Source organism: Phaseolus vulgaris, chromosome 2 (assembly GCF_000499845.2).
Source record: "Phaseolus vulgaris cultivar G19833 chromosome 2, P. vulgaris v2.0, whole genome shotgun sequence".
Lineage (NCBI taxonomy): Eukaryota > Viridiplantae > Streptophyta > Magnoliopsida > Fabales > Fabaceae > Phaseolus > Phaseolus vulgaris.
In genome coordinates this window covers 44910128-45028395 of record NC_023758.2, presented here as the reverse complement: position 1 = coordinate 45028395, position 118268 = coordinate 44910128, and the positions used below count along the sequence as shown (strand labels likewise).

At 31.1% G+C, this 118268-nt stretch overlaps 15 protein-coding genes and 1 non-coding gene across 23 annotated transcripts; 10 read left to right on the top strand and 6 right to left on the bottom strand.

The window, feature by feature from the left end:
• Nucleotides 1-919: 919 nt before the first annotated feature.
• On the bottom strand, nucleotides 920-18838 carry LOC137812562 (sec14 cytosolic factor-like). Its single transcript, XM_068614634.1, has 7 exons — nucleotides 18454-18838; nucleotides 6696-6884; nucleotides 2171-2429; nucleotides 2032-2068; nucleotides 1824-1929; nucleotides 1304-1414; nucleotides 920-1218 (listed from the first exon to the last, which is right to left on the bottom strand). The coding sequence occupies exons 2-7, from the start codon at nucleotides 6819-6821 to the stop codon at nucleotides 1102-1104; spliced, it is 756 nt and encodes a 251-aa protein (XP_068470735.1). The 5' UTR covers nucleotides 6822-6884; nucleotides 18454-18838; the 3' UTR covers nucleotides 920-1101.
• A 3257-nt stretch (nucleotides 18839-22095) lies between these two features.
• Nucleotides 22096-25522, top strand: LOC137812561 (probable beta-1,4-xylosyltransferase IRX10L). Its single transcript, XM_068614633.1, has 4 exons — nucleotides 22096-22658; nucleotides 23747-24135; nucleotides 24219-24460; nucleotides 24811-25522. Exons 1-4 carry the CDS (start codon nucleotides 22553-22555, stop codon nucleotides 25322-25324), a joined length of 1251 nt encoding a protein of 416 aa, XP_068470734.1. The 5' UTR covers nucleotides 22096-22552; the 3' UTR covers nucleotides 25325-25522.
• Nucleotides 25523-27366: 1844 nt separating this feature from the next.
• LOC137812559 (uncharacterized) lies at nucleotides 27367-30503 on the top strand. 2 transcript variants are annotated; one of them, XM_068614632.1, is made up of 7 exons: nucleotides 27367-27524; nucleotides 27706-27889; nucleotides 28004-28053; nucleotides 29016-29316; nucleotides 29407-29595; nucleotides 29765-29947; nucleotides 30104-30503. In XM_068614632.1, exons 1-7 carry the CDS (start codon nucleotides 27394-27396, stop codon nucleotides 30335-30337), a joined length of 1272 nt encoding a protein of 423 aa, XP_068470733.1. In that variant the 5' UTR covers nucleotides 27367-27393; the 3' UTR covers nucleotides 30338-30503. The 2 variants fall into 2 exon arrangements, with proteins under 2 accessions (XP_068470733.1, XP_068470732.1); XM_068614631.1 differs by having other exon boundaries at nucleotides 29013-29316.
• Nucleotides 30504-31799: 1296 nt separating this feature from the next.
• LOC137812558 (uncharacterized) lies at nucleotides 31800-33923 on the top strand. Its single transcript, XM_068614630.1, has 4 exons — nucleotides 31800-32152; nucleotides 32296-32354; nucleotides 33420-33537; nucleotides 33629-33923. Exons 1-4 carry the CDS (start codon nucleotides 31941-31943, stop codon nucleotides 33705-33707), a joined length of 468 nt encoding a protein of 155 aa, XP_068470731.1. The 5' UTR covers nucleotides 31800-31940; the 3' UTR covers nucleotides 33708-33923.
• Nucleotides 33924-34175: 252 nt separating this feature from the next.
• On the bottom strand, nucleotides 34176-35992 carry LOC137812557 (uncharacterized protein At4g14100-like). The gene is made up of 2 exons (XM_068614629.1): nucleotides 35263-35992; nucleotides 34176-34643 (listed from the first exon to the last, which is right to left on the bottom strand). The coding sequence occupies exons 1-2, from the start codon at nucleotides 35732-35734 to the stop codon at nucleotides 34435-34437; spliced, it is 681 nt and encodes a 226-aa protein (XP_068470730.1). The 5' UTR covers nucleotides 35735-35992; the 3' UTR covers nucleotides 34176-34434.
• A 2674-nt stretch (nucleotides 35993-38666) lies between these two features.
• On the bottom strand, nucleotides 38667-41186 carry LOC137812555 (uncharacterized). Its single transcript, XM_068614627.1, has 4 exons — nucleotides 41045-41186; nucleotides 40027-40288; nucleotides 39575-39769; nucleotides 38667-39334 (listed from the first exon to the last, which is right to left on the bottom strand). The coding sequence occupies exons 1-4, from the start codon at nucleotides 41134-41136 to the stop codon at nucleotides 38939-38941; spliced, it is 945 nt and encodes a 314-aa protein (XP_068470728.1). The 5' UTR covers nucleotides 41137-41186; the 3' UTR covers nucleotides 38667-38938.
• Nucleotides 41187-43879: 2693 nt separating this feature from the next.
• On the top strand, nucleotides 43880-47654 carry LOC137812550 (calcium-dependent mitochondrial ATP-magnesium/phosphate carrier protein 3). The gene is made up of 5 exons (XM_068614621.1): nucleotides 43880-44318; nucleotides 44483-45084; nucleotides 46030-46812; nucleotides 46955-47045; nucleotides 47161-47654. Exons 2-5 carry the CDS (start codon nucleotides 44649-44651, stop codon nucleotides 47351-47353), a joined length of 1503 nt encoding a protein of 500 aa, XP_068470722.1. The 5' UTR covers nucleotides 43880-44318; nucleotides 44483-44648; the 3' UTR covers nucleotides 47354-47654.
• A 5513-nt stretch (nucleotides 47655-53167) lies between these two features.
• TRNAS-AGA (transfer RNA serine (anticodon AGA)) lies at nucleotides 53168-53249 on the top strand. Its single transcript has one exon. It is a non-coding gene; the product is annotated as a tRNA-Ser (tRNA).
• Nucleotides 53170-55532, top strand: LOC137812554 (pentatricopeptide repeat-containing protein At5g61800). 2 transcript variants are annotated; one of them, XM_068614625.1, is made up of 2 exons: nucleotides 53170-54774; nucleotides 55010-55532. In XM_068614625.1, exons 1-2 carry the CDS (start codon nucleotides 53359-53361, stop codon nucleotides 55103-55105), a joined length of 1512 nt encoding a protein of 503 aa, XP_068470726.1. In that variant the 5' UTR covers nucleotides 53170-53358; the 3' UTR covers nucleotides 55106-55532. The 2 variants fall into 2 exon arrangements, with proteins under 2 accessions (XP_068470726.1, XP_068470727.1); XM_068614626.1 differs by lacking the exon at nucleotides 55010-55532 and having other exon boundaries at nucleotides 53170-55005.
• A 2248-nt stretch (nucleotides 55533-57780) lies between these two features.
• Nucleotides 57781-58639, top strand: LOC137812556 (uncharacterized). Its single transcript, XM_068614628.1, has 2 exons — nucleotides 57781-57940; nucleotides 58044-58639. The coding sequence occupies exons 1-2, from the start codon at nucleotides 57923-57925 to the stop codon at nucleotides 58518-58520; spliced, it is 495 nt and encodes a 164-aa protein (XP_068470729.1). The 5' UTR covers nucleotides 57781-57922; the 3' UTR covers nucleotides 58521-58639.
• Nucleotides 58640-58784: 145 nt separating this feature from the next.
• Nucleotides 58785-63433, top strand: LOC137812552 (calnexin homolog). The gene is made up of 6 exons (XM_068614623.1): nucleotides 58785-59805; nucleotides 59937-60006; nucleotides 61512-62638; nucleotides 62744-62815; nucleotides 62901-63017; nucleotides 63106-63433. Exons 1-6 carry the CDS (start codon nucleotides 59701-59703, stop codon nucleotides 63259-63261), a joined length of 1647 nt encoding a protein of 548 aa, XP_068470724.1. The 5' UTR covers nucleotides 58785-59700; the 3' UTR covers nucleotides 63262-63433.
• Nucleotides 63434-71857: 8424 nt separating this feature from the next.
• Nucleotides 71858-75579, top strand: LOC137812553 (calnexin homolog). Its single transcript, XM_068614624.1, has 6 exons — nucleotides 71858-72042; nucleotides 72145-72214; nucleotides 73518-74644; nucleotides 74744-74815; nucleotides 74901-75017; nucleotides 75135-75579. Exons 1-6 carry the CDS (start codon nucleotides 71938-71940, stop codon nucleotides 75267-75269), a joined length of 1626 nt encoding a protein of 541 aa, XP_068470725.1. The 5' UTR covers nucleotides 71858-71937; the 3' UTR covers nucleotides 75270-75579.
• A 3483-nt stretch (nucleotides 75580-79062) lies between these two features.
• Nucleotides 79063-85526, bottom strand: LOC137812551 (ribonuclease TUDOR 1). Its single transcript, XM_068614622.1, has 17 exons — nucleotides 85373-85526; nucleotides 84940-85105; nucleotides 84667-84741; nucleotides 84448-84561; nucleotides 84252-84356; nucleotides 83549-83755; nucleotides 83263-83475; nucleotides 83081-83188; nucleotides 82272-82442; nucleotides 81862-82059; nucleotides 81418-81780; nucleotides 81104-81334; nucleotides 80828-81016; nucleotides 80676-80753; nucleotides 80396-80590; nucleotides 79598-79975; nucleotides 79063-79479 (listed from the first exon to the last, which is right to left on the bottom strand). Exons 2-17 carry the CDS (start codon nucleotides 85096-85098, stop codon nucleotides 79291-79293), a joined length of 2973 nt encoding a protein of 990 aa, XP_068470723.1. The 5' UTR covers nucleotides 85099-85105; nucleotides 85373-85526; the 3' UTR covers nucleotides 79063-79290.
• Nucleotides 85527-92541: 7015 nt separating this feature from the next.
• On the bottom strand, nucleotides 92542-97251 carry LOC137812549 (uncharacterized). Of its 6 annotated transcripts, none has more exons than XM_068614615.1 (13): nucleotides 96947-97251; nucleotides 96671-96718; nucleotides 95916-96017; nucleotides 95621-95845; nucleotides 95425-95507; nucleotides 95174-95274; nucleotides 94661-94784; nucleotides 94412-94566; nucleotides 94065-94201; nucleotides 93822-93992; nucleotides 93446-93670; nucleotides 93057-93290; nucleotides 92542-92935 (listed from the first exon to the last, which is right to left on the bottom strand). In XM_068614615.1, the coding sequence occupies exons 1-13, from the start codon at nucleotides 97046-97048 to the stop codon at nucleotides 92777-92779; spliced, it is 1866 nt and encodes a 621-aa protein (XP_068470716.1). In that variant the 5' UTR covers nucleotides 97049-97251; the 3' UTR covers nucleotides 92542-92776. The 6 variants fall into 6 exon arrangements, with proteins under 6 accessions (XP_068470716.1, XP_068470720.1, XP_068470719.1 ...); XM_068614619.1 differs by having other exon boundaries at nucleotides 96671-96870; nucleotides 96947-97195; XM_068614618.1 differs by having other exon boundaries at nucleotides 96671-96873; nucleotides 96947-97186.
• A 5566-nt stretch (nucleotides 97252-102817) lies between these two features.
• On the top strand, nucleotides 102818-108164 carry LOC137809807 (uncharacterized). The gene is made up of 12 exons (XM_068610880.1): nucleotides 102818-102947; nucleotides 103101-103232; nucleotides 103369-103477; nucleotides 103561-103694; nucleotides 103798-103942; nucleotides 104133-104311; nucleotides 105165-105402; nucleotides 105838-105936; nucleotides 106062-106207; nucleotides 106405-106509; nucleotides 106897-106985; nucleotides 107358-108164. The coding sequence occupies exons 1-12, from the start codon at nucleotides 102879-102881 to the stop codon at nucleotides 107872-107874; spliced, it is 1962 nt and encodes a 653-aa protein (XP_068466981.1). The 5' UTR covers nucleotides 102818-102878; the 3' UTR covers nucleotides 107875-108164.
• A 3157-nt stretch (nucleotides 108165-111321) lies between these two features.
• LOC137812546 (respiratory burst oxidase homolog protein C) lies at nucleotides 111322-116911 on the bottom strand. The gene is made up of 12 exons (XM_068614608.1): nucleotides 116180-116911; nucleotides 115929-116091; nucleotides 115779-115827; nucleotides 115486-115599; nucleotides 114945-115367; nucleotides 114419-114802; nucleotides 114225-114320; nucleotides 113998-114113; nucleotides 113794-113896; nucleotides 113640-113713; nucleotides 112019-112542; nucleotides 111322-111873 (listed from the first exon to the last, which is right to left on the bottom strand). Exons 1-12 carry the CDS (start codon nucleotides 116721-116723, stop codon nucleotides 111764-111766), a joined length of 2700 nt encoding a protein of 899 aa, XP_068470709.1. The 5' UTR covers nucleotides 116724-116911; the 3' UTR covers nucleotides 111322-111763.
• Nucleotides 116912-118268: the final 1357 nt, after the last annotated feature.

Below are 118268 nucleotides of genomic sequence, written 5' to 3'. Positions count from 1 at the left end.
ACCTACACACTTCAACTCTCTCTCTTGATTTATAGTAAAACTGTTCCTGCAAAAGGTTTCTATTATCACGTAATCATTACCCCATAATACCGTCACGGATTACGAAAATCACTGTTATTTTATAAATGATTACATAACATTATATTATACGTTTTAGAGATTTACAATGATTAAAGAATATAAAACATTTTATAGAACATAAATTCTAAACCTTAAACATAATTGGTATCTTCACTAAAAATAGTTAATCAATTTCTTTTGGAGATATTAATCATTAACAAAGTTAATAATATTCTGTACACAAAAGTAAAATACAAGGTTATTATTAAGAAATAAATTAAAATTTAACTTCATAAAATAAAAAATAATTTTACATTTTATTATATATTATAATTTAATTTTATCTTTAGTGTACTAAAAAAGTTATTAAATAAAAATTAATTTTAAAGAAAAAAATTAAATAATATTTTTAAGACTAACTAAAAAAGTTATTAATATTTAAAATAACTTTTATTATTACTAAAATTTATAAACTAGTTTATATATTAATATTTAATTCGTTATCAAATTAATTTATAAATTTTATTAATAATAAAAATTATTTTAGTACTAATGATTTTTTATTTTATAAAATAGTATTTAATTTAGTTTAATTAATTTTTTTTTAAATTGATTTTTATTTAATTATTTTCATGTAATAATGAATATAAATTTTTTAAAACTAAAATTTTCCTCAGGATTGCTTGAAAAATAAAAATTTGTGTTCTAAAATGATTCTTAGTTTGATGTTGCAGTTTATGCTAAGCATCAACTAGGTTGGTGAAATAATAGCATTTTGCATCATAACCCACATCAAACATCTCTATTTGATGCAATAACCTACCTACATTGGTTTCTATTTTATGTGAATGAGGACAAGTAACACCAAATTGAATCTATTGAGACAACAATGGTCATTAATATTTTCCAATCTTCTGTAATTGACAACAAGATTGCATTTTATTTGGGTACAGAAAATAGCATACAAATACATAAATAAGAAAGAATATTATTTATTTTTTGGATTATGGTCTCTCCTTGTTTTGTCAGTAGTTACTTTAATTAGATATCCTGAATTGGGACTAATGGCACTGGCCCACCAAATATCTCTGGTATATTACTTTCATCAATGTCTTCTAGCAGTGCTGACTTCACCTTATTTTTATCCACAAACACTATCTGCAAGGAATTCCAACTTCAACATCTCAAACACATACTAATATATCATTAATTTAATTAGATACAAACTGAATTAAGACATTACCTTCTTCTTGGTTTTGTTGTCAATAAAAGGGTAAACAATTTTCCACACTTTCATAAATATGTATGGTGCATTGACAATAAACAACTTCCCCAATCTTTCTGGGTAGTAATCCTGCATCCAAAAATTTACAACATATCAAGTTGAATTCCAACTTCACACAAACACAGATGTTAATATTAACCTCATTCCAATCCTAACTAATGTATGACATATTACCAAACATACTAACATGCATCTAATATGTATCTGGATCTCTTAGAGATCCTCTTTACACTGACACACTAAAATGAGACTGAAACTGATAATTCGTAATGTGACTATATATATTTATAGGTGATCGGATAGTGAGTAATATAATAAGTTCAATAAATTTTTGTTAGGATAAATTCTACTTAATTATAATATCATTTCATTTGATGAAGTAAACTTTAAATTTAATTTAATTTTATAAAATTGATTTATAAAAACGACTTATAAAATGATGATAATGAAAAAAAATAAATAAGAAGTGATGTTATACCTGCAAAATTGCTAGTGCACTTATGTATCCACGAATATCACTGTTTGAGTATCCCCATCCCTTAAGTTCTGCTATACCAACAAACTTTTCTTGACCAGGTGGCATACTGATACACCAAAAGGTATGTTAATTAGCTTCCATACACACAAAAAAACTGCTAAACTCATAGTTATGAAAGAAAGATCTAAAGGAAGAAAATTGGGATTACCTGGCACATATTTTGTCAAAGACAAAGACCACAAACCCTGTATAACACAAAGAAGTTATGCATGAGCACAACAATATGACACCACTGACTGTACTAGAAGAAGTAAGAATTGAATGGCATTAATTGGAATGAAACGTACGTTTGAATTCATCTAGACCACCATGTTTGTTCTGAAAATGTTTTTTACCGAAGACAATAAGTATAGGTCGACCAATCTTGTCGTGTCCTTGTATGAAGGCCTTGTCTTGAGCAACTTCATTGGGAACATCTGATACAGATACACCATTTGGAACAAATGAATGTTTCCATTTCAAGTATTTGAGGAACATTGTAGAAGCCTTATCCAAATCTAAATCACGAGCACGTAGGAATCTTCTAATCGTAAAATCATCTTCTTCCTGCAACCAAGGAATCAAAATCAATTTCACTTTAACATTAGTACATGCCACAATTATGGTATGGTTCTTTTATGGTTGTAAATGGGTTCTTTTATGGTTGTGTGTATGTAGTGTAATCACGTCTGAAATTTCTTGTAAAGGGGAATCTTAAAAGACTCGTTTTTCTAGTGATTGTTTATGTTTTTGTATTTATTTTGATCTTGTGTGAGTTTTACAAGTTATCTTGGGTTGTTTTACTCTTGGATTAATAAGTTGTTTTTTTATGAGTGTTTGGGACAGATAGGGTGTGTGATTTTATCTTTAACTTTTTTGTTATGTATAAGAGCTATATTACTCCTTAATTAATCTATATTTATTTATTTATTTTACTAATAAAAAATTAGAAAAATAATAAATATATTTTTTTATTAAAGGTAATTTTGAAAGTATCGGAGTTTTAATTTTGAAAGGTAATTTAATATTAATTTTATTATGTGTATCTCAAAAATTAAATATGTTAGACATTTTTGTTATATATATATATATGTGTGTGTTTGCTTAAATAAAGCAGTGGAATAAAATATTAATTATTTTTGTTTATTTGCTTAAGGTTTTACAAAGGTATTTTACTATATAAACAAATAGAACGCAATAGATTCGTAAAATGTGTATTTCCCAACAAATTTAAAACATGAATTAATTGATATTGGCTGGAGAGTGTGTATCTAATAAGAAAGTTATATCTTATAAAGTGATAGAGTAATCATTCACCATATCTCTAGATGGGAACCGAACATGAAGTGACACTAGCATTATGGTGTTCAAGACTGGTCAAAGCATGCAAACGTAAAAGATATGGAGTAATAGGATGTTCAAATTTATTTATATTAGACTTAATCTTAAATTAAGTTTGTAATGTATATTTATTTTATTATGTTATTAAATAGTAGACTTGTATGTAAAAGTTTATCAAAGAATATAGATACAATGCATCTATATATTTTTCTTTATAAAGTTTATAGTTGAACTATTTAAATTTGTTTGTAATAAATAATTAAGATGAATGAATTGAATTGTTATACTATAATTGTGAAATAAATATTTAAAATTGGAATGAATTTGTATATTTTGAATTATGATTTTCGATTTTGAATGTGATATTTTTTTATCTCTGATTATCATTATGAGAAAGGTAATTCAATTTGAAATGAAACATGTTGAGTTTTAAATAAGAACCGAAGAACATGTTTCAAAAGGAAAGGGTTGAGTTTTATTTTATGGTTTATATTTCTCAAATGATATTGAAATAGTAAACAATTAATTGTGTGTTAGAAACTCTTCAATAGACTCTTCAATTAAAACATTCACATGTCACGTAAATCACAATGTTAAAAGAGTTTTTCTTAATAGGTAAGTAAATAATTACTAAATGAAAATATTTTTAAAATATTTCAATTATATTACTACTTCAGCGAATATATAATTGAATCAATTATTTCTATCTCTCCTCATAATAAAACTGTAGTTAAATTTTCAAGGTTTACTTAATTGAAAATCTATTATTTAAAAGAAAAAAAAATTATCTTAATTGTATTTCTTAATAAAAAAATATTATTATTATCTAGGAGTTGATAACTTAGTTTAACTCTTTTTAGTATATTTAATATGTTAAAATAGTTTAAATGAATTATATTAATTTGGTTATTTCTAGTATAGAATATTCTTATCGATTATGGATTTTTATTTTCTCTTTTCTACATGAAAAAAAGTCCCTTTCAACGCACGTTACAAAATAAATACATTTTGGGTTTTAAAATATGTCTGTAATTAACATTTTATTAAAAAAAAAAAGTCCCTTTGGACGTACACATGTTGCAAAATAAATACATTTTGCGTTTTAAAATATGTTCTGTAATTAACATTTTATTAATAACTAACATAATTAAAATTATAAGATTAATAAATTTGACTAAAAAACTCAATCTGACAACAATAAAAGAACCGTCCCTAGCGATAAAATTAAGAAAAATGACGTTTTGACACTCTGGTATTTAGTTTACAATCTATTTTTAGAGATAATATAATCATTAAAATAAACTTTTCTATTTATAAAAATAGAAAAAATAAAAAGTAGAATAATAAATATAAAAATGTATTGAATGTAAAAATATCATGGTCCTACCAAAATTAAATTTGGCAGGCATTGAATATTTTTGCTGCTTGTCGGTTGATGCGTTACTCTGACAGCGTACAGTGTATGATTCCAACTCAAAATTTATAAATAGATTGTAAAGTAAATAGATATTAGTTGACATTACAATGTAGCAAAGATTAAAAAAATAACTAATAATTAAAATGCTTGAGAGTTATAATCTCGAAAAATAATTACTGAATATTTATTCAAATGACTTTTTCATATTAAAGTGCTTACGCTTGAGAATTAAATTTTAAAAACAAAATTAGCTATATACATTTAAAATGATTATGATTATGTTTGGATAAAAATTGACATATGCTTTAAGAAATTTCAATGCATATTTTTTTAATTTTAAAATATAAAATGAAGAAAATAATTGTAACTTTAAAAGTAAAAATACTCTTAAAATCTACAAACAAACATCTAAAGGGGTTCTGTGACTTCTCAGAATATCTGTCTATTCCTCACCAAGCTTTTTTCTTTGTTTTTTCATGGCCGTTCAAGTAAGTTATATCCATGGTGAATGATGAAAATAAAAGATCACAAAAGATGTATTTTTTTTAGAAAATTGGTAAGAACACCATAAAAAATGGTAATTGATTTTAGTTTCATTAAACTCGCATTTTATTAATTCATATTTTTCTAAATCCAAGTAATGATTACTTTCAAAAACTTGCACTAGTATTTCACTGAAAAAAAGGACACTTAAATCTTTCAAAAAGAATATATTTCAGGTTCTTTTAAATTAGAAAATCATTTTAATGTATTTAAGAATATTAATTAATGTATTTAATAACCTTCATAAATATAAAGTTTATCTTTATGTGAAATAGTGTCAGATTAGACATGGAAATCTGTAAATAAAAACACAGCATTAGTTAGTTTGTCACATTATCCAAAATTAGTACAATTACACCTAACTCAAGAATTAATTTAATTTAATAGAGATACTTTAAGACAATTTATTATATCTTTAAAAGTTAAAAATTCAAATTAATAATATATTAATTGTTAAGTCAGTTTTAAATCTATCATAAATATAAATATGTTCAATTGAATTTATTTTATTTAAAAAATTTCTTCTATGAAGTGTAAAAAAAGTATATGTTTTAATTGACATTTTGTCATCAACTAGTATGGTTGTTATTTTTGTATAATAATTATTTACCGGTTTTAGATATTTTCAATTAAATTTGTATTAAAATTATTTATTTATCAAGTACTCAGATTTTTTTTTTATATTAAATCTCTATCATCAAATAAAATTACGGGATAGTTTGAATCTTGCAGTCTCAAATCAAACGTAACATCATAAATTTAGAAAATAAAAAATAAAAAGATCAGAAATCCAAGTTATATTTACCATTACCAAAGACATTGACTGGTATCTCCACTTGATTAGTTTAATTTTTGTTTTAGTATTTAATTTAAAAAACAAACATGTTATTTTTTATAAAGATAATTAATGTTTTAAATATACATTTTATTGTTGTCAAAGTTTGTGGTATTATGCATGGTCATGTCATACGATCCGATGACAAAATGGAATGAGATGAACTGGATTGAAAATTTGAAATACTCAATACAATAAAAATAATAAAGCCTCAATTGATAATATTTAAATTTACGATGAAGTTAAAATTTAATTAATCCCAGGTTTGTATTTTTATTATATTATTTAATTTAATTAAAATATAATATAATTGTTGATAAAATTATATACTTTTTAATATATTTGTATTCTATATTTATTTATAATTTTTTTTATGTTACTTTATTTAAAGTTTATATATTATTTAAGAGATTTAAATTTAATATAAATAATTTAAATTAACAAACTAGAGAGAACAGATAAAAAATGAAAAAAAATGGAGGATTTGAAAGTTATAGAAAAAAAATAAAACTTTGGAATGTGAGAATAACTATCACTATTATTTAGAATAAGATAAAAAAAAACTGAATTTCCACACATTAAAGACTATATGAAAAAGTAAAATGTGTTAAAAAAAAGAAGAAGAAGAAGAAGAATAGGGTATATATAGAAGTGAAGGCATTGAAGCAAGAAAGAAGAGGGAAATAGGAAAGTGTACCTTAGAAGAGGGATCCTGTGTTTCAAGAATTGTTCTAAGGAGACAAATTTTGGTGAGTTCAGTTTTTGTGCTATCATCTTCTACTCTCACTTCTTCTCTAACCCTCGTGTTCATTGCTTCTTCCATTTCAACCTTCTTTTTCACTCTTTCACTCTCACAAAACTCGTTTGCGATTTGCCTTGGTTGAAGCTAAAGAGTTTTTGTCGGTAAGTTATAGAAGATAGCTGAATGGTGCAACATATATAACATCTTAACCAAAGCCAAGCCAAGCCACCCACCATGATATTGATGTTGAACAACTTATTTTGGTATGCAGAAAGTTTGGCATCAAGGTATAGTTTACAGCATTCAATGCTAAAATTCAGTTTTTTTTATTATAAAAAATGTGTGGCCTTCATTGGAAGATGAATGTGGGCATTATAAACAAATAGTTTCTTTATCTTATTGTTTTCGTGAACAAATCTCATTACAACTAAATTAATTGGATTTGGTCAATTCGGTCACCCATAGACGCTCCTGTCTTCACCACTTAATGCCACAACGCTATCTCTAACTTACTAGAATATAACAAACAAATTTTGTATATTTAAAACTCTAAATATTTTTATTTTTATTATTTTTTATATTATTTAATTATAAATATTGGTCCAGCCTTTGGATTAACTGTTACTGTATTTTTTAATGTCTGGTTGATTTCAAAGAAAAAATAAATAAGATATTAAATTAAATATTTGATTATTTGATAGAGTAGAAAAAAATTAAAAATTATGTGATTACTTTAATAAAAAATTATAAAAATTATGTTTTCTTTCCTCTTTACTTCCTTTCACAAGAGATACCAAAATTGTTTTTCAAGGATGATAGTTTATTTTGTTTTTCCTTAGGTTGAGGGCACAATTAACGTCAATGTCAACTTCACATTACATCAATGATATTGGGCTCAATTATAAAGTTTTTCACTCGTATGCGTCAACTTCTACTTTTTATTATAAAGAAACTATTTTTAGACAGATTAATGAAATAAATTAATTATACTTTTATATCATATTTGTATATTTAATTTTTTATAAAATAAATAATTTGTTTAATGAGTCTATGATTTTTAGTTTGTTTTGTTTTCTTCATGTTTCTTTATCATACTGGTGCAATTTTGAAAAAAAAATATTAAAATAGATAAATTTTGGAAAAATTATAAAAATTGATAAGTTGTACTTTGTACGGACAACTTTATATAAAGAAAATTATATTTATTAAACAGGATTTTAGCTTTAAATTGAAGACTAGTGCCAAAAGAAGGTAAAAGAGAGCAATTTTTTTAACAATTAGACATTGGTTTTGAAATCGTTGTCTATTATTATGTAGTCTATTTTATTGAGGTATAGGCGATGATTATTCTAAAATCACTGTCTATAAGTTACATAAACAAAAAAAACACCAATCACTACAAGAAAAACATGAAAAAGAAATCAATTTTTAGATACTAAAATAATTAGTTACAATAGTAACTAAATTAGAGGTCATTTTAGAAACTAAAAAAAAATTGGTTTCTAAATTAGTTTATATTATTGTTAAATAGTTTTTAAATTAGTATCTAATTAGCAACCAAACTTTTAACTACCAATTATTTAGTTTCTAAATTTGGTCTCTAAAATCTTGGTTGCTAATTAGATACTGATTTAGAAACTATTAACAATAATAGAAACTAATATAGAAATCATTTTTTTTTTAGTTTTTAAAATGATCTCTAATTTAGTTACTATTACAACTAATTATTTTGATCTCTAAAAAATGATTTCTATTTCATGAGTTTCTTGTAGTGAACCTCAAGGTAATGACAACGACAGTGGTGAAGAGCAATGGTGATAACAACAACGACGATGAAAGGAAAGTGGAACGTAAGAACCTTAAATAATGAACCAATGGAAGAATGAATAATGAACCATGAAGGAAAAAATTTGGACATTAATCATCATTTCACAACCATCTAAGAAAAAATAGTGTAGGATAATCACAACTTAAGTGTAATTGTAGAATATTATTATAATATCTTCGTAGTTTTCATGTATAACTTCTTAAAAAAATTAACTTGTCTTTCATATTCATAACATTACTTAATTAATTAGTGAACGATCAAACAAACTAAAGTCGTAATTATTGAGCATAATTTTTGCAGGCCAGAATTTTGCTTCCAAAGTCATCTTTTGCGTAAACAACTTCTTCTTTCATCTCATATTAAAACTGAAATCATAGTCAATGAACTTTCTTTATAAGAAGTGGTGTATACAAATCAACCTATCCATCTTTATATTTTGTTAAAAATTTATCCATTCTAATAATTAGTTACACCAAAATGGTCAAAAACTACTCCTTTGTCACCTAAGAATATTTAAAGAATTAGTTAAACCTTACCATATATGCCAATTAAATTTGTTTAATTTTTTTTAATTGCTTATAAAACAGATTTATTGTAAATAAAAAAAATCATATGGATTGTTTTTTTTTTTTTTTGGGTCAGCATGGATTAGTTATACTGTAAATGCCCTAGAAATATAATCAATTTGGATAGAGATTAATTGCTTTCGCCCCAACCGTTTTGTTGGTTGGTGCATTACTCACATGACATGACAGCGCGTGATTTTATATAAACTCAGAATTCAAGTCATCACCTGCTTATAAGAAGCTGCCGGATACGTATGCCAAACAAAATTCTAATAGTTTCTAGATTAAATACTCTTTAATATAAAAAAAAATTAAAAATATATTTCACTAAATTGTTTTTGAAAATATAAATTTTATGAGTTTTAAATATAAAGTATTTTTATATTTTAATACTTAATTAGTCTCTGAAAAAACTAAAAATATATTAATTTAGTTTTGAAAATGACTATTAATAACTTAAAAGTATTTGGAATTAACATAACTGAGATATAACTGAGATATCAAGTTAGAGTGATATTTAACATGAAAATTTTTATTTTTTTTAGAAAAATAATAATTTTTTTATTTAATTATCTTAAAATTATGCAACTTAGTTTAATAGTTAAAAAAAAATCCATAAAGTTTTTAGTTTATAAATGTGAAATATTTAATTTTTCATTCACTTTGTTTTTGCACTTTTAAATTTAATAAATTATTAATACTTTTAAATTTAATAAGTTATTAATAGTCATTTTTAGAACTAAATTAATATATATTTAGTTTTTTCAGAGACTAATTAAGTATTAAAATATAAAAATATTTGATGCATAAAACTTATAACATTTATATTTTCAAAAACAATTTAGTGAAATATATTTTTATTTTTTTTTATATTAAAGAGTATTTACTCTAGAAACTATTTAATAATATGTAATAGTCTAAGTTTTTTCACTTAAAAGCGTAATAACTTAAGTGTCATGAGATTATAACTTACTCTCCTAGTTCGTGGTACATAACTGTGGGTTTATGATTCACCTTTACCATTATCTTGGCATAAATGGGAGGTTAATTGCCGCAATCAATTGCAATCAATGGGAGGTTAATTACCATTAATTGTATTTATTATTGTTGTCTCCTAGAACCACTATATATAAGTGACTTCCTTCCAGCAATGTAACACACTACAAACAAGCAACACACACTTGCTTCCTCTCTCTTTTCATATACTCTCTATTTCTGTTCTTGGGTGTAAGTGTTTAACCCATATAGAGATGATTTGTTTTAGGGCTATTTATCTATTAGTCTGAGAGGAATTCATTGTACTCCCAATATCATTATAGTGGAAGTTTTGGCTCTCTCGCCGATGGTTTTTTACCTCTATTTAAAGGGGTTTTCCACCTAAAAATTCTGGTATCATTCTCACTTTACTTTAATTTCTCATAATCTTTGGTTGAAATTATCACGCTTCCGCACACGATATCCCTACAAATTGGTATCAGAGCTTTTCGATAGTTCAACCAGGATCTATTGTTCAATAATGTCAAAATTGGATATTGAGAAATTTGATGGTAAAATCAGCTTTGCTATCTGGCGAGTCCAGATGCTAGCTGTTCTCACCCAGAATGGTTTAAAGAAAGTTCTGGCAGGTAAAATGATGAGACCAACCACTATGACGGAGGAACAGTGGGATGAGATGGATGAAAAGGCATTGTCTGCAATCCAGTTATGCTTGTCCCGTGAGGTGTTGCGTGAGGTCATCAACGAGAAAAGTACAGCAGGCATATGGAGTAAATTGGAGTCTTTATACATGACCAAAAGTCTTGCAAACAAACTCCGGTTAAAGGAGCGACTCTTTACACTCCGAATGTCTGAAGGTACTCCCATCCAATCTCACCTTGATGAATTTAATTCCATCATAATTGATTTGGAAAATTTGGATGTTAAAATTGATGATGAGGATAAAGCCGTTCTACTTATTGTTTCTCTACCACCATCGCATCGACAATTCAAAGAAATTATGTTATACGGTAATTATCTTACCTTAAGCTTTGATGATGTCAAGACTAATTTACTAGCCAAAGAAAAATTTGATACTCAAATTCATTCTGAAAGTTCTGGTGAAGGATTAGTAGTTAGAGGGAGAAACCAAGAGAAAGGTAAGAACAATAAGTATAAATCTAGGTCAAAATCTAGAGGCAAGAACTCCAAATATTGTCGTTATTGCAAGAAAAAGGGACACGAGATCTCTGACTGTTATAAATTGAAAAATAAGCAAGATAGAGAAGATAAGGGAAATGGTAAACAACCAGAAAAATTTGCCGAAGCTAGTATTGTTGAAACTGAATCTGATGGGGATTGTTTTGTAGCTTCCAACACTGAACAAAGGTCTAGAAATGAATGGATTCTTGATTCTGGTTGTACTTTTCACATGTCTCACAATAGAGATTGGTTTACCACATATGAACCAGTTTATAATGGTCTTGTTTTGAAGGGAAACGATGCTCAATGCAAAGTTGTTGGTGAAGGAACAATCAAAATCAAGACACATGATGGAATTGTTAGAACTTTAACAGGTGTCAGATATGTCCCTGAGTTGAAACGAAATCTCATTTCCTTAGGCACCCTTGAATCTCATGGGTGTAGATACTCAGCTGAAGGTGGAGTTTTAAAAGTGTCTAAAGGAGCTCTTGTGTTACTAAAGGCAATTCGATGTGATAGTTTGTATGTGCTGCAGGGTTCAACTGTTACAGGTTCTGCAGCTGTTGCCTCACCCAACAAAGATAACACCAAGTTGTGGCATATGAGATTAGGCTACATGAGTGAGAAGGGAATTCTAATCCTCAAGAAGAAGGGTCACCTTGGTAACCACTGTACTGGAAAGGTTGATTTCTGTGAACATTGCATTTTTGGTAAGCAAAAAAAGGTTAGTTTTTCTAAAGCCATACACAGAACCAAAGGTACCTTGGATTACATTCACTCGGATCTTTGGGGTCCGTCAAAAGTTCCCTCCAAAGGTAAATGTCGTTATATGATGACAATTATTGATGACTTCTCACGAAAACTGTGGGTGTATTTTCTTAAACATAAGAATGAAGCATTTTCCACTTTTAAAGAGTGGAAATTATTGATTGAGAATCAGACTGGCAAGAAGATAAAGAGGTTAAGGACAGACAATGGCCTTGAGTTCTGTTCGAATGAATTCAATGATTTCTGCAAGAAGGAAGGCATTTTCAGACACTTCACCATCCCAAGTACTCCACAACAGAACGGGGTTGCAGAAAGAATGAATAGAACTATCCTGGAGAGAGTTCGTTGCATGTTCTCTCATTCTGGTTTGAGCAAATCTTTTAGGGCTGAAGCGGCTTCAACGGCATGTTATCTGATAAACCGCTCTCCTAACAGATCAATTGATTGCAACATTCCAGAAGAAGTTTGGTCAGGTAACCTTGTTGATTATTCTAATCTTAAAATATTTGGTTGCCCTGCTTATTCTCATGTAAACGAGGAAAAATTAGAACCTCGTGCTAAGAAGTGCATTTTCTTGGGTTATGGCTCAGGGGTTAAAGGCTATCGTTTATATGACCCAGAATCTCATAAAGTAATTCATAGTCGAAATGTGACCTTTAATGAAAATGTTATGCTCTCTTCTGCAAAAGATACTGTCATTTCCTCAATTGATACAGGTGACCAGGAAGATGCTCGAGAGAAGGTGGAGTTTGAGATTAAAACACCCGCTCATGACGAAGACGTTCCCAATTCCTCCAGTACTCAAGGTGATCAAGTCACTGTTATTGATGGTACAAATGAACATTTGAGTCCACATGTGCAATGTCCACCTAAACGATGAGGATTACCACAGCCGTGGTCTATGGCTCAAGAACTTCCACAACAGAGACCAAGAAAACTGACTCAAAGATTAATTGCAGAATCTGCCAACATTGCTTATGCTTTAACTATTGCACAAGAGATGGGTGAAGAAGGTGAACCCAAGAATTACTCTGAAGCTATCTCTGGTGACGACTCAACAAAGTGGATTGCTGCTATGCAAGAAGAAGTTGAGAGTCTTCTCAAAAACGAAACATGGGAATTGGTGAAGTTACCAGAAGGAAAACGAGTCATTAGTTGCAAGTGGATCTTCAAGAGAAAAGAAGGGATCCCTGGTGTTGAGAGTACAAGGAATAAAGCAAGATTTGTTGTAAGAGGTTTTGATCAAGAGAAAGGTATTGACTTTAATGAAGTATTTTCTCCTGTTGTTCGTCATACCTCAATACGTATATTACTTGCTTTAGTTGCTTTGTATGATTTGGAGCTGGAACAGTTAGATGTGAAAACTGCATTTCTTCATGGTAATCTTGAGGAAGAGATTTACATCCAGCAGCCTGAGGGCTTCGTTGTTCCTGGAAAGGAGGACCATGTATGTCGTTTGAAGAAATCTCTTTACGGCTTGAAGCAATCACCAAGACAATGGTATAAGAGGTTTGATTCTTTCATGATTGGACATGGATACTCCAGAAGTAGCTATGATAACTGTGTTTATTTTCAAAAGACATCTGATGGGTCTTTTGTATACTTGTTGCTATATGTTGATGACATGTTGATTGCTGCAAGGGATAAATTTTTAGTTAACAAGTTAAAGGCTCAGCTTAGCAGTGAATTTGATATGAAGGACTTAGGTCCTGCCAAGAAAATTTTGGGAATGGAGATCAACAGAGATCGTCAAGCTGGAAAACTTTTTCTATCACAAAAGAAGTATGTTCTTAAGATGCTTGACAAATTTGGAATGTGAGATTGCAAAGCTGTTAATACTCCAATTGTCGCCCACTTCAAGTTGTCATCAGATTAGTGTCCAAAATCAGACGAGGACAAAAGACGCATGTCACATGTCCCGTATTCAAATGCAATTGGAAGTCTCATGTATGCAATGATATGTACTAGACCTGATTTAGCTTATGCGGTTAGCATTGTTAGCAGGTTCATGCATAATCCAGGCAAGGCACACTGGGAAGCCGTTAAATGGATACTTCGTTATCTGAAAGGTTCTCCAGATCTTGGTTTGGTATTTGATCAACATAGAGCCGATCCTGGAGGAGCAGTTGGCTATGTTGATGCTGACTATGGTGGTGATTTAGATCGGAGAAGGTCACTTTCAGCTTACATTTTTACCCTATGTGGGTTTGCTATCAGTTGGTATTCTTCACTTCAAGCCATTGCGGTTTTGTCCACCACTGAAGCAGAATATATTGCTGCTACAGAAGGTATGAAAGAGGCTATATGGCTTCGAGGCTTGGTAAGTGAACTTGGTCTTCAACAAGATGTTCTTGTTATATTTTGTGATAGTCAGAGTGTTGTCCACTTGACAAGGAACAGTAAGTATCACTCAAGGACCAAGCACATTGAAATTAAACACCATTTTATCCGAGACATTGTTGATACAAGAGATATAATTGTTGAAAAAATTCATACGACCAAAAATCCTGCAGACATGTTGACCAAGCCACTTCCATCGGCTAAGTTCGATCATTGCCTGAACTTAGCTGGTATTATCCATACTTAATCAAGGCTTCATGGCGAGAGAGTGTTCCAGTCAAAGGCAAGTCAAGGTGGAGATTTGTGGGTTTATGACTCACCTTTACCGTTATCTTGGCATAAATGGGAGGTTAATTGCCGCAATCAATTGCAATCAATGGGAGGTTAATTACCATTAATTGTATTTATTATTGTTGTCTCCTAGAACCACTATATATAGTGACTTCCTTCCAGCAATGTAACACACTACAAACAAGCAACACACACTTGCTTCCTCTCTCTTTTCATATACTCTCTATTTCTGTTCTTGGGTGTAAGTGTTTAACCCATATAGAGATGATTTGTTTTAGGGCTATTTATCTATTAGTCTGAGAGGAATTCATTGTACTCCCAATATCATTATAGTGGAAGTTTTGGCTCTCTCGCCGATGGTTTTTTACCTCTATTTAAAGGGGTTTTCCACCTAAAAATTCTGGTATCATTCTCACTTTACTTTAATTTCTCATAATCTTTGGTTGAAATTATCACGCTTCCGCACACGATATCCCTACAATAACAATTGATGTACCTATAACAATTGTTTTTTTTAGTTTTGCATGTTTCACTTGGGTGTTGAATTATCGTTTGAGCAACGCTTAGATAATGAGTAATCATTATCTATATCAAACATGTTCAAGTATCATTATGATCGCTTTGATACAAAGACTCTTCACTTAAGGTATGACTTGACTAAGAGAGTTAACAAAACAGTTATTTTCTTAGGACTCTTATTACTCAAATGATATAGTGGTCCTCTAAGTAAGGAAGAGTTAGAGTTTTGGATATTCTTATGCAACATGGTGGAGTGTGCAATAAGATACATTGTCTAAGCCAAATTCACACTTGAGCAAAGGAAAGTTAATTCGGTTTATCTTTACTAAGGAACTAACATTGCTTAAATGAAAAAAAATGAATGCACAAGCGATAAAGAGCCAAAACTTTGTGTTCTAGATATTTGGTGACCTATTCTGCGATGGTGGGATGTTTGAGTGACACGAAAAACAATTTTGGTTGTCTAGGTGATGAGAGAAAACTTAAGTGAGAAAAACGTTTATAAATTTTCTCTCCTTTAGAAATTATAACACTTAAGTAATGTGTTTTTTTTCTACTGGTTAAAGAGAAGTCACTTAAGTGACTTAAACTTGCTCAAACTACATATTTTTAGTGGTTGATGTATGATTGATATATGTTGAAAAATATATTGATAATGTATATTTTATGTATATACCAGTGTGTGCACTATATTTTTAATCAAATCCATATGAATACATGTAATGATAAAATATGATCAAATGTTATAAAGTGAATGAATATACATATTGGTGACCTATAATGATATCGGGTCTTATTGTGGTCATGTGTGCACTTGAGGTGAATTATAATATTGTAAGTGAATTATAATATGGTTTCTTATAAATTGTGTGTTAGTTTTTTTGAACATACTTAGTATGAATTTTCTGAAATATATAAAATGAGAAAAATTAATATGTAATTACAAATTTATGTTGTCATAAACAGTGAATTAGATATAATTTGTTGGATTGAGAGCATCTGTTGATTATAATGAAAAATGAAAATCTTGTGTAAATTTATTGTATTTGTATAAATAATAACTAATATAGTAAAAGATAAAAAAAATTGTTAGTTTTATTTTAAATGTAAAAGAAAGCTGACATTTACAAATAATGCTTTTGGATATATAACGTGAAAGATTATGTACAATGATTTCCAAATTAATTATGATTATGTGGGGATAAAAGGTGGAATGTTTTTTATAAAATTCAATGTAGTTTTTAATTCGAAAAGTTAAAATAAAGAAGAAGTGTTTGTTACTTTAGAAATAAGATATTATTGAAATATTCTCACTAACATATAAAGAAGTAATATATGACTATATAAGTCAATGGATCCATCTCAACATCCGAGTCTATTATTGATCAAAACTTTTCGTCTTTCTTTTGTTTGGTAATAAATAATGAAAATGAAATGTCATTTAGATGGTTAGTAATGAAAGGGATGGCAGTTGTAAGTAGAGTGTAAGGTGATAAATTTCTTTTTAATTTTATTTTTAACTTCTACAAAAAATTTACTAATTTTAGTTTTAATAATTTTAGTTCATCTAGATAAGTATCAATGTTACACAATGATATAATAGTAATAAGTAGAGTTATCAAAAGAGATTTAAATATTTAGTTGAATCTAACCTATTGATTCGAGTTAGAATAAACCAAAAATATAAATATTTTTTTATAGTAAATTAAAAATTTAATTGAACTCAATTGAGTTAAATTTTTGGTGGACCAAATTGACCTACTAATTCACTAAAAAAAGTTACCCAATTATAAAATTAATGTTAAATTAAGACTTTAATTCTTGAATTCCCTATATACTATGTTAAAACTTGGAAAATTTAGAATTGATAAAGAAAAATGAAGTTAGAAACCTAGAAAACTTAAAATATATAAGGATAAAAAATGAGTTTGTGTAACATTTTGAATGCTTTAATTTATTATGCATTATCTATTATACATAGTCTTTAATTTGTCTTCATTTTCTCCCTCAAATATCACTATACACAATGATAGGGTAGTCACGTGATTGTGATCTACTAGTTTGTCAAAATAGTCACGTGACAAAATATTTTTGGTTTTCTTGGCATTTAAAATTAAAAAAAGGATTGAATATTTAAAAAAAAAACACAAAAAGGAGATGATGGGGTAAGCAACATCGAAATGTGTTGTGATTATGTGTTTCACATCATGCTTCAATTAATTTGTGTTTTAAAGGTTTATAATTTTGCTTGCTACATCTCTTTCTAGATTTCTTTTTTCTTTTCAAATATTTTCTACCAGTTTTAGACTGTCAACAAATTAAATGTTATTGACAAAATAAAAAGTAATCCATTAATTTTTTGTCTTGCTATTTTTATTTATTTAACCGAAAAAAATATTATGATTAGAGATTATTGATAATCATCTAAATTGTTTAAGAAAGAATTTGGGTTACACTAAATTGTCAAATATCATATCTTTATAATCTCTAAATATCAAAATATATCTCATACAATCAACCCTTTTGAATTTTCTTTAAACATTTTCATTAACTACACGCTTTTGAATATTTATGAATTAATATCTTGGGATTACTAACTTCTGGATTATCCATTATAGAAATTTTCCATAAAATACTCTCTAGAATTTTTAGAATTTCTATAACGAGATTTCTAAAACATAATTTCTGGAATAATATCTATAGAACGTATGAAATACGATATAGAACAAATTTTTTCTGAAACTTAATTTTTGGAACACATGAAATATATTCGGGAACAAATTTTTGAAAATAAAATTTCCAGAACAAAGATTTAAGAATGTATATAATACCTTCATAAATACGTTTTTTGAAATTAATTTTCTAAAATAAACTTTATAGAACAAGTTTTTTTTTTTTTTTTTTGCAACATGTTCTCTCTCTTCTTTTATAGTGTTCTCTCCCTCTCTTTTTTTTCAATGGTAACGGTGAAACAACTACGGTAATGATGGTGGTGGTGCAGTGCAAGAGGATATTTTAATATTTTTATGTTAGTAGTGGTGAAGTTAATAATGATGGAGGTGCAGGAAGCAAAAGCATAGAAAAAAGGGATTTCTTTGTGAACCTTTGTGTGTGTTGGTGAAAACAAAACATCATAAGACAAAGACAAGAAACTGAAACCCTAAATCCTAAACTGAAAGAATGAAGCAATTTGATGTAGTTGAGAATGAAGAGAGTTACTAACCTCTTTGGTGCTAATGAACTATCATTGGCTCAATACTTGAGGGCTTCAATGTCTGGTTCTGTTCTTCTTTCTCAAACTTGTTTGAAAATTGGTAATCTCTTCCTTCTCTGTTCAGTCCTCGCCCAATTTATAGGAATTTGTTTGCTGATGAAATGAAACCATTTTCTTTGCATTTGGGTTTCCAATTTGAGAGGCACTTTGTTTGACTTTCAAATTCCGTTGGTTGGTTTGATTGTTTCGTCAAAATCTTCGTTTCTCCTCGTTTCCAAATTCAATAATCTTGTTTTTGACAAGAAAAATTGTGCATTGACCAAGCTCATGCACCATCACAGCACTGCACAAGAGAGAGAAGTTGGAGTGTTACAGTGTCTAGATAATAGATATTATCCAGGGAGTGACTAAGGTTCAGCTAAATGGATTCAAGCCATTATTGCATGTAGATGTTGACTCTTACTTATAAAACACGTTGCTGACTTTTTTTCTTCATCTTGTTTGTATTCTGAGTTTTATTCAGCACTTGTGATTGGACTTATGTCACTAGTTTTGTACAATTTTTCATTATCATCGTTTTTGTGTGTTATATATAACTTTTTTTTATTCTACTTTTATTTAATAGTATAATGAAATATTTTATTATTTTATTTGAATTACTTCAATTTTTTTTAATTTTTAAATTAATATATATGTACTAGGTAAAGAGACTCTTATTCTTATCTTAATTTTTTATTTTAAGGTAGCAATAGAAAGAAAGAGAGTATACTCTCACAAGTTTTCACACTAAATCTCACATAATAAATAAAATAATCTTAATTTCTAATTATTCTCTTCCCTCCATTTCAAGTAACTATATTTTTTTTGGTAAAACCATTATTCTTTTGTATCTACCACCAAGTCAATCTTAACCTTAAAGTGAACATCATCACACCCTCCGATTCCAAAATTATCAATAAAAGAATAGAAAAAACTTGAAGTAGAAAAAAGTTGTTTAATCAATTTATTATTATTTTTCACATATTATTATTATTTTTCAATTTTAACTCATTATGTATATTAAATGTCTATACTCATAAAAGTTGAATAAAAGAAGAAAATGCAGATACAATTTTGCGCATGTTTCCAATAGTATTTATAAATATTTTATATTAATAACTTAAATTGGAAAAATCTTTTTGTAGTTTCTTCTTATCCATTAACATTACAAAGTTTCGGAGAAAAGTTTTTTCTTTTCTAATTTCGAACTCTTCTAATCCATTTTCAATAAAAAAAATTGTATTTTTTCAAAATTATCTTATTGGATAAAAACAACAATAAATAAAGGTTTAAATAAATTTTGGGTCTTTAATTCGCTTCCGTATGTAGTAGATTGAAGGTTTTAATGTGAGAATCTGACATCACTTTCTTCCGTTAGACTTGTAAAATTTTCGTTTTTATTTGTTTTTTTTTAATTTAAGTTTAGATTACTTAAAAGTTATTCAATTTTCCTTCTCAAGTTTATATTTCAGCGAAAACGATTCCTGGAAATTTCTTCTAAATATCCTTTTCAACAAACCAAAACAAACAAAGCTCATTTTCATATTTCTCTTCGCACCAAAGCAAAACAATATAGAATTGAGAACACTTTATTATATTGTTTTAATGGCCCAAATAAATATCCAATAGCAGTTAATTTAATTAATTTTGAAAGCAACAGTTTAATTATATTAGTAATATTTTAAAAGATTAATAATTTATTAGAACTTAGAAAAATATAATTTAACTGAAAGTCGATGAAAACAGCCACTGCTACTTATAATAATAGTTAACAAAATTACTTTTTTTTTATTTACGTAGTGGTTATTATAATTTAAAAGGAAATATGATTTGTTTAAATTTAAATGTGAACCTAATATTTCCATATGGTAGTTCTTTACACATTTATCTAATTTTATTAGAATAATTTCGCTAGGTTGTTTTTTGTCCTTTTCCTTTTTGGAAGAATTCTCCATAAATTAAATTTATTCAGTGAACAAAATTATACACAACAAGAACTCATTAAGTATTAAAATTTAGTTAGAATGTCCTATTTTTCAATGTTTATAATAGTCAATGTTCATTTGAAATAAAATTCAATAGTTATACCATACTTCAAATTTGACCATTCTAAAAGCCACTTATGTAGAAAACCAAAACACCAACAACTACTATTCAGAGGATGTAAAATATCAAAAGAAACTCAATATAAAGCTATCATTTACAATCTCATAAAGAGTTCAACCTAATCAATTTAATAATCCAATTCCATTATTTTCTCATTAATTCAAGAATAAGTGGTTGTTTCTTTAAAAATTTCAAAACAAAATACTTAAAGTATGGCACTGGAATTACATTTCCATTTAAATGAATCATTCCAAACTGTAATCCATGTATCAAAAACTAATCATGAGTGCATCAAGACACATTCTTGCAAATATTTCCTTATAACAAAATCATTTCAACATAACCATCACCAAAATGCTCAATATCTCACATAAAAGAATGTTCATGTACATGCTCTTCTCAATTCAGAGTTTCAAACTTTTTTTTTTTCATAAAAGATAATTTAATTTTCTTTTGGAGGTCGGTGTTCCATCACGGTTTTGTCTTATAAAGACATCTCAGTAAATTGAAGGAGGAGAGAGTATATAAACTGTCATTGGTTTCGATTCCCGAACGATGTGAAACTATATTGACATAGGAGAACAATAAATTTTGGAGAACAAATTGAACTGGTACACTACGAACATTATTTTATCGTTTTAAATTTGAATCCCAAAACTCACTTAAATTTTCCTTTACTTATGAGTTTGTGAGTAGGAGGAAAGGGGTTGATGTTTTTCGGTATGTATGAAAGCTAAAGAAGAAGGAAGTAAAATACAGAAATGTAATGAAGGTTTTGGGTGATTTTGTGCACGAGTATTCTTAGTCTCATCGCTAATAGATACACCCACTTAACAATCTCACCCCTCTTTCTCATTCATCTTGTAACCCAAAGTTTGAAACTCAAATATGGTTTTGGTTAGAAAATAGTTTAGGCGTTTTCTTCTTGCACCTCTATATCTTCTTCTTATACCTCCATATTGGAAGAATTTTTTTATTCAAAACAAAAATATACTAGAAATTCAGTTTTACAATTTAATTCATATTAAATTAACATAAACTTATAAAAAAAATTCATTCAATTTTTTAACAAGTGTTTATAGAAAATTTGTACAAATATACCTTATAATGATTCCTCTTAATTTCCGCATTGGAATTTTGGAGCCTTCTATATATTTTCATAATTTCAGTTTAAGATTTAAAAAAATAAAAAATTAATCCAATCTACAATTTTTATACTTTCCCTTCACTTTGTTAAGACATTCAAATTTTAAAGCAAAATCACATAAATTAATCATATTGTAAATAGTATGACTGGTTTTTATTGCAATAGTTTTGAAATAATCTTTGTTGTTTCAATTTTTTATTAATAATTTCCTATTAAGAGTATTTGGCATCTTGTATTACTTTGATTTTATTTATAAAAAATTAACCATTAAAATAAAAATTACATAAACTAAAAGTGAGTTTAAGGCATTTTGGAGGGAGTAAAAAAAAATAAGAGGAAGGTTGGTTAAAGCTAAACTTAAGAGAGTGAAGTAATTGGATTTTGGTGTCTAAATGGTTGTCTGAGATGGACTTTTCATCAAACCTCACATAAAGAAATTTTTGAAAATCCTTCTCCTCCAATTCACCACCACCTTCTTCTTCTTCTTCAATCTTCTTCAGCATTGTTTCTTTCAAGCAAATCCACGCTCTGTTTGTTGGCCCCTCAATGTTCAAATCTGTCTCTCTCTGTTGCTGCTGAGAAGAACCCATGTCACTTTCCTTCTTCAAAGTGTTCCTGTGAAACCCCATTGCCAAGAAACCTCCCACAACTACTTTCCCCTGTGACTTCTCAACCTTCACCTTCTTCTTCTCACCACAATTGACTTCCCTATAATAAACACTCACTTTCCTTCTTTTGCAGTTCCACCCTTCATCACCATCACTTCCCTTTTTCCAATCTCCAATCCAAGATCGTTTCTTTTCTGGGAAACCATAAATGGGCATGAGGAAATTGAGTTTTTTGGGGTTTCTTTGTGCCTATTTTCTCTTTACAATTGGTGCTGTGGAGCTGGGCAGGAACCAACCAACTGAAAGAATTTCAGGTTTTTTTTGCTGATTTTGTTTTTTAGCTTCTTCCTTTTCTTGGCTTTACTTTGGCTGTGATCGGTTAGTTATGGTTATGTTTAGTGTTGATTTTGACCGCTTTGTATTGCGGTTTCCAGTGCTGTGTCTGTGTGGTTACTGTGAATGAGTTTGATTAAGATCTGCTTGTGAGGTTGATTAGGATATTTGTTGCATAAGTTGACGAAGTGTTTTTGTTTGTGAAGTTATTGTTTCAATGCCTGCGATTGGGTTAAGGGTTTGGATGATGAATAACTGCAGAGGTTGCGTACCTTTAATGGTATTGCATTCCAAATGACGCTTTAGGATTATTAATAGGCTGTGCTTGATTTCAAAGAACACATGACAATTGATTAGGGTATCTGAGAAATGTATTGGTTGGTCTGCCCTGGAACTTGCTTACACTATAAGATTGTAGATTCGTAATTTTGTGTCTATTTTCTATAGATTGGCAATCTGATATTCCGAAAGACATAACAATGTATTGTAGTAAAACACATTTTTAAGGTTTGTTTGCAAAATCTCGGGGGCTTTCTTGCTGGCTTCTTGAGTTTCAATTTTGATAGTGTAATATTTTAATAAAAAATTGAACATTTCCTTTGCCTCCCTCTCTTTTATCCCAAGAATTTAAAGGTAAATTATTTTGTTTACAAACAGAAACTTGATTACAATTTAAACTGGAACTCTACAATTTGCAGAATACCTTACTTCTTTTCTTGCATTTTGAGCCTTATAAAGCTAAAATAGGAGAAAATGTTAGCCAAAATATGAACGCTGCTCCCTGACAGAACATGTTATGAAGTCATCAATACTAGCTTGCCACAGTGATGTATAGATTTTGAAAACATAGCATCACGAAGTAGCTGGAATGGTTGTTAAGTAAAAGAAGATATGTATAAAATAATCGTCTATCTTTTTTTACCTTGGGATTTTAAGGTGTTTTTAAGCAGTCTTTTGTGCTATTTCTCAATGAACTACATTAAGCAATTCTATTTCTGGAGATAGACTGAAGTCAAATACACTTTTTAAATCTGAGGTTGTAATCATGTTGTGGTTGAACCAATTGCAGGTAGTGCTGGTGATGTATTGGAAGATGATCCAGTGGGAAGGTTGAAGGTTTTTATATATGAACTTCCAAGTAAGTATAATAAGAAAATTCTCCAAAAAGACCCGAGATGCCTCAACCATATGTTTGCTGCTGAAATCTTTATGCACCGATTTCTCTTATCTAGCCCTGTCAGAACCCTTAATCCGGAAGAGGCTGACTGGTTTTATACCCCTGTATACTCCACTTGTGACTTGACACCAAATGGCCTCCCTTTACCCTTCAAGTCACCACGAATGATGAGAAGTGCCATACAACTTATTTCTTCAAACTGGCCTTATTGGAACCGCACAGAGGGGGCAGATCACTTCTTTGTGGTTCCTCACGACTTTGGGGCATGTTTTCATTACCAGGTACAAAATTTAGTGTATGATTTTTCACTCTCATTATTTATATTATATCACTTTTATTATATATTTATATGATTTTGTTCCAGGAAGAGAAGGCAATTGAAAGAGGGATTCTTCAACTGCTACGGCGTGCTACATTGGTTCAAACATTTGGACAGAGGAATCATGTATGCTTGAAAGAGGGCTCAATTACCATTCCTCCATACGCTCCACCACAGAAAATGCACACCCACCTAATTCCCGACAAGACTCCCAGGTCCATTTTTGTATACTTCCGAGGACTTTTTTATGATGTTGGCAATGACCCTGAAGGTGGTTACTATGCAAGGTAGGTCTTATTAAAAGTTTAAAGGAGAGAGGGTTTGAGTGTGTAGCCTTTTATTTATTTCATATCATACATAACAAAGCTGATTTTCATTTTTTACTGAAGATGCAAAGAAAAAGGACTTTGATTTATATAATTATTGTATTTTGTGTAACTAAAAAAGTCAGGTCAATCATGTTAAGATTGACTGCATTCATTACCTAAAATTGGTTCTTTCTAAACTAAAAATTGAAAATCAAGTATGCATGTAGTTTGGTGCATCAGTGTATGCAATGATGCTTTCTTAACAAAATAAGCTTGGATCAACAAATAATACCTATTGATCAAACTGGTCATGTTCTGCAATCTTGCAGAGGTGCAAGAGCAGCAGTGTGGGAGAACTTTAAGAACAATCCTCTATTTGACGTCTCCACTGAGCATCCAACCACGTACTATGAGGACATGCAACGAGCTGTGTTTTGCCTATGCCCACTTGGATGGGCCCCTTGGAGCCCAAGATTGGTAGAGGCTGTGATATTTGGTTGCATACCTGTTATTATTGCAGATGACATTGTGCTGCCATTTGCTGATGCAATCCCATGGGAAGAGATAGGAGTGTTTGTTGCTGAGGAGAAGGTTCCAAACTTGGATACCATACTCACATCTATCTCACCAGAAGTCATATTAAGGAAGCAAAGATTGCTTGCTAACCCTTCCATGAAGCAAGCAATGCTTTTCCCACAGCCTGCTCAACCTGGAGACGCCTTCCATCAAGTTTTAAATGGACTGGCAAGGAAGCTGCCACATGACAACACCGTGTTCTTGAAACCAGGGGAGAAGTTCTTGAATTGGACTGCTGGACCTGTGGGTGACCTCAAACCTTGGTAATTGTTATATTGCTTTTTCTCAGGCCATTATAGGATTCTTTACATATCTTGCTCAATCCTCCCAAAGTGTTCATAGGGGTTGGTAATTGAGATACCTTTCTTCATTTTTTTGTTTTGTAAATTTTGTTATTTTCATAGATAATTCATTAGATCATGTAATCCATTTTGCAACATGATTGAAGTTTCATAATATGCTCAAGATTCTTGTTTCCTCCTATAATAGAAGTTCATGTCGTCTTATACTGCATGCTAGACTTGGTAAATTGGGTGACACTGGAAACTAAAATTGTAATGGCAATTAACTTCACAGTAATTCTTGATGGATCAGTGTGTGGTCGTTTACTTTTTTTTTTTGCAAGTTCTTGCATGTATTCTTTTACATAGATGAAATACTAAATGTGGACACTTCTACACAGAATATTTAAATCTTTGTTTGTTGATATTTTCACGTCAAATTGATTTTTTTTTAATACTGTTGAACAATTTTTTTATTCATGGAAAAAGAAAAGACAAAAAAAGTCTCTAACAAATGGTTATAAAACCTATTTTATGAGCCAATAAACTACGAATGAAGTCTTTATGACAAGAATTCCACATCTTCAATTGAATATGTGCACTAGTTTGCTTATGAACACTATTAACCTAATTACAAAGACTTAATAAAAAATTTAAAGAGTCATTTCCAAGGTATGACTCCATTAAAATTTAAGTTCTATATGTTCCAAAATGATACTTAAATTAAAACTATTAAATAATATTTTATTATATTTATAGTTAATTTTTTAATATGATTATACAACTTAGAAAATAGATGCATATGCACTATTGAAGATTATTTAAAAAGTTATGAGAAAATTAGTTACATTTATTTTGAATTTTAAAAATATAACATTGAAATTAAATTTCATAAAAAAATCTACCATCCATAAAAATATCTTGATGAAAATTATAGAAATGATTAATTATTTTTAGTTATGATTATTTTGTATATATATGAAAACAGTTTATATTTTTATCCATTGCTCATTTGAACAAATTTTAAAGTATGTAATCACTTTGGACTTTTCTTTTATTTGAATGGGAAAAATTTAAATTTCGCTGAATGTTAATTTTTTATTAGTTGTCTTCATTTTTTAAATTGATCTAAATTTAAAAGAAATATTAACAAATGAAATTAAAGTCCTACTAGAAATATTAAATTATATTAAAAGATTAATTATTTTTAAATGTACGTAATGTTATAGGAAATTATTAAGACTTGTAAACATTGATATTGTCCGAAAGAAAAAAAAGTTCAAAATTATTACAAGACGTGTTTCATTTCGAGAAAACTTCTCCAAATACAGTTTTAGGATAGAAAAATGAGAAAAAAACAAACAAATTCTTCATAAACAAAAAATAACTTTTGGAGAAAGTATAACTTCTACACGTTAACGTTAACTCATTTATGTAGAACGAGTTAATGTTACCTTTCCTTAATGCTTTTCTTTATTTAAAGTAATTACACAAGTTTTTCTTCAATCAAATAAAGTGTGAAATAGCACTACCCAAAAAGAATAAAGTGTTTTTGAAGAAGCAATTACCTAAATGAGATTATTTTGTTTTTTTTTTCCTCTCCAATAAATATTAATATTTTAATTATTTATATATATTTTTTATTTTAAAAATTATTTTAACATTTTGTATTTTGTTTATATTTTTATTAAGAAGATTTTTTTTAAAATTTTTTCTTTTACAAATATTAATATAGCAGAATTTCAAAATATCATCAGCCAAATGAGATATAGGAATTGAAGAAAATGTTTCTGTGATAAACTATGTGATTTTATTTTAATAATCTAACAAATATTTCAGAATACTGAAGATCCCTTCGTATGCATGTTGATCATTTTAATAAGAAAAATATTCTTTTACACCGCATAAAACAAAACATTATTACTTCACACCCTATTTTAATAATATAATATATATTAAAATATAAAATAATAATATATTGAGATGCCAACTATGAATATTTATTTTTTAAACCAGGTCAAAGTAGCAACGGTGAATTAATAATAATCAGAAAATATGATAGTTTTGAACATTCATTATAAAATTGGCATGGCAATGGCAGTGGCAATGGCTTCAACCTCTGCATTTCCTTTGTCAACTACAAGCTTTTTCACTCCTCAAACATGGCTTCACAATCGACCCTTTAGGTTCCTTTCTCCCCACATCTCATAAACATCACAATTCACTCACACCCTTATCTTCTTCTTCTTCTCTTATTGTACCTTTTCAACTGCAATAAAGCTGCACTTGCACGGTTCCACCACTTCCACATCTTATCTGTGATCTTATCCTCATTTTCTTTCCCTTCCATTGCATTTTCTATCTCAGGTTGCGGTGTCTGAGAGGAACAATGGAACATAACAGTAATGGGGCAAAGATCAAAAGCACTATTCTTCACCATCTCTTCCACAAGCAGAGACAGAGTCCTTACTATGACAATCTATGCCACCCTGTTTCAGATTTGCTTCCATTCATTGACAATGGGATCAGAGGTGTCACCACCAATCCAGCGGTGCTCACCTTTTCTCTTCACCGCAAACTATGTTCTTTTGCATCAACTTCTATTTTATCTTTTCTACTTTCTGTGTACTGCTTTTAACTGCTCTACAATGTTCTCACATTGCAGATCTTTGAGAGAGCTATTTCATCCTCAAATGCCTACAACGAACAGCTGAGGTAGTTTTAAACTTGATCTTGGATTCACAAGAGATTACTTCTTTGCAAGAATAGGAAATGAAGGCCTTAGCTTTGTTCTTAGCTTCTTGTAATGAAGAGAGATTTGAATACTGACTTTCGGTTGCTAATTACTGTTTAAGCCCATAAATAACTTATTAATTACTGTTCAAGTCAATAATTAATAACAATACTCAGTTAACATATCCATAATGGTCAGTTTATCCCTTAATCTGAGTTTGTAGGAGGTAAGTAGTCACACTAACTTTTCTCTGTTCAGAGGTAGAAGAGATCAAGAAAGAGAAACCATTACCAAATGCTACTTCTTAATAGATATAAATGGTCAGAACAATAAAAGATAGTTTAATTAACTAAAATATCATATACTTAAATTTTCTCTTGGAAATACTTATAAAATTAAATAATTTAAGTGATAGTTATATTAATGATTTCTAACAAGAGATAATTACTTCTACTAATAAGTTTGGGTTGTACTATTAATGGACCTATGGAATGAATACATTCATTTCACTTATAGTTTTTGCATCATTTACACATATATATGAGTGATTTTATGTTGTAGGCTTTTAAAGCAAAACCAATGACAAATTAAGATAAAAAAAGTACATTGAATGGTTTCTTATAAAAAAGTTAATAGGTGATAATTAATTATTTATACGCATTTAAGATAACATGTTTATGATGAAGATCCACATCCATTAGAGATGAAAATATTTAACTGTATATCTCTTATCTCACTCACTGTTTTGTGGATTTATGGATAGGGAACATTAATATGAGGTAGCATAATTTGTAGCTTTTTGAAATGAACACTTTACAGGATCTCAAATAACAAAAACAGACTTGTAGTTTATCTTGGTATCCAGAATATGCAAGTGATGCATGATGATATTTCTTTCTGGGTATGATATAAAATATTGTTAATTTGATTTGCAATCAAGTAGGAAATTGGTAGGGGCAGGGAAAGACATAGAGAGTGCCTATTGGGAATTGGTAGTGCAAGACATACATGATACTTGCAAACTCTTGGAGCCAATTTACAATGATTCAGATGGGGTAGATGGATATGTATCTGTTGCAGTTTCCCCCAAGCTAGCAAATGATACCAAGGGGACAATTGAAGAGGCAAAATGGCTTCATAAGATGATTGGGTGTTCAAATGTTTACATTAAAATTCCTGCAACAGATGAATCCATCCTTTCTATGAAGGAGGTTATTTCTCTGGGGATAAGTGTAAATGCCACTGTAAGTTTGTTTTGTGCATTCTGATGCAACAAATTTTGATCCTCAATAGCTGCACCAGAAACATCCTCATAGTTTGTGTTTTTGAAACAGCTCATATTTTGCCTCCAAAGATATGAAGCAGTGATTGATGCTTACTTGGATGGCCTTGAGGCTTGTGGCAGGACTGATCTCTCCAAGGTTTCAAGTGCAGCAGCATTCTACATCAGTAGAGTGGATTCTATACTTGACAAAAAACTTGAGCAAATTGGTACCTCTGAGGCTCTTGATCTCAAAGGAAAGGTGTGAAGCAGTTTGTTTTTTTAACTTTGACAGAACGTTTAAAAATGCACTTTATTTTCACCTTATTTCTGTCTTGGAAAGTTTGTATAAGATATAGTTAACTCCTTTTCAGTTTGGGGTGTTTTGTCCTTTTGCTTTTTGGCCTGAAAATCTATAACAATTCTTGTAGGGTGCGATTGCTCAAGCAGTCTTAGCTTACCAACTTTATCAGAAAAAGTTTTCTGGTGCAAGATGGGAACACTTGGAGAAGAAAGGTGCAAAAAAGCAGAGGTTGATGTGGGCTTCAACAAATGTGAAAACTCCAGCTTACCTTGACACATTTTATGTTGATTCTCTTATTGGACCAGATACTGTGAGTACTACAGAAATTATCATATAGTTTTACATTTTAGTGTCTACAAATACCATTTTAATCTTTTTTAATGCATGTACACATTGTGTTTAATCTCTTTTTAATCCCTATTGTTTAGACTTATGCAAGCTTGCCTTTTATTTTATGCCTCTGTAGATTTCAACCATACCAGACCAAGCTCTTAAAGCCTTCATGGACCATGGTATTCTTTCAAGAACTCTTGATGCAAGAGTATCAGAGGCACAAGACATTTACAATGCAATTCAGAAGTTGGGTATTGATTGGGGTTCTGTTGGATCACAACTGGAACATGAGGTGCTGGATTCCTTCACAAAAAGCTTTCACAATGTGCTTCAATGCATTCACAACAAAACACTAGTACAAGTCTAAGCCAAACGTGCCACTTTATTTTTCTGTGAAACTGCTTGCATATGCAGAATGCAATTGATGCTGTCGAAGATTAGAACTTTGCGTGTATTTAATGTAATATTATGGTGTACTTGGATTAGACTAAAAATAAACAAAATAATAATAATAATAATGTTTGTTTATGTTACATTTTTTTCTTAAGTTCTCTAATCTGTTTTTAAAGATACATAATTATTATAATTTCTTAAACATTTATTTAACTAAGAAAATAACTTAGTATTGGCCTATAGACCAAAAATACTTGCCACCTTTTTTCTATTACACTGGACTGATGATGTTGAGGCATATAAACGTTGAAGTTATTTATTTTTAATGAAAAAATATCTACGGTAATTATTTTATTCCTTTTCAAGCTACTTGTGTATATTTTTTAAAAAAATATTTTTGACAAAAAAATTTATTTCTGGAATAAAAACACAATCATATTCAGGCTTCTTCTTCCTGCACCCCACAATTTTCTAATTTTCTAAATCCTGGTGTTGACCTTTTATTTGAAAAAGGGCACCGTGGTTGCCTGAAATCGGGAGCTGGAAGTGTGTTACGAATTCATCAATCCGGAACTGAATATTTTTTTTTTCCAAATAAGTGGTGTTTTGAAAGCAAATTTTTCATAAATTATTGATTTCTGGATTGTTGAATCTGAAATCCTAATTATGTTACAGATTGATGGATCTGGAATGTTGTTTTTTTAATTATGGATTTCTGAATCCAAAATGCATATTTCTGTTATGGATTGGTGAACCCAAAATATTTTTTTTAAATGATGGATTTTTTAATGTGAAATGCATATTTTGAATTATGGATTGGTAAATCCGAAATTTTATCGGAAATACTAATCCGAAATTTTTTCAGATTCCATAATTCAGAATAAAAAAAATAAATACAGTGCATTTAAGATTTTTAAAAAATAATAGAGACAGTTTAATCTTTCCATAACATGTGCAGAAAAAAATGTTGGAATATAAGAAGAAACTGCCTCATATTCAATTCTACTTTCACCTTCATTTGAACTCTGTAATCCTAAGATTTATTTATCAATAACGTGCAATTTCACATCAATTTTTAAAATAGATAATTTTTTTAGATACTATAAGAATGGATAAGTTGAGTCAGAATCACACTATTTAAGTTAAAATCTGATAAGAGTAATAATACTACTTTTTTTTATAATAAAGTCATCTCACATTAATATTAATATGATTTATTTATTTCGATACATTTTTAAAATTTTAATTACTGATAATTAACGTGGAAAATTACATCTTATTAATAAAAATTTCATAATCCTACATCCTAGAAAGAACTCTGTTTCCATAAGTTATTTGGTTTGTTTACTTTATCTTAGGACAGTGTTTATAATCTTAGATAACATTTGAAAGCCATTATTTAATATTATTTAAGTTATAAAAAAATAGAAATGTTTATTTCCCTAAACTTAAATAACGATTTTGCCACGTTTGCACATCCCTTACCATTCTCTTTCTTTCTTCTCTTATCTTCTTCTCTCTCTTTCTTTTTCTTTCTGTGATCCTCAACTCAACAACACAGGCCTCAGAGAACAAAAATGGCATTGCAGGCACCAAGTCTTCACTGCGCCCCCAGCGTCAATGGTGGCCTGCGAAGACCCTCCGTCAACCCTTTTGCTCTCAAGTCCTCCTTCTTCTCTGGTTCACACAACCTTCTTCTTCATCCCAATCACCACCACCTCACTTCAGCACCACCCAGGATTTCCATGCGCGTTGCTTCCAAACAGGCCTATATCTGTCGCGATTGCGGGTCACCCTTCATTTTTTATTTATTTTTTTCGCGTTTTGAGTATAATATATAGAGAGATATTGAATAATTGATATAAACTTTGTTGTTGTTTTGATGCAGCTATATTATGGTTTTGGTAATGGTATTGTTGTTGATTGATGCAGGTATATTTACAATGACAGGACTCCCTTTGAAAAGTTGCCTGATAACTACTTCTGCCCTGGTAATTGCTCCTCACCACTCTCATCTTCCCAAATTTCATTCCACCTGCTAACAACTCACAACTCTATCTTACAAGTTACAACAATTTTTGGATTCAAGTTTAAGATTGTTTAAAACAATTTTTGGGTATGTGTACACAACCTTATCACTTAGATAGAAAAACAAAATCACTTCTCTGTAAAAGTTAATGATTTCGAAAAATTATATGATTTTTTTCTGTGAATTAGCTTACAAGACAATTTTATTTGTTTTCTTTGTATTTTAAAAGCGACAATTCTCTTCTTCTTTTTTTCATTTGATTTGATGTATTGTAACTCGTTATTTTGTATTGAAATTTCTGAAATACTTTTCAAACTTCAATCCAAACACAACCTGAATAAGGGCCAATATCTTGTTCATATTCATTCTTCATACGCGAGTTTTGTAAAACAAATATTAAAACATTAGTTTAATTTATAGTATGTCATATTTCAATAAAATTTGATCATATTAATACATCCTTCTATTCATTAATATCATGTGATGATAAATTAATTTTTTTCAGCATGTGCGGATTGATATGTACACTTCAATCTTGTTTTGCTTTGGAAACCAATATTAATCACTTGATACCTCAATTGGAATTTTAGTGTTTTAGATTGATGTTGGGTGATTGAGAATCATGTTGAGATACTACCTAACATAGTTTTTAGGTAAATATTTATATATTTGTTTTGTGTCGAGAAATTGACCCCATGTCTAAAATTGGTTTTGCATTAAAACAACTATTTTTTTATAGATAAATTTTTTTACTTGATTTTACAATCAATTTGTTTTTAGAATAAAAATACCCTAATATAAATTACTCAACTTCAAAGTCTATTTTAACCATTTTGCAAACAAAATCATTTTTATAAATGCTTGACTCAAACACACTTCTGAAGAGATAGAAAAATGTGGTTATGAAATGGTTAACGGTTGACGGTTAACCAGCTCTTGTTAAAACTTGGTAGAAGCAGAAACAAAGGAGTGGAAAGAAGTTGGTAAAAGTGCATTATCATTGCCATAAATAAATAGTGTTTTGCAGTTTGTGGTGCTCCAAAACGAAGATTTAAGACCTATGCACCTGCTGTCAATAAAGATGCCAATAGCACAGATGTTAGAAAGGCACGAAAAGCTGAACTAAAGAGAGATGAAGCAATTGGGTGAGTCATAAATCTTTATCTGTTTCTATGTCTGTCGTTATATCTCCCCCCATTATTTTGGCATTAACATTCTGCAATAAATTCTGCACAGGAAAGCACTTCCTATTGCAGTTGTCGTGGGAATTGCAGTGCTTGCTGGATTATATTTCTATCTGAATAGCCAATACTAGGCTGAATGAATGAATGTGTTTATTGCAGTGCCCTTTAACACGGGGTGTAGTTTATGCCTTCCTGTGCTTTAATTTTCTGTTGTTCATTGTGTTCCACCCAGAATCACCATACAATAAATGATACAATTATTTTTAGACAGAAGAATGTTCATGTTTATCAACCCTGGCGGGTCAAGGATGCAATGCAATGTAGTTATGGAGGGGAGAATTGATTTATTTACTTTCTGCCATTAACGTCATAAGAATCATTTTGTATTTTCAACAATGTCAAAATGAAAGGTAGTAGAGTTTTCTAAGTAAACCATGTCAACATTTTCTTCTCCAAGAAATTAAAAATGATGTAGTTGCAATTTCTCGAACACACAATCAAACCTTCGTGCTTGTTGTTAGGTTCTTTAAGATAAAACGCTATCCTTGACATATATTAATATGAAGTCATCTTTCTAACTAAATAAGGAATCTAAAATATAACAAAACATAAAAATAATATATTGTCTTAGGTTAAATGGACAATCTTCTTTTGGGAACGGGCTTGTTTACAGCAGTGTTGGATACTGAATGTCGAAACATTGTTCAACAGGAACTCAGACCTCGAATTTTCACCACGTAGGTGATGCAATCACTGTTAAGATGCTCTAAAAACAATTTAAGACACTCTAAATTATTTCAAGAAATTATTGTACGTACTGCAAAGATAAAGTGCTAATCCATTCTCACTCACAAATAATTACTTAGCATAAGCAGAATGTGGCATCTCTCTCATTAACATCCCATGAGAAGAACCACCAGGAACAGCATCTTCTGATTCTAAGACAAGCGCATTCGTTTTGTTCGATGACTCGTTCTCGATCTCACCAAAACAGTACACAGGAGCCTGCCAATATTCATCCTCAAGCACTGCACCTACCTCAAATGTCATCACATGAGCAACCATCCCTGCGCCCACCATAACAACACCCATTTATTAATCATTTATAAATTAAAGACTAAAAAAACATAAATAGCTATTAACGAGAATAACGATATTGCAGAAAAGTAGTAGCATGATTAGTTAGAGTAATTTCTAAACAAACACTTAAAGGACAAACAAATGAAAAAAAGAAATCAGTTTCTCCATTAGCTAAATTAACTTGTTTACGAACTAATTTATAGAAGTTATTTCCCTATCTTCCAAAACCTGATTTTAATTCATCTATAAGCTAGTTTTAGTTTACTAATGAGCTTATTTAATTTTTCCTTTCCTCTCTTAAAAGTGTTTATGAAAATTTTCTTTCAAACATAAATTAGAAGCAAATGACAGAGGACATGTTTGTTCTGCAGTTGGAATTGTCCAAGCCCCTTGTTGAATTCAATTGACGAAGACACAAGCTCTCAGTTCAGCTGAATTTCGGACTGTTCCAACTGAAAAACAATGACCAATCACACACAAAATGGCAAACAGATATTTTTTTTTGAATTCTTGTCGAATGAGGTGTCCGCACAATAAAGAGAATTGGGAAGATACTCGTGTTCACAGATTTAGTGTGTAACAGAGTCTGATGGAGAATTGACTAACCGGAGGAGAAGATCCACTTGACGGGTCTTCGAGTGAGGACATCCTCGTAGTAGGTGATGAAGTCGACTTTCTCCCAGGCGTTGCAGAGGAAGTTGTCGACATACTCCTGGCCGAGGTAGTTAGCGCCGTGGAGCCAGTTGGGGCGGAGAATGCCAACGTCGAAGTGGATGATTTTGCAGGTTTTGTCGAAGGGTTGGAGCGTGTAGTAAAAGGAGGTTCCATTGTCCCATTCGAGGTCGAATGTGAGTACGCCCAGCTGGTGTTGGATAATGTTGAAGTTGCGGCCATTGGGCCAGTCGTACCATAAGTCCGTCTTCTGGAGATTGCCGCTTCGGTTTATGAACAGCACCGAGTGAAACTGGTGCGGCCAATCACCTGGAACTGGAATTGAATCATTCGCTGTTGTTAATAAGGAATGTGGAAGAAAGAGAAATAAGAACAATACATTAATGGCTTCCGTTGTAGAGACCATTGCAAATACAGGGAAAGCAGGGAAGAAAAAGAAGATAAGGAATGTGGTGTGACTGTGATTGTGACAATGAAGTCTTCAATTTATGGTTCCTCTAATCAGAGGGTATTTCTGTGAAGATGCTTCGGATTTGTTTAGTTTAGGGCTTTGTTTTAGTTTTTATCATCTTAAGCTACTAATAATATTGATTATAGATAAATAACATAACTCGATGAAAATGTTTTGTTGACGAAAACATTTATATATAAAAAATGAAAAAGGTAATGAATAATTTCTTTTTAACATTTTCTATTTTTAATTTGTTTTCAATAGAAAAGGTTAACAGATAAAATAATTTTAAGAAAACCAAAAAAAAGATAAAGACCAAAATTGAAACCTATGCAGAAAGACAGAATCAAAATTTTCTTTTCTCGATAAATCTTAAAACAGAGGTTTACATCAGACATTGCATATAAAATATGAGACAATTAATCTTCTTCCAACAATTACAAACGCAGAACTATGCCAATGCATGTGCGTAAACAGGACTGCACCATGGAAATATTGAATTAACATATAAAGGGGATGAAAGAGTTTAAAACTTATGGAACAAAGGTGCAATTTCACTCTTACTAAACATATTTTGAATGAGAAACACAATTAGAACGGAAAAGAAGAATCCAGAATCAAGCATTTCAACATATGTGTCTCAAACTTGAGCAACAAGTTGCTATCACATTTCCACTTTTTATCAGAACAAAATCATCAAACAAACTACATTCATCACTAACCTTCCTTCTCAATTTACAGATTCAAGATCTACTTTGCTCATAAAAGTGTACAAATAAAGCTGTTAAGTTCCATAGGTGAAAAATCAATCTTTCCTCTCCAACTTCTTTTAGAATAACCTCACAAATTAGCAAGAAGAGAATCATCACTCCATCCTTTATTGTACTATAAGAATCCACATTTTCCATTTAAGTATTCCACACATAAAAAGGCCCTCTTAAAGGGGACACATCAAAGATTAACAAGAAAACTGACCTGAATTAAATAAAGCATTTGATACATTGAAAAATTTCTCAACCTTTGCATAATCGTAATTAATTGAATTTGGAACCCATTTTCACATACGAAGAGGAAAAAGGTCCCAAAAATGCTTAAAACAAGAGAAATTATTAGGTGTCCAGGACCACCACCTCTCTATGGTCCTCCTCCTACCAATGTTCATATAACACATACTTAAACTTTACTGTTTACAAGAAAGAATTAGCAACACTTGATTATGTGTCATGTGAAAATTACCGAGGACCATTTAATAATTTCTCCGAAAACACCTAGGATATTGTTGCCAAGACAATAGGTTCTTTTAAATAGATAAGCATGTTACCACCAAAATACATAAAGTGGAAAAGAAAGTACCAAGTCAAGAACATGAACAAGAACATGCGATTTTCATCCAATGAGTGAATATTGTCCTCCACCCATTTTCGGAGCACCGAATTGAGAAGGGGAACCTGTGGAACAAGCGTCTTTTGGTTTCTTCGTTGGAAAAATCGATATTCAGAGTGTGAGAGTGAGAATGGTTACACAACAAATCAGTTTAAAATTGCACAAAACCCAAGATCTCTCGTTTTCTTACAAGAAAGAAAGAATACCTTTGACACTATTTCAAATTTTAAGGATAATTTTATCCAACAAATTCATAAATACATTTATGTGGTTGTTTAAAAAATTTCTCTTTCTTCCACCGCACCTATGTTTTGTAAGATACAATTAAAAAAACATAAAACTATTTCTTTTAAGTTTACCCCAACATGTTAAAAAATTGTAATAAGTGATTTCATGTTCTATTTCTATCTACTTATCAATCAAGGTGCAATTTGGAAAATAAATCCTTACCATATAGAAAAATAAACAAAATGTTTTGAAAATTTAGAGTTGTATACAACTCTGAATTTAAAAATAAATAAATATAATAAAAGATAATTTTAAAATTAAATAATATTAAAATATTAAAATATTAAAATAAAAAATATTATGAATTGTAATGTGATTGTATAAAAAATGTAGGTTCTCAATATATCATTACTCAAACATTTTTAAAAGAGAGGGACGAGCCACAATTTTTTAAAATGAGGGAAAATTATAATGAAGAAGATAAGTGTTAAAATAAAGAACACTAATAATAATATATGCATACTAATAATAATATGTAAATTGAGTAAGAAAAAGAAAGAATAAGCAATTTGAAATCAAAGACAATGAAGAACATCATTAAAGTTGACAATTTGGCCTATAAATTATTAGTCAATTTTAATTCATTCTTAAAAAAGTCTCATTTTATTGCTTTATTAAGTGAGTGGGTTGAAAAACTCAAATCATATTTTTTTATGTAAAGTGGGTTAGAATTAACGTGGTGTATAAGAAATTTGATTCTTCCCATTTTGAGGTTGATTTTGAAGTTATAACACATTTTGATACCGAGTCTTTTTTCCTGCAACGTGTAAATCAAAGTTTTTTTTTCTCAGCACGTGTAAATCAGAGTACAAGTTCTTGAGACGGGTTTACTTGCTTTCTATCTTCAAATTTTTATTTAGATAGAAAGACAAAAAAAAACACTTCTAAATAATTATGATTACAGTTTTTAACCTTATTTTTTTTATTTAAAATTCAAGTATTAAATTAATAAATAAAATAAATAATTTAGATAGTGTAATATTAAAAAGTTATTATAATAAATAGTTGAATTTTATTGAAATACATGGTAGTATTGTAACATTTGTTCATTACTTTATTGAAAGGCCACACTAGCTTATTTAGTAAAATTGATTAATCAAATAGTTGATGAAGTAATTAAGGTTATGTTTCACATAAACTGAAAGATGATAAATAACATAACAAATGTTTAATAAAATTAGCAACTTATGATATGAGAAAAGGAAAGATAACATAGTTGAAGTAACAAACATGTAGTAACTTCCTTTTCCTTAAGCATCAGTGATCACTGATTTGTGATGAAACATCAAATATCTAGAAGAATGAACTAGTCACTAAAAGAAAATGACTTAAGAGTAATTAATACTACTTTTTGAATGTGACATTGATAAGTTGTGTTTGGTAGTATGTAAGTTTCAATCTGAAAACATGAAATAATTTGTACCCTTATGATGCAGATTTGCTTAAATTTTGTGAAGATGATATGAATGTGATTGTTGAAGGAAGTGGTTAGAAGTTAATTTCCCGTCTCTCTGCAAAGAACTTGCCTGTGATAGCTTGGTCAGGAAGAAGGGAAAGCCAGACTCCAGAATCAGCACCATCCTCAACTGAGACACTTCCTGCATAACCAGTGAGAGCAGTTTTGACCCAACCAGGGCAATAACTGTTGATAAAAATCTTTTCACCATCTGGTCTCTCAGAAAGCTTGTTGGCCATGAACCTTGTGTAAGCATTCACTGCTAGTTTTGACATTGAGTAGTCTGTGAAAGTTGGAGGCCATCCTCCTGATTCCCAACTTCCATCTTCCACTTGTTTCAGAAAAGTTCCTACCATCTCATCAATTACTTCCTCTGTAAGGATTTCCATATTACTTAGTTTCTCCCTCAATTCTTCATTCTCCAATCTCTGCAGTTTATGTTAACTCCACCAACTTAGACTTCTCATTTTATATAATCATCTACCCTTTTTCTTAAGAACATGCAAACTAAGCTCTTAATCTTCAACTGATTAGAATCGGTAACACCTCTTATGTCGGATGTCGAAAACATGTATCAGACACACATATTATTAAGTCGTAAAATTGATGAACAGAATCATACACATTAAAATCTTGATAATATATCATGCAACATATTATTTACTTACATTTCGTTTGCCGTTTAGTCGACCTAGACGCGAGCTCACATTTACGATACGTCCACCAGCAGAGGATGGCTTCATCAATGGAATCATGGCTTCAATCATACGCTTGGTGCCAAAATAATTTGTTTCAATAACCAAACTAGCATGTTCAACGGAATTATTAGACCCAAAATTAAAATTAACACCAGCGTTATTTATCTGCAGAGAAATGATATTACAGCATAGTTAGAAACATAATAAGCACAAGCTGGTGTTATAGGTAGACTAAAAACAAAACTATGCAGTCTTTATGCTTTCATGTAACTTCTTGAAGTATCCTTTCAGCTCAATTTCATGTTACCTTAACCAAATCTAATTTTGCATTTTTATTTGAATATAAGTTTCCAACAATTTGGCACTGGTTCAGTTGCAGTGGTCTTAAGTAGCTGCTGCATATGCATGTTTTAGAAGCTTACCAGAATGTCTAAGCCACCATAATTTTCCTTCAACCAGTCACAAAACTCGTTGATGGAAGAAGTGTCAAGAATATCAAGCTGATGACATGCCACATCTTGCAGACCACCCTCTTGCAAGACCTTAATTGATTCAACACCAACACTAGCATCTCTTGATGTTAGTATTACAGTTACTCCATGATCAGCAAGTTGTCTAGAGATCTCAAACCCAATTCCTCTGTTTCCTCCAGTAACCACAGCAATTGTTTCCTTTGACCACCATCTATGCATAAGCACAAGATTAAACACAGGTGGAAAAAGAGTAGAATCTCTATTCCATGAATTAGGGATTGTCTCCTCAATTTTCATCCAAAAATCAAGGGTTTGAGTTGAAGATGATATCATCTTCCTTTATATGAATGAACTCTTCATTGATATGGAATATCTTTTATATTACAATCACCATTTATTGTTGGACTTATAAGGCAATTTTTATAGAAGTGAACTAGTTTTTCTTATATTTTACTATAACAAGAGTAACAATACACTTTCTAACATATTTCTTCACACATATTTTTCAACAATTTAAAATTTATTGTAAACTACAAAACCATGATAAATTCATTAAATACTAAATTGCATGATATATTGAATAAATTTCAATAAGAAAAACATAGTATGTTCACAATTCACAATAGTGTATTCCCAACATTTATCTGGTACAAAACATAAGATATAAATACATAATATGTAAAAGAAGATTATTCTAAAATGTTATTCTAGTTATAGTTGAAGTGTCTTGCAAAACATTTAATATAGTGAGATCATGGGAAAAAATGTTAAAAAGGAATCTTATTTAAATCCTTGCCTAATAGGCAAACAATCATCTGGTTTTGGCTTAAGCAATGGCTAGTTTGAACCATTAATGTGTGTTTGAGAAAGATTGATATGGAACAATATGCAGGTACTATATATCTTATCAGAAGGGAAAAAGTAAATGAATGAACATAAAAGATGAGAAGTAGATTGGAAAAAGAACCTCTGGTGATCAGCGTAAGGAATTGTTCTGAGAAGAGATATCTCTTGCAACCTCTTATCTTTTCGGTCTTTAGATTTTTCTTTGTGCCCCATGTCTTTTACCTCTGTTGGTTTAGCACCAAAAGCAAGTGGTGTTGAAGTTGAAAGAGATGAAGGTTGTATCTCACACAGAAACACACATGCACCAGATGAGTGGCAATGCATGCATGCCACGTTCTTGGTCTCAGCACAAATCTTGGCTTTTCGGTCAAATGTGTAGAACTATACTTCAGGCAACAGATCAACTAAATTTTGTTTTAAGCTAAAATTCTTACACCATTCTCAAAACCAAGATGGCCAATTCTTCAACCATTACAATTATTTGCTATTCTATGCAAGTCTTTTCGTCTTAATATGTCAACAACATTAATGTTCTTTATTCTTTCTTCTTTGCTTCAAAAGATACCCCAACACAACACCCACCTAAAATCATTTTTTCAATTATATTAGGTATTAAATGGATGTGTTTATATTTGTAAATTTTAATTTTTTAATTTATAAAATAAAGTAGGTGTCTATAATTTTATTTCTTTGTAAATTTTTATTTATACATCAGTTATTTGAATTACATTATTTTGTAGTGGATGAGTGAACAATGTAATATGAAAAATAAATGTATCATTATAAATGCCGTGAAGTGAATTATTAAAATGATAAAATAAATATTGTGAATATAGTATTAATGAAAGTAAATACTGTAATATAAAAATAATGACCAAAAATAAATCCTATTTATGTAGAAGGGATTGTATGCTGATAAGTTGACTAATTTATGATTTATTTATAGAAAATCTTTTCATTGGTATAATAGGTTTCCATCTTGTCCATTCTTAAAATTCTTTATGAATAGGTATAGTCTATCTATGTATCGTTTTTGTTAACATATGAGTTTTGGTATAGTCTCTCTGTATTTTTGTATTTTTTTTATGATTGTTGTTACTTGAGATGTCAGTCTATCTAAGATCTTAAGTTGTATAGTGATGCTTATCATGAAAACTTTTATTAAAAAAAATCTTATTTATGTAAAAAAAGTAAAGGAAAACCAATATTTTTTATTCTAGAAGGAAAACGAAAATGAATAATCAAGTTATTTTAAAATATTTCCTTATTCTCGTCTTTAATTTTTCATAATATAAATATTTTAACAAGTATTTAAATTACAAGAAAATAAATAATGAGAATATGAAGTAGCTCTTAATCTCCTTTTAATTTCTCTTAGCTACCATTTAAAATAAGACATGATTATTAAAACAATCTCAACGATTGTTTGGAGCAAATTTCTTTTCAGGAATCCAAAACCATGATTCCTAAGAATTACCAAACGTGAGAGAATCATTATTCCTAAAAATAAGGGTTTGGATTGTTATAAATATTCATATCATACTTATGGCTAAATTACCAATTTGATTGTGATGTAATGTAAATTTAGTTTTTTAAAAAAATGTTTATTTTAATTTCTAAACATATAAAAAATCCTATGATAATATCTTATTGTTAAATTTAGGTTTAATTACCTTTTTCGTCCTTATATTTATAGTCAATAGTCAATTTGGTACAATGGTTTTTAAAAAATTCAATTTGCTCCCTAAGTTTTTTAAAATGTATTCAAAATGTTATAGTTGTAGTTGTAGCTGCGTGACTTGGAGCGCAGCTCACCATCGTAACTCACGATCGCACCACAGAATCGAATGACGGGAGCACACCTCCGAATGGAATCGATGCAGGGAAGTGCACCACAGAATCCAACCAGAGGAGCAATCCTCGTATCAGAAACCCTAAATCAGAAATTCAAAATCCCCAAATTGAATAACCTAAACCCAGTATTCACCACGTAGCTTACACGTGTCTGCCACATAAGCACCACTTAACGCCGTTTGGTGATATTTAACAGAAAGGACCATTTTGAATACATTTTAAAAAACTTAGGGACCAAATTGAATTTTTTAAAAATCACTGTATCAAATTGACTATTGGCTATAAATATAGGGACGAAAAAGGTAATTAAACCTTAAATTTAATAAGACTACTTTGTTATTAAATATATTTTTAAGAATTAATTTGAAAATAAATCAGAATTTTTTTTTTTATTATGGTACAATATTTTCTCCAAGAAAATTATTCAGTAAAAATTAATTTTAAAATTAAAAAATAACTAATAACGATATTGGTTAAATTAGTAGAATAAAAATATTTTTTTAGTAATCTAATTTTTATTCATATATTTTGTTGTATTTATATTTTTATAATTGAGATTATGATATATTTTGTTGTTTTAGAACATAATCCCATGATGATCAGGATAGAAAATATATTATACTAATAGATTTATCAAAGACACTTGAATAAGATAATGTTGATAGTGACAAAATAAGGTAACAATCTTTCCTATATCATATTACCATAATTTTTATCTTTATATTTGTATTTTAAAAATTTTAATTAGTTGTATCTTCTATTCTATCCCATCCATCTCTATCTCTAAACTAAATTTCAATTTTTTTTTACAGAGAAAATATCACTAATTAAAAATATTCATTTACACTATTTTTTTATGATAAAATAATAATACAACTTATATATTGATTTTTTTTATTATCATATGTTTTATTGTAATCTAATTTATACATTTTAAGTTATTTATTAAAATTCAATTATACAAAGTAAATATTTATATTTTGTAGCTAAAATACTAATTAAAAAAAATATACATATATATATAAGCTCTTACTAATAATTAAATTAGGCTTATACAAAACCTAATTATGTATTACTTATACTTGATCTTAAAATATAATTTGATATTTGATTTGAAAATTAGAAATGAATGCTCCTAAAATGTACCAAGAGTGAAAAGGAAAGAAAAGGTTGGATATAAATCATGATAATGGAGACAGCTTGAGAGGAATATCCAGATAATAATAACATAATATCCCTTTCTTCTATTCATGTTGTTTTGATGAAATATAATATCCCCTTTTCTTCTCTACCTGCTTAGCAACCAAGGATAACGCAACACAATCAGAATCACAACTTGATTCATCAGACAATATGGACAACCTCTCTCCCCTCTTTAATGCTCACATTCAGTTTCCACACAAACACTATATAATAACAGATTCATTGCCTTTTTTTTATATATAGTATATATATATACACACATATAGTTTGTGTATATATATATATACATATATTGCTGCATAAATTGAAAAAACTGTTCTCACCAATTGCAATTTCAGGTATCTTCTTCTTCTTCATCATCATTGTTCTTCCTATTATCTTTTGCACCATCACACTGCACACTGTGCTTAGTCCAATTAGCGTCAGGAGATTCTCTTTTCTAACTTTCTTCTACCCTTTGACCCATCCCCTTTAATTCAATCGCTGGTTTTCTTTTTTCCAGTTGGTGGTTTACGACTTTTGAGTTTCGAGATTTTGACCCTTCCAACCCCACGTAACCGCTACGCAGATCTGAGGCCAAAGTTAGCATCTTTAAGTCCTTGAAAATTCAAATGCCCCATTGGGTACCTCCAATTTTGCTGAGTTTTGGAGATTCTTAGAAAAAGAGCATGTCCGGGGCAGGCCAAGCCATAGACATGGAGAACGTGGGGTTTTCGAAAGCGAAAGCCGATCATGGCCGCGGCAAGAAAACGGGTCCGGTTTCGATGGATCACGTGCTTCTTGCCTTACGTGAGACCAAAGACGAGAGGGATCTTCGAATTCGGAGTCTCTTCAATTTCTTCGATGCTGCTAATAATGGGTACTTGGACTATGCTCACATTGAGGCTGGTTTGTCTGCACTGCAGATTCCCCCTGAGTATAAATATGCAAAGGAGCTTTTCAAGGTGTGTGATGCTGATAGGGATGGTAGGATTGATTACCGTGATTTTAGGCGCTACATGGATGACAAGGAGTTGGAGCTCTATCGCATATTTCAGGCCATTGATGTGGAGCACAATGGCTGCATTCTCCCTGAAGAGCTTTGGGATGCACTTGTCAGGGCTGGTAGGTATTCTTTTACCTCCTTCAAAATTTAATACTACCCATTTAGTTCATTGTGTGTTGTGCCTCATGGCTTCTAATTACTGCATGTCAAGATTTTTACATTGTCCATCAATTACATGTTAGCATAATTGAACATGTTATAATATATGGTAAGGTCCGTTGGCTTTTGTAATGATTATTTTGAAGTTTATGGCTAAGATGGTTTTTGAATAATTGACATGCCTAAGATGATTTCTGATTGATTCATGATGCAAAAATCTTTACGTTACACGATGCATGGAAGTTAAATTATTATTTAATTGGATTTGCAGTTATTTAATATCTGCCCTCTTCACCATTATGTGCTTGTAGTGTGTTTAGTATGTTGTTGGCTGTTCATTTTCCGTGAGTGGGCCAAGACATGTTGACATTCGATGTTATTTCTTAAAATTGAATTGCATCTGGTGGTTGTGACGGGGTGCGATTATTTCTAAATTGTATAATTCGGGCTATAAGGGTTTGATTTACAAAGGACATATGTGGTTGTAGTCATAACAGTTATGTGTGAGAAAAGTTTGAGCCCTACCACTTGAGAGAGACTGCAGGGCTTTTACATTTTTTCACAAATGTGCCCAATCCTTGTGATTTCTGAATTTGTTTCTTTTGAAGACGTTCCAGTGTGTTGTTTATGGATTAAAAAAAGAAGGGAGATAGAACTTTTTGAATAATTCTACAAATATGAATGATGCTTTAGATTTGTGAAGCCTGCTTCAACTTCAATCTTTGAAAGTAAACTCTATTGTGCTTGTTACTTATGTTCTTCGTTACTATTTTTTATTTTTTGTATGTGGTGATTTGTTCATATATTTATGATTCTTATAGGTTTTCTAGATGGTATTCCTTGGTACCTTTGTGTGAGTTTTTCTGTTGTATTTATTGTAAGCATATTCAGCTTCTATGTTGCAGGGATTGAAATTGATGAGGAGGAGCTTGCTCGCTTTGTGGAGCATGTTGATAAGGATAATAACGGAATTATCACTTTTGAAGAGTGGAGAGATTTTCTTCTACTTTATCCTCATGAAGCAACTATTGAAAATATATATCAGCATTGGGAGAGGGTGTGCCTTGTTGACATTGGGGAACAAGCTGTCATTCCTGAAGGCATCGGCAAACATGTGCACAGGAGCAGATATTTTATTGCTGGGGGAATAGCAGGAGCTGCTTCCCGTACAGCAACTGCTCCTCTTGATCGTCTAAAGGTGGTCTTGCAAATTCAAACTGGACGAGCTTCTATTATGCCAGCAGTGATGAAGATATGGCAACGAGATGGTTTATTAGGGTTTTTCCGAGGTAATGGACTGAATGTTGTCAAGGTAGCTCCAGAGAGTGCCATCAAGTTTTATGCCTATGAAATGCTGAAAAATGTCATTGGAGATGCTCAACAGGGAAAGAAGGATATCGGTACTGCAGGAAGACTTCTTGCAGGTGGTATGGCTGGTGCAGTTGCACAGATTGCTATCTATCCTATGGATCTTGTCAAAACTAGGTTACAGACTTGTGCTTCTGATGGTGGAAGGGTTCCAAAGCTTGGTACACTTACAAAGGATATATGGGTCCATGAGGGACCTCGGGCTTTCTACAGAGGACTTGTTCCATCTCTTCTGGGTATGATTCCGTATGCAGGGATTGATCTCACTGCATATGACACCTTGAAAGATCTATCAAAGAGATATATTCTTTATGACAGTGGTATGATATTACTGCAACCACATTATCTCTTGAACATAATGATGTTATTTTACCAGTTTGTATTTTTTGATTAAAAATTAACTGTTCTAAAGTATTGAATCTTTGAAACTTAAAAAGTTCTATTCTTTTTTCTCCTTCACAGATCCTGGTCCTCTAGTACAACTTGGATGTGGGACAATTTCAGGTGCTCTTGGAGCTACTTGTGTCTATCCGCTGCAGGTTATTCGAACAAGGTATAAAGCTCTGTCAGTAGTAATGTTATTTATCAGTTTTGTTCTTTTACTCTAGGTTTCTTATTGATACATTCTGTATGCTCTTTGTTGACATAACTTTTTTCATGATTCTTAGGCTGCAGGCACAACCTATCAACAGTACCGGTGCTTACAAGGGAATGTCTGATGTATTCTGGAAAACTCTTAGGGATGAAGGCTTTAGAGGTTTCTACAAGGGGCTCATTCCTAATCTCCTCAAAGTTGTGCCAGCTGCAAGCATTACTTATATGGTTTATGAAAACATGAAGAAGAGTCTAGATCTTGAGTAGAGGGTCATTGTGAAACTGGCTAATTTCAAATATTATAAAGCCGTGAATTGTTGATGGTGACGAAAAAGAACAGAGAATACTAGTCCTGTAGGCACTAATACAGATAGTCATTCTTCCGAGGATATCTTAAAACACGATTTTGTAGTCAGAAAGTTTTTCCCCATGCTTATCTGAACTAAAATATTGAGAAACTAGGTTGTACTCTAGATATACCAAGGTAATAGGTTATCCTTTCAATCTGTACTTGTTCAACTATTTCATATAGTCAAAAGCTACGGCACATAATTGTGTTTCTCCTCTATTTTCATGTCATTAGAAATTCGATTTACCTAGAAAAGTGACGTATTGAGTTTTAACTGAATAGAACTGATGGATAGAATGATGACAAAATGAATTTTTATCATATTTGTTGAATTTACACTGTAAACTTAACTCTTCATGCAAGTGCAAGGAACGTGGGTTGGAAACGAAATATGAATTATTATCGTGCTTGGGTTCAGTACAGAGAATTGCTTTAGAGGAAACCTTGGACTATTGTGTTTAAGAATGCCTGTGAATAAAGTAATAGCTGTCTCTTGATCATTTTGGTCTGCTACAGGATAAAAAGATCTCTTTCCTGTTTAGCATTTGGATTTTCATATGCCTAACTTTTGCACTGTCTTGTGTGGTGTTTTGGCAGAAAAACCCTTAGACATATCTAAGAATCTTTTCAGAGTGATGAGATCACTTTCTCATACGCGTCTTTCGAATGAATGATCACATTTTATGTAATACCGAAATACACCGAACCACTTTCTAAGGTCATTTTATCTGATATTGACCCTGTCATTGGCATTTAGTTTGTGGAAGCATGCAATGTACAATGTACAATGCATAATGCATTCATTTCTGTTTATGACATCACATCAAGTTTGGTAGTTGAGTTAGGTGTAATATCATTGTGTTAGGATGCACATGAACCATATATTGCATAAAACTTCCCATGTGATATGCACCGTAATCGTTCATGATCACTACCTATCACTAGCTTGGCACACTGAATATGTTCGTCTGTATTGGTACTTGTACGCGTAAATTGCATACTTAAAGTTTGCGTATTCGAAACACGGACATGTGTTAGGCAAAAGGATTATGAAAAAGTGTGGAGTGTGTATTATAGAAGAAAATTGAAAAATAAAGAATAAGGTTTTGTTATTCGGGTTTGGCTTATAAATAGAGCCAACCATGTAGAGTGAGGGTGTGTATTTTTTTTTTTACGGGATTCTTCCATTGTGAAAGGAAGGGATTGCTGGTTGTTGTGTTACGATTGTGACGGCTGGAATAATATCTTCTTGCGAGGGAAGAGTGTGTTTCCGTTTAAGGTGTGAAACCTTTTAAGAAGACACGTAACAAAATTGGTTCGACTAGCCGGATCAAAAGGAATAAGAGAAGGCTGGAAACATTGTATGAGTGATAGCTTTCAGCTTAGATATGGATTAAAATTGTAACATAAAATATAAAAGAGATTAAAATAAAAAATGGGTGATCATCAAGTTCTTTCACAAATAAATTTTTCATAGGTCATCTATCATCACTAAAACATCTATTGGTTTAATTAGTATCAACTTTGTTTCATGCATATACTCTATGAGATGCTTATTTCTTTTATCTCGAATCTAATTAGCACAATGTAAATTAATTAAGAAACTAAAATTTAATATAAATAAGACTCTCAATCATTTGTTCAAGTACAACCTCTAAAAAAAAGTTTTTCAAAAGATTATAATATTAAAATAACTGCTATAGATAATTAAAATAGAATATTAAAACAACTGTTATAGAGAATTACAAAAAAAAAAACTATCAAAACTCAGAACTCAATGGAAAATTACAAAGGAATCAACAACAAAAATTTAGCCTTCCATCTAGAAGCAAAATAAAAGAATTAAAAAAAACTAAGTCTAGAATGTCATCAAAAGTCCCCTCTTTCTTCCTTTTAAATCTCTTTTATAATATTTTTTTTTCTTGCACAAAATCGAATTACAAATTTGTCTTTTAAAGTATATTTTTTCCTGAAGGATTTTGCAGAATAATTATTACAGAAATTTGAGAAAATATACCTTCAACAATTTACATTATTCTGTGTTTGAGAAATTAGCAGGGACTAAACAAATAAATAGAAGGGTGGATGATTACATAATTTATTTGAAGTGTTGATGTCAGAGGCTCCGCATATAACTTAGTAAGAACTTCCGGGGTATTTTTTGCAAGATTACATAAATATCCGTGACCCATGATCCCAAAGAGTTGATGAGGACATGGACATTCTGAAAATCTCAATTTTTTATACCAATATACTACAATTCTCAAATTTATTATTTTAATATTTTTATATAATTTAATTATAAATTTATTTTTTATTATATTTATTTATTTTTAAAGTAGAGTGGTATATAACTAAAAAAAAATAATGATATTTTGATTTTTTCTCCACTTTACACTCACAACAAAATATTAATAAAAAAATGTCTTTAATGAAAATATAAAGAAAATACAAAATGTTAAAATAATTTTCAATGTTAAATAATCATTTTTGAAAAAAAACCTAAAAGTACTAAAAGTGGATGAGTGGGCAGGCTTCTTTTAGGCTCTCTTTGGATTGAGGAGAAGAGGGAGTAGATTTGTGAGAATTAGAGAGGATGTGTGAGAATAGGTGAGGTTGTTTGGATTGAGGGATGATAAAGTGGATTTGTGAGGATAATTTATTATAAATTTACAAATTTATCCTTGTTATTAAAAAATATTTGAATAATGAATTATGATTTTTTTTTAGGTTTGAATTAGTTAAATATTTTTAATATATAATATTCATAAGTATTTATATTTTTTAATAAAAATATTTTTTTAAAATTGAAATAAATTTATTAAATACATTAAAATTTATGAAAATAATATTTATTATTATATTTATTTGTTATTATATATATTGTTGATATTATAATTTTATTTTTTATTTTTATTATTTATAATTATACGTTGTTATTAATAGTATAATTAAATATTTTTGAAATTATAAATAATAAATAAATTTATATAATATTTAATTTTATATATTGTAATAAAATGAATGCAAAATGATATTTTAGTAAAAATACAATAATCCACATCAATCCACCCTTAAAACCCTTGAAACAAACACAAAAAAATATCCCCTCCCTCTCCTCTCATTTGGAAGCAAACACACCATTAGTTTGGCTAGCAATGGAAGAAATGAGTCTTCCAACACAAGAGATGTCCGTTCAACAGAGATCTCGGTTGAGGGATGAAGAAACAGGAGATCCTGAACCCTTCCTTATCCAGAATATGTTAGAAGGAGAGTGGAAGGGAGATATCTTCACTGCGGAAGGGCTTATAGTCTTGGGCATGAGTGTCTTCATAAGAATCTGCGACTTGTAATTCTTGCCAAAGATGATGGTATAGGAGAACCCGGGGAAATGATTTTTCATTTCTGAAAGAAGAATATGAGCATAGGAAGTGTCAACAGATGGGCTTCTCAGTTTTTTCAGCTAGAGGACTTACGTAACCAATACAATGAAGTTAAAGAGGGATTGAAAGGAAAACCAATGTTGCTTTTGATTGACAGTGGAGTTAGCCATTTTTTATTTCATTTGATTAACTTGGGTTGCAACTGGAATCAACCCTTCTTATAACGTAAGGTTAGGAGATGGGCATCGAAAAGGAACAAGTGGGTGTTGCATGGATGTGGAGGTGAAGCTAGAACAATATATAATTAAAGAGACTTTCTTATTGTTTCAGTTAGAAGGGTTACATTTTATTTTAGGGGTAGCATGCATCATGGACACTATGAGTCATTAGTTGGACTGACTAACGCACCGATTACATTTCAAAGCACCATGAATACTATTTTACAATCTTAATTCAGGAGATTTGTATTAGTTTTCTTCAATGACATTCTGATATACAAAGAAACATGGGAATAGCACCTAATATAGTTGAAATAGGTTTTAAAGACTCTCCAACGACACAAGTTTTAGGCAAATAAAAAGAAACGTGAATTTGGAAACAAGAAGTGTAGTATTTTGGGTCATGTGATTTCGGGGAAGAGAGTTTAGATGTATCCTCAAAAAGATTTTTATCATCATGAAGTAACCAATACCCAAATCTTTAAAAACTTTGAGGGGATTTTTAGGCCTCAAGGCGATGCAATAGCTTAAGAACGCTATCACCACTGCACCCATGTTAACGATGCCAAATTTCAACCAACCCTTTTATATAGAATGTGACGCATCGGGCAAGGGAATATGAGTTGTTTTTATCACAGAATAAAAATCCAATAACCTTTTTCAGCAATGTTTGGCCGAGTTTTCTTTGACAAAATCTATATACTAGAAGGAAAGTAAATGTTGACAATACCAATTTTTCTTTCATGATTGCAGCAAACACTTCACTTTATTCATGGCTTCCAACAAAACAAAGGAAAATATTACATTTCCTATACGGATATATCTCAAATCACTCACTAACCTCACTACCTGAGTCCACCGTTAAAAACTTTCAAACTGATTAAAGAAAACACAGTAAATGAGCTAAACATAAATATGATGAAACTGCAGTCTGTGTCTCTTAGATAGCTACAAGGTTTTAAATTGCAGTTGTGCACAATTTCATCAAATGATGTGCTACTGTAGGCAAATATGAACGATGTGACAACAATTGTGATCATGTTACGGTCGAAATCGTGGCTGCAGACTGTTTTTTAAAACCTTATTGAAGCTGAATAAGCAGCGCAGGTGCAGCTTTGTGAATTGAACCTGGAAGAAAGGCTTTGCCTTCCCTAAGCCTTTATGAATTGCCTTTTTGATTGTACTCCTCTCTTCAGAAGGAGAGTAGCATAATACTCAAGAGCCCAACGTCGCTTTCATCTTCCTCTTCACTTTCTTCTTTCTCCATTACTTGGCTTAGATAGCAATTGGAATGAAGGACATTGGTGGTTTCAGATATTGCAAACATTCAAGCATGTATATAAGCACTCCAAATGCTCAGATACGTGGAAGGATTACCTTCAAGTCCAACTTCTAAGCATGGAAACCGACAAAAGAAAACAGATAAGCCTAGGCATTAAAAAAAAGAAGGAAATCACATCTCCATCTATAAAAATGTATTCTATTAAGCACACTTATTGTTGTTCTGCTTTAAACAATTCTCTCAGAAATTCCATTCAAACGTCTCAGAACCGACAGGGAAGGATAATTAAAGATTAAAGATGGGAAAGAGGGTTTGAAAAAGAGGTGAAAAAAATTGTTAGAATAATTAAAGGTGGTAGGTTAAAGCAGTGTTCGAGACAAAAGAGGGAAGTGTAAAGAGAAAATAGAGTTGTGGATGAGCACTTGCATTTAAAAAAATGTGGGAGAATGAGTTGGTGCTTGAGAAGATAAATACTAAAAATCTAAAACCCACACTAATGCTTCAGTGGGCTTACTATATTGGGTAGTGAGTGTACTATAAATAAAGAAAACCAATACTCTACTTTTTCTTATTCTTCTACTTTCCTATTATATAACCACTATGCTATCTAACACACATCGATGTACGGAGAGGAATACCAATTATTGGAACCCCTCCTCATAAAATAACCCACTTAGGTTGTGCTAGGATATAAAAAACAATCTTAATATTTTATATCCAATTTATATTTTTTTATTATACATATTAATTATAATTTTCATCAAAAAAATATTAAAATCACCTATTTTTACTTGCTTGTTTTGGTATCAAAACAGATATAACGTATTGGATGATAAATTTATCATCAGCGTGGACGTGCCGGAGTGGTTATCGGGCATGACTAGAAATCATGTGGGCTCTGCCCGCGCAGGTTCGAATCCTGCCGTTCACGTTTTTTTGAATTTAGTTAATTTTTGAACATCTAGTTGGATTTTGTGTTTTGTTTTAGCTCTTTCTTTTTTGCATTGCTCTACTGTGACGACATGTGATATGAATCTCCAATGCCTCAAAACACCTTGCAACTGATAAACCAATGCAAATCCATTTCCCAACTGTACCAAATCCACGGCCACACCATCACCGCCGGCGTCTTACCTCCCCACACACTCCCTATCTTCAACAACATCCTCTCCACCCTCACCACCCTACTCTCCTCCCCCAATACCACCACAACCCATTATTCCAACTCAATAATAACCTACTATGCACTCTCCCTCTTCCATTCCCTCCCAAACCCCACCACATTCTCCTTCAACACTCTCATCAGAATCCATACTCTCCTCCTCTCCCCTCTCCCCGCCCTCCGCCTCTTCTCCACCCTCCGCCGCCTCTCCCTGCCCCCTGACTTCCACACCTTTCCTTTTGTCCTCAAAGCCTGCGCCCAACTCTCTTCCTCTTCCCTCGCCCAATCCCTTCACTCCCAACTCCTCAAGTTCGGCCTTTTACCCCATTTGTACGCCTTCAACTCCCTCATACGTGTATACTCCGTCCTCGATAGATTCAACGATGCCCACAAACTCTTCTACGAAAGTCCCCACAGAGACATTGTCTCCTACAACGCCTTGATTGATGGGCTCGTCAAAATCCGCCAGATTTCCCGCGCGCGCCAACTGTTCGATGAAATGCCCGTGCGAGATGAAATAACATGGGGGACCATGATCGCGGGGTATAGTCACTTGAAACTGTGTAACCAAGCCATTGAACTCTTTAGTGAGATGATGGCTTTGGAGGTTAAGCCGGATAATATAGCGTTGGTGTCGGTTCTCTCCGCTTGTGCTCAGTTGGGGGAGTTGAAACAAGGTAGCATCGTCCATGATTTCATTAAACGGAATAGGATACGGGTTGATTCGTATTTGGCAACCGGGTTGGTGGACTTGTATGCGAAATGTGGGTGTGTTGAGGCTGCGAGGGATGTGTTTGAGTCTTGCGAGGAGAAAAAAGTGTTCACGTGGAATGCCATGCTTGTTGGGTTTGCGATTCACGGGGAAGGATCGATGGTGTTGGAGTATTTCTCTAGAATGGTTGCGGAGGGAGTCAAGCCTGATGGGGTGAGCTTGTTGGGGGTATTGGTGGGGTGTAGCCATGCGGGTCTAGTTTGTGAAGCGCGAAAAGTTTTTCATGAGATGGAAACTGTGTATGGGGTTGATCGGGAGGAGAAGCATTATGGTTGCATGGCTGATATGTTGGCCAGGGCTGGGTTGATTGAGGAAGCGATGGAGATGATAAGAGGGATGCCAAGTGGGGGTGATGTGTTTGCGTGGGGAGGGTTGCTTGGAGGGTGTAGGATTCATGGGAATGTTGAGATTGCAAAAAAAGCAGCGAAGCAAGTCATGGAGATTAAGCCTGAAGATGGTGGGGTGTATTCTGTTTTGGCTAATATTTATGCTCACAGAGGGCAATGGGACGATTTAGTCAAGGTAAGGAGATCATTGAGTGCTAACAAAAGGGCCAAGAAGATTACTGGTTGTAGTTTGATCAGATTGAATGACGATACCTAGTCTAAGATGCGGATGATGTATAGATTACAGTTGTTAGGTTAGGATATATTTGACTATGACTGATTGTTATTTTAAAAAAATTGGCTAATAATTTGTTACTGTTGTTGTTTGTAATTAAATATCTGCACTTAGTTTTTTGCTGTCCTCCAACCAGCTCAAGAGCTTCGTGATATCGAGGGCCTTCAAAGACCTTCTTTTTGCTCATGGCAATGCATCACAGGAAAAGTGTCACCTATTACAGTTGAAATGATAGCGAGAAAAATCCCAACTACAGAACTTTGAAGAATACATAATTGAAGCACTTTCAACTACCACAACCAGTCTAAGAAAAGATGGCACATTCAGAAGTCCTGCAGTCGTCAAGTAATGCTTGGGTAAGATGTCCGCAAGAAATGTGTTGGAATTTAGATATCTACTGTTATGTTATTTTATTTACTGACAAAAAATAGATAACCTAAATTCTGATAACTTAATTGTAATCACAACAAAGGAAGAACATCTATAAGCAAAGGAGACAAAAAGAAGGATAGTACATTGAATGTCTTAGTTTGAGTAGTCTTATAACTTTTGGCTAAAATAATTTGATGCTCACCGTGAAGTTCAGGACAACACTTTTGACGTCTATCTTTCAGTTACAATGGATAAGTGAACCAGTTTTTATGATATTATGTTATAAATACTGCGTAATTTCATTTTCTCCCCTCTTTACTATCTAAATAGATGTTGATATTCGCCTTCGACTATAAATTATTATCATAAATTATGAATTTATTAGTATTAAACTAAAAAAATAGCTTGTTCTCCTATTAGGTTCTTTTATTCTATACATTTATTTTACATGTTTTGTATTTGTAAATATGTTTATATTTGTAAGAATGAAATTGTGCTTACTTTTTCATGCATTTAAATGAAAATTTAATTGTTGGTCACATCAAATTTTTAATTAAAACTAATTAACTTCTTTTGCGACTTACGTTCTTGTCTTATTTATTAATTATATTCATTTTAAATGGTAGACATTTGGGTTATATAGTCTAATTTAATTTTTTATTTATATTATTATATTAATTAATCAATTGATATTCCACTAAAAACTTAAAATTTATATTTTGTAAAGAATTTTGTTTCTATCTAACTATATTTTTGAAGTTCAAAACAACAGTAATTACTCTCTCGTCATTTATGTTTTCACCCATGTCTTTATTGTAAATTGTAAGGTAGAATTAAAAAATCATAAATAAAAATCTTTAAATTATTTTATTACAATCACGTTACAACATTTGTTTATTTATTTTAAAAATATATACTAATAAAGTTTAAAATATTTTATTGTCATTTTACAAACATTTGTTTATTTATTTATTTATTTATTCTTATTTTTTACTTTACAACAATATTTGTCATTTTTAACAAATCATATTTTCAATCAATATCATTTATATGACAGTGTAAATGACACATTTCATGATGTAAAACCATCTTTGTGTTTTTTTTAATGAGACATGCAAAATAATAAAGCCATGTAAACACTTTAAAAATATATATGTTAATCATCAATTTGTTAATGTGAGAGACATCTAATCATTCCCTTCTTTTTTTAATCACTTTTAAAATTGATAGAATGAGATAGTTCAAATTTCCCTCTCTAATTATAATCAATATATTTTTTTTATTAATTATTATCAAAGTTGATAGAGTGAGACACTTTGTCTTCCTATTTAATTACTATATAGATTGATAGAGAAATAAAACTTCTCCCTCTCGTGTCATTCTCAAGGTTGATAAAATAAGAGACTTCAATTATACTCATAAATAATCATCATCAAAGTTGATAGGGCCAGACATTAAGTTATCACATCAATGACTTCAAAAATAAGAAGTCTGGTGGAATAAGTAGTAAATCATATCAAGAATTAATACAAGAATTTGGAATAAAATAATGAACAATGCAACATATAATTTATTATGTGCAAATGAAAATACAAAATAATTTACAATACAATAAAAAAAAAGGATAACTAGCAATGTTACTACATGGAAATTGTTACCAAATGGAAGATGTCCTAATATTAAAAAAAAATAGTTACCAAATGGAATGGTAAACACATGATCCACATGAAAAACAAGATAACTCTTGATAAAATAGAAATGGAAGGGAAAAATACAAGACATTAAATGTCTTGTCCTCGAAAAAGAAGCATTCAAAAATTGTAAAGAAGTTAGATTTTGAATTAGTAAATTATTAAGATCAAAATAAGAACTCGTTACATATCAATCTATACGATATTTGAGATTGAAATTACTATTAAATTATTTATCTACTTATACGATAATCTATTGGTTCATATTTGAAACGGAAAAATCATATACTGATATGTTATTTAACAAGTTGTTGGATAATCTTAAATAATTATATATATTAATCACATAACTTTAAGTACTTTAAACAACAAACCGTACAATAGAAATCGAAAATATGAAAAATTAACCCTTAAACATAAGCGATTATTATCTTTTTCATCGACAAAGGTTAATTAAGGATTAATTAGTATATTACTTTTTTTTATAAAAAAAAACGAATAATTAAATTAAATTATACATTTTAAATCCTAAATTCTAAACTTTAAACCAACCATTACAATATGGTAGGGATTGCAATACACACCCACCATCCAAAAAAAATGTACCAAACATTCAATACCATTGTTATATAAAAATAAAATAAAATAACGCAATGTGTGTATCTTATCTTATTATCTTATGTAGTTTAGGCATTGGTAAATAAGATTCTGAGTACTCACTGTAAAATCGTGTCACTTCCGGAGCCTTCTGCGGCTCACGTGTCAAAAGCAGAAAGCGACACGTGCCCTGTGGCTTCCACATCCTTCAACGTGGCTCCAGAACATTCTTTCTCTGCCCAGCCTCACTTCGCTATCTCTGCAAACGATCATATCCACCAAACTATATAAGAGCGCCACTAGAATAACCAACAACCACAGCATTCAAAAAACGAACACAAGCTGATTTCAGTTTTCGCAGCTGCAAGAAACAAGTACAATTGGAAATCATGGTTTTCAGGCCTATGGTAAGATTTTGTTGTTTCTTCAAGTTGTTATATATGTGTGATGCATTTATGTTAATATGTAGCGTGATGTTATTGACAATGACGATGTGATGTGGTGGTGCAGAGGGGAAATTGGTTAGCAGCGTTGAAAAACGGTGTTGGAGGTAGGGCAGCGTACACAACCTCAACAGCACCAAAGATGAAAGCGTACGCAGCTTCGGCGGATTACGGGCGTGCTAACCAGCAGAAGGGGAAGTCATCGAAACAGGACTTTGTGGCGGTGTACGTGGCGATTGGGATGATCACGTTGTCGACGGGGCTAGGTCTCCACACTGCGTGGCAGCAATTGAGGAATTCCCCAACGGTGCACGTGAAGAAGCAGAGAAGAGAGACTCTCCCCGAAGTGGTGGAACCCGATCACGTGGCGGAGGAGACTGAGAAGTTCATCAAGCAATCCTTCTTCCGGAAAGTGGCGCACGTGCAAGACCGCATCTACCCCGATCACCACCACATCCCTAACTCCGCCGCCAAAGATACCTATACCCACACCCCCCGTCTCGAGACTCTGAAATCCGTTGGAGTTGATCCTTCCCACGTCTGAGTCTATGTAAATACAACTCAACCACCTCTCTCTGTGTAACTCACTGCAGTGGCTTTCGCTACTTGCTTTTTCATGTTAAATATTATAACGTAATCAAATTCTAATTTAATCTTCAACAACTACTTACTAATAAATTTAGTACAACACCAAGTTACACTTTGGAAGCTTATATCGTACAAAATACGCTTAGGACACAAATTATTACACCAGAAGCAGTACTTACAAGCTAAACAATGTAGTTAATTACCAAATTATCTTTACCTCAAACAAAAAAATGAATAAAATAATGTAAATATACAGATAAAAACAAATGTGATTTCACCCCTTTTATGATGACAATATTTGGGTTTTTCATATATTACTTATTTTAAGTAAAAATATATTCTTGTAATTTAAAGAATTTTTAATCAAATTACGCTTCATGTATTTTTAAAGTGTAAAAATCTGTATTTATATTAAAAAACATTTAATTTAAATACGTGTTAAAGATTAGATAACGAAACTTATTTCAGATATGTATAAATAAAAACATATCCTAACTTTTATTGTCTTGTAATTATACTTAATAATTTTCAAAATTTTAGAAAATATAACAAGAATTAAAATCTCCGTACTATAATATTTATATATTTTTACACATTGTTGTTTGTTTATAATTTAGTATTAAATTTATTATATCTTTATGTTTTCTTTCTGTAAAAGTTGTAGGTATAAACCTTGCTGTTACTAGTGTAACTTAAGTTACATATTTTCCTTAGCAAACATGTAGCTAAACTAGGTATTAATGATTAAACTAAGTGTTTTTATGTTTATATAAATTCGTACATTTTCATTCAGAATAATTAATTTAAATAAGTGTTAGAAGTAAGATAACTAACTTTATTTATAATAGTCATAAATAAAACTTTAAAAAAAATTAAAATAATTATGAGTACTTATGCTACTTATATTACATGTTTGTAGCGAAGCAGGTGTGATGTAAAAAGGACACGTGGCAATATACTATTGGGTAGTGTCACGTGGCCCATACAACCATTGGTTGAAACAGCACAAGGCAAAGTGTGAGAGAGATCTATATATGATGCCAAATACTCTGAATAGCACTGAGATTTAAACACTTTCTAGAGATTGGAAATTTCTCTTCCGTGACAGGGTTAGGGTTTCACAGTTGTAGTGGAACATGGGAGAACGAAAGCGAATCCCTCTCGGGATGTTTGCGGTGCTCCTCTTGATTTCTGCCTGTTCTTTTCAGTTTCTCTGCGCTACTGAAGATGCAGATGACGCGGTAATTCTTCATTTTCATCTTCATTTCCTCCTTTTCATTTGTTTCAATTTTTGTTTTCTGTTTTTTCATGATTGGATCTCCGTTTTTGCCACATTCTGACTAATCAATTGTCACTTCTTCATGTGTTTTAGATCTTCTACGAATCATTCGATGAGGATTTTCAAGATCGTTGGATCGTGTCTCAGAAAGAGGAATACAGTGGTAATTAACACAAGCTCAGTTCATTCTATGTGATTTCAAATTGTTCAATAGTTTTTCTGGTGCGCTGTTGAATGTATACTGTTTCTCTTTTTTTACTGTGTTGTAAAGTTGTTCTTTCCTATATTTGTTTAATATTATTAGTTTCCATTTTTTATAACTCTGCTCATTCACGGATGAGAATTTCTCTCGAGACATCCTTTCAATCTAATGGTTGTTTGCTGTTGTTAGCTTCAATCCAATATTTGTTTAATGTGTTAGCTTTAATCCAATGTTTGTTTAATGTTGTTAGTTTCAATGTCACACAATTGCGTCCGAAATCTAAATTTATTGACATGATTGGACGAAATTCAATGACGATCTTTCTATACCTATGATTATAGACTCACAAAACAATTTCTGTAAAACATACTAGCAGGAGGGGTCTGCTAAATGAGTGCTAAATCTGTATTGGTTAATGTGTTAAATTCTCTCAATTATTAGTAACCCATACTTTTGCTTGTTGTAGAGTATATATTCCATTGAATACTTATTCACTGCCATTGTCCAGTGTACCTTAAACGTACTAGTTGTCATTTGCATTCATTTACATGGTAATATTGAAGTTATTTTTAAATGATGTGTATTTTAGTGATTAACTATGTATGTTACGATAATCGCTTATTTAGTTAACATATCCTTTTATTTCATTACATAATTTACTCTAAAAAGAGTGTACTATATATAATTTATTTTATTTTTTTATATTACATTTTCACTTTTTACTTTTGCTATATTTCTCTTTAACCAAACACATATTACTCTACTTCTCAACTATTTACCTTCATTCCTAACCTGCCAACTTTCTCTCCCTCTATTTCTTATCCCTTTGCCAAACAAGACATTGTTAAGGATCATATGTGTGTGTCTATAAGGGATGCAATTCCAGTGAGAGGGTATTTATTTGTGAGAGTGTGAGGAACATTGATCATAGAACCACAATGCTTATAGCCACATTACCATTGATAAAGGTTGATGTAAATTGTGCTAAGTATACTGTATTCGCTTTTCAGTATATTTAATACAACAATTTATTTTGAATATTGTATTGCTTATTTTAAATACTAGTTGTTAGCTATAGTCCTATTTATTTATGTGAAATTAAAGTTTGTGCATATTAATAATCTAGTTTATTACATTTGAAGTAGATTAAATATTTTAATTTTTTGCTTGTGTTGTGAAAACATGGAGGTTTGGGTCATACACCCATGCAAATTATCCCACTCCTCTTGTAATGTTACTTTATTAATGATATATTGCTAAATCTAATCTAATATCTTATCTAAACATGGAGGTTCTAATGCTTATAATTTGTGCTGCTGAGATTTAATGATCAAAATTGTGTGCAATGATAGGGAATATAGTTGCTGGAGTATTGTAAAATGTACCGTTAAATATTGCTTATGTTACTTGATTGATGAAATATTGCTAAATTTAATATAATATCTGATATATCATCTGGATTATAGGTGTCTGGAAACATGCCAAGAGTGAGGGACATGATGATCATGGTCTTCTTGTCAGTGAGAAAGCAAGAAAATATGCCATAGTGAAGGAACTTGACAAGGCAGTGAGTCTCAGGGATGGAACTGTTGTTCTCCAGTTTGAAACTCGGCTTCAGAATGGACTTGAATGTGGAGGAGCATATATAAAATATCTCCGACCACAGGATGCTGGATGGAAATCTAAGGAATTTGACAACGAATCTCCGTATTCTATCATGTTTGGTCCTGATAAGTGTGGTGCCACAAACAAAGTACACTTCATTTTCAAACACAAGAATCCCAAGACTGGGGAGTATGTTGAGCACCATCTTAAGAATCCCTCTTCTGTCCCTTCTGATAAATTAACTCATGTGTACACGGCTATTTTGAAGCCTAACAATGAGGTGCAAATTTTGCTTGACGGGGAGCAGAAGAAGAAGGCAGACTTCTTAAGTGCTGATGATTTTGAACCTCCACTTATCCCGACCAAGACAATCCCAGATCCAGATGATAAGAAGCCTGAGGACTGGGATGAGAGAGAGAAAATTCCAGACCCAATTGCAGTAAAGCCAGATGACTGGGATGAGGAAGCACCCTTGGAAATTGTTGATGAAGAAGCTGAAAAACCTGAAGGATGGTTAGACGATGAACCTGAGGAGATAGATGATCCAGAGGCAACAAAACCAGAAGATTGGGATGATGAGGAGGATGGTGAATGGGAAGCCCCAAAGATTGAGAACCCAAAATGTGAAGCCGCCCCAGGCTGTGGTGAGTGGAAAAGGCCAACGAAGTCGAATCCAGCTTATAAAGGAAAATGGTATGCCCCACTTATTGAAAATCCTGCTTATAAGGGTATATGGAAGCCTAGGGATATTCCAAACCCTGCTTACTTTGAACTTAAAAAACCTGATTTTGAGCCAATCGCTGCTATTGGTATTGAGATTTGGACAATGCAAGATGGCATTTTGTTTGACAACATCTTGATAGCTAAAGATGATAAAATTGCTGAGTCCTATCGGGAGACTACATGGAAACCCAAGTTTTCAGTTGAAAAAGAAAAACAGAAGGAAGAGGAAAATGAAGCTGGATCAAGTGGTATTGCAGGCTTCCAGGTAACGTCATTTTTGCATTTTTAGTTTACTCTCGCTTTCATGTCTCGTTTATTTTAGTTTTCAGCATTATGTCCTCATGCAAAATATTACCTTTTATCCTTTCAGAAGAAGGTATTTGACATTTTATACAAGATCGCAGACATTCCCTTCCTGAGTGCCTATAAGCCTAAAATCCATGTAAGTAGCATGCAAATATTTGTCTTCCTTCCTAATAGCGTCTTCTTGGAAAATGACTTAAAATTCTATCTATCTTTTTCTGCAGGATCTCATTGAGAAAGGTCAAGAGCAACCCAATCTCACTGTTGGCATCCTTGTAGCCATTTTGGTTATCTTCGTTTCAATTTTCTTCAGGATCATATTTGGTGGGAAGAAGCAGCCCGTAAGTAGTTAAACAATGCTCACTTTTATTCTTGTATGTACATTGCCTGGAAAAAAAAATTATACTGAGTGTCTTTGGGATTGTGCAGACGAAGGTGGAGACGAAGGTGGAGAAGACAAATGTAGAGTCCTCTAGCAGCAACAAAAAAAGTGGTGAGAATGTGGAGAATGAGGAAAACAAAGAGAAGGAGGAATCCTCATCGTCTGCCCCTGCCCGTCGGAGGTCAATTAGGAGAGAGAATTGAAATTGAAATATGAGTGAATCATTTTGTGTGTGACATGGTCACTCTTGGAGACTTAGTTTTATTCGAATTGTTTGAGGAGGATGTACAATTACAATTATTTTATTTTTCTTTATATTTTTAGTAATGTAGCAAAGAAATCCATTTCTTCTATAAATTTTGAATTGTCTTCACATTCACATTTCTTAAATTCTTTTATACAGTCCCCATATTTTTATTTAACGAAAACAAAAATATATAATTAAAAAATTGATGTATTGTTAAATTTGTAATAAAATATATAAAAATATAATAGGTAGTTGATTTATTTTTAGTATGTCACATAATTACTCGTTATATGTAGGTTATTATTATTAAAAAATATTTATTCTTAAATTTATTTATTAATAATAAAAGGATTAACTGTTTTTTAGTGTATCCTTATGAACATAATGTATTTGTTTTCTTATTATTTATAAAATAAACTATTATAATACATAAGAATTTCTATAAATATTAAAATTAGTAACAAATATTTATTTTAATTTTTCTATATTAGTTTTTAATACTTTAATATAAATTTTTATAATTACTATAATATCTGTTTTTTTAATTATGTATTTTATTATCATTTAAAAAAGTAGATACACATGTCCCTATATAAATTTTAAAACGCCGATTAACAAATACTAAGATTAAAAAGGTAAAATTATGAAAATTAAAGTTAAAAAATTAAAATTTTTTATTAACAAACATTAATATAAAGAATGATGAAAATCAATATTATGATAAAAAAGATAAAGGATAAGAAAAAAAATACATTTAAAACAGTTGTAAAAACCATTTACCCAAGACATAATTTATTATTATTAAGATAGTTACTTAAGAAAAAAATTATTTTGGATAAACATTTCTCTTTTAAAAAAAATAATATTCTAGTTAATTTGTGATTTTTTTATTTTTAAAAACAAATTATAAATATAAAATTAAGATAATATGAATAAATAATAAGGTTCTATAATATATATATATATACACATTTATATATTTAAATATAATTTCTATATCTTAGAAAAAAGAGATATCATTAATATTTTATTTATTAAAAATAAAGATGTTTTTTTTAATAAGAATATTGCGATAGATTATCAATTATCAGTCATTTTACTGTTGGTATTGAAGATACAATTTTTAAATAGTTATCGCAATGTAATAATAAAATAGAAAAGTAAATAGTGTGATCTCATGTAATTTTAATATAATTAATTTAAATTTTATTAGAAACATATTAATCATATCTCTAAGCTTAAAATAGATAATAAACTCATAAGAATCATCATTAATGAAATATTATATAAATTAAAATATATTTATTTTGTAATGATAACAATTAAATTATCATTATAAAATGATGATTGACTATCAAGATTTATGATATAACAACAAATAACAAGAAGTTCAAACAATAAAAAAACATGACTATGAATTAATATGAGTGGTATACAATACTAAAGGAATAGAAATAAATATACATATAAAAATGATCAGGGTAATTCAAATAATAAATTTTATTGGTTGAGATTTTTCAAATTCAAACATTTCAATTTGGTCAAGTAATATGTAAGGTCCTTAGTGAGATTCATCAAAGAAATAGTACATGTTAAAAATTATGTAGATCTCAAACTATCTTTGATGAATCACCATTCAATATATATTTATTGAAATTGATACTTTGTACTCATCCAACTTCAAATTGAGTTAACATGAATTTGTTCACTTCATGCATATGGCCATGAAGTTTCCAACTAAAAATAGGAGTCTTGTAACTCAATATCAACCCTAAAGAAGCTAGAGAATGTTATGTCCACAACGTAATAATGTTATCTTACACTTTAAATATGTGAAGAGAAGAAAGTATAAGGCTTGCACCGAAAGCCAAGGTTAAAACATAAAAAAAATGATAGAAACAATTGTCAATCTATTAGAGGAAGAACCATGAAAGTCACACCAAAGCTACGATGTCAATATGTTCTTGATTGAAAACTATAATAATCATACCAAAGACATCGACTTGGACCCATACACTAAGTGAATAACCATTGACCATCATTTGATAAAAAGATGTTTAAGTTCTAACTCAGATTATAGCGAGGCAAATGTACCTACATTGACCAAATCACATTATGCCTTATCATGAAGCAACACAATAATGTATTCTTTTATAATACCAACCTTTTTAGAGGGAGTGTAGCTGGCATGCTAGGAATGGATACCAATTTTATTTGCCACAAGTTGACTATCTTTTCAAAATCCAATTCTATAACCTAAAAGAAGCACAAACTAGGTAAAAGAAGTCCTTAAATTATTAAGAAGTTGACTTCATCCGAGAAATCAACTACATTATATGGTTGACCAATGTTGTCATTATTAAGAAGTCATATGATAAACGAAAAATGTACACAAATTATACTAATCTTAATAAAGAATTTCCAAAAATTCTTGTCTCTTGTAGAGTATTGGTTAATAAGAAGACAATTCATAAGGTTTTGAGATTCTTAGCTTTTTAGTTGCATATTTTGGGTACAATCAAACAAAGATAAGATTGTTTTTATCATTGAAGAAACAAACTATGTTATAATGTCATTTCATTTGGCTTAAAAATATTGGAGCAACCTATCAGTATCTCATGGATAAAATCTTCAAAGATTGGACTAACATCAAAGATCACTTGTAACACCTTATATGAGCCTTTGTGAGGTAAAAAAAGTATATGTGTTTGAACCCATAAAAGTATGTTTTGGAGTTAAAGGAGACAAATTCTTTGATTTCATTATCATTGAGGTATTGAGAAAATCCTAACAAATACGAAACTATTCTCTTTATTCAAAGCTCTCTAAACATTAATGAAGTCTAATGGTTGAACCATACTTCCAAAGCTTTCAACTAGTAGTAAATATTAACTACTTAATTTATAAAGTATTGCAAAAGATAAATTTTTCGAACAAGAAAAAGCTAGCATCCCAATGAAAAAACAAATTTTAGTTAATAATTTTTTAACTATCTAGGACAAACATGAATGGTCATTGAATGTGGATTGTTCATCAAACAAGAAAGACAAACAAAATTATGTGATTTTAGCATGCAAAAACTTCATGATATAACTTATACAAAACTCAAGTAAATATGAACTCAAAAGCATTAACGTAGTAGACAAGAGTTGTAGGATTTGTGCCACCAAAAACTTGGTCACATGAGTGAGAAGGATTAATAATATAAATCTCAATTAAGAAGTTGATCAATATTAAGGATATGACAAATCAATCTTGTAATCATTGTTTGTGTGGTAAATAATGAAAAATTCATCTCAACTCCACATCTGTAAAGAGACTATAATTACTTAGTGTGGTGCATTTTATGTATGTGGTCCCTTAGGGGTATAATCACTAGGTGGTAGTATGTATTTTCTAACACAATTTATAGATTGCATGTTGTGGTATAGCAAGAAAAAAAGTTGCAGTTTTTGCGCTCAGATAATAGAATAGAGTATACTTCCTGGATTTGAATGTCTGTTACAAGAAAGATGACATTTGGCAAGAGAAAATAGTACGTATTCAAATACGTATTGTCACACAAATAAAAAAGAGATGATTGTGCTTTATGTAGGATGAGGTTGATTCTTTGGGGAGAATCATACATGTGATTTAGTTTAAATCCTTAAAGAAGAAAAAAAAAATTGTAAGGAATAAATGGGTGTTCAAGTCTGTTATTTTATACACGATAAAAATTTGAATTTGTATAAATTTCAAAAGTATTTTTTTTTATTCAGATTTTATTATTATTAATTCTGATTTTATTACCCTTAAACTATTTTACCGTTTGCATTAATGGTTAGTTTACAGGCATTTTAGTTAGTCTTCTTATTTTATAGGTTACCGTAATTGTATTGTATTTTATTATATATATGATTGAGTAAATCAAAATGAATAAGATCAGTTTTGCAATTCTGTGCAGTTACGTTCAATCAGTTGCTATAACCTTTTGCCCTTTCTTATTTCCTTCAATTAGTTCCTACAACTGGTATCAAGAGCTAGGTTGTTATCATGAACTCTACCCAGTTATAAGTCTCTATCCTTGATGGAAAAAATTACAATCGGTGGTGTGTGCAAATGAGAGTTTTATTTGATTATCATGAGTTATGGGATGTTGAGAGTGGAGTGTCTACATTAGCTGCTAATGCAACTGAGGCGCAATGAGTAGCGTATCGTGATCAGTAGAAGAAGGACAATAAGGCTTTGTATCTCATCCATGAATGACGAGATGCGTTTGAGCAGATAGAATGAGCAATAACAGCCAGTGAGGCTTGGACAATTTTGTCAACCAATTATAAAGGTGATGACAAGATCAAGAGGGTGCGTCTTCAAACCCTAAGACGCCAATATGAACTGCTGCAGATGGAAACCACAGAGACTATTGATGTCTATATAAATAAAGTTCTTGCCTTGACAAATCAGATGAAGACCAATGGTGAAACACATTCGGAGCAAACAAAGGTGGAAAAGATTTTGAGATCTTTAACTCCCAGATTTGAACATGTTGTTGCCGCAATTGAAGAGGCTAATGACATTTCAAAAATGACAGTAAGGTTATTGTCTGGTTCTCTACGAGCGCATGAGCAGCGGATGAATGACAATAAGATTGAAAAACCAATTGAACAGGCTTTACAAGCACAAGCCTCAATTGGTAGCTCCTATCATAAACATGGTAGCTATTTCAACAAAGGTCGTGGTGGCCAGAATCATGGAGGCGCTTGGCGCGAGGAACGTGGTCGCGGAGGACAAGGAGACATTTATAATAAATCAAATGTTGAGTGTTATAATTGCCATAAACGTGGTCATTATGCAAATGAGTGCAGATCAAAAGGTGATAATCATGCTGTCAATTGTGCTCAAGAAGAGAGTAATCACGTACAAGATGAAGAGGATCATACAATACCAATGGCAGCCACATCAAATGAAACCCCAAACACTGAGACTTGGTATTTAGATACAGGTTGCACGAATCATATGTGTGGTAAGAAGGAGTTGTTTGCAGATTTGGATGACTCATTTCGCACAAAAGTGAAATTCGGTGATGGCAGGTTCGTTCCGATGACTGGAAAAGGGCGAATTCTTATCAAATTGAAGAATGGTGATCACAGGTACATCTATGATGTTTTCTATGTACCTGATATGAAAAGTAATTTGTTGAGTATGGGGCAGCTGGCCGAGAAGGGTTATGTGATGCACATAGTTGAAAATAAATTATCAATTTTTGATAAAAAAAGGTAGTTTGATTCTTAAATCCTTTTTATCAAAGCCGCATGTTTCCGGTAGATATTCATATGGGTGATTTCAAGTGCTTGAATGCAATAGTGAATAATGAATCGTGGTTATGACATTTACGCTTTGGACACTTAAATTTTCAGAGTTTGAAAAAACCTTTCCAAAAGAAATATAGTGAATGGTTTACCCCATATTCATCACCCTGATCAATTGTGTGAGGCTTGCATTTTTGAAAAGAATCACAGGATACCATTTGTTAAGGAGCCTTGGCGTACAAAATTTCCTTTGGAGCTTGTTCATACAAATGTTTGTGGCCCGATTAACATATCATCAGTTGGAGGTAATAAGTATTTTTTAACCTTTATTGATGATTTTTCAAGGAAAACCTGGATTTATGTATTGAAAAGCAAGGATGAGGTATTCCAGTGGTTTAAAATATTTAAAGCATTTGTTGAAAGAGAGAGTGACAGACAAATCAAGATGGTGTGTAGTGATGGAGGAGGTGAGTACAAGTCTAATGAATTCAAGAGGCACTGTGAAGAACTTGGGTTGCAACATAACATAACTTGCCCCTACACACCTCAACAACACAATGGAGTTGCTGAGAGAAAGAATAGAACAATCATGGACATGGCGAGGAGCATGCTTAAAGCGAAATGTATGCCAAATTATTTTTGGGTTGAGGCCGTAACATGTGCGGTATATTTGATAAACAGATGACCCACTCGGAGTGTTCCTAACACAACTCCGATTGAGGCATGGAGTGGATTTCAAACCCAATGTGCAACACTTGAAGGTATTTGGGTCAATTACTTATGCTCATGTTCCCAAGGCAGCAAGATCGAAGTTGGATGATAAGGCAGTGAAGACCATTTTCATTGGATATAAGCATGAGGGATACAAACTGTACAATCCAATGACAAAGAAGGTGATTATCAGTCGTGATGTTACATTTGCCGAAGATGAGGAATGGCAATGGAATGCAGCAGCTAAAATGGATTCGAAAAAACAATATATTTACGTTTTGAAGGATGATGTGGAAGATGGAGTCACTCTTGAAGCACTTGCAGCTCAACCTGAAGTTGCACTTCAACCTGAAGCTGTAATTCAACCTGAAGTTACAACTCCAATTGCAACTATGATGGAGTGACCAAGAAGGCAGCAACGACAACCTGTACATCTTCAAGATTTGCGAAGTAAATCTTGATGATGAAGTTGATGACAATGGAGATTTGGTTCACTTTGCTTTTCTTGCAGAATCAGAACCTGTGAGACTTCTGATGTCATTCAACACCCCAAATGGGCAAAAGGATATGAATGAAGAATTGATGGCGATTGAGAAAAACAATATCATAACTCAAATTGGGAAGGTTGTTCCAAATTAGAATCAAGGGAGGATGTTGGTTATTCAGATTTTATTATTATTAATTTTTGATTTTATTACCTTAAACTATTTTACCGTTATATTGCATTAATGGTTAGTTTACAGGCATGTTAGTATTCTTATTTTATAGGTTACAATAATTGTAATTTTATTTTATATATATGATTGAGTAAATCAAATGAATAAGATCAGTTTTGCAATTCTGTGCAATTACGTTCAATCAGTTGCTATAACCTTTTGTCTTTTCTTATTTCCTTCAATTAGTTCCTACATTTTTTACACGTAAAACACATTGATGTTCACTATCATTAGAATCATGATATGATGGATCAACAAAAGTTGAGTTTGATAAAAATTCTCATTAATAAGAATGTGACATATATGCTTACTTATAAGTGGTGCTAAAAAAAAAAATTGTGTAAAGAAAATATTGAAATGGAAGTTAGATAATTCCTTCATAGGTATAGTTAGTCGGTGATAATTGTTGTGTGGTTCCATTGCATCTATAACGAAATTAAAAAATATTCATCAACCATTTCACGAGAGTAATAATCTTTTATTAATAAAGTTGATGATTTTCTCTAAATTTTGTATATGTTATTATTTTTTTCTTCTATTTCCTAATATTTCCTAATAGTTCAAACATTTGATGGTGAGTTAAGGTGTGTTTGTTTCTAATGAGCAGATTTGAGAGAGAAGAAAAAGTTGGATTTTGGAGAAAAGATAATAGGAAATGAGATTGTTTTGATAAAGAGAAATATAACAAAAAAGTGAAGAAAAAATAAAAAGAAAGTTTATGAAAATTTGATGAAAATAAAAAAATAGATAAAATTGTAAGTTTACAATTTTAATTTCGTGAGTAAAATTATTTTAAAATAAAATATAATTAGTTATTTAAACATAAAGCTCGCATCTAATTAAAATATTATTTTTGTTACGGTAAGTTTAAAAAATATGAATTAGTTAACTTTATTAATACATACAAAGTTGTTGAAAATAAATTTTAAAAAAATAAAATAAAATTGTAAAAATTAATAAAGTAAACCAAAATTAGTATCAATATCACATTATTATATATATATATAATTATTAATCGATTATCTTAATTCGAATAAAAAATAATAATTTCTTTTAGTTATGAAAGTTTATTTTAAACATGAATAATTTCGTCTTCTCCATTTATACTACCTATCTTTCTTCTTTCTTCTTCGTATATTAGTAAAAAGTTATGAAATTCCTTCTACAGTAAATATCATTTCTCAATTCTTCATTACAACGTTAATATTTATATGGTTATTACAAACATAATAATTCATTGAAATAAAACTAAAATATAAAATTATTAAAAAAGTTGTACAATATCATATATATAAATATTCAAATTTAAATACTAACATGACTGTTTATTAAAAAGTTAAGATACTTAAAAGCAATACATATAAAAATATTCACATTTAAATACTAATAACTTAACTTTTTAGTATATTAATTTTTTAAAAATAAATTATATTTACCAATTTAACTTAAAAATAAAATAAAAAATATTAATTTATACAATTAATTATTTTATACTCTAATTTTATATTTTATTTTACACATTTTTTTTATATTTTAGCATCATATTACCTTTATGTATTTTTTAGTTTTACCTTATTATATTTTTCTTTCTGATAAGAGGTATAACTACATAAACATGCAGGAATTTAGAAAATAATTTAAATTTTAAAAGTAAATATTATTATTACCTGTGGTACCTTTCTTACATAGTTTCCTTGTGAGATGATGAAGAAGCAGGGTGTGATGAAAAAAGAACACATGGCAATATACTATTGGGTAATGTCACGTATCCCATTAAACCATTGGTTGAAACAGCACAAGGCAAGTGTGAGAGAGATCTATATATAATGGCATAGACTCAACAGCACTGAGATTTAAACACTTTATAGAAATTGGTAATTTCTCTTCCTTGTTAGGGTTTCACAGTTACAGTGGAACATGGGAGAACAGAAGCGAATCCCTCTTGGGATCTTTGCAGTGCTCCTCTTGATCGCTGCCTCTTCTTTTCAGCTTCTCCGCGCTTCTGAAGATGCAGATGACGCGGTAATTCTTCATTTTCATTTCTTTTCAATTTTTGTTTTCTGTTTTTTTCGGTGTTTGGATCCATATTCTGGCTAATCAATTGTCACTCCTTCGTGTTTTTAGATCTTCTACGAGTCATTCGATGAGGATTTTGAAGGTCGTTGGATCGTGTCTCAGAAAGATGAATATAGTGGTAATTAACACAAACTTAGTTCATTCAAATTGTTCAATTGTTTCTCTGGTCATGATTGACAAATATATGCAGTTTCTATTTTCTACTGTATAAATTTTCTTTCTATCTAATTTTTGTTTAATGATGTTAGTTTCAATTTTTTATCACTCTATGCGAATGTCACTCAAGACAATATTTCAATTCAATGTTTGATTACTGTTGTTAGCTTCAGTCCAATATTTCTTTGTGTTAAGTTCAATCCAATTCTTCTTTTATGTTGTTAGTTTCAACGTCAGATAAATATGTCCGAAATCTAAATTTATGGACATGATTGGACGAAATACAAATTCTGTAAAACATAGTAGCAGGAGGGGTCTGCTGATGAGTGTCAAAATCTGCACTGATTATGGGGTTGAATTTTTTCAGTTATTAGTACTTCAAAAAATGTTGTGTAATTTAACTCCCCTTGTTTAAATTACCATGACATTAAACCCCCGTTGTATAATATATGTTTTTTCCCCATTTAGTACATTTCTTTTAGTCCATTAAACAGTATACCTTAAAGGTAGTACTTGTCATTTGCATGGTAATAACGATATTTTGCTTGTAAGATTACATATGGTAGTATAGACTGATGCTTATCTAGTTAACATAATAGAATATCCTTTTATTTTCGCAGCAAAATTGAGTGTACTAAATCGTGTATATATGTATAATATATGTCTATATGTATATATATGAATGTATGTATGTATTTATGTGTCTATAAATTATTATTAAATTTTTTTTTATTAAAATTTTCTCTTTTTTATTTTCAGTCTATTTTTTCCTTAACCAAATACATATTCTCACATGTATATCCATTTAATGGATGCAATGTGTAGTGATTGGAGGGTGTGCGAAAGATTGATCATACAACCTAACTCTTTATATTAAAAGCTACTTATAGTCACATTACCATTTATAAGGGTGAAATGATTTTTGTGTCGTAGTTCTTATCATTTGTGGTATGATTTAATGATCAATATTATGTGCAATATTAAGGAATGTAATTGGTGGAGTATTTTATGTAAAATGCACTATTAAATATATTGAATTCGCTTTTCAATATATTTAATACTATTTTATTTTAAATATTCTCTTGCTTATCTTCTTAAAGTCTAGTTGTTTGCTGTAGTCATATTTATTTACGTAAATTAAAGTTTCTGCATATTAATAATTACATATGCAGTAGATTTTATATTGTAGTTTTTCATTTTTTGGTAGTGTAGTGTGACTTGAATGATGATATATTGCGAAATCTGATATATCGTCTGGATTATAGGTGTCTGGAAACATGCCAAGAGTGAGGGACATGATGATCATGGTCTTCTTGTCAGTGAGAAAGCAAGAAAATATGCTATAGTGAAGGAACTTGACGGGGCAGTGAGTCTCAAGGATGGAACTGTTGTTCTTCAGTTTGAAACTCGGCTTCAGAATGGACTTGAATGTGGAGGAGCATATATAAAATATCTCCGACCACAGGATGCTGGATGGAAATCTAAGGAATTTGACAACGAATCTCCGTATTCTATCATGTTTGGTCCTGATAAGTGTGGTGCCACAAACAAAGTACACTTCATTTTCAAACACAAGAATCCCAAGACTGGGGAGTATGTTGAGCACCATCTTAAGAATCCCCCTTCTGTCCCTTCTGATAAATTAACTCATGTGTACACGGCTATTTTGAAGCCTAACAATGAGGTGCTAATTTTGCTTGACGGGGAACAGAAGAAGAAGGCAGACTTCTTAAGTGCTGATGATTTTGAACCTCCACTTATCCCGACCAAGACAATCCCAGATCCAGATGATAAGAAGCCTGAGGACTGGGATGAGAGAGAGAAAATTCCAGACCCAATTGCTGTAAAGCCAGATGACTGGGATGAGGAAGCACCCTTGGAAATTGTTGATGAAGAAGCTGAAAAACCTGAAGGATGGTTAGACGATGAACCTGAGGAGATAGATGATCCAGAGGCAACAAAACCAGAAGATTGGGATGATGAGGAGGATGGTGAATGGGAAGCCCCAAAGATTGAGAACCCAAAATGTGAAGCCGCCCCAGGCTGTGGTGAGTGGAAAAGGCCAACGAAGTCGAATCCAGCTTATAAAGGAAAATGGTATGCCCCACTTATTGAAAATCCAGCTTATAAGGGTATATGGAAGCCTAGGGATATTCCAAACCCTGCTTACTTTGAACTTAAAAAACCTGATTTTGAGCCAATCGCTGCTATTGGTATCGAGATTTGGACAATGCAAGATGGCATTTTGTTTGACAACATCTTGATAGCTAAAGATGATAAAATTGCTGAGTCCTATCGGGAGACTACATGGAAACCCAAGTTTTCAGTTGAAAAAGAAAAACAGAAGGAAGAGGAAACTGAAGCTGGATCAAGTGGTATTGCAGGCTTCCAGGTAACGTCATTTTGAGTTTACTCCCGATTTCATCTTTTATTTAACTTGTTTTCCATCATTATGTCCTTATATGCAAAATATTTCGTATTGTCCTTTCAGAAGAAGGTATTTGACCTCTTATACAAGATCGCAGACATCCCCTTCCTGAGTGCCTATAAGCCTAAAATCCATGTAAGTAGTTTAGCGAATACTTTTCTTCTTTCTTTTTAGTGTTTTTTTGGAAAATTACTTAAATTCTATCTATCCCTTTCTGCAGGATCTCATCCAGAAGGGTCAAGAGCAACCCAATCTCACAGTTGGAATTCTTGTAGCCATTTTGGTCGTCTTTGTGTCAGTTTTCTTCAAGATCATATTTGGTGGGAAAAAGAAGCCCGTAAGTTGTTAATGCTCACTTTTATCCCTTTATGTTCCTTTACCTAATTTGTTTGATGCTGAGTGTATGTTGATCTCTGTACTGTGTTCTGTTTGGACCATGTGTTCTGCTGTGCAGACAAGGGTGGAGAAGACAAACTTAGAACCCTCCGAAAGTGCCTCTAACCAAACAAATGGTGAGAATGAAGAAAACAAAGAGAAGGAGGAATCATCTGCCCCTCCACGTCGGAGGTCAGCAAGGAGAGATAATTGAAATATGATTGAATCTCTTGACAGGGGCGGCCATTGAAGAACACTAACGCACTTAAATTTTGAGCTTAGTTGAGCGTTAGGCACGAACGAAGGGAGTGTAGATCATTTTTGTGTGTTCTGTCAGTCACTTTGGAGACTTAAAATAGTATTTTGTATGTTTTTGTTTTGTATTTTGGTTGGTCACCTCTCAGACTTTTTTAGGTAATTGAGGATGCTAAACAATTATAATTATTTTCTATTTCGGTTTTTAAGTCAGAAGCTGTAGTGGATTTTTTAGAAAATATATAATTAAGATACTATCTTTTTTTTAATTTTGTTTTTGGTAAAATGATAAAAAAAATTATTTCGACTGCACCAAGCTCTAAAAGTATTGATTATACAATCTCACCTGAGGAAAGATACGGAAAAGTCTGTCTTTGAAACCTTGGTGTTGGTCATGTCGTTATAATATTTTTCAACATGCCCATAAAATATAAACCTATTTAGGTTTAATTTAATCATTGTTCCACGAGATGCTTCCAATCACTTCATGAGAAATTATGATCAATTTTCAGGTTTTTCTTTTTCTGAAGAAAGAAATGTCGAAATGTGTATAAAATAAAATTCATAACGTGAATGAAGAGCTGAGTTTAAGTACAATGAAGCTTAGGAACATAAAACTCAATAATACTTTGCAGTAATTTTTTTAAGTGCATAATAATGTTAATTTTTGTTGGTTAATTCCTTTGCAAATTAACTTGTATCCTGATGCCGTATAGATTATTTGTGCACTATCGTGTAATTGCATTGATGAGAGTAATTTATGGAAAGTAGTTGTTCATTTAATTTAATAGTTATTATGGAAGGACACGAACTTAATCATGAGATGAGATGTAACAATTTAGGTTGTGGCAATATATCTTAAAACTTCTACTCCAACCAGATATTTTATTTGAGGTACCTTAGCAATGAAGATGTGGGAGCATTAGGTGTAAAAGTGTATGTGTTGATGGTACCTTTGGCACACTATTGCTTATTATGTGTTCAAAAACTAATTCTAGCATACCCACAATCATCTTTATCGAATCAAATGCACCTGACCTTGTCTTCCACACAGAAACATTCACATTTGTATTCATTAAACATTACTGGTCTTGATAATGATATATGTCAAGTTTAGAGATGTTGCTAACCTCAAGAAAGAGGAAATACATGAATTGGCATAAAGCCTCTCTCTTAGGCTCAACATCGTCCCAAACCATGCATTTTAACTCCAGAGGATTACCATAATCAACATCCAGAGATATAATTATGTAATTTTCTCAGTTTTATATTGTACTCATTTTGAACATTTTATTAGTTGTTATAATTTTTTGTTATTGTAATTTATATCCTATCATATTAACTTATTAGGAAAATTTTAATTGTCATCAATCAATATGACGCAAGACTGTCTCATTAATAAGGTGCAAATTATGACCCTTTGTAAATTTCTAACTGGCATGGTTTGAAATCCTTTTCAGTGGATTCTTATAGGAAAAATCATAATTAATTCTCTCTAAAATAAACACTTACGAAAACTGTAATAAGACAACAGAAAATAAACTAAAATATAATGATAATACTAGGAATTTTTAACATGGAAAACATCTTCAATTTGAGAAGTAAAAATTCACTGGATCTAGTGTAAAAGATGTTTCCATTATAAAAATATTATAATACTTATTTCTTTCATTCTATGAGGATAACACTTAATCTCACCCAATAAGGATGAAATGCAATGTCTTTGTAGTCTCTCATTAGAATTTCTAATCTCACACTATGATGAATATCAATTTTTTGATTTATTTTCTATGTTGTTTTTCTCACTTGATTGCTCTTCTTTTCCTCACAAGTAAATTTCATATTTATATAAGGAATGAGAGAAAAACTTATTCATAAAGAGAAAATAGATAATCAATGTGTATCATATTTTTAAGATATCTTGAAAATATTATTTTTAACCTTCTACATTAAACTTCATAGATTTCAAAAAGATATAATTTTTTAAGATTTTAAAATATCTATAATTAAACAGAATCAATTATGAAAATGTACTACTCATGTAATTCTCAACAATTTTCAAGTCAGAACTTATTATTGATCGGAAGGTAGCTCCAAAAGCTGTTAAGCTGCTTAGAAGATTGAGCCTTATGTGTAGACCAAGTAAAGGAAGACTGCTTCTTCCTCCACCTCCATCATTTCTTCAGCCACCTCCATAAATTTTGAAATTCCCAAAATTACCCTTCAATAAAAAGATAAAAATAAAAGTAATATTTTACACTACAGATTATGTAATTCGAAAGTCAAAAATTACCATTTCTAGATTACGTAATCCAAAAGTCAACAATTACCATTTTTGAGTTACGTAATTCATAAGATTTATTTTCTTAAATAAGTTCTAAATTATGTAATCCAGTATTGTTAGTGGTTAAATAGGTTCTAGATTACGTAATCTGGAAGTGATAATTTTAGCTTTCAGATTACATAATCTGGTAAGTTTATTTTCTTAAATAAGTTTCAAATTACGTAATCTAGTATTGTTAGTTGTTAAATAGGTTCCAAATTATGTAATCTGGAAATGAAAAATTTTGACTTTCGGATTACGTAATCTGGAAGTGGTAATTTTTTACTTTCGGATTACGTAATCTGTAGTGTAAAATATTATTTCTATTTTTATCTTTTTATTGAAGGATAATTTTGGAAATTTCAAAATTTATGGAGGTGGCTAAAGAAGTGACAGAGGTGTAGGAAGAAACAGTCCAAAAATAATTGCAACACAAGTCCATAGTTTGTGGAATGCGAAACAGATGATTTGTGGATGATTTGAAGCTCCTCAGAAATAGCTTAAATCTAGTTCACTTATTCCGCTCAAATATTTAAAAATGTAGTGTGAAAAGTCAATTTCTAACAATCCCAATAATGAACTTAAATAGATAACTAAAACGGTATTAGGGTTTAAGGTGTAAAACAATCTCTTTTCAAATGTTTCAGTCTTTAATTATTTAAAATACCGGCGCTTTGAATAAATTGAAAAAGGCTAGAGTCTTTTTACAGGCTCAAGATACAAGGTTTCTTTAATCAACAGTAATACCGATTGCTAACTATATTGGGAGAGAGGAAACAAAACGGTAGAATGAATTATAAGCATGACTACTCACAAACACTCACAATAGATAAGTTTTTGGTTTTCAAAAACACCACGTAGAATTTCAACTGATGGATTATACTCATCGATATTCTCTACCAAACTGGCTATTGGACCATGTCTTTTTTCAATTTGGAATGATCTAAGTATGGTAAAATCCTGAAGTTTTTTTTTCCTATCATTGAACTTGATATTATTGATCAACCTTCTAATATACCAACCATGAGTGCTAAAGCTTCAACTTCGAGAATATCGGCCCAGGCAATTAAAAAAATACCTTTTTTGGGTTTTAAATGATAGGAAACTTTATGAATAACATGTTTGGAAGATAGCATGTTAACTAAAGAAAATAAAAGATTTTATAAAAATTTGAATAAAAAATCGTAATATTTTAGGAAAACCAAAAAACATAGTTATATCCCTTTATACACTGTCATAAAAACATGATTCCTACATCAATGAAGTGTTTGGCTATAAAAACTGTTCCTGTCGAAACAAGACATGAAAATGATTATCTGATAAGAATTATTCCGACATTGAACTTAAGGTCTTGCTTGCGACAAAAGCCAACAAAATATCTGAACCGCGATTAACTATAAAACAGAACCTTTCTGCTGTCCCATCGATATGAAACAACTGCCATATGCATCTTTTATTATAACATTTGTTTAAAAAATTGTCTTCTCAGCCTACCGACAAAATTTAAAACAAGAAAAACAAAACAAAACTTACTAACGATTACACATGGCATTCTTCTCCTCTAGCTTGAAATAAAATGTTCATGTCTATAACTTGCTCATTTTCTCTGAAGGTGTCTATAACTCTATAACTTACCTTCCCTCTTAAAAGTACACACTCACTTCCGGCCACCGGCCTTTCTAGCAGGAGGAGCAGTGTCCTCATCATCCGACTGGATATCTCCATACTGCCACATTCCACGACGACTGGTCCGAGCTTCTCCCTGGAATGTCTCCAGAGTATCAAAGGCCTGCTGTTTTTCTTTTCTGTCCCACCTGTTTCTTTTTTCTAGCCTACCAAGTCCTTCCTGAAAATTTCCAGAGACGTTTGTTTATTAGGTATCATATCACTGAATGCACATATCTATCAAAGTATATGCATTTCAAAACAATTCAAGCAAACAAGTAGTGAGCAGCAATTAAAACCTGTAGAATGGCAGCATTAACACTGATCTCAGAATCCACAGCAACTAGAGTTACGGCAAGCACGGTACCAGTACCCTGCCCTTTGGCTTTTCCGCCCGATGTATCTTTCTCCTCGACCTTAGCCCTGAACTCTTTGCCACTGTTTAAAGTGAGTTCACTCAAATATTCAGCTGCTTCTTGGCCAAAATCCTCTTCCAAGTTTGGAACCTTCACATATGCAAGGCTGCACAATTGTGCAAGGCCAGGGGCAGCAGACACGGATGAATCAAGAGGCCGTAGCTGAGAGTAAGGTACTTCTTCTTGATTTCCATAATCAATATAAAATACTTCAAACATGTCATTTGGAGATGCAACAGGTCCTCGAGGTCCATTGACTATCTACACAATTCCATAACATTTCACAGAGTAAGTGAGTGAACACACTACGTGATACAAGTAGTGCTCTAACTATTTTGCATCTCATCAACCCTATCCATAATACTGAAAATTGTAAACGTGATGACAAATAGCATGAGCACAAAGTGTGGACCATTCAGAAATATCTGACTAAATAAAGTCACCTCAGATCCGGCCATGAAAAGAATTTGTCCAAAGGATTGTTGTTTAAGATGAAATATTGCTTAATGTGATGAAACCACTCAACAGAAATACTATGGGCTTAAAATGAGATGAAATATTGATGAATGGAAGAAAGAGGTTTCCGTGACTTAGAAAATGAGATATTTCTCATAAATTTGTTCATTATAGAATGACAATTTTCCTAGATAGTTAAGTACAGAACTAAAATTAAGAACTTACCATTGCCCGATACCAAGATTTATCAGCACCAAAAAGACAAAGGACTATGTCACCCTTCTTAGGATTGAAAGCTCCAATCAGAGGAGCTTCTTGAAGGTTCAGAAAAGAAAGTTGTTGCTGAATGGATGCTAACTTTTGATCCCCAACTGGATTGACATAGAATTTACCCCCACCTAAGACTTCTGTTACCGTCACCTAAGAGCAGATAAAATGGAGCAAATCATTCAGCATTTTTCAATAAAAAAAGAAAGGCCGTTTATTACACGAGTATACTACAAACCTTGAGCACTTCTTGCTGTTTGTTCTCAACAGGTGCACCATTGGATACTTCCTCCCCTTCAACATAATTCTCCCAAATCTGCATTACAAATCACTTTAGAACAGTAAAAAGGAAAATTACAGATAATGCCAACCATGGGACCTCCTTCTTACTTTCAGCTTTTGGCTCCTGGCAGATTGCTCAGCACGCTCCAGAAGATGAAAATCAGGAATCCTGTCACTGCCAAAGGAAGTTTGAAGCTTTGCAAAACCAGTTTCAAGCAGTGTAATCGCCACATTGGTCTTTGACTCCCATAAAGAACCCAAGAAAGTGCCAGTTCTATCAACGGTCTCAACCTCAATCTGGAAATTATGACAAATACATTTAATTTAGAAAAATAAAAACTAAATGGAGAAATATTTTAAGTTTGTAAAAGAAGACCTAATTACCTCAACATCTCTTTGCATTATTTTCCGCCTCATGAAAGAGATGGCTTCATCAGAATAAGGCTCATTGCGACCAGGACATCTGACACCAGAAAATGCAAATGCAATACTGCAAGTTTCTTTTGGAATTAACAATTTAAAACGATGACCACTGAGGACATATTCCACAACAGCAGGAATTTTTCTACTACGGTGAAGGAAAGGCAAGAAATCTTTGGCTTTCTTCGCTGATGCCTAAAATGAATCAAAGCGGGGGGAAAAGTTTAAGAATATTTCAGATTAAAAGTTAAATTTAGTGCAATTATAATTTTTCTCACTATGGTCAAGTCAGTTATATGCATGGCTGGAGAATCCTTGGCAGAATGGACCCCTTTCCTTCCAGAAATAGCACGTGATTCAGCAGTAAGAAGAGCATCATAATAATTTGATCTCTCTTCAAAGTCACGATGTCTGATGACAGTTCCAAAACCACGGCCAACAACTAACTCGGCAATATTCACCCCATTCTGCTGACTACCAGCAGATGAAACAGATGAAGGGACATCATCACCATCGGCCTTAACAGGGTTGAGTAGGAATACCGATCCAAAATCCATTGCTCTGCCTTCAGGAGCTCCTGATGCAACAGAAGATCCATCAGCTGGACCAACCTTTCTAGAATACTCCATTTGAACATTTACCTGAAAATCAGGGAAATTGATTAATTATAAGTGTAGTCTCCAAAGATATAGACCATTACATATTATATTAAATTTTCGTACTTGACGACCAATGAGACGTGTTCTCAAGAACTCCTTTGCCTCACGAGCATACGGTGCAGGTTTTTCATCCCTACGAGGATTGCCCATTTTTGGGCACCTAATACTTGAAAGGTTGACTCGCCGCTCTGCTAGTGGACTGGCATACGGAATTGAATCATCAGCAACAATGACACAATCTCCACTAACAACCTCAACCACCTAGAAAAAAAAAATCAAATTTAAAGACTTAAATGAATGAAGATTGAATACTGAGATAAATTAATACAACAATGACAACAATAGTCTTGTCCTCAGTCAATTAATTATATGGATCACATATCATTGGGCTAGGCTAAAAACCAAATTCTAAGGGACACCATGAGATCCCTTTTAATTAATTTGGGTTAAACCAATGATTATAGAGATACTACCTTTCCTGTAAAATTCTGGTCATGTATCGCTTTTGAATTTGTTGCTGGTGGTACATAATTCGTCCACATTCTTAACCTGTTTTTCTTTGCCTGAAGCTCTGAAGTCTTCAGCTTCCTCTTTGCTTCTTCTTCCATCATATTTGCACTCCACTCAACATATTTGGCAAAACCCTGTATGGTTGAGAAATTGAAATGATAAGAGATTTTCAGAATACTGTTAAGTGATATCTAATCAGATGAAGAGACAAGGAGAATCATTCAAATCAAATCTCTATCCAAAAGGATATAATGCATATTACTTCAGCACCATTACCAAAGCTACTGGCCAGGAAACAATTCCAACTAAATTATCAGGAAATAGAGATTGTACAAGTGTTATTGACTTGTAGCTTTAAAACTATAATAAACAAGCATAAAATAGCTAAAATTGACAACTACTAAAAATCGTAGTCTCTTGTACAAGAACAAATTAGTCAATCTTTGGAGACAATATTCTACCCAGAGAAATAGTCATGACATGATGCTTTCTTCCGATGGGTCACTCGCTAGTGTGAACCCAAAAATCTGCATGCATAGCAAACACAATGTTTCCATGTAAAATTCGTAGTTGTTGTCAATCACAGATAGATCCTTATAACGGACACCTCCACAAATTTAAGTATTCAAGCGGATACAAGTTTGTTGCTAACTCAAATAAACGAATGAAGTCATTCAGAAGTGGAAAATTATGGCAGGAAATATAAGAAGTCCAACAATAAAATTAAACAAGCTAAACCACTGTAATATCATTGCACAGGTGAAGAACTTACATTTTCCACAAGCTCCAATGCCAAATCTTTTGCTGAGTCACCATCAGGATAATAGACTGATCCAATCAAATTGCTGAACTTATCAACACCTTCCAGAACAATTCGAACCTACATGCCCACTTGGAATTTACAAACATGCAAAAACGAAACAAGCAATATAAATTACAGAAGCAGATACCCACATCTCGATTCAATACTCTTGTCTCAGTGAAGAATTTAGCTTCAGGTGCAAAAGGATCAGCAGAAGTTTCAGCAGTTGCTGCTGAGGCTGCAAGTCTTTGGGCAGATGTGAGTGGGGCTCGAGGTTCCCCTGAAACGTCTCCATTAGTCTCATCAGCTGGCACCTCTGGTTCGACAACACTTTCAGAGACAGTTCTCCTTCCCATTTGTGGGGCCTAATTTAAAGGAAAACATATTATTTGTATGCTTAGAAAAGGGTAGGAGAAAAAAATTATGATATATATATACCTGAATTCCAGCAACAAAAACTTGGACAAACTGAAAATCTGGGAGCAAATAGACACGAAGGGTACTTCCATCGCGAACCTGCTCAACAAGTCCTTCCATGGGCCTGCCTTTGTTAGAAGCTAATAAACCCATAGCATCTAAATTGCCAGAGTCACCAAGTGCTGATGGTGGTAGATTTCTGATGGATGCCTCAGCAGCACCAGGAACCTGCAATCAGCCACAAAATCATAATGTTTCACTCAGGATAGATTTATGTAAGATGTCCACAATGTCAGAATGGGAAAGTAATTATACTTTTCCATTTTCGGTCACATTACAACTTCATCTTGTTTAATGATTTTGAATGAAACTATATGAAGTTATTTACATAAAATATTGGACGACACTGAGATAAACATAACCTCATTCTATAATTAAAACTTATTTCATAAGGTGACAAAAAAAATACTCATAACATCTGCAGGTAATGAAACACTTTACATCAGCAAAGATGCCAAAAACGCAACAGGTAATGTGTGCCTTGTTTATTACAAGTAAGGGACACCTTGATTGCTAATGAGAGTGAGCAAAAAGGGTTTGCATATAATATTTGAGATTGCAACTCACGGGCACCGCAAATAGCAGATACCTTGTTTGCTAACGACAGAATTTTTTAACTTGGATGTTATACTATTTAACAGTCCACTAAAAACTCAACACAAACCTTACTCCAACGACCAAAACCTTCTTGTTTAGCTTGTTCTTCCAATCGTAACAATTCAGCTAGGTAAGGACTTGCCTCTCCCTTCTGTTGCCCCTGCTCTCTTACCTGCGCGAACAAAACCCCAATAATACAATTCAGCAATGCAAAAATAATTAAAACATGGTACATCCGGACAAAAAAGCAGAAAGCGTTAGACCTTTGCCCATCCTGCAGAAACAACCAGCACAGCAACATTCTTATCCCCTATAAAAACTGTGCCAAAGTCACGGCTTATCGATGGCACAGTGTAATCAACTCTGAAGGCCACTTCCTGTTCCAATCATAGAACAGGTCAGAGACTTAAAATGCTTTATCTGAAAAAAAATTGGCAGACTATCGACCACAGTAACAAAAACGGAAAATTCATTTAACCTACCTTCCCTATGCAGAGCTTCCGTAGAAACTCTCTACTTTCCCAAGCAAACGGCTCATCCACGCCACCTCTACGCGCCTAGCAATTTTAAAACAAATATATTTAATCAGTTGGCTGTAAACACCTCAGCAGCAGCACAGAAAAAAAAAAACATTTTCAATTTCGAAATCAGAACACAAAAAAACATAATAACCTCAACATTGATACAACAAAATTTAGAAAAAAAAATTGCAATTCACAATCGGAACAAGATATCCATGAATCTAGTAAAATTACCAGTCTTGGAGCCATTAGAGACGACAACGTGATGGACTTCTCAGGCAAGGGACCAGGCTTGCCGGAGGGCATGGCCATGATGACCACGCAATCCCCAGACGGAACCGCCTTCACCTTTCCTCGGTACCATCCCGTGGCCGCAGTCGCTGTTGACGCCATTTATGATCTGCCATATCCACACACAAAGATTCAAATTCCTAGAGTGAAAGATTTCCTTTGTATCCATCACACATTCACAGATCCAGAAGTATAAAATGAGCATGCATTAACAGATAGATGAAAATCAGAACAGAGAAATGCAATTGAATTTGTAGGAATTGAAATTGAGATCCGAAAACACACAAGAAAAAATGCAATCCAGCACAGAGAGAAAATAATTGAATAGAGAAAATCGAGATCTAAGAGAAATGGCGATCGATGGAGAGATGAGAACCTGTTTGAGAAACGGAGGATTCGACGGCGGATCAGAAGACAGAGAAAAATGTAGAGAGAGATGGTTGTGTTGTGTTTATTATATAGAGATATAGATGGCATGTTAAGGACAACACTTCAATTCTACAATTCAGAGACAACTGAGTCATCACTGTGTGACCCCTTTTTTTGACAAAATTACACAAACTGCCACACTCAAATCCAAAACCAAATCCTCCAACCTCTCTCTCCTCCTTAATCACCTTCTTAATTTTCTCTTTTTTAAATTACTCTATTTCCATATTAAAAAACATATATATTACAAAAATTACTTAAATACACTCAAATTTATTTATCTTCTTTCTAAAATAATTTTATTATTAATTTTTTAAGACAAAAAATTTAAAATTTATTCACTAAAGATATGTGTTCTTTCTTGAAAATAAATCAAATTAAAATTTTCAATAAATAAAATAAAACAGTTTAAAAATAAATATCCTTTTTAATTATCTTTGCTTCATATAAAATAAGTGACCTGTTTTTTTGAATTTTTGCTCACTGACTATCCGTAAATAAAAATTTTAGTTTTATTCAAAATATTTAAGATAATTAATTGCTATCGAACAAATAATTATGTCATAAAAAATTAAGTTGACTAAATCACAATTAAATCTATAATATGGGTAGAATATAATTCTGTCATTTTTAAAATTTTAAATTAAATGTTCATTTAATAACATTAAATACTTTATTTTAAGCATTCAATGTTTATTTAGTATTTACGTTAAATATTTGACTTTATTATGAAATAATATTTATTTATTTAAATATAGGAAAATAATAAAAATGTTAAACATAAACTAATTTTATTTTAATAAAAAAATTAACCATAGAAAGAACTAGAAATGGGTAAAATGAGAGTTACATGATTTTAAACTTTAAAAGTTTACATTAAATGCTTATTTAACAACATTAATTACTTTTATTTTAAACATTAAATGTTTATTTATTATTTACATCAAACACTTTGACTTTATTATTAAATAATATTTTCTAAGTTAAGTATGGAAAATAGTAAAATAATTTATTAATGTTTCTTATTTAATATTCTTAGTACAATTTGTGTAGTTTTATCTGTCTTTTTTAAATTTTAATATAACATTATTCTTTAAAATTATGTCCTTATTTTTTAGAGAGAAAATAGGAAGGAATGTAATAATTAACTTATTTAGAATTCAATTGCTAATTTTTTCAATGTTTAAGCGTCTGTTTCAGTGAATGAGGTTTTAAGAATGATTTGTACGTTTGGAAGCATAGAAACAGAATAATCTTTAAATAAAAGTAGTAGATGTTCTGAAAACTTTTGCTTTGGTCTAATTATAGGTTTGATCTTGGGTTACATTCAAGTCATACTCTGCGCATTTTTCCTTTTTTGATTGCTGTTTAAATCCGTTGGTTTGTATGGAGATGATGTCATGATATATTCATTAAGTTATATGATTGTTTACCTCATGTGACTTTCTATGCATTAAGCTATGAGAGTTCTATATAGGCATACATGAGAGTATGTCTAGTGAAGGAGGTTAAGGTTTTATTCATGTATAAGAGTTGGACCATGCTTAAAATGGTTCTTAGTTATTATTTTGTTATTATCGATAAAAAGAAATCAAAGTATAATACATAAATATTTTTTTAGTTTGGGGGAAAGAAACTTAAATAATTATTATACATAAACTAGAGAATATTGCCAAAAAAAAAAAGAAAACTAGAGAGTATATGTTAGGAGAATGAACCAATAATTTATTGGGCTACATAATATATTTTAAAGAAAATAAATTCGAACATTTATTCTCTTTGTTATTTTCTTTGTAATTATTTTTTACATAATATTTTCTCAAGTTTTTTCTTAACGAAATAACAATTAGTTGAATATAATAATTTTATAACTTCTTTTTTATAATTTTATCTTTGAAAAAATAATAATTATCAATTTCATAATTTTTCTTACCAGTTTAATAAATTCCCTTACCTTAAAATTTTAAAATCTTAAAATATCAATTACAATATCTTTTAAATAATTTATTTCAAGTCTCACTTCCTTTTTCTCTCCCTTGAAGATACACACTTTTATTCTCATCTATCTTTTTCTTTATGTGTTTTGATTCATATACGTAGAAAATATTATTTTACTTCATCTAAATTCAATTTTTTCATGATTTTTTTTCAATTCTTTCATCTTCTTTACATGCATGGTGTTTCTTTACATAGATTAAATTTTACAGTATAAATTTATAATAATATTTAAAAATACCAATACACATGTTGATGATACAATTAAAAATTACAGGAGTGACATGTGTCTCGCATAGTGTTTTTGCTAGTTTGCTAGTTATTAATAAAGATGATTCTTTTTATAATTGTTCTGTAGTAAATTTTAGTATACAAAATTTGTTACTAATTATACCCTTATCAATATAATTTTATTTTATTTGAAATATAATTTTTTTTATAATTCAAACTAATATATAAAGTAATAATAAAAATAAAGTAAAAGTAATTATTATTATTATTTATTTAATGAGTTTGGATAAAAGAAAATTATTTATATGTTTTATTATTATTTTTATACCTTTTTGTATCTGTTTGAATGATATGTATAAATTGTTGGTTGAGACAAATATGATGTACTTTGTAGTCATCATATTATGTGATTCTTGAAAGTATAAAAAAATGTCATGTGAAAAGCAATCATCAAATGCACCATGCTAATAATATATGAGAGTTTGTATTTGGGAAGTACATTATGGGATGAAAGACAAAGATCATGGTGGGATCTAATGAAGTATTTACCAGGTAGGTAAATATCTAGATAGTTCATAATAATGTCTTGTACTAGGATATTTATAAGTCAAACGTGGAACTGTTCAATATTTGTTCAACATCGTCAAGGTTAGGTAGCGAGTATACATTTTTTGTGAGTATGATCGATATTATCGAAAAATGTAATATAATTATACCAATATTTTAAATGTACCTAATCACTTTTCAAGTAACTTTTGATGTTCATAGAGAGTAGAATATGGATCCATATGTTTGATAAAGTGAGATTGAGTCTTATGGTTATAGGTCAAGTCATAGGCTCAATTTTTTGTATTATTTGTTGTAAATTTATTAAAATAGATATTTAAAACTTACAAAGACCTCACTACTTTTGTGTCTTTTCTTTATATGTACTTGCCATACGAGTAGAAACAAAATCTGCTCATAAGAATTGTTCAAAAAAAAATTCACAAAAAATTTAGTTTTAATATCCTTAGAATAATATATATATATATATATATATATATATATTATAAATCTCTTATTATTGTGCAAAAGTTATGATAAATTTATAATAATTATGAATAACTATAAAGATATAAAATATTAACATATATTTATATCTATGAAGTTATGTTATAAGTAATTTCTCGTATACATAATATAATCACAATATATCATCACATAAAAAAAAATATATATATATATATATATATATATATTAGTTTCAAATAATAATACTGAAATTTTTATGTTTTTATTGCATTGAATTATAGATCATTATATCATGTTAATAATAATAATAATAGTAGTATTAGTGGTAGTATTAGATACAAAATATTATGTTGTTTTTAATATTATTTAATAATTTGATGAAAAAAATTATATTCATGGTGTTGAATTACAGTTATCTTATTCCCATATTATATAAAATTTAATGGATATTATTATTGTATATAATTATTATATTGTTTTTATGATTATTTAATATATTTAATATAAAATTTAATGGATATTATTATTGAATAGACATATTAAATATATTATTAAAATATTCTATATATAATTTTGAGAAAATTATTTCTAGTTGAATCGCTTATACACATGTATATATGTTGGTGTATATAAAATTTGATCATGGATTTGATGGAATATATAGGAATACACGTGGTAATATCATGTTTTGAGTGACGATAAATACAAAATTTATATTAATCAGTATCATAACCTCGTTATTGTTTAGTAACATAGACAAGAGACTTTAGGTTTATGAGAAATTGAAGAAAACTTGCATTTAATTTGGTAATAAGTGTACATCTAACTTAGTAACAAAAGTTTTGTGTCACCCTAACATCAGAAACATAAGTGAAGTAAAATTTGACGAGTTTAGAATATATAAGTGTTAATATTGATAGATTATTTATCATAGTTTAGATGAAGGACGTTCCACTCATACACACTCATACATATAATGATATGAACATGATATTAATATTATAATATAATAATTTTATTTACATTATTTCACTAATACATACATTCCTATTGTATGTTATTAGAATGATTTGATAGTTTTGTTTTACCAAGACTTTGAACTTATATTATATATTTTCTTTTGAGGACTTATTTTGAAGGTTAATAGTAATACACGCAGTTAATATATAATATAAAAGTAAATGATAGTAATAGTTTTGGGGATATTATTACATATCTTAATGAAATAATATAGGATTTAAATTTTGGTGATGTAATGCCATTCTCGTGAAATAATAAGTCATGTTTCAGATTGAATTAATGCAATGTAAAGTAGGAAAAAATTTACATGTATTCTCCATTAGTCGCGCATTCACTACACTTTAAGGTTCTCAGGCACATATTAAAAACAACAATAAATATGTATTTTTTTAAATAATTTAATTGCTGATAAAAAAATTATTAAAGTTATATCACTTTTCCAATAAATGTATTACTTTTTTGTTGAGATAGAAATTAACTAATTTAAAGGAAAATTAAAAAAAAATGTTATTAGATGGTAAGAATACCAGTTAAGTTTCAAAGTTTTAAAATAATAAAATTATTTAAGTCATATTTTTGCAAGAATCATTACGTGCATCTTAATTTATTTTTTATGAATATAAAATATTGTGTCATATTAACATATTATTCTTATAAAATTAATATCTTAATAAATTGAGAAGCCTAAAAAAATATAATTTACCTAAAATGAATTTAAAGTTTGTTCGTCATACTTTGAAATTTATAGTAGTTATTAATCGGATATACCAATTTTAATCGACCTAATTATATTTTTTAGAATTGTAATTTATGAATATATAATTCAAAACCAAGACATGATACGAAAATAATTGTTTTTTAATACTATAACAGTAGCATTAAACATTATATTAATTCGTAAATTTTATTAATTTTTTTAAATTAGTTGTTTTAAAATATATTTCAGGAATAATAATAATTTTATAAATATGTAATAAAATTTGAAATAATTCATAATATTTTGTTTTAATTAATAACTAAGGGTATAAACTAAAAACATAAAATTAAATAATTGATCTATAAAAAATAAAAAAAATGAATCAACAGTGCAAAATGTCAATTTTTATGACTTTTTTAAATTCTTGGGGAGTAATTTGTTTTGAAAAAAATATATTTATGTAGATTTTAAAAACTTATCCAAATTTTATTTTTTATACAAAAAAATTAAAGAAAATTATTGCAGTAAAATTTTACTTCATCCGATCCCAAATGAATGTAGTTTATCTATGTAAAATAGTTTCAAAATGACTTGCGTTGTTACATTTTAATGAAGTATTATTATTTTTCTTTCTAATATCTCCCAAATTAATCGTTTTTTCTCTTATTCAAAGTATTGCAAGGAAAGAATTAAACTATTTCAGTTAAATAGTTTCAAAAAGTTGTATTTATTGTTGTTGATCTTTAATACATGTGCCATAATATTAAATATTCTTTCGGCGTTAAATGTTGTTTTACCACTTCCACTAAACGCTTTGACTTGATAGTTTAATAACATTTTCTATTGAATATACTAAAAAATAGAAAAAATATTTATCAAGCTATTTAATGTATTTTTAAAGATAAAATATATCTTTTCCGGTCCTTAAGACACTTTAATATAATATATAAATATAAGTAAATAATTCAATTTATTTTTTAAGTTTTCAAAATATACCAAGTTTATCTTCACTATTAATGATTTTTAAATTTGTTAAATTTATTAATTAATATTACATATGCATATTATTTAATAAGTATAAGAAAATAAGATCAGCAGTATATTCTAAACTACACCAGGAAGAAGTATTTTCTTTACTATTTAATGTTTGTTTATTTAATACTCCTTCGAGTTTTAGAATTATAACAAAATTTAAAAGATTAATCTTCTCAGTCTTTAATGAAGTATTAAATTTTTGTATCTCTAATTTGTTTTTTGAATTAATTTCTCTATGTGCTTCAGTAAAAGTCCTGTATTTGTTGAGAAAGTGATATTAAATTTGTTTCAAAATGATGTATTTATTATAATCTCCAATAGGTATGAAAACTTTCAGTAGAAGTCATATATTTGGTGAGAAAGTAATATTAAATTTGTTGAGAAATGATGTATTCATAATTATCTCCAATAGGTCCGAAAACTTTAAACTTTAAAATGTAGTTAGTGTGAGATGAATACTATCCACACATTTTTAAACTTATTTTGGTGTTATCTTTTAACTAAATAAATTTATCTTCTAAAAAAAGTAAAATTATTTATTTAATTTATATTATTATATAAAAACACACATCGGTAACTTCTTTCTATATCATTATTTAATTAGATAATTAATTTTTTAATAAATAAATAATTTATATTTATTTAATAAACTAAATAAATAAATAATTTAACTTTTGAAAAGTTAAATAACCATTTTTGTTACATAATTTTTTAATACCATTTTTATATTTTGATAAATAGCTAAATAACTTATTTTTCAGTTACATACTTTTTAACACTATTTCTATAAAATTAATTTTTTTAAATTGTATTATTTTTCTATTTTTTTAATTAATTTCTCATAATAAAATAAAATTATAAAAATAATAACATTATATATATTTTTTAATGTAATAAAATTATGAAAATAACGGTAATGTTAAGAAATGGAATCAAGAATTTCTTAAGACTATATAATATTATTTTTAGGATCAAATATATTTTTATCAATGAGATATTTCAAAATAGTTTTAAATTCTTAATATTTACACAAACCAAATTAGAAGTCCACTAGACATGTAATCACTATATTATACGTTAAATCATTGAAGCAATTAGATAATTAAGAACATAAAATATAAAAATAAAGATAAGAAAATAATTTGAAATTACCAGGATAAAATGTGTGAAGTGTAAGGAAATAAAAGACAATGTTTTATATGCCTGATTCAGAAATAGTGAGTCTCACCCTTGAAATGGATAATTTAAAATATAAGAAAATATTTAAGAGTTAATATGGTAGAAAAATAGTTTCTTCTTATAACTCCATTTCTTATGCTTTTTCAAGTCTGGGTGAGAGTGATACTGTGGTGAAGCCGTTTAAGAAGTAGGTGAAGGAGCCATGCCTAAAACCCTGGGAGGGTAGGTAATACCAGTAACTGGGTCAGGAATCTTATCATCTGGCCCGAGATCATTGATAGGTGGCCGCTGCTTATGGTGATTGGTGACAGCTTGGTAAGCCATTGCCAACGCCAGAGCCTGAAAAGAAAAGAGTGGGCAATAAGCTAGGTATAGAATTACAAATTGAGTACAAAGCCATAAACTTTTAGTAGTATAAAAGGTGTAGAAGATACTGAAGATATTGCAGTCACAAACATACAATGTGGTCTCGGTTAGGGGGAGCATAAATGCCAGTGGTGATTGTAGTTCTTCTTCTAGTTCCACCTGGTGGTGGATCAGAGATATTTTTAAGTCCTGTTGGCACTACTATGACTGGTAAACCAACAAGATTTCCAATACAAACTCTCTCCCACTCAGTTGCATTGCCAATGAATGCATCCACGGTGAAGGACTCTCTTATTTCCTTTATTAGCCTTCCCCTTGCCCTTTGTGCCTGCATACCATAATTTTATTTTCAATCCGAATAATGCCAACTTATCACATCTGAAAAGATAAAACATATCAAATCCTTGGTTTAAATGAAATTCTTCATATAAGAGATGTTTGATTTTAATTTAACTATTTAAGGGAACCAAATAAATGGTTGACCTGCATATAGTCCACTGCTGAAAGTATGCGGGTTCGGCGTAGTTCAGTGGGCCATTGATCTTGGGCTTCATACACATTATCCTCCCCTGAGCGTTGCCACTCATCAAAGTGAGCTAGCATGTCAACGTCCATTGTGAAATTTAAGATACCTTGAACAGAATCAACTGTGTAATTCAGTTTGAAAGGGACCATCCTGACACCTTTTGATGCAAGAACATGAACAACCTGAATTTTCATAGCAGAAGAAATTTAAGTCTCATGAATCATGTCTAATCCTAACAACATTCAAGAAGTGCAAATGTCTTCATGGAAATTGACATTATTTAACGTCAAAGCTTGAACCACTTGTCCCAGCGAAATTACTTGAATGACTAACCTCCATTTCAGCATCATCGAGATATCCAACGGTCAATTTAGAAATGTCAACCAGGAATGGATCATCAAGGGAGCTATCTTTTGACGAGGGATCATCATGATCTCTTCCCCGAACAATATCGAGAATAATAGCACAATCAGTAGCAGATCTACAGAAAGGGCCAAGTTTATCCTAATGGAATAGTTACATGTAAGATTAACATTCACATCATCCAATAAAAACATCGGATAATTTGGGTTTTACCAAGCTTTCTGAAATGCTCATAACACCACTTCGACCAATAGTTCCAAAAGTTGGGCGCAATGCTGTCACCCCACATCGAGCTGCAGGATAAGTTATAGATCCAGCTGTTTCTGTACCGAACGCGAATGGAACCATACCTGCAATGCAATAAACAAAATCACATAGCTGAATTCCATAGATAAATCTAAAGTTTTAAGCTCGTATTCTCTTTTTTGGTTTACTATATTGATAAAATGAACCAAACAATGGAAAAAGACCTATAAAGGTCATCCAACATGAATTGGCACGGATTAGAAAATGAAACAAGTAAAGACGAAAAAAAGTGCAGGCATTCGTGGAAAAAGTACCTGCTGAGGTGGTAGCTGCAGGTCCAGCAGATGAACCAGTAGAAAACTCCTCAATATTCCATGGATTCCTAGTTCTGCCACCAAACCAGATGTCATCATATGCCAATGATCCAGAAACAAGCTTTGCAACTAGAACAGCCCCGGCAGATTTCAACCTGTGGTGGAACAATACCATCAACTATACACATAATTGTAGACATAAATATAATTTCTGGTTGTAGATTTACGTTTGTCTTGTCAAGATATTACCTTTTATAGACCCACGCTTCCATGTCAATAATTTGATTTTTGAATGATTTTGATCCCCAGGTCGTTTTGTATTTGGGCACTGATATTATGTCCTTCAATCCGTAAGGAATGCCATGAAGAGGCCCTTCAATGAAGATTAACATTCGATTTAAAATACTGACTCAACTTACAAAGGTCATCCTGAAACAAAGCAGGTGACAACTTTCCATCTTAAAAGTACAGTTCAGTGACTCTGTTTCATTGAAGGGTCTATTCCGAGGTACAAGATAACCGAAATTCTAGTTAGTCCAGTAATCGTTCATAAAACTGTGGTTTATCCTTAAAAAATAATTTTTCTTATATATCTTGTTCATGATGTATAGGAATCTTACATTTATGATGTTAGGAAGGTTAGGGTTCCAGAATATTAATCCACATTGGTTCTTCTAACAGTAGAAGGATTATGTGGAAAGTAAATAAATTAAAAACAAATATTTTTTTAATGATGAGATGCTTGAAGAATAATATAACTACCCAGATAGACTCCCTGGCTGAGCAACTTGTCTGCTTCTTTCGCTTGCTCCTGTGCTAACTCTTCGGTACAAGTGACTACAGCTTCAAGAGTAGGATTGTACCTGGTGTTAATTCCAGAATCCACATGACATAGTTAATCACGAGGATATGTTTCAAATACTTGAATTCAAGTCACCAAAAAGAATGCAACACACGACACAATGCATGTTACAACAACTGCTAGCAAATTAGCATTCCAAAATTAGTACTACTTTTTCAATCTCCGCAAGAATATTTGTGTAAGCTGCTGAGAAGTAATTTGTTTTGTTTTGATGAGTTCACCTAACTCGAGAACCTGATTTGATACACGGGGGAAAAAGTCATTCATGAAATAGAAACTAAAATGTTTATATAAGATACATAACCAGAGTCAAATTAGTGGTCCGTCAGCTATGATGGATTACTTACACTCATAAAGGCAATATCATCTTCAGATTCAGGTCTCTGTACTCCAGAGATGGAAGGATAGTTGAACCTTTTGTTTTCATAATGAACCGGTTCATAGTTCCAATCAGCATTGAAAACTAATGGAGAAGGATAATGCAAGCCCCCATTCTCATGAGCTACAAGTTTTCTATTGGCTTTTATGATTGGAATATTGAACTCCTTTGCACCCTCTGCAATCTCCCCAATCTGAGGGAAACAGAATTAGTTACCTCACAAGCATCATTGTACCAACAAACTAACAAGTCAAGGAAAATACCTGTCTATCGTCAAAGAAGTTGGCGTCAAGTAATCCAAAGAAACATCTTAAGCTGGAAATATTACATGTCATCTCTGATAATTGACATTGGTTTGTACTTCCCTGGTTGGTGGCAAACAAATAAAGGGACATAAATGAAAATAACAAATTATAAAGAAATACTCACAAGTCACAATACTTGGTGCCTGAACACTTAACTTTGGGCACCAAACCAACTTTACATTTGATCACATTAAAATTTTGTAAGGGTCTGTTTGGATTGATGGTTGTTGAATTAGTCATAGGAAAAATGCCAAAACACATTCCGTACAGCACTCTTTTCTCTGTCATGAGATTAACCCATATTTAGTGGATTCTGAGATAACTTCTCCCAAAAGTTGTAAAATCAGTGCTAAAACATAGCATTAGATTTGAGAGCGTGTTGCTAAAATTTCATATTAGTTAAATATTTGCTGGTTATCGTCTAACCAAATGCAACACGGTTTTGGTAAGAAATATTTGGCGCCAATTAAATGGACCAATTAATTTGTGTGTAGATAACTATTTCCATCAAATCTAGTAGCAAAACATGAAATAAAATTCTCCCATAAACTAAAATCATTTAACAACCAATATGGAGAAGTTTTCGCATTTGATTTTTCACTTAAACTAATTTTAACTGTGGAGAAGAATTCATTTAATTTTTTCTCTCATATGAACTCTTGTAAAATTGTTTCGAAATTTATGGAACAGCTCGTAAGCAACCAGAAACTAACCTGCATTTTCTGGCAGAATATTTTCCATATTCTCTTAACGGTTCTCACCTGTTTTACATTTGTCAGAGAGAGCAGCGTATTTGTTTTTGTACAATTAACAAATAAAAAACAGAGAAACTATACATATCTTCAGTTTTGACTCTCCTGTTGTAGATACAGTAATGGAATAAAATGCAATGGATTCGTTGACCGCATCAATGCTACTAGTAAACCACAGGAGTATATAAAAACGGTAGATCGAAACTCAGTAAGGTAAAAAAGTGAGGAGGAACGTACCATTGATGTTAGGTTTGGTTTTGAACAAAAAGAAGCTGGTGAGAGCGAGGAGGATAGAGTGAGGAAAAAGCAGAAGCAGAAGAATTGAGAGAAGAAGAACATGGTGGCAGAATACTACAGCTGTTTGAAAAGTGGAAGCTGAGAGTGCCACCGCTACCACGTCTCCCTTCTGTAACTGCTTCTCCGCGACACTTGTTCGTTTCTCCTCTCTCTTCCTCTGTTTCAGTTTATTCACCATATGCTAGCTTCAATCTTCACGTCTACCCAATATATTAATATTAGGTTTTTCTTAGCTGCACTTCTCTTATGTTAATGTTTATAGATTTATTTATTTTCTAAAAAATTCAATTCTAATATTTATTTTCTTTAAACTAATTTTACTGTTCTATTTAGAATTTTTATGTTCGACGCATGAGTTTTATATTCACGTTTATTTTAATAGTCAAACGTTTTTTATTAAAAAAAAAAATATTGTCTTAATTAAATTACTTCAATGACATCTCCCGTTTTTAATACTACGTAACAAGCAAACACATTTTGGTTTATCTCTTTAATCCATTCAAATTGAAAATATTTTTAAAGTTGTTAGTGGTCAAAATAAAATAAAAAATCACACATATTTTCATTTTTATTTGAAATTTATTTATTATTTCTGGACAGATTTCATCAAAAGTTATACCATATAGGTAATATTGATAATCTAACATGAGTTTTTTTTATGTCAAAGTGATTCTTTGTATTTATTTTAGGCATGATACAAAATTTAATTCAATTTCTCATTACTGATATTTTAATATACATTATTTAAACTATTAATGAATGGTTATAATATTATCTAAAGTATATACATAATATACAACATTGTTTATATTTATTCTAGTATTTTTCGTACTCAGCCTTGTTTTATAACTTAAGGAATCATGATAGATGCTTGAGTAAAAGTAGTTGGTGCAAATAACAATGACCACTGTTTAAAATATCAAGAGATATGTAGAAACTAAAAAAAAAACAATAATAAACAAAAGATAAAATGTCAAAACATCTCATTTTGACTATTCTAACACGTTTAATCCTAAAAGAACCAAAAGACAACTGAGAACTTTAATATTTATGGAAGTGGAAAAAAAAAATCCCCAAACAAGATATATCACAATTTTACTTTCCTTCTTACTTTCTCGAGCTTTTCACATTTTATGCTAAATTTCCTAAGTATTACGCAAATGTTTCATTCCAATGGCTGAAGTTATTTTTATATATATTGTAAGAAGTTATTGTTCATCACCTTTTTTTTTTTTTTAATTGACACACTCATCTTACAATATAAATAAATCAGTACCAACATTTTTTTCCCTTGCTTTGTTAATCTTTTGAAACCTAAAGAAGATACCCATATTTTTATGGAGGTTCCCAAATTTTTTGAGATATTACTCAAATTTAGTGAAACGTGTCCCAGATTTTTATAGAATTTTTACAACTGTTTTAACTATTATTTATTATAACTGTTTTAAATATATATTCAACCCGTTGATCATTTAGACAGAGACAAAGTCTTTTTATTTTACTAATTGACAAATTGCATACTTTATGAAATTTTTTTCTCAGACTTTATCCAAATCAAAGCTATCTTCTCCCATGGTGTTATGTTATTTCTTATAAATAATGTAATTGTTTATCCCTTTCTAATCTTGTGTGAATTTTGTAGCCTAAACATATAAAGAAAAAGGAACGACTAATGATCTTATCCCTACATGTTCGGACACGTATTGATTATTACGTGGAATGGGAACGGAATATAATTTTCAACGTTGTTTGGCAGCCTTTGAAACGGAATAGTTTTTCAAATCATTAACAATTTGGTACATATCAACACAGAATCAACACAGAATGAAGTTAAATTGATTAGATTATAAAATAAATGATTACGTAAATATCATCCATGACAAATATAAATAAACTTAAGACATATGTTTTATTCTCTTATATGTTTTTTATTTCTTTTGCAAAAGGTTTTCTGCTGCTCCTATTCCGGGAGTGGTTTAGAAATGCATTAGCAATAGATTTACAAATGGGCCTAAAAAACTAGCTTTAATAAAGTATATTAATTTATAAAAGATATAATGAAAGTATGATCTTCAATGTTACTTTTAATGTTTTAGAAAAAAAAAATTAAGTGCTTTTAAATAACATATATCTCATTGCGTGATTGTGTTTTTTTTTTCTCTCTTTAGAAAGTCATCTAAGATTTTTCTTTAAAATACGTTGGTAAAATGTGTTTATTATGTAAATTTTACTTATTCATCACTTTGGATGTATATCTTGGATGATAATTTGTACTTCTCTTAATAATAATAATATATCATCCAAAAAAATAATTAACAATATTGAACACGAGTTTAATATTTGTAAAATTTATATTAAATCAAAAAAATATATATATATATATATATATATATATATATACACTTAACATTTTATATATTAAGATTGTATAGCTTATACAGTTAAAATTGAAATTTCTATACACATAAACCTTATTTATTATTTAAAGAGAAAAGTTAATTATAGAGAGAGAGATAGATATCGGGATCAACCCTATCTCGTTCTACTCTATCAACTTTTTGGAGTTTAAAGTTATAATGTTTTTGTTATAATTATGCTCCACAATAATTGGTTATGTTTTTTATATATAGAAAAATTCAAAGAAATAAACGGAATGAAAAAGTAATAAAAGTCATGTTAATGAGTGAAAAAAATAGCAAATCTAATTCGATAGTTGTTTTTATGAAATTATTACTGGCCTTAAACTACTTTTTTTTTAATAAATACAAATGTGAAAAGCAAAGTGGCTGAAAATAGAAAATTAAAAATTAAAAAACAAACATATTTAATTAAAAATAAAAAATAAAAGGAAGATACATAATTAAATAAAATAACTATTGAATCTCAGAACATTTATTTCTCTTCACTCTTATTTCCTCTTCTATGAGGTACATTCACCTTTACATTTCTCATTATTTCTTTATTCTCCATGTTTCTCATTCACCATTGATACATGACATGGTCCTTGCCTTAGTGACCACATGAAATTATTTGTAAAATTAATGAAGATCACAACCAGTGGAGGTTCTGCAGATAGTGGTTGGCTGGGAGTAAAATAAGTTGTTGCTTTCTGTCCACAACTCTACTCATTCATCTTGTCATTTTCAGAAGAACGGCATAAAAGTCAATTTTCTATGAAAAAAAATTAGGCAATCTCCTCTCAGCAGCATTTGGACAGTTCTATTGGCATGCTTTCCCGTTGAATCAAACTCACTAAATGCTCTTCTGACAGAATAAACATGTCATAAACCAAATATATTAAAAACGCAAAACCTACCTAACCCTTTATAAAGCATAGAACCCCAATTGCTTAGTTCTCCGTTTTAAAGCCTTCAATATCCAATATTTTCTCCTTTTCTCTACACCCTTTTGGCCAATTCTCACAACTAAACCAAAACAAGAAGCATATATATCTTATAAGCATTAGATGGAGGGTCTTCTACCTCTGGTTTTCAGAGCAATCAAGAAACGCAAGACTCGCAAGCAATACCAATGTCTTTCTTCTGGGGCTGCCCTAACCCACGACATGAACGTGCCCGACTATTATTACATGCAGGAACCTGCAACTTCAACGCAAAAAGTCGTTCATGATCATGCAGAAAGCGTTGGTTATGCGCGATATGATTCTTGTAGGGAATTCTCCAACGAGTTCTCTTCTCAACAAAGAACCTGCGCTGACTCACCCGATTCGATGCAACTCGTCAGGTTTAGAAGTCTGAAAATGTTTCCACGGCTTGCTGGTTGGTTTATAAGGTGAACCCTTTTGTTTGGCTGTGATATCCAAAATCTTGTAACTGTAAAGACATTGGCGTGGCAATAATCCAACTAAATCTGTGCATTGTAGGTTACATGTGTTGATTATTGGATATTGAATAATTAAAAGATCATGTTGTTTTTGGTTTTAATGATTCGTTTTCAAACGAATGTGTCTAGTTGTTTGGTTTGGAATTCTCAAATTGATAATCATGAGATCACTTTCAAAGTACTTTCTGGGTTTCCCTGAAAGATCATGGCCTTCTAAAGTAGAATTATATATTCATATTTCTTAGCACATGGCGTGACAAGATTATAAACAAGATAAGCAAGATACAAGATAATATTGTAATAAAAATTTATCACTTTTAGTTCTTTATATATCATTAGATGGTGTTATTGGTAAAACAAATTTATTGCAATTTTCTAGTTAGTTACTTTTTGTAGTTTAAAAGTCGCAGATTGCGTTGAACTGATCATGAGTGTGTTTTTTTTCAGAAATACTTTTGTTTGGATTAAACCATGAAAACAACAGCTTCCAGGATTCATAAAAAAAAACTAATAACTTTTTCTTTCTAAGAAGAACCTTATGATTTGTGGACCAGTTCTCTTTAGGCGAAAAACATTGCTTCTTAGGTTGACAAAAATAAGGATAATGACAGATTTTTATTTTTTTTTACCTCTTAATTTGTTCACTGAAATAAATTATTGAGCCACTGGTTATAATAATTCTTATAAAACTGCAGGTTTATAGCAGTATTTGATTACACATTTGTGATATGATGATTTCTTGCTTTCTTTCAGTTTCTTTTAACCAATTAATGTGCTTGGTCTTGTTTGTATTAATGTGTCTTCAAAAGCATGCCTACTATTTTGTTAGTGTTAAAAAAATTTAATTTAAATACTTTAAATTTGATTTTTAAAATTTGATTTGTTTATTTTTAAATTTATTCTGGATAAAAAAAATTTAAATGTTTTATTTATTTATTTGGATGGACTACTTCTATTATCATCAAAAATGTATTTTAATATTAAAAATATTTATTAATTAAAAAGTATTAAAATGTGATATAGAATATTTTTCTATTAAATTATCGTCAAAAAATATATTTATTTTTTTATTAATGTAAATTGATGTTAATTTCAGTGTTATTTATAAATTAATGTGAATTATAATTATTTTGATTGACACTATTTTAATTATTATTTTCAAATTTGTTGGTCAAAGCTATTTTTTTACTGACTTTTTGACAAGGTTAACTAAACATCATTTATGTAACATTGGCAAAAAAACAATAATAATTAAGATGCACTAAAAGTTTCCCAATTGACAGTGGAAAAAAACTATCTATTATTTAATTACAACATCCGCTTACAACATTCAAAGAATTGATATGAAGCCAATGATTAATAATCAATATCCAACGAGATTTGTAAGTTGATGTCAATGCATTAACGTAATTAACAACCAATAGGAGATCACAAAATAAGAGAAGAAGAATAATTTTAAATTGTTATCTTTATAGACAAAATTTAAAATTTTACAAGTTCAAATTAATAAAATTTTCTTATAAATTTCTAGAATTTTAAAAAAAAATTCTATAAAAAAGAGCTATTTTATCATAACAAAAAAAATCAATTTTTCTATTAAAATAAATGCCATCTAAATAGTGGAAAAGTATGTTTTTATTATGAATTTAACCTTAAAACAAAACTTGGTTAACTTTTTACTGTTTAAATTATTTGAATTCAATGCAAAGTATCGTATTGAACAAATGAAACTGATCTATAATTCAAACTAACTGTTTAGTTGAAACAAGATTTTACGGTATTTGTTTAAAAAATATGACTGATATTTTTAAATGATTAAATACTGGTCATATTAAAATTGAAATAAAATTTTGCATTTAATCATCATTAAAATACTTTATATTTTATTCAAATAATATAATTAGATTTAATATATTGTAATTTAAATAAAATTGTGAAATTTCTTAATATGAGGCGACCTTTCAAGTTTAAAAAGCTGGGTTCCGTTACATTTGGCGCCAAACGAGAGAGAGATAGTAGAAGAGGCGAAATGGTTCAGTTGTGTTTCGTTCTGGATCTGCGGAGCTTGGCACCTCCATTGCTAAGAGACATAAAGCAGGTACAGCCATGGCTCTAGAACCTGCACAATAAACTTCGTCTTTGCTATAATCTCAACTTCTATGCTTTTAGCCGTTGCTTTCTTATCCAAACATGCAATAGCACCATTCCGAATAGATCTGCGATTTCTGAATCTTCGTGTCACAATTTTCAGTCGCTGCTTCAACTAGCTAATTTTTACGCCATTTCGAGTTCGTCCAAGTCGCACGAGCGCAAATCGACCACGCTCGGCGATAAGATCGGCTTGTGCTACGTCTTCAAGGATCGTTTATCTTCTTCTGATGAGGTATTGTTTGCGAACTGGTCACCTTTTTTTTTTTAATTCTTGATTTGGTTTATAATTTCGAGTGCATGAGAAATGGATGTGTTATAATCCCGGCGAGCGAGTTAAAAAGAGTGAACTGAATCTGTTGGTGTTGTAGTTGATGATCGCGTACAATCCCGTAGGAAACTTCATCCTACGTGATTTCCACCATGCTGTTAACAACTTGCCCTACGATGCTTTTCAGCCTGATATTGATAACGTTTCCGGTACACTCTCTCTGAAGGCATATTTTTTTTTTTTCCATTCTGTTGCAGAATGTGCACTGACTGCTTCGATGATTAATCATCAGATTTAATGATTTCAAATGTTTTGAGTGAACGAGTGTTGTATTCGTGGCAAGGCAAAGATATAGAGAGAAAAGTAATTATCATAACTTCGACCTTGCCTGAAGATGTGGACTCTGTAGTGCAGAAGAGCCTAATGGTGAGTCCTTGTATTCATGGCATGGATTCTGTGCTATATGTTGTGTGATAAACTTTTTTTTGTTCAATTCAAAAGCTAACTTTTATTTTTATTTTTCCAAAAGGATGCTGCAGATAAATGTGTATCAGTTGATTTTGCTGTATTTCAGCAAAAGTCAAGCCACCTGACAGATACACGTGAAAACATCAACAATTTTCGTCGTTGCACTTCTCATCTTGATAATTGCTCTGTTCAGACCTATATCCCAGGTTAAGTACTCTCACACACAATGTGTTATGATATGACCATACTTTAATTCAGTATATAATCCCTTTTGGAAATAGAATTTGATCCTTGGCTTTTGATAAACACGAGAAAAGAAAAATCTTTTTTTCAATGAACGAGTTAACTTAGTAAATTTGAACCTGAGAAGTTTACGGTAAGAGTCTAAAATTGCAGATTTCAGAGTATTCCACAGCCTGGTTAAGAAATGGCTGCAGATTTTGAAAGATGACATGGAGGAGCCGCTGCTAGCTCGCCTCATCTTCAAAGACAATCTTTTTGAATCTGTGAACCATATATTCTGCAACCTGTTTGCACTAGTGAATCCGATAACCAACAACTTCAGGCAGTGTCGGGTAATAGCGCTTACAATCCACGATAACTGACAACTTAAACCAATTTTAGCGCATAGTTTTTTTTTTAAATTGAAAAGTAACAAGTTTGTATTTGTTGTTTAGTTTAGAATAGCCATAATGACGCCCCAAATAACTAATCTACACCAAATAGTGACTGCTACTGACTAGTGATATATTATTGCCTAAAAGAATGGCCCAATGGATCCATTATGAGAATAACCATTCTAAAGATAACAAAACCACGGGTTGCTTATCATGAACTTACTTCTAGCCTAGGCTGTTTGATTTTCTCCAAATGTATGTTACTCGTAAAACGGTTTTAGAGTTATAGTCATAATCGGTACTCTTAAATGTCAACTTTGAATGTCACGTAAGCTTTGCAACTTAAGCAGGGAACGTAAAGGTTGTATTATTACAGTAAAACAATTTATACAGTTATGACAATATTGTAATGAATATATTGCACTAAAATTAGTTGCATATACTTGTTGGAGCGATCTAAAGGCTGAATTTTGGTTGTCATTCATAAATCCAGAGGCAACCTGGATCCACTATCCATGTTTGGGAAGATTATTAATGGGACAAGTTATGTCCTCAATAACATCAAGTGGACCTATATCACAACACTAAAAAACCTTATCTGAAACATAACGAACAACAAAACAACGTAATCATGCAAAATAGTTTTGTTTTCTAAATGGTTCTGCCTTTCTTGCTTTGACGTCACTTAAAATTGAATGTTGTGCCTATCTAGTATCTACACAAGATCTCACTTTCTTTCACTTTAGTTTTTTGTTCCACTAATTTAAAGGAAAAGGATGAGGCATTAATTATTAGAATTGTTCATGCACAGACATGCAGATGCCATGGCATTCCTTTAGGGGATGCTGAAAAAAAATTCAACAGACTTTCTTGTTCAGTCACTGGCTGCAATCTGGAAACATTCGATGTTATTGAAAATTCTGTTCGAGTTGGGGAAAAAACTATTCTGTTTCTTCCTTCGTTCTATAATTCCTTGAAGCTCCTGCAAATTACTTCACCAATCAACATTGATGTAACTGAGAGGATAAATTTGGCATCTGTTGATGAAGGTGTGTATTTGCTTACGGTCTTTCATTTATAACTTCAGTTTATAGCATTATGCAACAAGGATTTATTTTTTGTCCATTTCAATTAAACTGTTAAAGGCAAACGGAGGTTTTAATGCAACCCTTAAGGAACTTCTTGATTGATTGATTGCACAATCAACTTGATCTGTCTAGAATTCATGGTAATAGTCTACTCGAGAGGAAGGAAACGTCTTCATTATTTCAATTCATCCTTTTCTTTACTTCTTTTCATTTCAAATTTTTAAATTATATTTCCTATCAATTTTATTGCTCTTTTATGGAGAATTAAATTTAGCAAGTTCTGGTAGATCTATTATATTGTCTAAACTCTACTGTGACTGATTAGGCAAGTTCTGGTAGACCGTGGATATTTTTCCACCATATAGAAAATTGATCTTCATTTAAATTTGTATGCAGGTCTTATAATCGGGTCCCCATTTGTTGTGGTATCATCCTCTTATCATGTGATTGAAACCACTTCTGATGATGCTGATCAGTCTGACGTGAATGTTCAACGTCTGTATAAACTCCACCCCCTTTGAAATTCTATTTAGCTTGTTACTCTTGCATTACTGTCATTCAATTTATATTGGTCCAATTATTCACAAAGTTTACATTCCATTATGGCTATAACTTAGCAGTTTTTCGAGGCCTTTCCAGCTTTCTACACTCCATGAACCAAGGTTTGATATGCTCTTCAAATTATGATTTAGAGACAATGGCAGAGGCTCCTTGTCATACCTATTATATTCTGCAGCCATCAGAGACTGGACCAATGCTTATGAGGGTGAGAACTAGCTCTTTTTTGCTGCTGATTTATCCCTCTTGTTCTCTGCACATTCACACGCAATAGCATAATGGTAATCATGCCAGTGCCATTCCTCATTTCCACTGCACTAATATGCATTTTTTTGGCCTATATATTCGATGGTGATCCATTACTTTCAATTGTAACTCTGTAATCAATATCCGTAAAATATGCAGCGTCTAGCAGGGGCAGAAGAACTCCTAGGAGTTCCTGACAATCGATCTGTTGATTCATCAATAAATAAGGAAATTGAGAACTCTGTTCAAGCCTGTTTGCTAAAGGTTAATTCAAACATTTTCCTAAAATATCTTTGGCATTTTTTTTGTGTGTTTTCACCTCCATTGACATACTGTAGATAATAACTGTACCCCTCATCCTCATGAATGGAATTTTACTCCATATTTGTTCCTCAATCTGCTGGGAGCTCTAGATGCCTGAATTTATCTAAGAAAAAAATTTTGGTTGTTCATGATTTAAAATTTTCTTCTAGTACGAGGAAGTAGCCAGTTACTAACATCTTGTGTTTTTGGAAACACTAATTCTCCAACTTCTACAGAATCTTGAACTGTTTGATGTTAACAAATATTAGATGTTCAATTTGAATTGAATCATTTAAATATTTACAATAAGCACCTTCTATCTTGGAATGTGGAAAAATTTGCTTGCAGATTGATCTAACGGACTATGACCCACTGCTGCATGAAAGAGGCTTTCATCAAAAACTAAATGTGCTTGTCAAAGAAAGCCTACAATTTGGGTGAGTTTCTACTTCCAGCTGACGTGTTAGAGTGCATGTACTTAAGAACACCCTTTGGACAAGAATAACCTCTAAAAAAAAATATAAACAACGTGTTTTTTCTTTCTTTCAAAAAGAATTAAAAGTAACAATAGGATGAGCTCTCCTTTTGAACAAATGCTGTCAAATATAGCAACTGAGACTTATTTTTGTGGATAGTTATTTACTAAACAAACTGGAGAATTCTTAAATTTAATTTTTCTTCCAAGACCTCCTTTTTAGCTCGTTTTTTTCTAAATGAACCATGTTAGCAAACTAGTTGATTAGCTGATTATTCGTAGTTGCCTAAACATTTTCATGTTTATAGTTAATTATGATTTCACTATGCTGTAGGTCAATGTTTTCTAAATTAGAAGGTTCATTATCGGAACCAAGCTCAACTCAACAACCTTCGTCTGAGGTGATCGGTAAAGCAGAACCAGCCACTGGTGTCATAGTGAATGACGAAACTTTGACATTGGATATAGCGGATCAAGAAAACAAAACCATGGATTGTATTACAGAAGAATGGAAGCAATTGGTTGTAAATGAAGACCCCAAGTTGTACTCTCCATCTTGTATGTCCAAAGCCAAGTTGGGTCAATCGAATGCGTCTGTATCACCGGGAGAGGGTAATAATAGACAGCTAGACAGGGAAACTTCAAGGATTCTGGAGAGATTGGAGGTTCCGAGGCCATTAAAAGCAAAGATCGTCTCACCTAGTTCAAATGAAAGTTGCATGAAAAATAGCAGTGTGCCCATAAAGAAGCCTCTTATACCACTTCAGCCAACTCAAGGTACAGAACAAGTCTTTGTCGGCAGCCAGCTAATAAAACCTAATTTCCAGAGGCTAAAAAGGAAACTTAGATAAAAAGAAGGCAATTCCACGTATGTATCTTCAGAAAGTCAATAAGGTCAGTGTATTTCTTTCCTCTTATGCTTTCTGTTGCAAGTGATTTCGTTTATTTCTTTCCTCTTATGCTTTCTGTTGCAAGTGATTTCGTTTATTTCTTTCCTCTTCTGCTTTCTGTTGCAAGTGATTTCGTTATAATATAACGAACAACTTTTAAGGCGCACGAAATGTGCAAACGTTTAAAATTAATGTTCATTTTTGTTTGAAAAGCTTATTAGTATACAAGAGTAGAATTATTTTGCTTAAAAGTTTATTTTATATTAAGGTTTTAAATAAATTGATTGACCTATTCTTAGATTTACCGATAAGCTTACTGAGAATATTAGCAGATTTTTTAATCAGTAAGTCTATCAATAGAATAAACATACTGATAAAATAATGTCTTAAAGAGACTATTAGACTAACAACAGTTAAACATGAGTGTTCGTGGGTTGGAATAACCATAAAGTCTACCGAATCTTTGGATTCGGAGTTGTTGCACTCAGTCAGACTTTTATTTTGGCTATTTCTTCCTCACCTCCATATATCTCCAGATTCTCCATACATTTTCGCGGCATTCCATATTAAATGTGAAGTACCTTTTTGTTTTGGTAAAAAAAAAAAAATTAACTTTTAAAATTTTACACATTTTTTTTCCTTTTTTTTTTAATTTTATCTCATCCTAACACTTCTTCCCTCTTTTTCTCGTATTAGTTTGTCACTGATTTGAATTTTCTTCCTTTTTTTAAAAAAAAAATATTTTGGATTACATTATTCAAAACATTTTTAGATTTGGAAGTTTCATATATTCGAAAATTTAAATTTTCGATTATATAATCCAATTTTTATTTAAAAAATAATAATATTTTATATTATATAATTTAAAAGTTTCTTTTATATTGTTCAGATTTGAGATTAACGTATACATTATATAATTCATATATATTTTATATTTTAAATTACATAAATCTTATATTATAAATTATGTAATCTGAAAACTAATTCTAAATTTGAAAAGATTTTTGAAATACATAATTCAAAAGCTAATTCCTATTTTAATAAAACTTCTAGAAAAACTATACTAAATCAAAACTTCTAGAAAAACTATACTAAATCAAAACTTCATATATTTAACTTTATTAAATAAGGAATTTTTGAAATAAAAAACATAAGGAACAACATATGGAGGTGAGGAAGAAGCGCCCTAAAAAAAATCATATATTAAAGCTAGCAAATAAGAAAAATGCAATGTTTTAGCCATTAAAGTAATATATATATATATATATATATATTTATATTGTTATTTAATTATACTTTTAATTCTTAAAATTAATGAGCAATCCGGTTCAAAACCTTTAAATTTTATTTCATAGATTCATTTGCCACATTTCTTACAAGGTTCTTAGCTCAATTTGTCAACTGCCAAACTCATGACGGTAACCTCAGACTCTCTACACAATGTTGTACAAGGGAATACTGAACATCTTTAACAATACATGACCAATTTGTTAAAGCATCTACCAACATCTTCAATTTACATACGAAGATGGTCATACATACTCTCCTACTCCATCTAGTGAAATTCTTAAATATATTATATGCAAAACCATCGCCAATATGGATGAGCTACGCACTCGTCCAACCCTCAATATCCAAAAAAAAATAGTGAAGATTTCCTTCACGGTCTCTTTTCCCACTACACAAACTTTTAAAAATATGTGTTAGTTAGTAAGATAACTACACCTCTAAATATTAGTATTCAACAAATATCTTTTTTTTTTAAAAATCATAATAGAAGTTTGAGTTCTAAAGAAAATAGTACTTTAAATAATATCTTAATATATCTTAGAGGGAATCTAAATGAGTTACGAAAGATTACTTCATATTTTAGTTTCTTTATACCAAATTTTAAATAAAACTTGTCAATTTGGTTCTGCAGTAGTCTTCTATTAATCAGCATTGCACGATAGCTCTTTCCAAAAGTGTCAATGGATAGTTCTCTTTATTTCCTCCATTATTTGCATAATGCAGATCACCACGATTTTTGTTACAGCGATAATAAAGAATTCTCCAGATGGAATAACCTTATAGAAATTTAGTATGGCTAACTTTGGGTAATATATTATTTCATTATTACTCTCGTTCATTGTGTTTAAATAATATATATAGAATTTATCCTTTAAATATTTTTTATTTGAACTCATGTTTAAATTCTCCACACACTGCAAACGTTATTTCGAGGAGGAATAACTTCTCTCGTGTGTATTTTTGTTTACCTAATTTATATGGATATGTTCTTCCTCTTTATAGAAATTTAAAGAACTATTCTAAGTGAAGTATTTATGTTTACAAAAAAAAAACTTCAATGGGAATATTTCAAAAAATTTAGTTAAAAGAGTACAGGGAATGAATCCTTTCGACTGATACCAATTTAAAAAATTAATAAAATCAATTATAAGAGCTAATTTATTTGTATTTATTTTTTATGAATTAAGAGCTTGTTAATAAACACATTTTTTTTATTTTTTTTATATAACAATTTACTTGTTTTAAAAATTAAAAAAAAATCAGTTTATTTTTAAAAAAACTAATTTTAAATTTAAATAAACTTGCTAAGAACGTTGCACTTCTCATTTTCCTTTTGTCACAGTAGGTAGGGAAATTCACTCCCTACGTAGCAAGCATAATTCAACACGTAATGTGTTCTTTTGCTTTCCTCATAAAAAATAAAATAAAGTAAAGCAAGAAAAAGTGATTAAGAGGCATTTGTCAAAAAAGCAATTTTTTAAAATATCTATCATTATCTATAAAACAACTAATTGTATGCTACTATCATCTGTATTATGACACTAACAAAAACAAAAACATGCTAACAATTTAATTATAATAATAAAATTAATTTTTAGTATAATAACTTCTTAAACACACTTTTTTTTTCACTTGCAAAACTTAAACTTGAAACTATATTTATATTTAAATGAATATTTTCATTTTGTCTTTTTAGTCCCCTCATCTTTTAGTTTGGATATCTATAAAGACACTCAAAGTTTAAATTAGTGATAAATATTTTAGATTACGGATATTACCGTAAGAAAATTATTACTTTTTATTTTTGAAGTTCTCACTTATTTATAGTTTTATCTCAAATCTATAAAGACTTAATACTCTCTTAATCTCATTTAAAAAAAATATTAGTTACTTATATTATAATTAGTTTTTGTTATAATTTTTTTATTCTGAAAGCCAAAACCCTAAACCGAATAACCAGTATCACAAGAAACTCATTCAGTAGTCATAATAGATAGTACAAATATTGGTGTTTACATAAGAGAAATTAATGGTATGATTTTCAAAATTAAACTAAACATTCACTTTAACACCTTTAGCAGTATTAGAACAAGTGACAAAATTAAAATAAATAATTCATTTAAACAATCATTTAGCATTTTGTATACATATATAAATATTCTAGAAGACATAGAGAATTAATACAAACTGTTTAGTGCATATTCCAGATGAACAAATTATTCCCCCTTCTGTATTATTTTCCAGTTTCTCCAGGTCCTTCTCCAAGGATTACAAAAGAGAAAAAAAAATAAAAAATAAAAACCCCTTCTTGTGATGATATTTTCTTAAAAATTTACACAGGTAAAAGACACTGAGACACATCCAAGCAGAAGTCCACACCTTTAGTATAGTAGTTGGTAGTAACCAACTCATTACTAACCATTCAACCACCTCTTGCCTTCATCCTTAAACAACCATATGAGTAGAAACTTTACCTATGGACCATCAACAACATGACAAAACATTCTTCATAGTGGACAACTTTAATAAGGTGCTTCCACATCCTTCACTTCTTATCCTGTCAGAAATTTTCTTTGTGGAAATCAAACTTGGTGGATGTGTTGTGAGAGAAATCCAAAGACAGCTGACGAAGCTCACGAGTGAGGTTTGATGGCCCACAGTAAAACACCCCTGCATCACACAAACAAAACAATGTTATCTCTGTCAAAATTTAATGATAAGTGTTGAGTTCAAAGGAACATGTCAAAATCAGCAGCAGCAGCAGCAATTATTGAAGGGTTTGAAACAGTGGTATTTGTAAGCATGAGTTACGTACCAACACGACCATGTGGATGGTTAAGGGCAATGCGTTTGAAGACATTGCGCCAATCGGGTTTGGCGAAGTGAGACATCACGCGAGTGCCAGAGACAATGTCGAGGCCGTTCTTGGCATGGTTGATGGACTGCAGCATGGCAATGAGAGCAGAGCGAGCATCACCTTCTTCGTAGACGCTGGTGCAGTAGCTGTGGAGCTCGATCACCTTCTTTCGATCCTCTTCCGCCACCTCGTTCATCACCCCTTTGAACCAGTCGAAGGAACCCTGCTCTCTGGTCACCCAGTAGAAGTATGCCCTTCTTGTCTTGAACTCATCATCACTCTTCACTGCTCCTGCTGCTCCCTCCTCCATTCCCCTCTCCTCTTCCTCCTCTATCTCCTTCAACATCTTCACCATGTCCTTCACAATGCTTATCATTGGGGTAGCCCCTATTCCTAGCCCCACCAGCAGAACCACCTCGTACTCCCTGTAGTCCTGTGCTGGAGCCCCGTATGGTCCATCAACCAGCACTTTCGGGAAAGATCTGAACCCATAAAACCCCATCATCTTCATCTTCTTCTTCCAGACTTTTGGTATTTTTTTTTAAGTAAATCTTTCAGATATAGACTGATTTTTATGAGATGAAAGAAAATTTGAATAAAAAAACTTATTTTAGCTTTTGGGGTCAGAGTTACGTAATTTTCAGTATCTCCTGAATATGCATGAACTGACAACTTAACTTGCATGCACAAATTTTCAAATATGCGTCCAGATAACAGACAAACTGGGAAGTGAATTTTACTATAAATAGGCACAGTTGTTATTTGATAGAGATCACTCTTTCACTACCATCCTATATGACAGTGAAAGAGAAGAGTGGGGGGAGTCTAATGATGACAGAAAATTCAATGGGACCAGACAAGAAATATATCAAATGTGTTAGTACTATATACTATGTTCTTGTTTCAACATCAAAAACTTAATATATATATATATAGTACTTGCATATTATATATGATTATACATATATGTTATTTTTATTTGAGTATGTACACATTTCAAACAGATCTCAAAATTTGGTTATCTCTTTCTAAAATGTTCACCTAACACTTTCCAAAGCATGTGCTAAGTTGCCCTGAAAATCTCGATGGCTGTCATTGACCACATAACGAAAATGGACAGACAAACATGCCCTGTACGATGACGTTAATGTTTTGTTAAATAATTTCAAATCCAACTTGTTTTGTGCTCTCCAGCAGACATCAATTATTGAAATTGTACTTTTCTGTAATAAAATAAAATTTGGTGAAGGGATTTTAGGTATTTTGAGTGGTAAATTAGTTTCTAGCTTTAGTTAAAAGTAGTTCCAGTGAGATTTAAAGTCTTGTATTCAACAAATTTTACTGACATGAAATTATTGATTGTGAAAGTTTTGAATAATTTAGTAAATAGTTAAATTCAAGTTCTGAAATTTCATTGTAGAGCATTATTAAATTGATCAGTATTTTTAGCAAACATTCAGTTAACTGTATTTATATTTGTTTTTTAGCTTATGAAATGTCAAATTATAATTTTTAGCTTAGTTACCGATCACATTATCAAAATTGCCTACTTTAGAAAAGTAAAATAGAGCATGCTTACACTGAACTGTTATCTTCTTTCAAGCACTCTGCTCTTAGAAGTCCACTTTGCCCGTTGAGGGGTTGTTGGCATGCCTGAAAGAAACCAAAAACATAGATTCTTTAATTATGATAAATCCACATATTGATTAGAAAAAAAAAAACTGTTAATTCACCTGTGAGAATTTGGTTTTCAGGCTTCGGGTCCAATCACCAACTATTTTTATGTGAACGCTAAGGTAATCATCATCAGGGGCTGAAGTTATGGAAAATGGATGCCTATGAATGCATAAACAATGAACAAACATGATTAGATTTTTTGTGAAATAAAGATTACTTACAAGACTTTTCATTTAGAAGATGGTTCTTGAAATGCAAACCATTCGAATGGAGACACAGCAGCACAATTGACAAACATGTATTGTCCACTTTTGTAGGTAAACCCCTGCGGCTTTGACATTTGAAGTGATAACACATTTCCAGGATAAAGAGTCACCTTCAGAGTTGACAACATGCACACGTTTTAACCTTGGCCAAAAGTAATAATGGTAGAGCAAGGTGCTTCTTGATGTAGTAAATAATCGAATTTTTATTGTTTGATACATACCTTCAATATTTTGACAGACTTAATGCTTGATCTCAGTGCTCTAGTGAGTCTTTCCAATGCATAAATGGTAATGGGAACAGCCAGATACATCCATGTCTACAAAACACATAATATAATAAGTGCACGTGAATCCATTATATATGAACTCAAAACAGCTGTGTCAAAACACTTGAGGGTTAACTGAAGGTGCTAACCGTTTTCTTGTACCATTCCGTAGTCAAGTAAAGTTTGATTCCATGCACAACCAAGAGGGCATAGACAAAGACGAAGAGATGATGAGAATACCAAAAGGCATTGAAACCTGTGAGTTTGTCGAAGGGTTTGGGAAGTTTGGTCCTGCCTCTCCTGAATGCAGGATTGGCCAACGTAAAAGCTATTGCCATCAGCACAATCATTATAATCCCTGTTACTCCTTCCCATGATTTGACAAAATACCAATAATCTGATGGTCTCTCTCCGAAAAAGGGTTCCATCAGCTTGTACTTTTCATCACTTGCATGAAGAAGGCGAGGAAAATCACAACTAAGATGATAGATGGCATGTACACCAACACCAAATGCTATTGCCACAGCTATTACCTGAAAAAAACACCATTATTTATACTACTAATTTTCATACCTTGTTGACTTGTGAAAGCTGCCATAATCCACCAAGCATGTTAATTGAAATAGATATGTTTCTTTTCCTTGTCTTGAAGGAGATAGCAGAAGTGAAAATTACCATGTGGAAGTTGATGTTGTCGTCAAAAGGAACTACAGCACCTAGTTTGGTCTTATTCCTGAGCCAGGTGATGGTGTTTCGGCAAACAGGTAGTAAGATGAGAGCCATGTTCAATTTAAGTGTCTCTGCTGCACCTTTCGCCATGCATACACAATGGCCCATTACCTCATAGGCAGCTTTTCTCCGATATTGCACAAATTTATAGGCAAATAGGCCTAACATCACACCAATCCACAGGACAAGTACCCAAGATCTTCGCCAATTGTCCAGAAAAAAGTACCTGCCATCCCTATACCACTTCATAATTGTATTGTCCACGTATGTAGGCTTAAGCTTTTGGCTTAGCATTCGACTTAGGTTCTTGCTTTCTCCTCTTGTAGTTTCCTCTGGTCCATGCAACAAAAGTGTCTCCAGGTCGTCTATCTGTTTCCCCCCAACAAAATATGGTAAAAAAAGTTAAAGCAATTAGGCTGAGTGGAGAATTCTATGACATTGAATGGATTTTTTCCAATCTAGACGCACGCTAGGCTATTTCACTTACCATGATGTATTTAGAGTCATCAGGGTCCAGTTCTTCCATGATTAAAGCTGCATATTCCTCTGCTTGCTTCTGAATGATTGACAGTTTGTTGGCAGTGGCGCTAAGGCAGATAATCTGAGACCAGAATTCATCAGATATGATCAAAGGAAATTCTTAATCAGATGGGAGGGAAAATTCAGATCACTAGAACTTTCTGATAAAACAATTTCATACCACTCTTAAATGTTGAGCAAACTTGAAAAAGTAAGAAAAGTCTGTTCGGTTAGTGGTGAATTAATGATTTTGTACTGTACCTCTTTAATTTCTTCCTCGGTGATTCTTCCATCTGCATCTTTATCAACCCTGCGTTGCAAATCCAAGTCAACATCGGTGAAGGGTGATATATACTTGCATGGAATCAAAAGAAATGCTTCATGGTTACATCAACCAAAACAATCAATTACATGTCAAAGAATGTTTTGAGCCTAGCATCAAAGCTCTGGTCAGAAATATTGTCCCAGAACTCCTTAAACTGGATATGGTTAATGGACCCCCCTTGAATACCTCTCTGTCTAGCAAGAGTATCAAAAAGCTTCTCTGCATAAGCCTCGGACTCCTTGTTCAATCCTACAATCAAATCCAATGACACAGTCAAAAACTACTATACATTGATGACATTCATGTCATTTGAAGTAAGAAGATGGAGGTTATATACCTAAGCATTCTGCAAAGCGAGCACGAGGAAGATAGCCATCAGCACCAACAAACTTCTTAAACCGCCCCTCCGCCTTAATCCATCCTTCACCCCCATCGGTCGTGCTGATAAACTTGAGCCCTGTGAGAGCATGAGCCACTGCAGACTTTGTTCTTTCAAAGTGTTTAGGAGCTGGTTTGGAGAAAGAAGTCAAACGCTTCAGCTGCTTCATGCGGATAGCAGCACTCTGAACCACAGAGGCACTGAAGGATTTTTTCTTCTCAAACCTCTTCCCTGTCAAACCCAACTTCTCACCCTCCTCTTCCACCACATCAACACCCCCAAAAGCTTTAACACTGTGCAAGGCCACAGAATCACCATGAATGTCCATGGTGACCTCAACAAAGTGTCCTTCAGCTTCAGCCTGAGATTTGATGCCACTGTCAAGTCCAACATCATTGGCAGCTTTTGACTCTGAAGCCCCTAACTTGGTGTCAGTCCTTTCAGCATGAGTTAGTTCTATGTCTGATTCAAGTTGGTGAAGATCTGCAGAAGCTCCTCCCATTTTTTTCTGATGAACACACAGTGACTCACACCACTTTCAGGTCTCTCTCTTGGCACTTATTTGTTTCTCTTTCTCTTTCCCTTTCCCTGCTAGCTGACACTCCTGGCTTTGCCTTTGTATATATGTATCTTAACCTCTTCTTGCTATGGACAACATTGACAGCCATCATATCACAGAAAGAGCTGTTCAAAGTGACTTTATTTTCTACTCTATTATTATAATGGATATCTTTCTTTATTTAAACCATTTAACTTATCTAAATTTCTTACACTTCTTTATAATAAACATCACACAAAAAAATAAGGAAACTTTTTAATTTTGTTACATATTTTACTTTCAGATTTTTAATTTTTATGTAATGTAGTGTTAGTAGTATATCGGTCGGTATGGGATAAACATCGATTTCGACATTGAAGAATTTCAATAAATGATAATTATGGAAACTCTCTAACTGAATTCGTGTAATATCCTTATAACAATATATCAATATATCTTCCAATAAATCATAGATCATGCTAGAAATTATTTATCATTAATATTTGATAGATTTAGTCCACCACAACAAATTTTCATGATTAAACACTATAAATAAACAATCTACAAAGGTATAAGATATGTTTTAACCAATTTTTACGATATACTTTTAACATAAAGTACGTACTTACTTGATTGTTAGAGTACCTATGAATAAAAGAGAAGACTTTAAAGAAGAAACAAGGAGTCAACTGACATATCAACAATTGCACAACAAACTATCTATACCCACTTTGTTTATACAAATATTAATTACCACTTTCTCTATACAAGTATTAATTAAGATAACGTTCTTTTGCAAAATCCAATAATAAAACGAGTTATTTTAAGAAGATGACCGTACTTTCTTATACATTTAACCTATCAATAAAATATCTAAAAACTAAAAAATGAAATTGGAAAAGTACTTTGAAAAAATTATAAAATTAAATGATTTACATATTATAAAACTGTGAAAAAGCAGATAATGATTGAAATGTATGTAGTTCGTTTATTTGTGTTGCAAATTGTAAGAACCATGATACTTTTTTAGTTATTCTAACAAAGATTCTACTAATGGGTTAATGATTGATAAAATCTTTCGAAACATTTCAAAGGTCACATGCTAATTAAATTGGGTACTTGATTTATTCCATCCAGGTATTCAATTCGTAAATTGGAATCAAACAAAATTCAATTCTCATTCATTTTGTTTAATGCACATGCACAATGATCAAATGATAAAACTTTAATCTAACGTAAAGGTAACATGAAAGAAACTTTAATATGGACATAAAATTAAAGTGGGAAAATTCAAAATGATTGTACTGTTGAAATGCAAACTAGGACTATTTTTATTGAATTGTTGGGATTTACTAGTTCTTCCTTGTCTTATATAATATTCTTTTATTTGTCTTATTATCTTTATTTTTATTTTTATTTTTTAAATTATAAATTTAGACTTTTGCTTGTTTTATTGTCTTAATTTAACTTTTTTTTAAAAATTTCTATAAACTTAGACTATAGTAAGTT

What these genes read in the sequence shown, in the direction of transcription:
- LOC137812562 (XM_068614634.1), bottom strand. Translation starts at nt 6,821, where the DNA reads ATGGAAGAAGCAATGAACACGAGGGTTAGAGAAGAAGTGAGAGTAGAA. An exon ending in TGGTCTAGATGAATTCAAAC is followed by an intron (nt 2,069 to 2,170) that starts GTACGTTTCATT and finishes TGTGTTATACAG; the next exon opens with GGTTTGTGGTCTTTGTCTTT. An exon ending in TTTGACAAAATATGTGCCAG is followed by an intron (nt 1,930 to 2,031) that starts GTAATCCCAATT and finishes TTGGTGTATCAG; the next exon opens with TATGCCACCTGGTCAAGAAA.
- LOC137812561 (XM_068614633.1), top strand. Translation starts at nt 22,553, where the DNA reads ATGGGCATGAGGAAATTGAGTTTTTTGGGGTTTCTTTGTGCCTATTTT. An exon ending in ACCAACTGAAAGAATTTCAG is followed by an intron (nt 22,659 to 23,746) that starts GTTTTTTTTGCT and finishes AACCAATTGCAG; the next exon opens with GTAGTGCTGGTGATGTATTG. An exon ending in GGGCATGTTTTCATTACCAG is followed by an intron (nt 24,136 to 24,218) that starts GTACAAAATTTA and finishes ATTTTGTTCCAG; the next exon opens with GAAGAGAAGGCAATTGAAAG.
- LOC137812559 (XM_068614631.1), top strand. Translation starts at nt 27,394, where the DNA reads ATGATAGTTTTGAACATTCATTATAAAATTGGCATGGCAATGGCAGTG. An exon ending in CTTCACAATCGACCCTTTAG is followed by an intron (nt 27,525 to 27,705) that starts GTTCCTTTCTCC and finishes TTTCTATCTCAG; the next exon opens with GTTGCGGTGTCTGAGAGGAA. An exon ending in CTCTTGATCTCAAAGGAAAG is followed by an intron (nt 29,596 to 29,764) that starts GTGTGAAGCAGT and finishes CAATTCTTGTAG; the next exon opens with GGTGCGATTGCTCAAGCAGT.
- LOC137812558 (XM_068614630.1), top strand. Translation starts at nt 31,941, where the DNA reads ATGGCATTGCAGGCACCAAGTCTTCACTGCGCCCCCAGCGTCAATGGT. An exon ending in TATATCTGTCGCGATTGCGG is followed by an intron (nt 32,153 to 32,295) that starts GTCACCCTTCAT and finishes TGATTGATGCAG; the next exon opens with GTATATTTACAATGACAGGA. An exon ending in AAGAGAGATGAAGCAATTGG is followed by an intron (nt 33,538 to 33,628) that starts GTGAGTCATAAA and finishes AATTCTGCACAG; the next exon opens with GAAAGCACTTCCTATTGCAG.
- LOC137812557 (XM_068614629.1), bottom strand. Translation starts at nt 35,734, where the DNA reads ATGGTCTCTACAACGGAAGCCATTAATGTATTGTTCTTATTTCTCTTT. An exon ending in CAAGTGGATCTTCTCCTCCG is followed by an intron (nt 34,644 to 35,262) that starts GTTAGTCAATTC and finishes TGGTGGGCGCAG; the next exon opens with GGATGGTTGCTCATGTGATG.
- LOC137812555 (XM_068614627.1), bottom strand. Translation starts at nt 41,136, where the DNA reads ATGGGGCACAAAGAAAAATCTAAAGACCGAAAAGATAAGAGGTTGCAA. An exon ending in CCTTACGCTGATCACCAGAG is followed by an intron (nt 40,289 to 41,044) that starts GTTCTTTTTCCA and finishes GCTTATGCATAG; the next exon opens with ATGGTGGTCAAAGGAAACAA. An exon ending in ATGGTGGCTTAGACATTCTG is followed by an intron (nt 39,770 to 40,026) that starts GTAAGCTTCTAA and finishes ATTTCTCTGCAG; the next exon opens with ATAAATAACGCTGGTGTTAA.
- LOC137812550 (XM_068614621.1), top strand. Translation starts at nt 44,649, where the DNA reads ATGTCCGGGGCAGGCCAAGCCATAGACATGGAGAACGTGGGGTTTTCG. An exon ending in GGATGCACTTGTCAGGGCTG is followed by an intron (nt 45,085 to 46,029) that starts GTAGGTATTCTT and finishes TCTATGTTGCAG; the next exon opens with GGATTGAAATTGATGAGGAG. An exon ending in ATATATTCTTTATGACAGTG is followed by an intron (nt 46,813 to 46,954) that starts GTATGATATTAC and finishes TCTCCTTCACAG; the next exon opens with ATCCTGGTCCTCTAGTACAA.
- LOC137812554 (XM_068614625.1), top strand. Translation starts at nt 53,359, where the DNA reads ATGCCTCAAAACACCTTGCAACTGATAAACCAATGCAAATCCATTTCC. An exon ending in AATGGGACGATTTAGTCAAG is followed by an intron (nt 54,775 to 55,009) that starts GTAAGGAGATCA and finishes TCCTCCAACCAG; the next exon opens with CTCAAGAGCTTCGTGATATC.
- LOC137812552 (XM_068614623.1), top strand. Translation starts at nt 59,701, where the DNA reads ATGGGAGAACGAAAGCGAATCCCTCTCGGGATGTTTGCGGTGCTCCTC. An exon ending in CTGAAGATGCAGATGACGCG is followed by an intron (nt 59,806 to 59,936) that starts GTAATTCTTCAT and finishes CATGTGTTTTAG; the next exon opens with ATCTTCTACGAATCATTCGA. An exon ending in CCTATAAGCCTAAAATCCAT is followed by an intron (nt 62,816 to 62,900) that starts GTAAGTAGCATG and finishes CTTTTTCTGCAG; the next exon opens with GATCTCATTGAGAAAGGTCA.
- LOC137812553 (XM_068614624.1), top strand. Translation starts at nt 71,938, where the DNA reads ATGGGAGAACAGAAGCGAATCCCTCTTGGGATCTTTGCAGTGCTCCTC. An exon ending in CTGAAGATGCAGATGACGCG is followed by an intron (nt 72,043 to 72,144) that starts GTAATTCTTCAT and finishes TCGTGTTTTTAG; the next exon opens with ATCTTCTACGAGTCATTCGA. An exon ending in TCAGAAAGATGAATATAGTG is followed by an intron (nt 72,215 to 73,517) that starts GTAATTAACACA and finishes TCTGGATTATAG; the next exon opens with GTGTCTGGAAACATGCCAAG.
- LOC137812551 (XM_068614622.1), bottom strand. Translation starts at nt 85,098, where the DNA reads ATGGCGTCAACAGCGACTGCGGCCACGGGATGGTACCGAGGAAAGGTG. An exon ending in CAAGAGTATTGAATCGAGAT is followed by an intron (nt 83,189 to 83,262) that starts GTGGGTATCTGC and finishes GTGGGCATGTAG; the next exon opens with GTTCGAATTGTTCTGGAAGG. An exon ending in CATTGGAGCTTGTGGAAAAT is followed by an intron (nt 82,443 to 83,080) that starts GTAAGTTCTTCA and finishes TCAACCATACAG; the next exon opens with GGTTTTGCCAAATATGTTGA.
- LOC137812549 (XM_068614615.1), bottom strand. Translation starts at nt 97,048, where the DNA reads ATGTTCTTCTTCTCTCAATTCTTCTGCTTCTGCTTTTTCCTCACTCTA. An exon ending in GAAGCGTGGGTCTATAAAAG is followed by an intron (nt 94,567 to 94,660) that starts GTAATATCTTGA and finishes GTTCCACCACAG; the next exon opens with GTTGAAATCTGCCGGGGCTG. An exon ending in TCGATGATGCTGAAATGGAG is followed by an intron (nt 93,671 to 93,821) that starts GTTAGTCATTCA and finishes ATGAAAATTCAG; the next exon opens with GTTGTTCATGTTCTTGCATC.
- LOC137809807 (XM_068610880.1), top strand. Translation starts at nt 102,879, where the DNA reads ATGGTTCAGTTGTGTTTCGTTCTGGATCTGCGGAGCTTGGCACCTCCA. An exon ending in TGATATTGATAACGTTTCCG is followed by an intron (nt 103,478 to 103,560) that starts GTACACTCTCTC and finishes ATTAATCATCAG; the next exon opens with ATTTAATGATTTCAAATGTT. An exon ending in GTCTGACGTGAATGTTCAAC is followed by an intron (nt 105,937 to 106,061) that starts GTCTGTATAAAC and finishes ATAACTTAGCAG; the next exon opens with TTTTTCGAGGCCTTTCCAGC.
- LOC137812546 (XM_068614608.1), bottom strand. Translation starts at nt 116,723, where the DNA reads ATGGGAGGAGCTTCTGCAGATCTTCACCAACTTGAATCAGACATAGAA. An exon ending in ACAACATCAACTTCCACATG is followed by an intron (nt 114,803 to 114,944) that starts GTAATTTTCACT and finishes TGTTTTTTTCAG; the next exon opens with GTAATAGCTGTGGCAATAGC. An exon ending in CGGAATGGTACAAGAAAACG is followed by an intron (nt 114,321 to 114,418) that starts GTTAGCACCTTC and finishes TGTGTTTTGTAG; the next exon opens with ACATGGATGTATCTGGCTGT.